The following is a 115,307-nucleotide window of genomic DNA, read 5'->3' on the forward strand; positions in this document are numbered from 1 at the left end:
CCTGACCACAGAAAAGACACGGGGACATTTCTTTTTAATCTGGCTGTGTGGCCTGGAGTTTGAGGGAGAGGCCAGTCAGACAATACTGTCGTCAGAGGACTGTGGAGCCATCTAAGCTCTCTCAAGCCAGGAACAGACCTAAGACAGACAAAGCCTGGTGTTGGCCCCGGTGGCACAGACCTTTCATCACAGCCTCTTGAGAGGCTGGGGTAGGAAGATCACAGTTTTGTTCAAGGGATGCCTGAACTTTAGCCAATTTGGGCAACTTAACGAGACCATATCTTAAAAAATGGAAAGACAGCTAGCAATATAACTCACTGGTAAAACAAACACTTGCCTAGAATTCCTCAGTTCTCATTTCCACAACACACACACATACACAGACACATGTTTATATGCACAGAGATATACACACACAGACACATACACACACATATATATATATATACACACATACATAGACACACACAGATACATACATACACACACAGACACACATGCATATACACACAGCGACACACACACAGACACACATTTATATACACAGAGATGCACACACAAAGAAACATAACACACACACACACATATATATATACACACATACATGGACACACGCAGATACATACATACACACACAGACACACATGCATATACACACAGCGACACACACACATACAGACACACATTTATATACACAGAAATGCACACACAAAGAAACATAACACACACACACATATATATACACACATACATGGACACACACAGACACATACATACACACACAAACACATATACACACAGACATACATCCATATATACACAGCGACACACACAAAGGGAGAAAGGGAAGACAGGGAAACCTTTCCTTCTGTCTTGGTAAGCTGGGGTTCTTTTGGGGTGAGAACTTCTCCCAGGCCCGGCCCCTCACCCAGGGTCAGTATCTTGGAGAATGGATCCTTGCCCTCTGTGAGTCTGAGGAAAGTAAGAGGCTCCAGGGGACTTTTAGATGAGGAAGTTAGCTAAAGAGTGGGTCTCAGGGACCTTGGACTCTATTTGACCTTCCTCCCCCACAAAAAAACCCAAACCAGCCAGGGCATTTAAGCTGCCTTTGCCCCTGTGTGTGGGGGGAAGGTTTGTTTGCCGTAGCTTTGAATCTAGAGGGTGCAACTCTCCAAGACAGAGATGGGGACCCAGGAACTTGGGTTAAAAGTATCTTCCAGGTTGGGCAGTGCACTCGGGAAGCAGAGGCAGGCAGATCTCTGTGAGTTTGAGGCCAGCCTGGTGTACAGAGTGAGTTCTAGGATGGCCAGGGCTATGCAGAGAATTGAAAAACAAAACAAAACAAAACAAACAAACAACAAAAAAAAAAAATCAAGCAGAAGTAGCTTCTAGGCTAGCTGTGGAGCATAGCCCCAAATAGGGCCCTTCTTCTTCCTGCACAGTACAAGGTGGGGAAGGTTCTAGAAGCTTCTTTGAGGGTAGCATTCTTGCCCTTCTTAGAATGAATTGTGGGGGAGGAGGAGGGGCCCTTTACTGATCTCTTGGAGGCCTTTGGCTTTACCAGAGCCATTCCTTAGTGGCTCCCACCCCTAGGCCTCCTTATCTGTACACATTGCATCAGCCCTGGTGAGGGAGAAGCTTCCAGATGCAAGTCTGGCCTCAGCCTCATGGGTTAATGCCTGAACTCAGAAAAAGGAAGAGCCTCATTCAAAGTCAGGTCCCCAGAGCGTGGGGCAGTGAAGACCATGCTGCACCCTCCTTTCTCTGCCCCTCCCTTGATGGCCTCTCTCTGACCTTGCAGGGCATGGTGATCAAGTCCAAAGTTCCCAGAATCAGCCTCTCCCCCAGGAAGAGCAGGTAGGGATAAGTACATTGTAAGGTGTGAATGTTTCTAGAACACCTGTGGGTCTCCCTCTTCCAGAGCTCTGCTGGTAGCATGGGCGGCTCCAGCCCCTTGCTCACAGTCACCCGGAGATACGCCAGGGTATGCTTCCTAATTTACAGATAGGGAAACTGAGACTCGCTTAGTTCACCTACTATGGGGTGGACTGGCCAGGTGCATCCCCACGTGGACTCTCTTGTACGTGGGCTCTTTCTCCCTTAGTTAGCTGGCTATGAAGTCCAGGCTGTCCTTCAGATTTCTAGGGTGAAGTTGGGTACGGTGCTGGCTAATTTTATGTCAACTTGACACAGCTAAAGTCATCTGAAAGGAGGGACCCTCAATTGAAAACAATGCCTCCATAATTGCAGCTATAGGTCATTTTCTCAGTTAGTGGTTGATTGGGGAGGGCCCAGTCCACTGCGGGTAGGGCCATCCCTGGGCTGGTGGTCCTGGGATCTGTACAAAAACAGGTTGAGCAAGCCATGTGAAGCAAGCCGGTAAGCAGCACCCCTCCATGGCCTCTGGATCAGCTCCTGCCTTCAGATTCCTGCTCTGCTTGAATACTTGTCCTCATTGCTTCTGATGATGAGCTAGTTATATGGGACTGTGAGTGAAATAAACCCTTTCTTCCCCAAGTTGCTTTTGCTCATGGTGCTTCATACAGCCATAGCAACACTAATTAAGACAGGCATGTTCATGCATGCCTGTCATTCCAGCATTTGGGAGAATCAGAAGTTCAAGACAAGCCCCAGCTAGTGAGTTTGAGGTTCAGGAAAGCCTACAAACAGCTGGAGTGGAGGTACAGCTCTGGGCTTCCTGTGAGCCATTGGTGGAGAAGCCTGGAACCAGTGGCTCTGGAAGAAATCACAGACGAGAGATGCACAGAAAATTCTTCCACCTGAAGTTGGGCATTGTGCTGCATGCCTTTAATCCCAGTACCCAGGAGACAGAGGCAGGGGAATCTTAGCTTAAGGCTAGCCGGGCCTGCAAACTGAGATGCAGGCCAGTCAGGGGTACATCGTGAGATGCTGTCTTTTTTTTTTTTAATTTAATTTTAAAAAGTTCTCTCACCTGAGGCTGCTTCCTCGAGGTCAGGCCTCTACCCATCTTAGCCAGCAGCCTAGCTGTCCCCGCCTGGGGGAGTCTTAGGATGACATTTTGTCACATCCACCCTCGACCCGCAAGGATGACGCGACACCCGGAGCTCTTCTTGCAGCAGTTTATTCAGGACTTTATTCACAGCAATCTATCTCCTTCTCCTTCTCCCCCTCTCCCCCTCTCCCCCTCTCCCCCTCTCCCCCTCTCCCCCTCTCCCCCTCTCCCCCTCTCCCTCTCTCTCTCTCTGGGCAAACCTCTCCCAGCCCTTAAGTAGGCATGGGTTACCAATCCCGAACTGCCAGGTGGGCACTGCCCATAGGTCCACGCATATACAAGCAGCTGATAATCCTTGCGTGATCATAGCATAGGTCAGGCCTTAGCCATCTCAGGAGTTGATTATACATCTCCATCAGGTGTGACTCCACGCAGCTCTCGACAACATTTGAGCTGTCATCAGTAAGGGGTCCAGTTGGCACTGGGGTGCTCAGCATCCACACATTTCCCGTCCCCCACTTCTTCCTTCTAAACAGTGAACTTCATTATCATTCTCCTGCCAGCATTCTCTGTCCTCACATCTCTCAGGGCCTGATTCAAGCACCCCACAGAACACACGAGGACTCCCCACAATAGCCCTGGCCTCCCACCTGAACCCCAGGGCCCACACTGTGCCTGCTGTGTCCATCGGCCACCTATGTGTCTGTACCTTTCTATGTTCCTCCTTCACCTCCATTCCTGGAGGTTCCCAGAGGAGGCCTACAGTGGGTCATAGGGCTTAGAGAACTCGCTCGGTGTTAGAAAGCTGAGTGGGGAGAGGGGGAGAAGGGGAAGGGAAGGGAGAGGAGAGAGACCGCGCACAGCACAGATCTGAAAACATGACACACAAGACAGACGACCCAATATATGATACTTAGCGGTGTTAGACATGTAACACAGAGAGAACACACTGCCCAGAGGACAGGAGAAGTCTGGGCATAAGCTGTGCACTACGGGACCTGAATACAAATACCGTGCTATAGCACTTGGACACTGAAAACCAGTATGGGCAGGTGGTCCCCTCAACTCAAATGACATCCATCATCTCTCCGCACATCTATCCATCCACTCACTTATAATCCTTCTTCCATGCACCCCTATATAAATGAAGATAGTGTCTGTAATTATATGCAGAAAATACCAACAGTAATTATTTCAACTTTTAATTTTTTTTTTTTTGGTTTTTCAAGACAGGGTTTCTCTGTAGCTTTGGAGCCTGTCCTAGAACTAGCTCTTGTAGACCAGGCTGGCCTCGAACTCACAGAGATCCACCTGCCTCTGCATCCCGAGTCCTGGGATTAAAGGTGTGCGCCACCACCACCCGGCTTTTAATTTTATTTTTATGTGTGCGTCATCTGCACTGCATGTGTATCTATACACTACATGCCTGGTGCCTGCAGGGGGCAGCAATTGGAGCTACAGACTATTGTGGTGGCTGGGAACTGAACCTGAGTCCTTTGGAAGAGAAGCTAGTGCTCTTAACTACTGAGCCATCTCTCCAGTTCTCAGGAAGAGAAGCTGCCCTATTTGGGCCCTTCCAGAGCATACAATGGTTAGCTAGCTTCTACACACACACACACACACACACACACACACACACACACACACACGCACAGCATCTTGGGAAGGCAGGGGAGGAGAGATTGGAAGCAGTAATACAGACGTGTCAGCACAAACAGCTAACAGGTAAACGGAACTGACTTCAGACTTCATCACAGTTCTGGGGGCAGAGCCTCTCATTTGCCAGGACTGAATATTGCTGTGTATTAGGTTGTGAATGCAAGCCACAGCTACCTCCACAGGCAGTCTTTGGGTTGGGCATGCTGGCACTTGGGCCTGGGAGGAAAGGTTCTGATGGGGACATACCCTAATCAGAGATTTTGCTTTTTGGGTGGTGGTGGTGATCGGTGTGTCTATGTAGCCCAGGCTGCACTTTACTGGACTGTAGTTTGTTCTCTGAGAATGGGGTTCATGTAGTATGTATTCTTATCGTATCCACCCTCCATTCCCCGTGTCCAATCCTCGCCAGGCCTCCTGCCCAGTTTTATGCCCTCTTCCTCCTTTTTGTTCTAACCTGCCAAGTGATCACCACTCGTGTGTGCACGGGTGTGAAGTCATCACTGGAGCACGGTCAGCCTACTGGGGGGCCTCATCCCTGAAGAAATCTTTCTCCTCAAGCACCAGGCAGTAATTCTTGATCCTGCTGCCTCAGCCTCCCAGGTGCTGGGATTATGGATCTGGCTTTTCTGTGGTCTCTCTCTTTTTTTTTTAAACAACAACAAAGCAACCTCAGATATATTTCTGTATGTGTGTGCATGTATGTGCATGGAGAAGCCAGAGGTCAACTTCTCCACCCTCCCTTCTCTTTGAGGCAGGGTCTCTCAGTAGCCTGGAGCTGGCCAGGTGGGTGAGGCTGGCTGGCCAACAGCCCCAAAGATCTGCCTGTCTCTACCTCCCAGCACTGGGAGAACAATTGTGTGGACTCAGTCATTGCTTGTTTTGGTTTTGGAGGCAGGGTCTCACTATGTAGCCTTGGCTGGTCTTGAAGTCACAGAGATTTGCTTCCCTCTGCCTTCCAAGTGCTGGAATTAAAGGCATAAGCCACCATGCTTATAGTTTTTTTTTAAAATGTACATTCTAGGAATTGAATTCAGATCCTCTTCGCTTAACCTACTGAGGCATCTCTTTGGTCTGCATGTAACTTTGTACATGTGCTTACATGTTTGTATTTGTGTGTATGTGTCTGTGCACGTGACTGCTTGTGAGTACACTGTGCTTTTGTGATGATGTGCCCATCTGTGTGCGCACATACATGTCTGTATGCTATTCACATGTAGGTTTGCAATTTGCACATGCCTGTGTGTTGCACATGTCTTGTGTGCACATGGCAGGGCAACCTCTTCAGGAACTCACTTTTGCCCTGGAGCATCTGGGACGAACTGTTCGAGTCTCCTCTATGGGCGCTAATGTGGCAGCAGGACCAAGGGCTCCCTAGGTGGTAGCCCCATAGGACCCGACGGTTGTGGGAGTGTTTTGGAGGTAGAGGAAAACAGGTGACCTCAGATCCTGGTGGGCGTGCTTCTCACCCACAGCAGCAGGGTCGGAGCCTAGGACAAGCTGAATTGGGGTACTGTATGTGCTGAAGGCCCACGGGTATCCTGAGAAGATTTCATTTAACAGGAAGGAGTCGAGTGGAGGGGAGAGGAAAAGGCAGGAGGCAGGGAGGTAAGCAATGAGTCAGAAGGGCTTCAGGTGGGTCAGCCCTGGTTCATCAGCTACCCGTGTCCAAGGGAAGTAGCAGATATGCCAAGGGAGGAGGCGGATGGCGGCACTGGCGTGGAGCAGCCTTTCTTATGTATTATGTCAGTGGTGCCCCCTCCCCGCCCACGCCACGGCTCTCTGCTTTCATCTCTTAGAAGCTGGGCCTGGGAAGAGAGAGACTGAGAGGAAGAAAGCCCCAGGCTGGGTCCCATGAATGGCCCCCCAGGAGCCCTGGCACACACTGGACTGTTCTTTGAATCCTGGCTGTTCTGGGCTTAATTAACGAGTAGCTCAGGGGCACCCCTTTCTCCTTGTTCAGAGAGAGCCCCAGCACCATGGAAACCTCTTCCAAGCTCCTCAGGCAGGCACCGTCTAATGGGGCTGTCCCTCCAGCTGTAACTGGGTCCAGCTTGAGGGAGCCCATGGGAAGACATGCTAGCCAAAGGCCATTAGTGGGTGCCTGTGCAGACAGGCCAGCCTGTTTCCATCCCCATCATTCGTATTCCGAACCCGGCAGTGCTGCCAAAAGGAACAAGGGATTCAAATTCTTCCTGTGTTCCCTGGGGACTTGGGGGAATGGTGGATTTAAAATGTGCCAGTCAGGCACGGAATTACAGCTCCCCAGGCTTTAAGAAGGCATGCGTGAACCAGGCCTGGTGGTACAGGTTTATAGTCCAAGCTCCTTAGGAAGTTGAGGCAAGAGGGCCCCACATTCAAGGCATGTCTTGGCTACAAGCTGAGTTCAAGGCAATCTGGGTGATTTATTGAGATTGTGACTTTATTTTTTTTTTCATTAAAGAGCTGGGGAATGAGTGAGATGGCTCAGTGGGTTAAGGATTTGCTGCCAAGCCTGATGACCCGAGTTCAATTCCTCGGGTACCAACATAGGAGAGAAGTGTATCTTGCAAGCTTTCCTTGGATCTCCGTGGCATGCTGTGATGCGTGGACATGCACATGCGCAGACACACTTTTTACACAAGGTCTGGGAGATGGCTTGGTGCCATGTAAGCACGAGGACCTGAGCTCAGGTTGCTGCCACCTGCTGGATGAGGTAGCATTACATCTGTAGCCCAGCATGGGAAGGCAGAGACAGGGGGGTTCCTGGAGCTCATTAGTCAGCCTAGTTGAATCAATAGGGTCCAGGTCAGCAGAAGTTCCCATCTCAAAGGATCCAGAGGAGCTGGAGAGATGGTTCAGCAATTATGGGTACTTCTTGTTGCTGAGGACCCAGGCTCTAGTTCCAGTACCCACATGGTGGTTAGTAATTTTAACTCCAGTTCCTGGGGGATCTGATGCCTTCTTTTGACCTCCAAGGGTACCATGTACATAGACATATGTGCAAACAAAACGCTCATACACTTAATCCTTAAAAAAAATTATACATAAAAAAAGTTGTGGAGCAATCGAGGAATACACCGGACACTGAACTCTGGCACACACACCCCTGAACATCCACACAAACACACAGGCATACACACACACACACACATGCAAAAATCTAAATGTTCTCATTACAATTTTTGTGTATACATGCACCATGACATACATACAGACATCAGAAGACGAGTGGAATCTGGCTCTCCTTCCGCCATGGCGGTCTTAAGATTGAATTCAGGCTGTCAGGCTTGGCATTAGGTGCCTTTATCTACTGAGCTATCTTGCTGGCCCTAAATTACCATTTTTTAAAAATTTTATTTATTATGTATACAACATTCCTTCCATGTATGCTTGCATGACAGAAGAGGGAACCAGATCTCACAGATGGCTGAGTCACCATGTGGTTGCTGGGAATTGAACTCAGGACCTCTGGAAGAAGAGTCGGTGCTCTTAACCTCTGAGACATCTCTCCAGCCCTAAATTACCATTTTTTAAAAAAGCTGGGTGTGGTGGTGCATGGCTTTAATCCTATGCCAGCCAGTGCTATATAGCAAGGCCCTGTTTAAAGAGGGGGAGAGAGAAAAATTAAGACCAAAAAGGCCAGGGACCCACTGCTGACTGTTCTGAGTCATCCTGACAGCTTCATCTGCCAGCTTTTAGATGTAATTTCTCTCATTTTAATAGGGGCTTGCCCAGCTGTGGCCTGCGCCAGAAAGGTAGTCAGTTAGAGTGGCTGCTGTATGCGTATGCAGGCTCTGTGGGTCTGGGGAGGCAGGTGCCTGGAGAAGGGGCCAGCCTGGGTTCACACCAGTTGTGTTTACTGAGTCTCTGGTCTTCAGAGTGCCTGAGCCAGGTGGAAGCGATCGCTGCTCTCTCCCACCCCCAGAGGAATTTGCAATTAGTTTGACCAGGATATAATGGAATTTTTATTTAGATCTCAAAGGTTAGAGCGCTTTCCTGGGAAGGTATTTATAGCTTTAAAGGAATCTACACTGGTTAGCTCGTTCTTTTCTAATGATGGTCTCTTCACCGAGGGTTCTGGGTCTGTGAAACTGAAGGCATGGTCCTCACTCCCCTCGTCGGGAGACAAAAATAGACATTATCAGACAGAATACAGCCAGCACCTGCAGCCAGGGTCACTCAGCCACAGCCCTTCCTTGGTGCTGAAATGGACCCACGACAAGCTCCCAATGTACTATGGTACTTTACAAAACACCAGGCACAGGGCCCTGGCGATTTCTGCTCAGCCATCAGGCAGTTTAGAGGGACTACGGTCTTGGTGGCTTCTGACAAAACCCCTTTCAATGCTGCACGCCCCCGTGATAACACAGCATCAAGAATGCACTGAGGGGCTGGTAGTGTGGCTCAGTGGTAGAGCACTTGCCTAGCTCATAGTAGGACTCAGGGTCCATCCCTAGTGCCCCACAAAAGCTCACTATAGGTTTGTTCTCCATCCACACTCAGCTTGCTGCTGCCTGTTTTGCTAGCTTTGGGAAGCCTGGATTGTACCAGCCCCCTCTCAGCACTTCCGTCTCAGCTGCATGTGGTGGGTGGAGGTGAACCAAGGGCAACAGAGGGCTGTGGTGTTCCTAGATCTCGCTATTTCGCTGGGGTGGCGTCTTCAGGATGGTAACCCCAGTCTATTCCTGGTTTTTGAACCAGAGGTATCTTCTTCCCCCAGTCACGGGTAAGAGGAACACCATCCCACAGGGTCCCTATAAGCCCTGTGTCCCAAGCCCAAATGGCTTCCTGAGCACTCTCCAGAGCCGCCCAAGGCCTCCACCCAGCACCTCCTTGGTGTGAGTAGCACCTTCACCTTTCCAGCTCTCCACACAGGACAACTGGCCCAGGGCAGGCTCAGCAGGTTGGTTGCTGCCCACCGGTGGAGTCATGAAGAAAGCATGGTTTCTTCCAAAGTTGGACAACCTACCAGCCTTCAGAGAAGTCTCACAGCTGCTCTTTAAGATCAAGGTGATGTGAAGGTGTTGCCGTGGAAATAAGGGCACAGAGACGTCATTTACCCATCTCAAGTGCACATACCTGGGCCCGCTTGGTCCTGAATGTTAAGGTCTGAGGCCCTTTCTTTCTGGAAATGTTTCCACTCCTAGTCTCCCCCAGGGATGAATTTTTCTACTTCCTACCGCCCCACTTACAATTCACAGACCACAACTGGCTGGGTCCTGGACCAATCACACTCTCAGCAGGGTTGGCCCAGTCTCTGGCTCCTCTTCTCATAGCTGATCCTACCACAGCCACCCCCCCCCCCCCCCGCCATTGGCCTACAGCTCACTCCACCCACAGTCTCTGTAGTTTGGGCTTTGCCAATGGCCCTAGCTGGCCAGCCACATGCTGGAGGACTTATGCCTCCGAAAGCAAGCCAAGCACGAGGAGTCTGCTTATCTTATAGACCAGGCAAAGTCCAAAGCTGGACTGACTGGCTGAAATCCTACACATTTGCTCCTGGGGAGCCAGCAGCAGCTCTCTGCACTGTTCCTAGGTCCCACAGAAGTTACCCCCCCCCCCCCCAGGGCTCTCTGCGTCAGATCAGCCAGGGGCAGCCTGCTGTACCAATGGGGCCTGGGTGGGGAGCACAGGACACAGGACACCGGCCAAAGACAGAGGCTTGAGGCACCGTCATTTACTGAGGTAGCTTCAAGACAGGGTTTACCTTTAATAGATTAGCTGCTGCACCAAAGGACAGGAGGGTTGTAGCTTTCCTGTTTGCAGGGACATGTTCTCAGAAAACTCAAGTGCAGGGGCTGATCTTGACTTCACTGTCCACTGGCCAGGCTGGCTGCACAGATAAGCCTCACACCTACAGACCCTGCCCCCTTTCCTGAGGTGGGGGCAGCCGAGGTGAAGACACCCCCCTTTACCCCTGCCCCCCCACCAACCTAGAACTCCTGAATGTTCATGCTCAGAACACTCAATGCACAAATGGCTGCTATTAAATAAGAGAGAGGACAGAGCAGCCACATAAGGACCTTTGGTCTTGGGGAAGGTACAGGCACAAGAGGGGGCCACTTGTAGTCACCTTCTTGTGCCCGAGTGGATGGACTGAAGCTTCAAGTGGTGGCATCAATCACAGGGAACACACCCAAGTTGTGGTGGGGAGGCAGATCTACAGAGGGCTCCACTTGGCTGCCACGTTGGTAAAATTACCAGTACACAGGGAAGAAAACTAATTTGGCGGACAGCCCACAGGCAAAGTGCATAAAAAACTGAGCCTGCCAGGGTCCTGGCTGAGTTGTTTTTTGCCCCCTGGTGGAGAAAAGGGCTAGGCAGGTGTGCTTGGTCCCATCACAGTATTAGGGGCCCTTTCCCTGTCCTGGGGCAGGTCGACAAAGTTGGGTTCCATCTTCCTGGCCTCTGGCCGCAAGCCCAGCTCCCATCCTGAGGGTCCCATGCCCAGCCTGCTGTGTGCAGCATTAGGAAGGTGTTCTGTGGAGGACGCCAGCAGTAAATAAATGGTCCCTAACAGCAAACCTGGTGTCCCCACAAGTCTAGTCCAAGAAGGAACTTTCTAGCACTAGGTTTTGCCTAAGAAAAAAGCCAGTCCCATGGGGCCAGAAAGTCCCATCCCCAGTGATCTATGGAGACAGCCAGCAGTCAGTCCCACAGGCATGACAGGGAAGCATGGACGGCAGACCTGAGCTACACAGAGCATGGATACCCCTAAAACCCTGCCCAAGCCCCAAACCCCTCATTCTCACCCACTGACAACAGCTAATTTCACAAACTGGGACCAAGATCTCAACTTCTGGTGCTGAGTGGGCCAGGTGGCACTGGTGCCAGGTGACAGGGCTGTCCCTAGGTCGACACTGGAATTTGTTCTTCCCTGAGACTTGTCTCTTCTGGGATGGTGAGCTGGCTCCTGGCCCTGCTCTCCGTCTCCTCTCTTGGTGACCTGTGGCTCTGTCCTCGTGCTGTCTCTCAATACCTGCTGAGCCACTCCATGTCACACTGCCAGGTGATCTTCAAAGAATTCATCCTCCCAAGGGGACGGAGGTGGTGGGGGGTAAGAGAAAGGGGAGCAAGGAGCCCATGGGACAGGGGCTCATCTGGGGACCCTGATGTCCGTAGCTTCTTGCTGGCTTAGATATGACTGTGTTCTGCTGAGGGGACAGGAGACTTAGCTGTGTGACCTGTAAGGCACTGAGCAGCACAAGATGAGGAAGGCTGCATCTCATGGCAGCTGGCAGTGCCAAGGTCAAGGGCAGGTGGCAGACTTTGCAAGACTCCCTGCTGCCCTGATTTGGGGTGGACATATCTGTGGGCACTGGAAACACACGGGCTGAAACCAGAGATGGAAGTGGGAGGTGGCCGCATGCCCTCCCCAGAGAGCAGCGTAGAGCCACCAGGATCCCTCAAAGGCACAGGCACAATACATAAGAAAACTGATGGTTGAGGTGTTCCCGAGGTGGACTCTTTCCCTAGCAAGATAGGTCATCTTCTCAAATTCAGTTAGCGAGTCCTCTAACCTGGCCCCACAGCCACCTCACCTGGAGGCAATGACTGGGGTCCTAGAATGGGGAGGGGCTTTTCTTCCTGGGCAGAAATGGCGAAAAGATAATATCATCGGAGTCGTCGGAGCAGACATCCTCCTCAGGGGTTGGTGACGCTGTGGGCTGTAGTCCTGGGGGAGAGGACACCACTGAAATGAATCGGGAAAGGGAGGTCAGCCACGTGGAGCCAGTCACAGGTGTAGACAGCTGTGAGCTGTACACTCGGCCATCAGCAGATTCTGGCGTGCAAGACTGAAGCCCCAGACACACAGCCAGGGACCTTCAGAGCCTACCTGCACAGCCCTACAGAGCCTCTTGCTAGTTCCTATTCTTGGGACAGTCTGGCCACTGCTGACATGAAAACACATGCAGGCCTGTGGTGGTGGTGCACTCCTGTAATCCCTGCACTTGGAAAACTGATGGAGGAGGATGAGGATGATCACAAATTTAAGGCTAGACTAGGTTATACAGTGAAGTTTGAGGCCAGCCTGGACTACACAGTAAGATTAGCTCAGAAAACAAAAAGGTGCAAAGGGAATCAGAACCAAGTGGCCACTGTGTATAAGCAGGTCCTAGCTGAAGTGGCCCCGAGCTGCCTACCCTGCCTGGTGAGGAGCAGGGATGGAGCACAGGGGACAGAGGGGACGTACCCAGGGATGGCTGAGCACTTCCGGTGCTACTGCTCCTTTCTTCACATCCAAGCAGATCCAAGCACATCACATCCGTCATGCTGGACTGAGGTACATCGTCCAGACTGAATGGGGATGGACAGTCCCAGTGGCCACCCTGGGGGGAGTCGGGCACCGAGGACTGTGAGGAGGCAGGTCCAGCTGCAACGGTCTCTCTCGGCTCCTCCTTGGGACAGAGCCCCACTCGCATTGCTTCTAAAGGGGAGGGGAATGAAATGTTACTGATTTGAGATTTTAAAAGAACAAGATCCCGACCCCATCATGCAACCTGACTTGGCTGTCTGCCTCTTCTCCACAGTTCCTACAAACGGCAATCTCATGTATTTCATAATCTCGGTATGTGTAAACATCAGAGTACCACGGTGCAGAAGTGGAGGGCCAAGGACAGCCTTAGGTGGGGTTCTCAGCTTCCACCCTGTCTGAGACAGGTTCTCTGATGCTGTGTTGCCCTCCGTAGGAATTCTGGGATTGCAGACGCATATGACTATGCCTGGCTTCACAAAGGTGCTGGGGATCTGAACTCAGGTCTCAGGCTTGCGCTCAAGTGCTTCACCCACTGACACACTTCCCTGAATCTTTTTTCTCCTTAGCCCTTTTGTTTTGTTTTTAAGATAGAGGCTTGCCATGTAGCTCTGGCTAGCCTTATGATCCTCCTGCCTCAGTCTCTAGATTCCTGGGATTTTTAGCTTGTGGCACTAGGTTTTGTTTCCTTTTCTTCCTCCTTCCTTCTTCTTGACCCTCTCTTCTTTAAAAAGTTATTTTATGTGTACAGGTGTTTTGCCTGCATGTACATCTGTGCACCAAATGTGTGCAGAGCTATAGAACAAGCAGGGGATTTGGATCCCCTGGAACTGGAGTTATAGAAAGTTGTGAGCTGCCACGTGGATGCTAAAAACTGAACTCAGACCCTCAGCAAGAGCAGCCAACGCTCTTAACCAAGCTCTTTCCTTCCTTTTATGAGACAGTCTCATGTAACTCTGTCTAGCCTTAAAGTCACTATGTGGCTGGTCCAGCCCAGCCCATCCTCTTCCCTTTGCTGGGACTGAGGGCAGGCTCCTCTACATTTAATTTTCTCTAAAATCACAGTCAAGGTTTGGGTGTGGCTGTGATGTCTGTAAACTCACGGGAGTGGCAGACACAGGAAGACTGTGAGAGCCTGTCTCAACAACCAGCCAACTAAAGGACATCCCAACACAGTCAGCTCAAACAAGGTGCCATTCATTCACTTTCTCACATGGATGTATATCCCGAGGGGGTCAATACCTGTGGAGCAGTGAATGCTTCTGGACCAGTCTATACAGGTAGATAGATCTGCCATTTTAAAATCACACTTGACAAGAGGACGAAACACACCATAAACAAACTTTTTAGCCCTGACCAAATAATTTAAATGTCAGCAGACACAGAACCTGATGAGATCAGGACAGACAGCTTTTTGGAGAACTGTCTAAAGCCTCTGGGGGCCTGGGGACTGCAGGCTGGCGGTGGCTTTGGGGTTCTGGTGTCTGTGTGCCTGCCTTCTCTGAAATCCAAGGGCTTCTGACTTGGCTCACTGCGCTTTGCAGAGCAGGGTTTGGAGAGAACAGCAAAGCTCACGGTTTTGCAGCTCTGACACAGCTCAGAAAGTGACAGCTGAAGTCAATGTATGACTTTCAACTGTGATAACACGTTAAACATGGTGTGGCAGGAGGGTCTCTAAACGGACTCCTATGGGGACCCTGGGAACTGAAGAAGAGTGACCAATCCAGTCAGAACCAGCTAAGGGTTGGGAATGTGGCTCAGATGTACACAGTACATGTCTACCACCCCCACCTCTCACCATGAAAGGCGGAGAACGTGTCAATGGTAGAGCACCCCTTACTATGGGGTTGGGGTGTGGCTCAGTGGTAGAGCCTCTGCCTAGAATCCCCCAATGAGGGGCTGGGGTGTGGCTCAGTGGTAGAGCCTCTGCCTAGAATCCCCCTCAGTGAGGGGCTGGGGTGTGGCTCAGTGGTAGGGCACCTGCCTAGACTCCCCCAGTGAGGGGCTGGGGTGTGGCTCAGCCAATCACTTCTCTAGCATGTGCAAAGCCCTAGGTTCCATCTCAAGCACCTCAAAGAAAACATAAACAGGAGGGAGAGAGCTACTAGAGAAGGCCAGCCAGCCATGGTCTCTGGGTGAGGTTGGAATCAGAGTCATAGGCTTGTTTTCATTGTGTGCCTCTTCTGCCATTGGAGTTGGGAGATTGCTCAAGGAGGTGCTCCCTGGCCACCACTGCCACACGTTTACCTGAATAGAACTGCAGGGCTGCTGGCTCTTCTGCCTCATCTTCTGCCTCGGTAGCTTCCCCACAGCTCTCCTTGCTGACCTTCCCTGAAGGACCCCATTCTGGGTAAGGCATGTCAGTCCTGGGCAGGACCAGCCCACCCACCCATTGTCCCAGCAGCCACCCAGCCTCCTGTCCCTAGCAACCAGCACTTCTCAGACCTTGCCAGCCTTCCTTAGTTCCACCTCTGACACCCAAGGGTTCAGATGTCTCTGGGAAGCACCAGGTCCCTGGGGTGTCACACGCATGGACAGAACCTCAGATGAACTTCTGTTTCTAACATGACCCCAGTCCCTAGCAGCCTCATCAATACCAGCCACAGTGAGGCACTACTGTAGCTAAGGCAGGAGCTGGCGGCACAGCCACAGAGAGTAGAGTCCATGGGCTAGCAGACTGTTGGTCTGTTTAGCCCAGCTCTCTACTCGTGAGGAGATGGCCCTCAGGCAGGGGCCTACAGCAACTGCGTCTCAGTGTGGGCCTGATCTCATAGCTGGGAACACAGTCTGCCTGGGTCCTGGACTTGATTTTGATGTGTCTATATGAGTGTATGCATGTGTGTGTGTGTGTGTGTGTGTGTTTGTGTGTAGGCAGAAGCCATTGTTAATCATAGGTAGTGTGATTTCTCAGGTGCTGTTAACTTTATCTTTTATTTTTTGAAATGGGGTCTCTCCCTGGCCAGGAACTTGATGATCTGGCTAAGCAGGCTAGCCAGTGAGCCCCAGGGCCCTTCCTGTCTCTACCTCTCCAGCGCTGATATTACAAGCACATATCACCATGCCTAGGGGTTTTTCAGTGTGGGGCCTGGGAATTTAACACAGTTCCTTTACCAACTGAGTGATCCTTCTGAGTCAGCCTGGGGCTTCTTTAACCAATGTTATTTTCTTTATTGATTTTTTTTTATTATTTTATTTTAGAGACAGGCTCTCTGTGTAGCCCTGGCTGTCCTGGAATTTGCTCTGTAGACCAGGCTGGCCCTGAACTCACTGAGATCTGCCTGCTTCTGCCTCCAGTGCACTGGGATTAAAGACGTGTGCCCCCACTGCCAGCTTGTTGTTGTTTTCAATGGAACCAGGGCCTCACACAGAGTGGAAGAAGTGCTATACACTATGCTACATCTTCAGCCAACTTTGGGGCTTTAATGGAGCAGACAAAGGAATTGTAAGCAGTGTTTCCCTAAACAAGCAGTCAGGAGAAACCCTCAAGGAGCCCTGACGGCTGATGGCTGAAGAAACAGAAGCCAGGAAAGCTTTGACTGCACGGCTTGAGGGTACTTGAGAACACAGGGCCCAAGCCACTGCGGTCACTGGTGCAGTCTACTGGCTCAAACCCCAGCTGTGGCCCCAGCACCAGAGGAGGAGGGGCAAGGTCTGGTTTTCCAGCATAGGTATGAACTCAGGTTGGCTGAGGCAACTCACAGTGGGAATAAGTCCCTTGCATTCTTACCCAGCCTTCTTTTGGCTTAACCCTTGGAGGGCCACCTCCCCCTTGTGGTGGAACCAAACAAAAGAAATTACCAGAAGAAGCTGCTAGGGAAGGTGGGGAGGCGGATCCTGAGGGTGTGGTTGAGACAGCTTCCCTCTGAGCTGAGGCAGCGAGCCCTCTGCAGCAGTTGGCACTGAAAGACAGAAAGCTCTGGCTGAACCAGGGGCTGGACTGATCCACGGGGCAGCAGCCACTTCCACAGGCGAGACACTGCAAGTGTGTCTAGGCCTTGACAATGCTTGCTTGCCCTGGGAGTCTATGCCCTTGGCTCATGTATTCAAGGCCCTGCTGAACCCAGGGTCTTTTTGTTTTGTTTTTGTTTTTTTGAGACAGGATTTTTTTTCTGGCTCTCCTGGAACTTGATCTGTAGACCAGGCTGGCCTTGAACTCACAGAGATCTGCCTGCCTCAGCCTCCTGAGCGTTGGAATTACAGGTGCGTACCACTGTGCCAAGTTGCATTTTTCTTTAAAAGGGACAGTATATGAGCCCAAGTTCACGATGCCCACACACTAATGTTCCACTCGCTGTCCATATACCTCCTTGCTTCCCCCATCATAGAGACATGTTCTAGGACGGTCTTCTCCAGAGGGTGAGAGCCTACAGCCTACCCAATAGTGGAAGTGAAGCTAGGATATCTGTAAAGGCCTACCAATTGCTACAGTGAACTGCCAGGCTATGGCTCACAGAATCATGACAGCACATCATTGTGAATCCCACGGGAGCCCTGGATAGCCACAAAACGGGTGCCCCCATTCCCCGAAGTAACAGCACAGAGATGCCTGTGGCCCACTCACATGAACCTGGCCTGGGCCAGGTATCCCCGGAGGATGGACTGGATGACAGTGATGGCCTCCTCTTGTGCTGGGCTATCTTCAGGCTGGAAGGTGGGGCTTGGGACACGAGATGTGGGAGAGCTCTGCAGCTAATGACAACAGGAGAGAGACCTGTCTGGGGCCACCCAGGTGTCCCCAAATGCAGCATGCAACTATTGGACAGGAAGGGCGTGCTTTCCAGCTGCACCCCCAACAGCGCTCCTCATCAGCAGTCACTGTGAGGCCTGCTTGGACCCCACCAAGGCTAAACCAGTCCTGGATGTGTCAACGGGACCACTGCTGGGCTGCCCCTGACACGGATGGATGAAGCACCAGGCACATCTGCCCAGCTAGGAAGACGAGAAGGCTGCAAAGGGCTTGAGATTCCTCTGCTGAAGAAGGGTTGAGCAGCTGGTGTCTGTCCAGCCAGATGGTTACCTGGTTGGGAAGGCTGGGAAGGCCAGGCAGGCTCGGAGACCTGAAGTCTAGAGCTTTGTTGTGTAACAGCTTAGAACGAGCTAGGTGTCCCCTGAAGGCCGCCTGGAGCACAGTTGCTGCCTGGCAGGAAAGAGGGAAGGACTCGGTTTCTAGAAGACTAAAGGGGAACAGAGAAAGCTCGTCCTGTGGTGTAACCTCACGGGCATGACACAGTGCCTCCCGTCTGGCCCTCCTAACCCCACATGCTGGCGCATGCACACACACTGGACCACAGGGAGGGAAAGGCACGTGCTGACTGCCGCAGCAAAACAGTCCTGAACACAGTCCAATCAGGGGCTAGGACAGTTACACCAGCCGCTAAGATTAGCTCAGACTTCACACGTTGTTTCTGCTTTTTGAGTCGAGGTCTGGCTACACAGCTGTGGAAGACCTCAAGTGTGTGCTGAACCTCCTGCTTCTGCCTCCTGAGTGCTGGGATTACAGGTGTAGGCCACAGTGCCTGCTCTCCGGACTTCACACACTGGGATGTCTTCACAGCAGGGTGGACCTGCTTCATCTACTTCCTTTCACACACATCCTCCAGTCACAAAAGCTACAGAAAGGTCTTTTTCTGTTTTTAGAGTATTGGTGACTGAACCCAGGGCCTTGTGCATGCTGGATAAGCACTCTACCATTGAGCCATGTTCCCAGCCTTTCTGTAGATATGGTATCATGAAGTTTCCAGCCATGTCTGCTCCTCACATCTCTTGGGATTTGTTTTGAAGGTGAACGGATGACCGTACACAATGGCCAATGAAGAGCAGTAACTGAGGCCAGAGACATCCAGCCGCAGATGTAGGCTGAACTCTGGCTCTGGCTATGTTAGAACACCCAACAGCTGACAGTGTGCAGGCTGAAATCCAGTCCCATGTAAGCTAATCTAGCTAGCAAATGATAGAGCAAGAATGAATATAGGGGCAGGAAGAAGCCACAAGAGGAGGGCTTGACAGTACAGACTTGTTATCTCAACTACTTAAGACAAGTTCAGGGCCGGCCTAGATATGTGGCAAAGCCCTGTCTTAAAACAAAAATATAGGGAAGGCTGCAAGCATGGTGTGGCAATAGAAGATCTGCTCAGAAAGACCCAGTGGAGAGGCTGGGGTGTGGCTCAGTGGTAGAGCCCCTGCCTAGAATCCTCCAGTGAGGAGCTGGGGTATGATTCAGTGGTAGAGCCCCTGCCTAGAATCCCCTAGTGAGGAAATGGGGTGTGGCTCAGTGGTAGAGCACCAGCCTAGAATCCCCAGTGAGGGGCTGGGGTGTGGCTCAGTGGGAGAGCACCTGCCTGTACTTCAGTGGTAGGGCCACATCTAGCATGTAGGAAGCCCCAATAACAAATATCAGTCTCTTATTTCAATTTCATGGCCACCTTAACCTGTTCTCCTTCCTGCCAGCTCTTCTGTTGGGATAACCCTACTGTCCTTCTCCATGTGTCCCATGGGGACACCTGGGCTATAGGATGGCAGCTCCAGTTCAGACCCTCTCAATTCTCCCTGCTTTGTGGCATGTGTGTCCTGGCATCTGTGGCTGAGCACGTGGGATTGCTCAGCTCTGAAATGGAAATAGGAGTGGGGGAAAGGGTGTGCTAGGAAATTTTAAAAATGTACAGTTACTCTGGTGTTCATTTTATGCTTCTGTTACTAGAATTTAAACTCTGTGACTGTGTTTGAATTCATTTCCCGAAAACCAGGACTTGAGGAAATGCCTTTAAATACACTTGGCTGGGCTGGAGAGATGGCTCAGAGGTGAAAAGCACTTTCTGTGTAAGCATAACACCTGAATTTGAATCCCTCACACTTCCATAGAGTCAGATGTGGTCACACGTGCCTGTAACCCAGCACATGAGGGTAGATACAGGGGCAGCCAGGTGTGGTCACACGCGCCTGTAACCTGGCACATGAGGGGTAGATACTGAGGCAGCCAGCCTAGCTTCAGGTTCAGTGATGAACCCTGTCTCCATGCACATCGGCACCCCTTACACAAGCGCGTGTATTCCCAGGTCCTCTCCCCGCAGCAGAAACACGAGTCTGGGAACTGGTGAAATTGACTGACTTACCTCATCCAAAGCCGCTTTTCTTTTCTGAAATAAGGAAATTGAGAAATGAATTAGTGTGAGCAGAGTGAAGTCTCGAAAGAGGCTTCCATTCCTTAAAGGAATGTTCTCGTCAGTATCTGTGATGGTTAATCTCACTGTCAACTGACTGGATTTAAAATCACCATGGAAACACGCCATTGGGTGTGTCTGAGAGAGGATTTCCAGATCTCATTAACTGTGTGGGAAGACCCACCCGAAGTGTGGGTGGTGCCACGCCGTGGGCTGAGGTCCTGCACTGCACAGAAGGGAGAATGGAGCCAAGAACAGTCGTCTCTCTGCTGCCTGAAGGTGGACACGATGTGACCAGCTGCCTCGTGCTCCTGGTGCCATGACAGGACCGACAAATGGCGGCCCAAATTTACCTGTCTGTCCTTGAAGTTGCTTCTGGTTGACAGGTTTGGCACAGCAGCAAGAAAAGCAGCTGATGTTGTGTACTGCGTGCAGCAATGGCTGCTGGGATGTTTCCTTCAAGTTTATCACGCACGATGTTGACCCCCACTCTCACCCTCTCTTGCGTCTACCCCACTTTCTACTTCTCCATCTGCGACAGCCAACAATGGAAGAACAGGGCACAGTAGGCGAGTGGCTTCTAAGACTCTAACGGAAAGTTCTTGGTGTGGCGTAGGAGGCCTGGGAACCTTCTTTTGCCAGAAATCAATGACGTGCTCAGTAAGATGACAGCCACAACGGCAAGAGCAAAGGGGCTCTCGGGACCACATCTGGGACAATATTAAGGGGAATAATGATTGCAACTAACTTTTAAAATGATTCAATAAATAAAAGGATCTGAGCCCATATTAATTCTCTTCCCACGAGGGAGAGAGGGAAGCAGGGAGGGGCCCTTGTGTCCTACTAGAAGGGAATAATCCAATAATCACTTGCTCTGGAACTGGTATCTACTCAGAAAAGGAAGCTTGCCTGTCTCCTCAGGAGCACCTGGATCCATGTCCAATGCTGATCATTTGCTATTTACGCCAGGGAAACTGGCTGATAAAAGATGGAACTAGAAACACAGTCCTGTGGCCATCCAAGATGGCTGAAGCTAGGTCACTGGACTGTTACTAGTTTGTTTTTAGAGAGGGTCTCCTGTGGCTTATGCAGACCTTGAACTCCTGATCCTCTTTGGTACTGGGATTACAGGCATGTACCACCTCTCCTTTTGCAGCCCCCCCTTCTGCAAGCATCCCACTCTAAACACAATGGATGACTGCTGGTGTGGGGATGGGGGATCGCGCTGAAAGGATGTGCAAACACACTGGGTCACGGAGCACGTGAACGCCAGATATTCTCTGCAGTTGGACATGAATCAGGAAGCTCACCTTGTGCCTGTGGGCCTTCCATCGGGCCTGCAGGGTTCTGACGGCGGCCTCTCTCCTCTCTTCAGAGCATGGGGTGGGGGACTGGCAGTCAGCCCCCTCGCCAGCACTGGTGGGGGAGTAAGGCTCATTGTCGGAGTCTGGCTTGGAGTGCCTGCTGCAGGGTGATGGAGATCGGAGCTCTGGGTGGGCCTGCAGGAAATGAAAGGGGTCAGCGGCGTTAGTGACGTCATCAGTGGGCAGCGGACAGGATATTAACCAGGATATTACAGGCCTTGCTCATCAGACAGTAGACTTAATAAAACAAAGTCTGAGGCTGGTGCGGTGGCGGTCTTTTTTTGGGCTCTTTTTAAAGATTGATGCGGTATGATAAAAGCGGGATTTGGGAGATTGAAGTGGAGGTATTTCCAGCGTGGCTTTTGGCAGAAAGAGGAACTGAACCATTGAAATGTCGCTGACTGCTGGGTAGTGTTCTTGAAATCTACCCGCCAGGGCTCTTCTCAATAAAATACATATTACTGGAATATTCTCTCCTCACATCAAAAGGCAGGGTCAAGGCTGGGGAGACGGCACCGGCACTGTCAGAAGAGTGTTTACTTTACAAGTGTGAGGCCTGAGTTTGCTCTTCGGCAACCACGTGAAAAGTCAGGAGTGGCGGCGTGTGCTTGTAATTTCAGCACTGGAGAGGCAGAGACAGGCAGAGCCCAGGGGCTTGCTGGCTGGCCAGCCTGCCTCGCCTACCTGCCCAAATGTATCCCCACTGAACACACATTACAGGCAGGTTAAGTGGAGGAGCGTGCTACACAAACAGCCTTCCCAGCCATGGGAGAGATAAGCATATCCCATAGGTAACTGAGGCCACAATGTGCCATTCAGCACTGAAACCAAGATCTTCATTTAGTCCGAGATGATTTTTTTTTTTTGACATGTGTGACAGATGGGAGACCCCGGGACGGGAAGGGTGCTCCTGTGAGGGAGGCTGAGTAGGCAACTCACAGGCCCAGACACATCCCACCCATCTCCTCTGTGTAATCTTCACACTTCAAGATAATGTCTGTTCTTAGAGTCACCTAGGACCAGGGACCCAGCAACTAGGATGCCCTGTGGCTCAGTGGTCACCATAGTTGTTCAAACCAGCCGACTTCATGCTCAGCCATGACATGCTCTTCATGGCCTGTCCTCACAGTGAGGGCCCCGGCTCTGTCTGCGATAGATTCCTGCCTGAACTCATACATCTCTTTTCAGTTTATTTATTGTCTGTGTAGGTTTGTGCACAGAGGCTGTCGGAGGCTGTCGGATGTCTTGCTCTATTCTCTTAAGAAAAAAAATCCCTCACTGAATCTGTATCTAGGCTGGTAGCCACCAAGTCCTGGCTAATCTCCTCTCTCTGACCCAACGTGTCTTTATGTGTGTGGAGCAAAAGTGTTATTCCCTACTGAAGCATCTCCCAAGCCCCTGGGGCTAGCCTTGAACTCTCCATCCTCCTGCCTCGGCCTCTCGAGCGTTGGGATCACTGGCCTGCACCAAGGATGGCCCATGAAAGCTTGTCTACTATGCATTCACATATCAGGTCCTCCGAGAGCAAAGACTGGCACAGGAGGTCAGCCCCCGATGTACTAGTTTCCACCTGTGCTAGTGTCTGGTGTGACACATGGGACAGATTAGAAAGAGGGTACATTCTAGTTCCCAGAAACGAAGGCGTCAACGGCCCGGGGAACAGGGACCAGAGGGCCTCTTGCTGACCCTTTGGAGATGGAGAATACCCAGGTGACCTTCACAGCTACAAAGTCTCTGCTGAGTGACAGGAAGTCCTGAGACTTCCATGAAAAAAAAGGAAAGGCCTGCTGCCATAGGCCTGTAATCCAAGCATTCCAGAAGCTGAGACAGGAGAACTGTAAGTTTAAAGACAGCCTAGGTAACTCAATGAGATCCTATCTCAAAGTAAAACATACAAAGGCGGAGGCTGGAGAGATGGCTCAGTGGTTAAGAGCATTGCCTGCTCTTCCAAAGGTCCTGAGTTCAATTCCCAGCAACCACATGGTGGCTCACAACCATCTGTAATGAGGTCTAGTTCAGACATACAGACAGAATATTGTATACATAATAAATAAATATTTAAAAAAAACATACAATGGCTAGAATTATAGTTTGGTGGTAGAACACCTGCCTAGAACCCCCAGTGAGGGGCTGGGGTGTGACTCAGTGGTAGAGCATCTGCCTAGAATCCCCCAGTGAGGGGCTGGGGTGTGGCTCAGGGGTAGAGCCTCTGCCTAGAATCCTCCAGTGAGGGGCTGGGGTGTGGCTCAGGGGTAGAGCACCTGTTGTGGAATAATTGTTTAATTATGTAAAGATGTGTTTCTGTTTTACCTTGCCTGTTTAAGACACCTGATTGGTCTAATAAAAAGCTGAATGGCCAAAAGTGAGGAGGAGATACAGGCAGAACTGCTAGGCAGGGAGAGTAAGCAGGAGGAGGAATTTAGGCTGGGGTAAGAAAGAAAAACAAACGGAGACGCCAGGGGCCAGCCAGTCAGACACAGAGGAATCAGGAAAGATGGACATACAGAATAAAAGAAAGGTAAAAAGCCCCAAAGCAAAATGTAGATGAACAGAAACAGGTTAAATTAAGTTAAAAGAACTAATGAGACAAGCCTAAGCTCAGGCCAAGCATTCATAATTAATAAGTCTCTGTGTCATGTTTGGGGGCTGGCGGCCCAAGAAAGTCGGCTATATTTGGTGCCCTATGTGGGGTCCAAATTTCCACATAGGGCCCGAGAAAGCTGAAAAAAATAAAACAAATCCCTGACATGGCTTCCTAGCAGTCTGGTGCTCTTAGCATACAGAGGTGCAGCTCGGCCACAAGTGAGCACTTGAGTAGCTGACACCTAAATTAGAAACAATAAGCTAAGTAAAAATGCCTGCCACATTGTGGGTACCAATTTCCTAGAGCTCGGCAGTTAAATCAGATCCTGGATAAACACAGCTCCTGGTTAAATGCAGCTCTCAGTCAGACCCACAGGGCATAAAGCCTGCCTCTCACAGATCTGAGCAGGCTAGAACCAGCCACCAGTGCAAAGCCACAGGTGCACAATAAATCAGGTCCAGACTGAGAAAAACTGAAATTACAAAACAGTTTAAAAAGGTGTGTAGGCAACAAGAAAGAAAAGAAAATGGGTATAGTCATAGTAAAAACTAAATTTAAAAATAAAGATGGGAAATACACAGGGAATCCAGATCCTGTACAGTGTGGTGACTGTACATCTTTTGAGTGTTGATGAGTGAATGACAGCTGCTGAAAGGCACTGGATTGTAAAAGGAACTGCTGAAGTAAACTAGCCTAGGTACTGTAGGGATCCTAAACTTTAAAATGGAATTCAGAAAACATATTGAGTTGGGTTGGAGAGGTTATGTTTTTGTGTCCTCAGGAAACAAAAAGCTGTGGATTCCTTCAATAACAGAGATCAGGTTTGATCAGGGGAGACCTCCTCAAAGTCCTGGCTGCAAACAGGAAGAAATAAACTAGGAAAAACTACAAGAAAGGTGGCATACATGCTGATCCCTCTGCAATGAAAATGTTCTGAGACTGATAACAATGTTACAACTAGTTTCTCCAGGACTTGACCACAGTCTAATTTTCTCAGGGTTCCTCCTGGATGCCATTACCCCCAGACAACAGGAAGCAGTCTAGAGAACAGGACACTCACATTCAGTAGGGTGGGTGGTTTTTAGTCATTTGGTGGGTTATGGATGTTTGTCATCATTTAGGGGGTTGTAGAAATATAGGATAAAAAGATAACTATTAGGTAAAGATAAAATGACTACTATTAACCTCAAATATTTTACATTGGTATGGATTTTGATATATTGATACAAATTTAAAGTTATTTTTGTTATACTGTATGTATGTTTCTACTCTTTTGGGGGGTATTACGCTTATGCAGCTTATTTAAAAATGTGATGTATAATTAAGAAATGCAGGTTAGTAGTTAGTCATCTATAACAATCAAGCTTGTAGTCATGTTAGGTATGCTTTCAAGGTTAAACAGATGTATTTTATATAGATAGGTAATCTTCAAACACTTCAGAGGCCTACAGAATATAGCATTTATGATGTTTAATAATGCAACACTTTTCATGACAGCGAGACACTTCTGTGCTTGACAGTACCAATCTATTTCATAAAAGGACAGATGATGGGAGTCAAAGAACCTCCATACAGAGTTCGCTTTTATTGTGGCAAAGCTAGCCATTTTGGCAAGAAACTGCCTTTGCCTTAACTGACAACACTATACTGTACAAACTGGACAAGCAGGACACAAAGGAAAAAAGACTTCCGAACTTTGTCAAGATATGTGGGACAGTCCTTCAAAATCCTGGTTCACAGAAAAGTCTCTTGGATATTCTACGACTTTAAGGCAAAGACAGATGACCCAAAGTTGCAGAGGAACCTTGGGTGACTGTCCAGGCAATCAGCTGCTTCTGTCATTTCTGTAGTTTTGGAAGTTGCTTGTTCTGCTCTTCCTGTTTACTTAGGTAATATATCTTTCTCAGGGCTCTGATGTAGCTGAAGACAAGATAGTTATAGTATTTCTTGTTACCAAATTTAGAAAAGAAACTTACATAAGAGGTTAAATTTATAAGGCTGAGACATAAAAGTTTAAATTGTTTATCTAAGAAAATGTTTTTTTTTTTTTGTTTTTCTTTCTTTTTTTTTTTTTTTTTTTTTTTTTGGTTTTTCGAGACAGGGTTTCTCTGTGGTTTTTTTTGGAGCCTGTCCTGGAACTAGCTCTTGTAGACCAGGCTGGTCTCGAACTCACAGAGATCCGCCTGCCTCTGCCTCCCGAGTGCTGGGATTAAAGGCGTGCGCCACCACTGCCCGGCTAAGAAAATGTTTTGAGGTCTAAAAAGGTAATTTTGTGTTGGTAATACAAGTTAGGATAGATTACCTAACAGGTAAATTAGGTACATAAATTCACAACTTTGGACTCACCAAGAAAGGATAGATAGAATACTTTCTCTTGGCCAGGCAGTGGTGGCGCACGCCTTTAATCCCAGAACTTGGGAGGCAGAGGCAGGCAGATCTCTGTGAGTTTGAGGTCAGCCTGGTCTACAAGAGCTAGTTCCAGGACAGCTAGGGCTGTTACACAGAGAAACCCTGTCTTGAAAAACCAAAACCAAAACAAAACAAAACAAAAACCAAAAAAATAAAGAATATTTTCTCTGAATCTGCCAAATGCAAATGGACTGAATGACTACTATAAATGTAATTCTTCCTGTTTTTATTGTATATAGCTTTACTATGTTAGAGCTAAAACCTTTTTATTTAGATAAAAAGGAGGAAGCACCTGCCTAGAATCCCTAGTGAGGGGCTGGGGTGTGGCTCAGTGGTAGAGCCCCTGCTTAGAATCCCCCAGTGAGGGGCTGGGGTGTGGCTCAGTGGTAGAGCACCTGCCTAGAATCTCCCAGTGAGGGGCTGGGGTGTGGCTCAGTGGTAGAGCACCTGCCTAGTATATATAAAGCCCTGGTTCCAGTCCTACAAAACCAATGAGACAAATACAGGGGTAGGGGAGACAGGGAAGTTGCAGCAAGATAGTTGCCCAGACAGCACATTCTGGTAGTCACATCTATGCAGGCTAGGAGTGGGCGATTCCTCCTTCCTTTGTTTCTGGCATTCATGCCTCCGCAGAGCTGCACCTATCCTATCCAAACTGCCTAAGACCCTAGGCCAGCCTGAGGCATCTACATTCATAGTCCAGGTTTGGGAGATCATTAGTGCAGGTGACAGGTGGTGGATCACGGAGAAGCTGCATGTGAAGACAATGGTGACAAGCCCCACCCATGCCTAAAGTCAAGGGAACAACACAGCCCATGGTACCTCATGAGTGAATGCCACAGTAGGCTCTCTCTCTTGTCTCTTAGCTTCTTCCAGTTCTTGACACTTGTTGGTGAGAGCTTCAATTTCCTCTCTAAAGTACAAAGGGAAAAGATGGTCCTTAGTCGTCATCTGGTAGGGAAAGCTGTCACACAGTGGTCCAGGCAGTGCTGCATAGGGACAGGCTACAGGAATGGGCTCCTGGCAACTGGTGGTCACCATCAACGCCACTGCAGGGGCTCTCTAAATTGTCACCTGTGTTCTGAGAGCCTTCAAGGGCAGGGCTGAGGATACTAGGCCCAGCCTTATTCCTGAAATATCATGAGTTGGAAAGGGGTCTGTGGAAAAGACCTTGCCTAGCGTGCGGGAAGTCCTGGGCCCATCTCCAGTACTACACAAAAGAGCAAGGTTATTCTGGCATTTGGAAGGTGGAGGCAGAAAAATAAGTTCAAGCTCATTTTTGGCTATAATAAGTTCAAAGCCAGAGTTGGGTACATGAAAGCCTGTCACACACAAAGTCAGGGTGTCCCAGGGTGGGGACACACACTCTGTGATCCCAGCAAATGTGGTTTTGACAACTGAGTGGCTGAAGTCACAAAGTTGCACACTGAAGCCAGTCTGCACTACACAGTGAGATCCTGGGCCAAACAAAATTAAAAAACACAATCAAAACTCTACTTGATACTCAGTGTACTTACCTCAAAGCCTGCTCCTGCTGGCGCCTCTCCTTCTCGCCTTCCCGGGCTATCTCCAGCTCCTTCTCCAAGTCGATCTTGGCCTGCAGCAGCTTATTCATCTCCACGCTGAGACACAAGCAGATATTTCCATGGTCACTCGACCCAAGGCTAGCCCAGCTGAAGGATGCTTCCTGTACCCTGTCACCCCGCTTCCCTCCTTAGGCACTGAATCTAGACAGGTCCTTGGTCCTAAGGACAGGGCCAGAGCATCTCTGAGGGTGCTAACTGCGCCGCTGACGCCCCTGTAGAGGGACTGTCATAGGATGAGGTCAACATGAACAGAAGCAGATAAGATCCTACCCTGAAACAAGAGACCTCAACACGACAGAGGATAGTTAAGTGACACAGAGCCTTGCTCGGTGCAAGGTCTGAACCCAGGAAGGACATGATGACACCTAGCCCCGGGGCAGGTGCTTGCATCAAGGTATGGGTGACACCATGGCCATGTACTCAGCCCTGGTTAGATTCTGTTTAAAACTCAGACCTGCCACTTCTTGCCGGAGAACCTGCTTCTCCAGGTCCCCGGTAATCTCCACACTGATGTGGAGTGGGTAGCAGGGTGACCGTCACACAATAAGGGCTTTGTATGTGGTAGCTATTGTGTTACCTTGCAGTGTGAACTGCAGCTTCCACGCCTGTGTTAGTGCAGTAAGAAAACTTTAAAAAGATGTGTTTTACTTTATGCGCATCAATGTTTTATCTCATGTATGGGCACCATGTGCAATGTCAGAAGAGCGTGTCGGATTCCCTGGAACTGAAGTTATGGATAGTTATGAGCTGCAGTGTGGGTACTGGGAATTGAACCTGTGTCCTCTCTGCCAGAGCAACAAGTGTTCTAAACCACTGAGTCATTTCCTTGGTCCCCCTGTGTTAATCATTTCACAATGATTAACAATTAGACCATCTGTGGCTATGCAGAGTTGGAATGTTACAGGTCCCAAAGCAAAGCTATCTGGAAGCCATTAGTTCTAACAGCCACATATGTCCATCTCTGTGTCTGACCTCACATCCATGGGACTTTTCCTTTCAGAAGGTATAAGCAGACCTCTGGCTCCCACCAACTCAAAGACTAAGAATGTCCCCAGACTGGGTGGTGGCGGCGGCACACAATATTAATCCCAGCACTAGTGAGGCAGAGGCAGGTGGATCTCTGGGAATTTGAGACCAACCTGGTCCACAAAACATGAGTTCCAGGACAGTTAAGGCTGTTACACAGAAAAAGAAATCTGTGTCTCAAAAACCAATCAACCAACCAACCAACCAACAAACAAACAAAAAGAATGTCCCGAGCTGGGCGGTGGTGGCGCACGACTTTCAGGAGGCAGAGGCAGGCGGATCTCTGTGAGTTCGAGACCAGCCTGGTCTACAAGAGCTAGTTCCAGGACAGGCTCCAAGACCACAGAGAAACCCTGTCTCGAAAAACCAAAAAGAATGTCCCTAGACAGCATCTTCAGCTGTTGCTGAGATTCCCCGGGCTACGCTGTACCCTGTCTTCCTGTGGTGTCTCTAGACAGCACCTGCAGCTGTAGTGGAGCTCTCCCGGCTCCGCTGTACCCTGCTACCTGTAGTTTTCACCAGTGTATTCTAAATCACCTCAACTTAGGGCTTTCTTTGTTCTGGTACTTTAAAAACTTCATGAAACTGTCCCATAATGGAACACGGTATTTAAGGTAACTATAGTAACTCATATCTGGCTATAGAATAAACTGCTAACTCCTTTGGGGAGAGAACTGTGTGTTTTTTTTTTTATTGTTTTGTTTTGCATTGATGAGAGCTTGACAGAAAATGCAGAAGTTACTTCAAAATGACCAATGTCATTTAAATTATTTTTATATATAGTGTGTCATGCATGCAGACTTGCACATGTACCATGATGCACATGTGGAGGTCAGGGGAAAACTTGGGGGAGCTGGTGCTGGCCTCCCACCATGTGGGTCCCAGGATCTAATTCAGGCCATCAGACTTGGTGGCAATTTCCCTTATCTGCTCTCAGGCCCACCATCATGACTACAAAGGTATCCATGAAATGCTACTTCTTACAAGGAACCTTCCGCCAACTTCCATCAATGCCTAGGAAACTAGGCCACAAGGCAGCTGGGGCCCTTGCTCTGTACATGGGGCACAACCGGCAGGGTTTCACAGCCCTCAACTTTTACATTTTCTGCCTTCTCACAGTGCCATGGTTTTAGGGCTCGAATTTAAGCTGGCCCACAAGCTAGGCAAGTTCAATACCACGGCTACATCTCACATGCGAGGCAAGATCTGTACCCCAGTTCTGTACCCCAGAGTTACATCCCCAGACCTTGGACTTTTGAGCTTCACTATGTAGCCAGACTTATTATCAAACTTGAGATCCTCCTGCCTCAGCCTCCAAGTGTTGGAATTACAGGTGCATGCCACACCTGGCTTCCCAGAGGGTCGGGTCTTGGGGTCCTCTATCCTAACCTCTCCAGCTGAATGGGGCTTCGAAAGCTGCAATCCCAACTAGCTCCTAGGTGGGTGGAATCTGAGGCCCTTGCATACCCAACAGCTCCCAGGCAGTCAGGGCTAAGGCCCTCAATCCAGTTAGCTCCCGAGTGGGACCACAAAGTTAGCATCCCTAGCCAGCTCATGGGTGGGTAGAAGCTGAGGCCCTGTACATCCCACCAGCACTCAAATTAATGGGACTTAAGGTGGGCAGGGCTTGAAACCCTAACCTCTCCATCAGGCCCTGGGCAAGCAGGGAAGGGTGTGGGGGGCAGGGACAAGGTCTGCATTCGCAACCAGCATTCATGTGAGTGGGGCCTGAGGTTTGTACCTGGCCCAAGGACTTCCAAGGAGGGTGGTGGGTAGGCCTTGCTTCCCATACCAGCTTTCCAGGTGGGTGGGGCCTGAGACCCTTCATCTCCAAAAGCTTTCAGGGTGGGCAGGGCTGATGGCCTTGGTCACAGTTTTATGACAGCAATTTAACTAAGACACAGAGGCTGGCTTTGAACTGGTGATCTTCTTGCCTACACCCCTCCAAGTTCTGAGACTGCAGGCAAGCGCTGCCCTCCCCGTGATATGGGTGTTCAGGGCTATGAAACAGGGATGCACTAACTCCTACAGGCCAGGCACTTCAGGCCTCCAAGTCAGCCACTTACTCTTTCTCCGCCAGCTGTGCCTGCAGTGCGCTCCGCTCCCCCTTCAGGATCTTCATGGCTCCTTGGAGATGCTCCTCATCCTCGGATGGATCCCCTTTGGGCTGGTCCTCTTTGGACTGGTCCCCTTTCGGCTGCTTTTGCACTGAGATGTTGGATGAGGAGTGGACCAGGGGATTCGGCTTGACCAGCTCTGAAGTAGAGAGCTTTGGGTTTTCTGAGGAGCTCACCTTCTGGGGGCAATGAAGGCATCTGTTAACTTTACCTCTGTGAGACTCAGGGGTGGCCAATCTCCAGTGTGTGGGAGACGCTTTGCTGTGGGGACCGAGTCAGCAGGTTCCCTTCCCATAGTGCTGGCTAGTCCCAGAGGCAGGACATGGGTCAGAGCTACCAACACCATATATGATGAAAGCCACCAAGGAGGGAGGCAGGCAAGGAGGATGCACACATCGGAATTCGGGTATCTCCAACCCCTGTGCTTGCTGTTCAACCAGTCCAGTTCTGTCTGAAAGTGCCGCCTGTTTCCCCAGGCCTTTGCTATTGGGTCTCTGGATAAACCTGGATTTCCCAGCATGCTTTACATATTAAGTATTTCCACAACACAGAAACTTCTTTCCCTTTCTGCTCTGTCTACTTTTCTATGTTCTAATTTGTCAAGACCTGACTATATTTAAAATATTCTCCCTCGGGCCTTGTACAGCTTTGTCAAACAACTGGGAAACTCTGGTTCAGAACTTTTTCTTTCAACACTGGGGATGCAACCCATGCTGGGAAAGTCCTGTGCCACCAAGTCAGGCACAGATTCTAGGCAGGTGCTCTATGTCTGAGCCACACCCCCAGTCATTCATTGTGGAGTCCAGGCAGGCGCTCTACCACTGTGCCATGGCCCCTGCCCTTGCCTAGAGTCTAGGAGGCACCGTGTCACTAAATTATGTCCCTGGCATTCTATCTCAAGATCCTAACAGGATGGACAGGTTTCCCAGAGCCAGACTCCTCTATGGGGCCAGTGTGGGGGTGGGGGAAGAGGAACAGCAGCTCATGTCTGCTGGCAGAAGTGTAAATGAAGAGACTGCTGAGGATTCGAGTATTATAAAGACGTTTGGGACTTGCAGATGTGTGCACCAGGCTAGACCACAGGCAGGCACTTTGTGGTCGTACACATCCACCGGTGGCTACAGGATGCCTAGTGATGGGTTCTTGGGCTGGCCCTCCATAAAATGAGGGCTGTGTCAAGCCTTGCCCAGACCTGCAAGTACGAATGTCTTTCCTGTGCACTTGGTAAGGCCTGCTAAGCAACCCTACGTGCGTGTGGAGTGGCTCATCTCACTCTGGGACTCTGTATCCCTACTAACCCAGACAGTGGCTGCTCCTTGGCAGGTAGGCCCCATGAGACATTAGACCTGCACTTACCTTTTCCAACTCTGCGATGCGTCTCAGCAGCCGGGGCTTGCTCCAGTCTACATAACCTAAGGAGGGCAACGGGGTTTACAAGACAGTGCCCATGGGCCCTGTAGCAGGGCCTCTCTTCTGAGACATGGACTCAGTGCTTCCCACTGCACGGACTGACAGCCAAGCAACAGACCCACTGGGCAGGTGCTTGTCACCCAAGGGCTGGCTTCAAACTTACTATATAATAATGGAGGACAACCAGTGATCTTTCTGCCTCCATCTCCTGTGTGCTGAGATGCACGCTTTATCATGCCTAGTTTATGTGTTGATGGGGATCGAACTCAGGGCTCCAAGGACTCTAGGCAAGGACTCTCCCAACTGAGTTGATTTGTCACTCTGCTAAACTCCAGATGCTGGTCTCACTCTTCACCTGAGACACTCAAAGCTCGCTGTCACACTCTGGCCACTGCTGACCATGCACTACTAACTGCCCCTCATTACCTAACCTTCTAAATGTTCCAGGCTTAAGACTTGACTTTGCTCTTCTCCGGCACCCATCTTGCTGGGTGCCATCACTTGGTTCTGTCTGTCTGCCAGGGACCTGCAGCACGCCCAGTTCTCCAGCATGGTGGGCACCTGTCTCAGCTTCACTGCTCAGAAAAAAAGCCCTGGGGCCTACGGCAGGAAGAGCCTCTCAGCGGGAGACCCCTCCCCTAGTCTATATTAGACCTGGGTTCTATCCCCAGTACTGCAAAGCAAAGCAAAGCAAAAGCCCCAGTGTCTTGCAGGCCAGGAGATCCAGAGAGATCTCTCCCTATATCTCCGCAGCCCCACGGGCTCAGGCTCCTTGGACTCTCCCTGAACCATAGTGGCACCCGTCCTACCGACAAGTCCTTTTGCACAGGTAAGGGGACATGTCTGATTGGAGGCTTGTGACCAAGTTCTCCATGTTTGAATGGGGCCCGCTTCCTATCTTTCACCATAGAACAAGACATGACCTGTCTCCTTGTGTCTCCCTCTGTGAGTGGCCTGCCGGCAGATACCCTTTATTTTGGAGACAGTGGGGGAATTGCTGAGCATGCGGTCCAGGTCCTCCTTCAGGCTCTGGTTCTCCTCTGTCAGCTCCTGCACACTCCGGGTCAAGTTTAGCAGGGCACTGCTCATCTTCTTCTGCCTCTTCATACCCAGCTTCTTCTCCACTATGGGCCTGGGGATAAGCAAGGGACAAGCTGAGGGCCGCACTTCTAGACTGGGAAACATCTCAAACAGGAACACGGACGGCTTCTTACCAGGTTCTGAGGTCAGAGTGCCTTATACACAAGAACATTAACAATCTGACCGGAAACCAGCTCTGATTCCCCAATTAGGGAAATGTAACTTCAGCTGATTATTTATTTTTTAAATACAGGAATGCCAGGCAAGGGCTCTACCAACTGTTCTGTACCCAGTGCCTTCCATTGTTAAGACTGGGTCTCCATACGTATTCCAGGTTGTCCTGGAACTCAGGATTCTCCTTCCTCCACCTCCTGAGCATTGCCATGATGAGGGTATGTTACCAGACTCACCTCTATTTTATTTCTTGTACTTTGTGCATGTGTATAATGTGGCCATGGAGTAGGTTGGGGACGTAGCTCAGTTGGGGGAATGCTTACCTAGCATGTAGGAGACCCTAGTTTCCTTTCTCAGGACCACCATGTGTTTATTTAAATATATACATAGCTACATATATACATGAGTGGTCCTATAGCAAGGTGCCGAGCGCCCCCTAGTGTTCACTTGGCTTTTGGTCTCTGGTTCTGTATTAGAAAGTCACTATTATAGTATAGTGAATCAATACTATATATTACATGCATGTCTTTAAAGACATGTAATATAACAGGACAGACTCCACCTGTCTTTGTGTGTGTGCACGTATGCGTGTGGCGTATGTACATGTGCGCATGGGTACCATGGCCGGAGGATGGTGTTGGGTGTCCTACTCTATTGCTCCCCACCTTTTCCCTTGAGACGGGGCCTCCCACTCAGCCTGGAGCTAAGCTGGCAACCAGCGAGTCTTATGGACTGGATCTTTCCTCTGTGTAATCCCCTGACCTCCTAGACTCTCCGTCCTGCCAGCACTGAGGTTACAGAGAGGCAGACATGTCTGGCTTTGTTTTGCACAACAGACTAGAGCTTCAACCAGGGAGCTACCTTCTCAGCCCTATATGGCTCTTTAAGAGAATATCTTCCAGCTGCTGTCTGGAGCGACTGGGGACAAAGGAGAAAAAGGATAGCCACACCTGGTGCCGGCAGTTTACACAGAAGCCTGTGGTATGGGCAGATCTGTTTTACATATACATCATACATCCGTATCTATATCAATATAGCTATATATCTGCTTGCAGGTGCCTATGGAGGCCACCAGAGGCATCAGATCCCCCAGAGTTGGAGTTCCAGGCATTAGAGGCTGCTTGGTGTGGGTGCTACAATTGTTGGCATTTTGGCATCATATCGTTTACAAAAGATAGGTACAACCTACACAGTAAAGAGACCTTAACTTGTCGGGCAGTGGTGGCGCACGCCTTTAATCCCAGCATTTGGGAAGCAGAGGCAGGCGAATCTCAGTGAATTTGAGGCCAGCCTGATCTACCAAATGAATTCCAGAACAGTCAGGGCTATTACACAGAGACACCGTGTCTCAAAAAACAAAACAAAACAAAAACAAAAAAACAAAAACAAAAAAAGAGAGACCTTAACTTGGAAAAGCTTTAACATCAAAAACAAAACAACAAAACAAAAAAGTTTCAAACAAGTAAGGTGGAGATTGCTCTGAAGACCAGCGCTCTCCAGTTCTAGGCTGGAAGCGGCCATGGGACTTCTACAGTTCCCTCTTGGAGCATGGGCCTGGGTGACTGTCAGCAGGTGGTAAGAACAAAAGAGGCTGTGACAAGGCCAACAGATATGCATCAATGCGACTATCAGGAATAAGCGATGAGGGCTGGGTGAAGGACTCAGTGGTAGAGCACCTGCTATACAACCATGAGGACTGGAGTACCCGAGTTAAAAAGCCAGGCAACACTGGGAGACACCAACAGGAGGATACCCGGGCTCCAGGTTCCCTGGGACACCCTGCTTCAGAAAACAGGGTGGAGACACCTGACGCTGACTGGTGGTCTCCATATGTGCACACATGTTCATATACACATGAATATGTACACATGGATGCAACACACACAGTAAGCCTTGCACAGCTGCCAAGAAAAGGGAGAGCGAGCCAGTGGCAGGTAAGGACCACCCGGCTTTCAGAGTGGCCTCGACAGTACAAAGACACACGTATGATCATACCTCTTTCCTGTGGCGTCAGTACTCGCTAGGAGGGTCTGCAGACGATGGATCTGTGAGGGTGAAAAGGGAAGGTGTCAGAAACACAACAGAAGAGGGGGACAGCTTTCCCGAATCTGGCTTTATTCTGAGAAAACTATGCTGTGGTGACTTCTGCATGTCCTCTGAGCCCGAGTGCGGGCAGAGCTGCAGGTTTCAGAGCATCAGGCTCCTCCCTCTCCACAGGCTTCAGGGTGCACACACCTCCTCATAGTATGTCTCCATGGCGATGCGCATCTCCTCCAGGTTGGTGGTCTTCATGTCCGTCTGCAGTTTGCTGGAAACCCAAGTTCAGAGTTAACATGGTGGGTCTAGCACCCAGAAGACAGGCAGAGGAGGAGGCACTCCCGGAAGTCAGAGAGGAGATGGCAATAGGAAAGAGAAGCCCAACATTGGCCTTAACCATGTGAATCCACAATTCTGGAACAACCACACCAGCCAAGTGTCCTCCTGGGTGGCACCGGCCACTTCCCCCATGAGCCCACAGACCATCGGCAGATGGTCTTCTCTAAGAAAGGCTACCCTGCAAACATTGGGGTCACAGTACCAAGGGACCCTGCATCACCTTCAGAGCAGAACAGCCCACTTTATAAAGAGGAATCAGAGTCAGGTATAGTGACACATGCATGTTGTCCCAGCATTCCACAGGGAGGCGGGTACAGGAGGACCATGACCTCCAGCTCAGCCTGGGCTACATAGCATGATGCGGTCTCAAAGCAAGACAGAAGGAAAAATAAAAACAAATCCTTTGCTCCCCGCCACCACCAGCACTGTCACCTTGCCCTTAATATGCTACACGCTTCAGAAGGAAGGCATAGGAGGAAGCAGAGCTCAGGACACAAAACAGGAAATCAGCACACACCCAGACTCACACGGACAAATTTCATTGAGAAACAAGTGAGGGCCAGAAATGCCGTAGGAATTGGAACACAGGTGCGGATAGGTTGCTGCAATTTTCTGAAAATGGACTTAACCACATTTAAGATCATCTCTTATGCTTAGTGAGACCAGAAAGAAGCAGGGAGGACCAGGGCGGGGGGAAAAGGGGGAGGGAGAAGGTGGGTGCAGCACAGTGTCTGCTGAGAGGAATCCAGACCCAGAATGTTCACGCTGGACATCAGAGGTGATCGTCATTTATACAGGGGTGGGGCCTGGGGAGTAAGAAGTTGAAGAGAAATGCTGTTTCCTACGAAATTTAGAGGGAATCTGAATTAAAGAGAAAGCTAAGCCTAAATGTGTAGTCCAGTCATACAGGTTCCTCAGGACCCAAGACAGAAGGCTTGAGATTCAAGGCCTTATGGCCTGATCAATACAAGGAGGTTTTGTCTCAAAATTAAAAGTGAAAACAGGACTGGGGTGTGGCTCAGTTGTAGAGCACCTACCTAGAATCCCCCAGTGAGCGGCTGGGGTATGGCTCAGTTGTAGAACACCTGCCTAGAATCTCCCAGTGAGGGGCTGGGGTGTGGCTCAGTGGTAGAGCACCTGCCTAGTGGTAGAATGCTTGTTCCTACCCTGGCGTACAGGAAAGGGAGAATAGATAGCATTTCTCATAGTTTTAGGTTGGAACAAAGATGTGGCAAGAAGGCAGAACAGACTCAGAATGGAAAGGGTAGATGGAAGAGAGGTCAGTCTTTGCTGGCCCAGTGCAGCACCCAACAGACGCTGGGGCCCTCCCACCACCAGCTCCCCTCAGGTCCTACTTGATAGTGTTGTCCTTTTCCTTGCACTGTTGCTCCAGCCTGAAGATCCTTTGCTTGAGCCCGGTGATGACCTGCCAGCAGAGGGCCACCACCTCAGCACAGTCACCCACCAGGGCTCCGCCTGCTGGGTCCTCTCCTAAGAGAGCCTATGGATGCTGAGCTTCTTTCTATCAGGGTTCTTGCACATCCATCCCTCCTTCCTTAGTGCGCTCCTAGTGATGACTAAGGGCCTTCAATAGGCTCCCCCACTGAGAAGCGCTGAGGAAGGGACATGGAGAGCAAGAGGCAGGGCCAGAGGGCAGCAGCCAGCCCTCGGGGTCCCATGGCAGCTGTTCTAGGGACCACACTGCATTCAAGGAGATGACTACATGTGCAGTCAGTTGCTTAATAACAAAGAAGTCACCAGAACCTGGATGCTGCCCTGCGCCTAGGACCCACTGGGACCCAGCAAGTCCTTGCCCAAGGTCAAGGGGCTGCTGGGCAGGCTTAGCCTCCTTCTCCTTAATGTCTCCTTGGGGAGGTATTTCCATTACAACCTAAACAACTTTGTTTTTCAAGAGTCAGGGTCTCCCTGTGTGGCCCAGGCTGGTGTTTGTCTTCTGATCCTCTTGACTCAGCTTCCTGAGTGCTGAATTACAAGCTTGGGCTTCTAGACTGGTTTACAATTGCTACTTTGAATCAACTTCAGACTTACAGACAACACACACACACACACACACACACACACACACACACACGGCATTGGAACAATAAAAATTCAGGGCTTGGGGAGATGGCTCAGTGGTTAAGAACAGTGGCTGCTCTTCTAAAGGATCCGGGTTCAATTCCCATCAAGCATATGATGGCTCACAGCCATCTGTAACTCTAATTCCAGGGAACATGATGCCCTCCCCTCCTTCTGACCTTGGAGGGCACCAGACATGCATATGGCACATAGACATACGTGCAGATAAAATACCCACATACATAAAATTAAAAAAAAAAACAGGGTTCTCTCTATGGAAATATCTGTTCATTCATTAATGAGTTCTATATCTTCCTCCAATGTCCTAGGGTAGACATTTCAATTAATACTACATTATTACATATATACTTTCCTTTTTTTCCTTTCTCAGAGGTTTCATGTAGCCCAGATTGCCTTTAAAATCCTTCTTTCCTCCACGACAATCTGGACTTTTGATCCTCCTGCCTCCACTTCTCCCATGCTTGAATTTTACAGTATTCTTTAAAAAGGTTAACACTGGGGCCTGGTAAGATGGGTAAAGGGACTTGGCACCAAGACTGAAGACCTGAGTTGGATCCCTGGAACCCACATGGTGGAAGGAGAGAACTGATTCCCACAAACTGTCCTCTGACCTCCACATACACCCTGGTATGTGAGTACCCCTCTCAATAGATAAACATAAAAATACTTTTTTAATTAACAAAAAATATTGTGAGGTTTCTATGAACCACTTTGGATGGCTCTGCAAACTGCCATTCTGGGCAGCTACTGTCATACCTGACAGGTGGTCAGGAGGGTGAGCCTGTCAAGAGCAGTATGACAGACAGAGCAGGCGCACTGCACGGGTCCCAGTATGCAGGCCTCGCCAGCGCTAGCACTTGGTGCGGAGGTTCTGAGTACTCCTGTTTTTATCTCGGCCCTGCCCAATCTGGTTTGCACCATCCTTGCTAATTTTGTTGCTTTATGGTGTAAGGTTTTACTTGGAGTAACTTAAAATCATTTCTTTCCTCCAGTACATAGTGCTGGTGGGAAGAGAAGCTAAGTCGAATGCAACCACCATCCCTGCCTTCCCTGAGCCTGGGAGATCAGGGAGAGTCAGATTTGGGTAAACCTCTGAACCTCGTTTTCTTGCTTTTAAAATGAGGGCTGGGGGCCAGGGAGATGGCTCAGTAGCTCAAGTGCTTGCTGTACAAACATGAGAAACTGAATTTGTAAAAAGCCATTGTCTTATCAGATGGTGGTGGCTCACACCTTTAATCCCAGCACTTGGGAGGCAGAGAAAGGCAAATCTCTTGTGAGCTGGAGGCCAGCCTGGTCTACAGAGTGAGTTCCAGGACAGGCTCCAAAGCTACAGAGAAACCCTGTCTCAAAAAACAAAACTAAACAAAACAAAAAAGCCATTGTTTCATTGTATGCCTGTAACCTCGGCACTGGGAAGGTGGAGACAGGAGCACATAGGTCACACACGCGCACGCGTGCGCACACACACACACACACACACACACACCCCACACGCAATCATACACAAGCACACATCCGTGCTGACTGCACAGTCACAACTTTGGGATTTGTTGTTTTCTTTTTTTTTTTTTTTTGTTTTTTTTTTTTTTTTTTTTCGAGACAGGGTTTCTCTGTGGCTTTGGAGCCTGTCCTGGAACTAGCTCTGTAGACCAGGCTGGTCTCGAACTCACAGAGATCTGCCTGCCTCTGCCTCCCGAGTGCTGGGATTAAAGGCGAGGGATTTGTTGTTTTCTAAAGGACATTTTCTTGCAGTGCAGGGGGCACACGCCTTTAATCCCAGCACTCAGGAGGCAGAGGCAGGTGGATCTCTGAGTTCTAGGCAAGCCTGGTCTACAGAATGAGTTCCAGCACAGCCAGGACCACACAGAAAAATCCTGTCTTGAAAACAACAACAAAAACAATAACAAAGACATTTTCTTGAGCTAGCAGAGTGCCCCTGAGGTCGCAGCACAAGAGAGGCTGAGGCTGGAGATTACTTGAAATCAGGAGGCCCAAGTCAGCCTGGGTAACATAACAAGACCCTGTCTAAATAAAAGAAATAGTTTTCTTGTGGCCATATACTGACTTTGAGTCCTAAAGACAGAACACCTTTAATCATTTATGCTAAATGTGTATTTCTATATGATATAAATATATACACAGACTATGCATGTATACATATACAGCATATGTATATATACATGCATATGTGTATGTGATGGACATGACGTACATGAAAACTATTTTCAGGCACTTAAATATTTTTATTGCCTTTATTAATATTGGGGGTTGGGTGGGGAGTGTGTGCCACGATCTCATGTGGAGGTCAGAGGACAACTTTTAGGAGCTAAAGTCTCCTTCCTTGTGCGTTGCTAGGACAAGACTCAGGTCATTCATTGGGTTAGTGGCAAGTGCCTCAACGCCAGTCTTGCTGGTCCTATCTCACAGATCTTGCCTCTGGAGTATCTTTATTCCTGAGCTATTCTGCATACTCCTGACAGGGAAAACTGTAGTAACCTAAGTCCCTGCTTTGCGACAATCTTTCCAGTTTCTCTTTAGTCTTAGGGCTTTGCTATACTTTTCTTTACGACCCCAAGCCCATTAGCCTACTGCTGTCTCACTCCTTGAACCTTGACTCATGGGGACAATGACATATTCCATACCCACCCAACCCCCACCCGTTTTAAGTATCTTTTTTTTTAAGATTTATTTATTTATTATGTACACAACATTCTGCCTCGATGTATGCCCACATGCCAGAGGAGGGTGCCAGATCTCATTACACATGGTTGTGAGCCACCATGTGGTTGCTGGGAATTGAACTCAGAACCTCTGGAAGAGCAGCCAGTGCTCTTAACCACTGAGCCATCTCTCCAGCCCCCCCCCCCCCATCCGTTTTAAAACAGAAATTGTGGTTTGGATGTAATTCCCAAGTTGTATTCTGAGACTCTGATTTTTTTTGTTTTGTTATTTTTTTTTTTTTTTGCTTTGTTTGTTTGTTAGTATTCTGAGACAGAGTCTCACGTAGCCCAGGCTGGCCTCTATGGAGCAGAGGCTGGTCTTGAACTCCCAAGTGCCTTCTTATTATTTAGTTATTAAACTTGTGTTCCCTCCCTGGCCCTTTTCTGCAGCCAGGCTCCCACACTCTCGCCCGAAGCCTCTGTGACTGTGTGGCATTTGTTCCACCCTTTTCAGCCTCTGCAAAGCCTGCTGCCCTCTGACATCCCTCAGAGTACTGTCCTGTGATCTTCTACAAACAACAGTTCTAGAAGGTTCTGAGGCCATGCCCTTCCTGCAGTTCCACTAGGACCTCAGCGGAAAGCTCTCCTTGGAGCAGGAGGCTCTACTTACCCAACCAGTGTCAGGCCTTTTCTCGGCCAGGGTTCGCACGAAGTCTGGGCCCTGTGGGAGGCAGATGGAGACATCAAGCCCACGGTGGCGCTTCCTCCTCTCTGCTTCCCACGGCAGCACTGGCATCACTAGCCAGCAGGACGGTTCTGTGGGCCCTGGGACTTACTCGACCTGGATCCAAGAGCTGTTCTATCTGTCGATCCTTTCTGTTGTTCTCCTCTTCCAAGCGCCGAAGCTTTGTTCTCATCAGATCCACATCGCTTTTCTGCATATGTAAGGACTGGAGAAGAAAAGGAGGGCGGGCTGGCAAGATGGTTCTCTGGTAAAGGGGCTTGCCACCAAGCCTGATGTCCTGAGTTCAATCCCCAGGACAGGCACACACATACTTGCATGCACGCAGGCATGCATGCACACAATGGAAAGAGCCATCTTCCCCAAGGTGTTCTCTCGCCTTTATGCACACACAAAATAAATAAATGTAAAACCAAAACTCAACCAACAATCCAAAAACAAACCAGAGGAGAACCACATTAATACAAGGTATGTATAAGAGAGAGAATATCCTCCCTCTCTCTCTCTCTCTCTCTCTCTCTCTCTCTCTCTCTCTCTCTCGTTCCTCAACCCAGGAAGCCTAGACCTGGCAGTAATTCTTCTGTCTCAGTTTCCTAATTACTGGGATTAGTCACACTTGGCTTTGAAAGATTTTTAAAGCCCTGGGGGTCATGGGCTCAGCAATTAAGAGCAGGGCCTGCTCTTCCAGAGGTCTGGAATTCAATCAGTCCCCACATGGGGGCGCACAACACACAACCATCAGGTCCACAGAATCCAGGGGATCTGATGCCCTCTTCTGGTCTGCAGGTGTACATGAAAACAAGACATTGATAAAAAGAAAATAAACAAATCTTTTAAAAAAAATTTTTTAAAACCTGGGAGGTGGTGGTGCACGCCTTTCATCCCAGCACTCAGGGGGCAGATGCAGGCCGATATATGAGTTTGAGGCCAGCTCTGGTCTACAGAGCTAGTTCCAGGGTAGCCAGAGCTACACAGAGAGACTCTGTCTAGAAACATGCTCCCTACCTAATTCCCCGGTGTCATGCAGTGGGGCAATCGGGCAGCAAGGGGTGTGAGAGTAATCCCAACACTGAGGGCGTAGGAGAAGCCAGAGCACCGGCCTCCTTTCCCATCACAGTGCCGAGGGCAGCCACTGACAAAGACTTTCAAGCCCATGAATGTTGGCCCTGGAAAGTCCCAAAGCCCTGCACTTGCTTCCATCTGTCATAGCACAGTCTGATGCTCCTTAGCAATACTAGCACAGGATTTAGCAGTCAAGAACACACACTGCTCTAGCAGAGAACCTGAGCTGAGTGCCCAGCACCCTCAGTGAGTTATTCAAAATTGCCTATTACTCTCACTCTGGTGGATTCAATGCCCTCTTACAGCCTGCAAAGGCATCCGTACGCACATGCACACAGAAGCCCACAACCCCCTAACACACACCCATCATTTAAAAAAAAAGTAATAATGAAGGAACACTAGCCCTCAGCTGTGCCTGGAGAGAGATGCTCCCAACATCCCCCTGTGGATGGGTTTTCTTATCAAGCTTTGGCAGGTCAAAGGGGAAAAAGATCCTGTAGTCAACTCTTATTTAATTTTATTTTTTGAGGTTCTGAACTTGAACTCAGTGGGCACTCTACTGTTAAGCCAAGCCCCCAAACCCTTCACTGATAGCAGTCTAGGCAAGTGTCCAACCACTGAGCCACACCCAAGCCCTTCACTGGGGGATTCTAGGCAGGAGCTCTACCACTGAGTCACACCCTGAGGCCCTCACTGGGGGATTCTAGGCAGGAGCTCTACCACTGAGCCACACCCTGAGGCCCTTATCATGGAATTGATTCTATACTGCACTCTGCTGTTCCATGATGGAACATTGCACCATGTACATTCTAGAAAGTACTCTACTATTATGTCTCCAACTCCCTCAGGCAGATCTCCAAAAACTTACAATGATGAGTTTGAATAAAGTCAGGTCATTTTCCCTGAGGCCTATTCCTAGCCCAAATATGGCTCTCACTGTTACAAGGTTGGGAGCTGTCTATAAAAAAAAGAGTCTCCCAGGCAGAACAGGAACCCCTCTACCCTGCCACCAATGGCAGCTCGGCCTCAGCTGGGAATGTCCACAGAAGGGACAGCAAGTCCTTTTCAGGGGATCCTTTAGCTACTGCACAGGTGCCATGTTCGCATTTTGGAGACAGGGTATCATGCATCCCTGGTTACCCTTGAATTTACTACGTTGCCCAGCTGGCTTTGCATGCCTTACTCTCCTGCCTCCTCAGTGCTGGGATGACCGCCATGCACTACCATGCCTGGCAAGCCCACTGCCTCTTCTGCAGTTGGTGGCCAGGCCTTTCACTCAGCCAGGATGGCCGGCCAGCTTCTACGGTACGGTGCCAGGGCATGGACTCCTTGTGGCTGGCACTTATTTCTCAGCAGGACACTGACTTTTAGTCAGGGAGGGCTATCACTGTCAATCATAGAGGAGCAGAACAAACCCTACCTTCTTCAACTCGATGATCTCATCATACATGTCCTCTTTCTCTCTGTAGACAGAAGTTCCAGAGACATGACCTGTAGGAAGACACACACCTCTTAGGACATTGTGGGACAGTAGAAAGGACCCCTGGTTATGCCTGAAGGGAAACCTGAAAGTTAATAAAACTGTACTTGTTTGCTTGCTAAGATAGAAGGGTCCCACTGGTTAGCCCAGATGGCCTGGAGTTCAAGATGCTCCTGCCTCAACCTTCTCAGTGCTGGAGAGACAAGGGAGTGTCCTCCAGCCTGGCTGACGGAGTGTGTGAGTGTGTGTGTGTGTGTGTGTTGTGAGCCTCTGTTCATGCAGAGACCAGACATGGGCAGTACTGTTCTCTGGCTCTCTGTCTTATTCCCTTGAGACAGCATCTCTCACCAACCCTGTGGTAGGCTGGGAGGCAGCAAGCCCTGGTGGTCTCCATCTCTGCCCGCCACAGTGCTGGGTTACCGGGCTCACAGCTGGCTCTTTGCATGGGTGCTGAGATCTGAGCTCAGTCTGCATAGCAAATGTTCTTATCCATTGAGCCATCTCTCCACTTATGGAGGTTTTAATGACATTTAACTGGTTATAAATTCAAAATAAGCCTAAACTGTTATCCTAATAAGTAGAGTTGGTTCACAGGGACATGGAGCCGGCCATCGCCATGTTGGAGAGCTATTCCTCTCTACTAAGGCCCCCATGAGAGAGAGGCCACCAGGCCCCATGGGCAAACACTAGTAAGGAACAAACAAGGAATCAGCACGGTGCCTGGGAGGTAGCAGCACTTGTTGCCATGCCTGAAGACCGGACTTCCATTCCAAGGCCTCCCATGGTGGCAGGAGGGAAATGACCTCACAAGTTGTCCTCTGACCTCCACATGCCTGCCACAGCACATACGCAGCCCACCCAGACGTAAGGAATTTATATGTATTTAAGGAGGGTGACATGATGGCTCGGCTATGAAACTCTCTTCAGGAATCATCATCTCTTGGAACATTCTAGAATGGCCTACTGATGGAGCTGGTGCATAAAGCCAAACAAAATCTCACCCCTCAATTGATAGAGGCTTTCCTTTCTGCTCTCCTGGCCTTGTCCCTGGGAGCATGCTCACCATGGCTGCCAGAACGCCGGAGGTCTGCCCTCTTCGCTCTTAAGGCTTCTGTCAGGTGGTCGGGCGTGCAGCTGGGGGGGTGGGTCCATGCGTGCTCCGAGGTAAGCGTGGAGCTCAGGGGTTGGGTCACACTTCCTGGTTTGAATGTGCATGGGTTTAACAGGGCAGGTATAAACAGAGTCTGCGAAGCTCAACCTCTCATCAAGCTCCAGGGGTGGAGGAAGCCAGGAGGCAGGGTGAACTGGTAAATGCCGAACAAGCAGCTCGCGGAGGTCAGCCCAGGGAGCCTGGGGGTGTCACATGTGCCCATTCCCCTGGTGTAAGACACTTCCGGTTTCCAGGGTGACAAAGACCAGCTCACAGAAACCGTAACAGTCGTCTCCGGCAAGCTGGCAGGGACTGGCTCCACGACACCTCTGCCACAGGGCAGTGCTGAGATAACCTCCAACAAAAGGGGCTGGAATGTCCTCAGGTGGGACTGGGAAAGCCACACCCGCCAGTGACATGTCAATGTCTTTGAGAAGATCCAAGGCAGGCTCACCGAAACCACATGCCTCATACATGCTAATCATTCTCGGTTTCCCACACCGGATCTCTAGCCAGAGCATCCTCTACAGGAGTCACGTACCATGTTTTGAGGTTCCCAGCCACAGCTTTTGTGGGGTCAAGGACATTCTGCTGCTCAGAGGCATGCTCCCTCCTGTCTTCAGAGACCGCCAGGATGTCACTTTTCTGGGCTTGGAGTTGTAAGGTGATTCTGGGGAGGTCACATGCAGTTTAGAGCTGTGGGGCTGCTGTCCCTCAGCACCTCTGCTTTACAAAGAAAGAAACTGCTCAAACACAACAGGCAAAGGGCGCTCCAGGAGGAACACATGCTGGCAAACTCCAGGATGCATCATAATTTACTGTGAAGTGAGTTCTTACTACATGGACAGGCCAGGCTAGGCGAGAAACCCTGCTCAAGAGAACCTTTTTCTGTTTCTTAAAGACCTATTTTTATTATTGTAAATTATGTTTAGGATGTATGTCTCTGTGTGGATGGGTGTAGGCAGTCATAGTGGCAGAGGAGTTAGATCTTCTGGAGCTGGAGTTACAGATGGTTGTAAGTGGGTGCCAGGAACCAAACACAGGCTCTCTGCAAGAGCAGAAAGTGCTTTTTTTTTCCTTTTTTCTTTTTTTGGTTTTTCGAGACAGGGTTTCTCTGTAGCTTTGGTGTTTGTCCTGGAACTAGCTCTTGTAGACCAGGCTGGCCTCCAACTCCCAGAGACCCGCCTGCTTCTGCCTCCCGAGTGCTGGGATTAAAGGTGTGCGCCACCACCGCCCGGCTCAGAAAGTGCTTTTAAGTCATCTATCCAGACCCTCAAGAGATTTTCTCATCTAAACATCTTGAAACAGTTTTTTGTTTTTTTTTTTTTTAACTTGGGGCTGGAACTGAGTGCCTTTTACATGTTAGGCATTGAGCCACACCCCAGCCCCTCACTGGGGGATTCTAGGCAGGGGCTCTACCACTGAGCCACACCCCAGCCCCTCACTGGGGGGATTCTAGGCAGGGGCTCTACCACTGAGCTACACCCCAGCCCCTCACTGGGGGGATTCTAGGCAGGTGGGATTCTAGGGAGTTTCTCTAGCACTGAGTGATATCTGCAGTCTGGCCTAGTGTATTTAGCCAAAACTATAGATGTATGTCACCATACCTGATTTTATAGTTAGTATATATAATATATATATACTTGTTTATACATACAAGTATATATAAATAAATATATATACACATATACGTATATATACATGTATACATATAACATTCATATGTAACCACATTCCTCTTTTAATTTTGACCGTAAAGAATGTGCAGGGGTTGGAGAGATGGCTCAGTAGTTAAGTATGCTTGCAGTGCAATCATGAGGACCAGAGTTCAGATCCCAGCACCTATGTAACAAACCAAGCAACAATTCCAGCTTTGAAGGAAACAAAGTCCTTTTCTGGCTTTCTTGTGTGTACAGGCATATGCTCTCACACACACATACATTCAACATATACTCAAAGAGATAATTTTTTGGGATATGGTCTCACTATGTAGCTTGACTGTCCTGGAACTCTCTCTGTAGACTAGGCTGGCCTCGAACTCAAAGAAATCCACTTGCCTTTGCCTCCTGAGTGCTAGAATTAAAGGTGCACACCACCACTGCCAGCTATAAATAAATCTTAAAAAATAAAAAAGAGCCAGGCATGGTGGCATGCCTAAGGAGGCAGAGGCTGGCAGATCTCTGTCAGTATAAGGGCAGCCTGGTCTATATAAATGAGTCAGGCCAGGCAGGGCCACACAGTGAGACCCTGTCTCAAAACAAACAAGCAAGCAAGCAAAACGGGCAGGGCCAGTGAGAGGCCCAGTGATAACAGAACTTGCTGCCGAGGCTGCTGACTTCAGTTTGGCTCCCAGGAGCCACGTGGCAGCAGGAGAGAACTGATTCTTACAAATTATTCTTCCACTCCCACAGGCATGCCATGGCTCCCGGGTGCCCAAGCACATACTCATAAATAAATAAGTATAAAACACTATTTTTTTAGAAGGGGAATTTGAAAATGTGAAATTTTCTACTGATGTTTTAATTCTGCTATACTATGACACATAATGTCCAGTTAAACTTCCTTCAGATTCATGCACAGTTTTGCACAGCTGTGACCATAATGAACGAATGGTTTACTCCTTAAGCACTGAGTTTCTCATGCTGTCACAAGGGGACCATAGAAATAATATTTTACTAAGCCGGGCTGTGGTGGCGCACGCCTTTAATCCCAGCACTTGGGAGGCAGAGGCAGGTAGATCTCCGTGAGTTCGAGGCCAGCCTGGTCTATAGAGCTAGTTCCAGGACTGGAAACAGCTTGGCAGGTCATTTCTTAAGAATACCAAGCTCAGGGCTGGAAAGATAGGTCAGCAGTTGAGAGCACTAACTACTCTTCCAGAGAACCCAGGTTCAATACCCAGTACCTACATGGTAGCTCACAACTGTCTGTAATTCCAATATCTGACTCCCCTACACATACATGCAGGCAAAACACCAATGCAAATAAAAATAAACTATTTAAAAGAAAACATACCAAGCACAGCCAGGCAGTGGTGGCATATGCTGTTTGAGGCTAGCCTGGTCTACAGAGCAAGTTCCAGGATAGCCAGGGCTACAAAGAGAAACCCTGTCTCAAAAAGCAAAATAACAAAACAAAACAAAGAATACCAAGTTCTGCATCAGAAGTGTTTTGGAGGTGGAGGACCATGCACACACCATGGCTTGTGTGGTAGGCTCCAGAGACTGAATCTAGGTCATCAGGTGTGGCTGTAAGCACTTTGGTCCACCAAGCCCCATCTTACTGTCCCAGGGGATCACGTAAACCTCTGAAAGCCTGCAGATGGAGTTTCTCTATTGAACTGAACAGAATTGAGATTCATAGTAAATCCCATGCCTTGAGTTGCCAGAATCCACATGAGCCTGAGTCCAAAATTTTACACTTTTCTTATGTGGGATTCCAAAGAAGATTATTTTAAATTAAAACCTGTCAAACCTCTCAACTTCTATATTGGGCTCTGCATGGTGGTGCACGTCTTTAATCCCATGACTGAAAGGCAGAGGCAGGCAGATCTGTGTGAGTTGTCAGCCTGGTCTACACAGTGAGACCTCTGCATGATGGCACACGTCTTTAATCCCATGACTGAAAGGCAGAGGCAGGCAGATCTGTGTGAGTTGTCAGCCTGGTCTACACAGTGAGACCTCTCAACAAAACCCCAACCCCATACACCTCAATGAGAACATGTTAGCTGATAACCTTTATTCAGGAAGCAAAGTTAACTAGGAAACCATGCTTCAAAAATAAGCCACACAAGGCCAGGCCTCATGAGGCCACCGTCCAGTCATGCAGTGATGCAGGTGCCAGTCTCAGCAAGACATCCCCCTAGCAGACCGCCAACATGTTGGTAGCATGAGCAAGGTGCTGGCGACCTGAGGTTCAGATCCTTGCTCTGGGCAGTGTGCCCAATCCCAGCCAGTGCCTCATTTACATGTGAAATCCAGGTGTGAACTCCCCAACACCCTCCGCCCTGTGTGGGCAGACAGGTGACCTGATTCCCACTCATCCCCACAGAACTGTTGAAGATGAAAGCAGGTCCAAGAAGCTAAACAAGACTAAGATGCTGGCGGGGAGAGGATGCTGGTGTGTAAGGCAGAAACACAGGCACAGGAGCAAACTCAATGGACAATGGCAAGCCTACAGTTCACTGCCGACTTAGGTGTAGAGACCCCACAGCAAATAAAACCACAATAGGAAGTAGAAATAGACAAGATCTCCCGAGTAAATTGGGAGCATGGGGACCTTGGGAGAGTGTTGAAGAGGAGGGGGAGGCAGGGAGGGGAGCAGAGAAAATGTAGAGCTCAATAAAATCAATAAAAAATAAATAAAAACACAACCCTCAGCCAGTCGGTGGTGACACATACCTTTAATCCCAGCATTCGGGAGGCAGGAGGCAGGCGGATCTTTATGAGTTCAAAGCCAGCTTAACCTAACTGGTGAGCTCCAGACTAATGAGAGAACTTGAGTCAGAAAAGAAGGCGGACAACATGGCTTAGGGGCGTCCATGTGCACATATGCGTGCCCACATGCAGAGTGGCTTATAAATGTACGTGTGCACACATGCACATGGGTGTGTAAATATACACACAGGCTTCCTATCACTTCAGCTGTACCCTGGCTTCTTTGAGAACTCAAGAGGAAGGAAAGGCAACCTCCGTTGTATACTGTTTCACGGGACAGCGACCTGCACAGAGCTCTGGGATCGAGGTCCCAAAACAAACACAGGCAATTGCAATCCTGTTGCCACGGAGTCTCCCTCCCCTAACTGCACCACTGAGTCCCTTTCTCCAACCACACCAGAAAAGCAACATCCTTCACTTTCTTCAGGACACAGGGGAAGGGCCATTCTTGCCACAATGCAGTCACGGTGGGGATAAAGGGATAGCCCAACTATCTGATCATACTTACTTGGTGATGTGGAAGGAGGTTTCTGGCAACCTTTTCTTTTTGTTTTCTGCAAGAAAGGAGAAGCAATGTGAAGCATGCTGGGCTTCCTAAGAGACCTCAAGGGCACTGCTGGAAAATCAGACACAGTGGGGAATGAGCAAGATGGGCCCTGAAAGAGACCCTGGCTAGGGCAAACCTCTTGGAGGTTTGAGCCACTTCACAGTGAGCCTCACACATGGGAGGTCCATGGCTAGGGCTGGGAGCCAAAAAGGTCACTCTCTCTGACAGGGTTACACAGAGATACCCTGTCTTGAAAACCAGAAAAAGGTTTTCTGAGAGTCACTCCAGACAAGACAAGCTGAAAAGAAGACTCTCAGCCTCTAAGACCTGGGAGAATTCTAGATCAGAATCACTTGGAAAAGACAGTCTCTAAACTGCTGAACTTCCTGCCGGCTATTCAGTGTGCTCCAGGTTCCCAGCTCAGGGAACTGTCACCCATGCTCATCTGGACCTTGGTAATGCAGCTGTTTTTGAGTAATTTTTTGTTCCTACCAAGTAACCTCTCACCAATATTCCTCTAACTAGCCCCTTCACCAAGCTGGGCTTTGCTGGTATCTGTACTTTGGTCTGTCACGGGACCCCTATCTGGGTAGACAGATGTGTGCTGAATCTCCCCAGGAAAGATTTTGTCACACCACAACACAGAGGTCCCTCCTTGGTGACAGTGGGCTTGTGAGGCTTCTAAATGGAGCTTAGGCTTCTTGTGGTGGGTCCCTTCAAAGCTCATATATAGCTGGAATCCAGTCTATACTCAGGGTCACTTCACTGTCTTATCCCTAAGTGAGCACTTAGCATGCTTCCTTTGCTACTCAGAACAATTTACAAAAAGAACCCAAGAGGCTAGCTAATCCCCAGGGGACAGTGGGAGAGAAGTTCCACTGTGAGTGCCTGCCTGGAATCCCCCAGCGATGGCTGGGGTGTGGCTCAGTGATAGAGCCCCTGCCTAGAATCCCCCAGTGAGGGGCTGGGGTGTGGCTCAGTGGTAGAGTGTGTGCCTAGAATTCCCCAGTTATGGGATAGGGCATGATTCTTCAGTGTATCCTAGTCTGACCACCTCTGCAGTTTTCTTGACTAGTTCCTAGCTCTCTGGGGGTTCCTTTGTGAGCTGCCATGTGGATACTGGGAACTGCATCCATGCACTCTGCAAGAGCAACAAGTGCTTTTAAACTGAGCCATCTCTCGAGCCCTTCACAATTTCTAAAACTAGCATTAAAATGATAACCTCAGTTTTTATTATTTTGTTGTTGCTGTTGCTATTGGTTGAGACAGGGTCTTAAGTAGCCCAGGCTAAATGACATGAAACTCATCTTCCTGCCTCTACCACCTCCCAAATGCTAGGATTACAAGCATGCATCACCATACCCAGTTTACAGTGTTAGATATGGAACCCAGAGCTTCCTGCCTGCTAGGTACACACTCTGCCACTGAGATACATTCCTTACCCTTGAAATTGATTTCCAATAAATAAAAAATTTAAAAATGATCATCCCAGTTATTTAAATTCAACTAACAGACTACAACTTCTACACCAGAGGCAGCTTGGGCACCAGTGCTCTGGGTCCACCAGCATTGGGGGAGACTACACACATCCAAGGGACACTGACACGGGGACAGTCATCCCTACTTGTACTCACCGTCTCAAACTCAGAATCAAAGGTAATTGCAGACAGGCTGTCATCTCCCTGGAAGAGATGCACACAGGATCACTGGAAGGCACTGCTTGAGTTCCCCAATCCCATTTGCAAACTGCCTGTCCCAGCTCCAGCAACAGGACCCAGCACATGTCACGCCACAGCATGACATCTTGATCCTTCAGTGGCCAGTGTATCCCGATAGTCAGAAAGGAGGGGTGGGAGCAGGGGATGCCGCGTTAGAAAAGTACATGTTGATCAAGCATGAGGACCTGAATTCGATCCAGTGCTGGGGTAGAAACAGGCGGATCATCGGAGCTCAATGGCCAACCCGCCCAGCCTACTGAGTGCATTTGAGGCCAGTGTGAGACCCTTCCTCAAAAAAAGGCGTGTGTGTGGAAAACGTCTTTGAGGAATGTCCTGTGACATTCCTTGGGCCTCCATTCATGAACATACACAGGAAGAGGAAGGCTGTGGGGTGGTTAGCGATTCTGCCTGGCCAACTGAGTCTATGTCCAGAGGTATGGTGGGTCCTCAGGACTACTGTGTGCCTTTGACAGTGTTCTCAACTCCAGAGAGGCATTCCGTTCTTCCCTGTGTCAACAGTCTGACTCTTAGTCACCTTCCACTCAAAGCAGGCCATGTCCTGGCAGAGCAGAGCAGTGATTACACGTCTCGATTTCATTTTTCTTGTTTAAAGGTATTCAAACTCTGTGTGTTCGTGCATGCATGTGTATGTAGGTGCCCGTGGATGCCAGAAGAAAGTGCCAAATCCCCTGGAGGTGGACTTACAGGCAATTGTGAGCTCTGACATGGGTGCTGGGAACCAAACTCCAGTGCTCGGAAAGAGCAACAACTACTCTTACTCACTGAGCTATCTGTCCAGTCCCCACCCCCATATACTTTATTTTTATGTGTATGTGGCTATATCTATCTGGTGTGCTCATCTGTGTATGTGTGTTCCTGAGTGTGTGTTTGTGTGTAAATCTGAAATAGTCATTGTGTGTCCTTCACTCCCTTCCACTGTGACACAGGCTTTCTTGCTGAACCGAGAGCTCGTTAATTGTGGCTCGTCTAGTTAGCCGGCTTGCCCAGGGGAATCCCATCTCCAGTTCCTAAGCATCGGTGTTACAGGCAGCAGCTGTGCCCATGCGCCTTTGCGGTGGATTCTGGAGATCTGAACTCCGGTCCTACTGCAGGCAAGCATTTTATCCCTGGAGCCTTCTCTCTAGGTCTTGGTTACAGTCTGGAAAACACCTCCAGGTGGTACAAGTCACGATTTGGAAAACCGAGGCAGAAGGAAACCAAATTTGAGGCTAGCCTGGGCTACATACAAAGTCAGACCATTTTTAAAAAAATATGGAAAGTGTTAGCAATGAAGTTAATGGTAATAGTTACAGAACAATAGAAATATGATGTTTTAACCTATGGGGAAAAGATGTAAATAAAACAAACAACAAACATGAATTGGCTTTCTGTAGATGGCCAGGTTATGGGTAACGTCCCAAGACTGAAAGAGTAACGCATTATCTTTGTAAACACAAAGTTTGCGTTTGTGTGTGTGTGTGGGGGGGGGGTTAAGACAAGGTTTCTCAGTGGCGGTGGAGCCATTCCTCGAACTTGCTCTGTAGACTAGGTTGGCCTTGAACTCTCAGAGATCCACCTGCCTCTGCTTCCTGAGTGCTGAGATTCAAGGAGCGGGCCACCGCTGCCTGACCACAGGAAGGTTTTAACTTGTTCAAGGTCTGGAGAGTTCAGGGGTAGCTGGGGGTTGTGGCTCAGTGGCAGAGCACTTGCTTGGGGTAGGGGTCTGACACTCAGTAGAGTACTGGCCTAGAATCCCCCAGTGGCCGCGTGGGGGAGGTTCATCTGTAGAGCTCTGGCCTGGCCTGAGGGGTTCAGCCTCCAAGAGCACACACAAAGCAAACAGCAACCGACCTGCTAAACTAGGTAAGACTTGGGAAGTCTCCCCTGCAGGGACAAGTAGGAAATCCTAGCTGCTCTCTGCTGACTAGAAGCATAGTCCCTTAGTCTGTGTGAAATCTCCCCTCCCTCAGGCGTCCCTTGGACCCTTGATAAGTCATTCTCCTTGTGGCCAGGTTCCTGCCTACCTCCCTTCAGTCCCCTTCTCGATAAGATCCCAGAGGGCTTGCTTTGGGTCCTTTGGATACACACTTTCCCGCCTCATAGCCTTTGCATTTATTGTTCCCGCGGACCCTAAACTTTTGTCTTTGAGATCGAGGAATTGCCCTGTCTTATAGCCCCCACTGGAATGCACAAAGTTCACTTGGTACCGGCACGCACAGAGGGCCAGAGGGTCGATCCCGCACTGGGAGACCGAGGGTCGCACGCCTCTTCTAGAGATGCCTCTCTGACCCATACGGGGTTGGCTCTGGGGGTGGAGGCCTTCTCCTTTGCCTGGGATCGCTCTGAGGAGTCACTGGAGTGCAGCCTGCAGCAACACTTACGAGGTGAGCTCGTCACCAGCCAGTCGCGGCCTCTGACCCGCAGCGCGCGCGGGACGGCGCAGTCCCGGGGGCTTCGTGGAAGCAGTGGCTTCCGCGAGCGCGGGCCGGAGCTAGAGGCTGCTAGGGCACGGGCACGGTGGCGGCCGACGCCCGGGGCTAGCTCTTGTGCGGTAACAATCGGCTTGCGGGAGCTGGCTGCTGCCGTGCGCCTGTCCTCCCTCTGCCTCGGGCCTCCTTACCGTCTCCGAGGCTAGATCCGCGGTGCCCAGACTCATAGTGGCGGCGCTGCGCGGCCTCCTGGACGCTGCGAGCTTGGCCCTCAACATGGGAGGCCTGCCAGCAGCCCTGCTGCCATGGCAACCGTGCCGCGGCCACAGGGCCCCGGATGTGGACCTTCCCCTGGAGCCTGGCGAACCGTGCGCGCGCGCAGAGTGAGCGCGGGCATGGGGGCCGACCATGCACTCTCCCGAGGTTGCACTACGCTGGTGGGGTTTCGGTTTCTGGTGCTGCTTGAATTGAGCCCAGTGCCTCCTGCATGCAAGGCCGGCTCTCTACTTCGGAGCCACGCTCTCAGCTGCAACTTCAGGAGCCCGAGTTGGGTTTCTGCAGATAGTGGCTACAACTGTGTAGTCCAGCGGGCAGGGCTTCCAAGGGTCGCCATGTTGAGTGGACACAGGGGACAGAGTGTAAGGCACCATCGTTAGTGATAGGCGCCTACTTAAATGTTTATTTTTCCTCTAAATAATCTGAGATGTTGGGGGCCAAAGTGACTCCCTAATTGTTAAACCTGGGGCCTTTCGCCTTGAGGAAAGGACAGTTCACACCAGGACTATCCATAGGCCTGCACCAACCGCTTTATACACTCTGCTAACAAGCACTTCACTGGTGGCCCAGCAGGCCAGTGCTAGTGCAAACACAGTACCTCATTTGCCTTGGGGTCATCCTGCCTCTGCCTCCTCAGTGTTGGGATTACAAGTGTCTATCACCATACCTTGCTTTTTTTCTTCTTCTACCTCACTCTGTCGGTTGGCGACTAACAGACTTGAGTCCTTTATGCTTGCAAAGCAAGCACTTGACTAGCCCATTTCCCAGCCCGCATTGTTTCTGAGTAAAGAGCTCTCCCCAGCTGGGTGATATTGCAACATTAAAACTCAAGACAAGGCTTTTCTTTGAGTGCTTTCTTTACTTACTTGAAAAAGATTTTTTTCTTTTGATTTTCCAGACAGGATTTCTCTGTAGTTTTTGGTGCTTGTCCTGGAATTAGCGCTTGTAGACCAGGCTGGCCTCGAACTCACGGAGATTTGCCTGCCTCTGCCTCCCAAGTGCGCCACCACCGCTCGGTGGAAAAAGAATTTTTTCTTAAAGAAAAAAAATACTTTAAGACAGCGAGACTAGCCCTAAACTTACATAGGCACATCAATTCTGAGCTTAAAGGCAAAAGCCTCCACGCTCTGCCCTGAGAGGTATTTTTTTTTCTTTTCTCTCTTTTTTTTTTTTGGTTTTTCGAGACAGGGTTTCTCTGTAGCTTTGGAGCCTGTCCTGGAACTCCCTTTGTAGACCAGGCTGGCCTCGAACTCACAAAGATCCGCCTGCCTCTGCCTCCCGAGTGCTGGGATTAAAGGCGTGCGCCACCACCGCCCAGCCCTGAGAGATATTTTTATGTGTTTGTGTGGGTGACCTCAGGGCTGGGGATACTCTTAACCACTGAACCACCTATCTAGCCCCCGCTTGCCTACTTTTTATCTTTATCACTAGCAGAGTGGGCTGAGGCCGTGAAGAGCCACACAACTGCAGGCTTTGGTAACTGGAGGGGTCCTGACACTCTAGTTCCCGGAGTTTAGCGGTAGCCACTGTAGGAGCAGAGAGTTTCAGCACCGGAGGCCCCATCACAGGTCCTGCCGACATTCACTGTAGCCAGGAACAACAAAAGCTAGCAAAAGGCAGGGGCCGCAAATGTCCACACGAGGCCGGAGGCCAGCGAGGCCCCGCCTTCCAGTGAATAGCCACGCCCACACAGGGGCCGCCTTGACGATGCTCCGCCCACTTTCTGAGTGGGCGTGCAACACTTAGCGTCGGAGTTGGATGGTGTGGTGCTTCCGAGTGAGTGAAAATCCCAAGCTGTACCCAACTGAGTGCATTTACAGGGTTTTGAGTCTTAAAAGTGATCGGAGCGGCGTTCATGATCATCACTGATCTCCAAGGGCACCGTCCTCACTTTTTCTCGCCCCGTGACTGTCACGTGGTACAGGCAGGGCCTGTATAGTCGTAGACTCAAGCGGAGGAGGGCGGAACCCGCAGCACTAAGGGGCGGAGCCTGTAGCCACGTGAAAGGGATTGCGTCAGGGGCGGGGCCTCGGCTGCGTGCTGCGAACTCTTGCGGGATGGAGCCAACTCCCGCCCGGGGGCAGGACCTGTGATGGCGTCTGGCGGGGCCTGCGGCTGCGTGGAACTGACTCTGGGGCGGGGCAGAACCTGGGGAGGGCGGGGCCTGGGCCGGCGTGGAGCGGAATTTGCGGAGGCGCGGGCGGGGCCTGTAGCAGACACCGGAACCTCTGCGGGTGAGTCGTGAGCAGATCAGGGATTCAGATCCCGGTAACGCGGAGTGGGAGCTCCGGGCAGGCACTTGGGGCCTGGTCGTGCATTCTGCACTCTCGGGCCTAGGCCCATAACAGAGAGACGCGGAGGCGGGATTCGAACCCTAGCTAACTCGAAATCGCGGAGTGCGCACCTCTTACCCGGAATTGGGAGGTACGGACGACGAATGTTGGAGTTGAGACGGACCGTGCCGGGCCGACATCGTCCTCCAAGATGCATATTTCTGTCCTGAATGGACACCTTCCGATTCAGGCCGCAGGGTGGTCACTTGCAGCCTCTACCGACCTGGGCTGTGATACGCACATTCCTCTGCATTCCTGGGTCTCATGCAGGTTTCTCTTGACCGTTGAGAGCAGATTCGAGGGTCAGGTGCCTGGATGGACAGTCCCCTGCATATTTGGCTGATCCCCTGACTCTCTTCTCCCCGCAGCTAGGTCAGTAGGCAAGTTGCACCTCCACCTCAACGCACCACACCCCTAAGTCGACTCGACCCCAAAGGCCTCGTGGCTCTGATTAACATTTCCTCACCCACCAGGTTCCCCTGATTGAGTTTAGTGTCTGTGTGAGCTCAAGAGTTCTGGCCCTGATGAAGTTTTTTGGGCCCCTCCCCCATCATAGCAGACATCGGAGGTTGCTATGGCTGGTGTCTGAAGCCAGATATGATCATGACTGATCCATTGCTTCCTCTGTAGGAACCGCTGCCCTGATCATGGACCCAGAATGCTCCAGGCTCCTCCCGGCTCTCTGTGCTGTTCTGGCAGATCCCAGGCAGCTGGTGGCAGATGACACCTGCTTGGAGAAACTGCTGGATTGGTTTAAAACAGTGATGGAGACAGGTACAGGCGTGGCGTATAACTGTCCATTGGTTTGGTGTCTTTCCTTCACCTCCTTGAGGCTCTCTGGATGATGAGGGAGAGCCAAGATAGGGCCCAGGGGCAGTAGTCCCATCGGAGTCGATCCACATTTCAGACTTCCTGCTGTCCAGTTCACATTAGGTGTTTGCAGAGAGCACGCCTGCATTGTTTAGCTATCTTTGTTGCATTTTGGGCCTCAGCTTCGAGGCCAGCCAGCGCTACATAGTGAGTTCAAGGCCAGTCTGAGTTACAATTTTGCTGTGTGGGTGGATCTTAATTTATAATCACTTGCATTGTTTGTGTTTCCGATTTTTTGTTATTATAAATAGTGCTGTACCGGCTTTCCTTGTGCGTGAGTACCCTGGCAACTGGAACTTTTTCCTCTTATGGTTGATCCTTGTCTTCTGACAGGGTCCATGGTCCTTGTCTTACCGTTAATACCTACCTTTTTCTTCCTTGGTTTTCTTTTCCTTTTCTTTTGAGACATGGTCTAGTGTAGCCTAGGCTGTCCTCAAACTCACTGTGTAGCCTAGTATGACCTTGAACCTCTGGTCCTCGTAAGTGTGAATCATCACTCCCTGTTTTTATTGGATGCTGAGGATGGAACCAAGACTTTGTGCATGGCAGAGAAGCACTTTACCAACTGAGCCACATCCCCAGCCTTTATCTTTTCTTTTGTATTTCGTTTTGCCTGTTTTCTAAGTTCCAGGATTTAAAAGGGCAATAGTCCTGTAAAAGTGACATGTTAGTTGAAGCTTACTACAAGTTTAGCTGCATGGTACTTTTGTAATTTAGGGTTTTTCTTTGTTTGTTTTGTTTTTGAGTTGGGGTTTTTCTGAGTAACAGCCCTGGCTGTCCTGGAACTAGCTCTGTAGACCAGGCTGGCCTTGAACTCAACAGAGATCCCCAGGTCTCTGCCTCTCAAGTGTTGGGATAAAAGGTGTGCACCACTACGTCTGACATGTGATATGTGTGTGTGTTTGCCTATGTATGTGTACATGTTTGCTTACCAGTGTGGAGACCAGAGGTTGACATTGTCTTTTCAGTCATGTCCCACCTTATATACTGAGGCAGCGTCTCTCTTTTCCCTCTCACTTGAACCAAGAACTTCCCAGTTTGGCTGTTCTAGCAGGACAGCTGAGGGTCCCCTGTCTGTGTCTGGAGTGCTGCCTGCCCAGCATTTATATTGGTTCTGAGAATCTGAACTCTGGTCCCGCACTGAAAGCTTTACCTACTGAACCATTCCCCAGCCCTAGAAGCCTAGTTTTCAGCCAAGTTTCTATAAGTAATTTTACAGGAGTGTGTGTGTGTGTCTTCGTGCACACACAGGCATCTACAGACAAAGGTCAGAGCGGGATATTAGGCATCTCCCCTCACTTTCTACCTATTGCCTTGAGACAAGCTCTGTTGCTGAACCTGAAGTTACAGGAAACTGGGCTAGCTGGCTAGGAAGTCCTTGGGATCTGTCTGTCTCCACCTCTCCCCCAACTCTAGAATTAGAGGCATGCAGAGACATGCCTGGCATTTTTGTGAGTGCTGGGAATTCGAACTCAGATCCTCCTGCTTGCTGTGCCTGTCTTATCCATGGAAGCATCTCCCCAGCCCCTTTCACAACTTTGGTTTCTTTGGAGGCAGGGTTCAGCTGTATAGTCCAGGCTGGCTTGGACTCACCATCTAGAGCAAGCTGGCTTTGAACTCAGGGGTCTGCCCACCTCTGCCTCCCAAGTGCCACGTTTAAAGGTGTATGCCACCACATCTGACCTGTAAGTGTTTTTAAACAGCTTCATCAAGATGTGATTTACCTGCCAGAGTTCACGTATTTAAAGTTTACCCAGTTCAGCTGGGTGTGGTAACTCACACCTGTAATCACAGCATTAGGGAAGCTGAGGCAGGAGTGTTACCTCGGTTACTTAGTGAGTTCAGGGTCAGCCTGTCTTGAAAATGTATATAAAAAAATGAAAATAAATGAATGGAAATGAGGTGTACCAGTTAGTGGGTTTCAGTCAACTTAGGGGGTGTCTGGACTCATTTTGTAAATTTTTTGTCCCCCCATAGATAGGTATCCTTTGGTAGGCAGGTCCTCCTCCTACCTCTCTCCCAGTTCCCCTCAGTTTTTAAAATGTCCCACATGATGGAGCTGTGCCTGTTGGTGCAGGCCTGTTATCCCCTCTACTGGGGGCTGAGACCCGAGGATTGTGAGTTTATAGTCTAGGCTGCACAGTGAGTTCAAGGCAAGAAGCTGTTAAAAACAAGAGTAACAGGGTTGGTAGCCAGGTGTGGCGGACACTTGGGAGCCAAAGGCAGGATCAGACGTTCACAGTGGTAAACTTCAGCTGCATGGTAAATTCAAGGCTAACCTGGGCTAGGAGACCTTGTTTAAAATCAAATAAACAAAGAAAACAAACAAAAAAAACCCAAACAATGACAACAACAGCTCAGGAAAAGTGCTTGCCTACCATTCCTGAGGCCCTCGGGCCCGTCCTAGCTTTGGCCCTCTGTCTCCCACCAAAAGGAAAAGCCAGGCATGGTGCTACATACCTATAATCCTAGCATTTGGAAGACGGAGCCTAGAGGAGCAGGAGTTCAAGGCCAGCCTCAGTTGTATAACAAATTCAAGACTACCTTGGGTTACGGGATTACAGGAGACCCTGCCTCAAAAAAAAAAAAAAAGTTTTACATGTTGGAATGAACACTTTTCCTACTTGTTCATGAGATTGGCTTCTGCTGTTCATATCTGCTGTTTGGCAATCTGTCCATGTAATGGTTTCTCAGAGGTGTGTAAAAGTCTTCTGAGATTGTAAATTCCGCTTTTTTTAAATGCAATGTTGTCTTTAATAGCTTGTTATTTTATTTCTTCTCTCTCTCCGAGCCCATTCCCTTTCCCCCTCTTTCCCTCCCTCCCCTACTGGGGGATTCTAGGCAGGTGCTCTACCACTGAGACACACCCCAGCCCCTCACTGGGGGATTCTAGGCAGGGGCTCTACCACTGAGCCACACCCCAGCCCCTCACTGGGGGATTCTAGGCAGGGGCTCTACCACTGAGTCACACCTCAGCCCCTCACTGGAGGAGTCTAGACAGGTGCTGTATGTAGAGTTACAGCCCCAGCTCTTTACTTGTCTATGGTTCTTGTCTGTGTCTTTTATCTACTGCCCAGTCATTGACTCTCTGGGGTCTTTGCCTTAATGAATTTAGGTTAGGAGCTATCTGTTGCAACCTTCCCCCAGGACTACTCAATCTTGAAGGATAGGGATGTGTGAGCCATTTCTAGAGAGGTTCTCTGGTCACTGCTCTCTTGGGATATCCTGTCTCCACAGAGTCCAGCCTCCAACTGCTGCAGGACCACCCCTGCCTAATGGAGCTACTGTCCCATGTGCTGAAGCCACAGGACGTGAGCCCCAGGGTCCTCTCCTTTGCTCTACGCCTTGTCGGGATCTTTGCAGCCCAGGAAGACTGTTTCCAGTACCTCCAGGTGAGTCTTTGTCTCCTGTGTGCTTGTCCCTTAGGGCAGTCATCTTCTCCCTCTGGATTAGGGCCATCTCAGTACCTGGGTCTCAGTGGCTGGGCCACTGCGTCAGGATTTCAACCCCAGTGTCCCCCACATTGGTCCTCCTTGGAAATCCTCACCAGGGATGATGCCAACTGGCTATCTTTTCTCACCAGCTGTGTGATCCTTGCCATGTTCTCTTTCTGATGGGGTCTGTGAGGGTCGGAGGACACCGCAGGTGCTTTCTCTGCAGCATGTCATGGATTGCATGGGGAAGAGAGCACAGTGGTCCACATGCAGTGACTCCACCTGCCCAGGGAAATTCAGCTCCGTGGGATCTGGTGCCCTCTGCTGGCTTCCATGGCACCTACATTCATGTACATACCTACACTCAGACATAGACACATAATTTAAAAAGTTGAAAAATAGAAATTTTACAAAGAAAGAAGAAGGAAAAGAAATGTTTGTTCTTCCTCTGACCTCTTTCCTTTCTCTTGAGGGCAGAGCAGATGGTGCCGGGGCCTGAGAACAGCTGTATGGCACCAGTTGGTGCCTCACCAATCCTGTTGGTTTTCATTTCGTTATTTGAGGGTTTTTCCCCCAAGACTTTATTTACTTATTAACCTTTTATTTTGTTTTTGCTTTTTGAGACAGTATCTTTGTAGCCGTGGCTGTCCTAGAGCTTGCTTTGCAGCCCAGGCGGAGGCCGGCCTCTAATTCCAAAAGATCCTCCTGTCTCTGCCTCCTAAATGCTGGGATTAAGGGTGTGTGCTGCCACACCTGGTGTTTATTTTTATTTTATGTCTGTGGGTGTTCTACATACAGAATGTATGTGGACCACATGTATTCAGTTCCTGTGGAGGTCAAAGGAGGGCATCAGATCCCCTGGCACTGGGATTTATATAGTTGTGAGCCACCATGTGGGTGCTGGGAGCCCAGCCTGGATTCTCTACCAGAGCAGCCAGTGTTCTTAAATCCCAAGCCACCTCTCCAGCCCCTTGTTTTCATTTTTGAGATAAGGCCTTTCCATGTGCCCCTGGCTGAGCTAGAATTCAGAGACCCACTTGCTTCTGCCTCTCAGTTCTGGGGTATAAGGTGTGCACCACCGAGCTGAGCCTGGCTCTCCCAATCCTGACACACAGAAAAGCCTCTTCCTCTGCCTCCCTGATGCTTTCTTTGCTTCTTAGCAGGGGGAGTTGTTGCTGGGGCTCTTTGGGGAGACGGGTGCCCTCAGCTGGGCAGCCTGGAGCGTGCCCAGTGTGCGCAGTGGCTGGATCCAGGGCTTGTGCTCCCTGGTACGCCACCCCAGCGCCCTGCACTTCCTGGCTGACAGTGGTGAGTGTCTCCCATGCCCTACCGCAGTTCATCCATCCCACTTTTGCCTTGAAAGCCTGTGCTGTGGGGTCTCTCCGGAACACCTGAGCATCTCTGAGTCTAGTGTTCTCAGCTGGGGAAGGGTGGTGGTCTAGAGTTGTCAGGATAAGCACAAGTGGTTATAGGGATATTGCCATCTTTGACTTCTAGGATCTGGGTGGACCCTATGCCAGTGTCTTGTCAAGTGGTCATGAGCTTGTCCTCGAAACAAATTAGAACTCCTTAAAAGCTGCATTGGCTCTAAAGCCAGCGTGCTAGATGCACATGTTGGGATTGCTTGTGAGCAGAGGGGTGTCCGGGTGCTTTTCCTGAGGCATGGAAGGGTGTGATAGACAGGTGCCCTCTGCGTGCCTCCTCATTCAGGCTGACCTTCTGCTGCCCACTCCAGGTGCTGTGGACACGATCTTCTCCTTGCAGGGAGACCCCAGCCTGTTTGTGGCCTCTGCAGCCAGCCAGCTCCTAGTACACATCCTGGCTCTGGCCATGCAAGGTGGGGCTTCAGGGTCCCCCACCCGAGAGGCTGCTGCCTGGCCCGTCTGTGCTCAGAAGATTGTGAACCATGTGGAAGAGTCCTTGCATTCCAAAGCCACCCCACAGGTCACACAGGCCCTGAATGTACTGACCACCACTTTTGGGCGCTGCCATAGCCCCTGGACAAGGGTCCTCTGGGAGCGGCTGAGTCCTCCTGTTGCCTGCCTGTTTGAGAGAGACCCCATTCCAGCTGTCCACTCACTCATGGACCTTCTCCTCAGCGTGGCCAGGTCAGGTGGCTGCAGGGGCTGAGGGTGAGTGGTGATGCCTGTGATGGCTCAGAACAGCTGATGCTTCAAGGGAAGAGTCTAGCACTGTCCCCTCAGGGGATGGCCTCTTCAGGACTGGGCACGTCTGTAGCTGTCCAGTTAGGCACTGATGGAGGAGTAATTTTTCTTTCTGCAGGTCTCCTGTGTTGAATTTTTCAGCCTGTGGTTTGTGGGAGATGCTGGCCCAGACTCTGAACCGCCTGAGCCCCACACAAGCTGGGCCTCTAGCTCTGGGGACCCTGAAACTCCAGCATTGGTATGATTGGGGTTGCTGAGAGTGTTGCCCTGATGGTTGGGGAACTTTGGAAACTGGAAGTCAGATATGAGAATAGGTTAGGTGGGAGAATTGCTAGGTGGGATTGGCAGTTATTAAAGCAGTGATTGCCTCTTTTTGTCCCTCCCTCCTCTCTCTTCTTCCCCTTTCTCTTTCCTTTTCTCAGTACTTGGTATGGAACTCAGTAACTTCATATATGCTAGTCCATACTCTCTCACTGAGCCACACCCCAGCCCCTCACTGGGGGATTCTAGGCAGGTGCTCTACCATTGAGCCCATCCCAGCTCCTCACTGGGGGATTCTAGGCAGGTGCTCTACCACTGAGCCACGCCCCATCCCCTCACTGGGGGATTCTAGGCAGGGGCTCTACCACCGAATCACACCCCCAGCCCCATTTTCTTATTTTGAGACAGTTTTTACTGAATTTCCCAAACGGTCTTTGAACTTTACATCTCCACCTCAGTCCCCTAAACAGTTTGAATTACAGGCATGTTCCACCATACTGAGCAAGACAAAGAACTGTTTCAAACAACAGTTTTGTGATATCCCCAGACCTAAAGCTAACTCTGTAGCTGTCCTCTGACCTCTGCTGTGGATGAGCCAGGCTCCTGGAACCCCATAGTGTATACTCCAGGTGGTGTGCAAAGGTGTGGGTTTCTGAGTGTGGGATGCAAGGAGGATGGGTGCTAAGTGCCTAAGCAGGCTCAGTTCACCAGGGTGGTCTATCACAAAAACAAAGATACTCGGGTCATTGAACACTACATGAACACACTTGGACACGACTCTGTGAGCCTGGAAATTGCCTGTCACTCTGATCAGGGAGTGTGATTGGGTCTTCTGGGGACCCTGAGACCCAGGATCTGCTCCTAAGGATATCAGGGCCAAGCCTGCAAGCCTTGGTTAGGCTTCTCCCCCTATCCTGGTCCTTAAGCAGTAGCTTGCAGAGGAATTGTGTTAGGGAGCCTGCACCTTTGCTTATACTGAACCATTCTAAATTTGCTGAGGGTGTTCAGATTGCAGCCAGAGTATAACCCTCACAGAGTGCTGTGTCCCCAGTCCCCAGGAACTGAGAACCCGGGCCTTCAGTGTCCTCCTCCAGCCCCTGGCCTGTATCCTGAAAGCCACCACTCAGGCGCCTGGACCTCCAGGTATGCAGGGAGGGTGGAACCTCCATCTTTAGGCAAAGAAGAATGAGCTGCTGTGGTCCCACCCAGCCCCTCAACTAAGTACAGTTGGACAGCATCCTTGGCGAGCCCTGGCCCTGAACTTGAGACTTGGCCCCTGCTGTGGATGGTGGCCACTACAGGGATGCTGTTGGTTTTGGCCTCAGGCTTGCTGGACGGGGCTGCAGATAGCTTGCTGACTGTGGATACACTCTTGTCATCTAAGTCGACCTGTGTGGGACTTCTCTGCCAGACTCTGGCTCACCTGGAGGAACTACAGATGCTGGTAGGTGCAGCCCTGGCCTATGTCCATCGGGTCCTATGACCCCAGGCCTCTACTCACCCATCCTCCTTTCTGCAGCCCCAGTGCCCCTCCCCCTGGCCCCAGGTGCCCCTGCTGGGTGCTGCGGTGACCATATTGCGTCTCTGTGATGGCTCGGCGGACCCCAGCTCCAGTGTGGGAGGTCGTCTCTGTGGGACCCTGGGTGGCTGTGTTCGTGTTCAGCGAGCAGCCCTCGACTTCTTGGGGACACTGTCTCAAGGAATGGGTGAGTGGTGTTTTCTCTGGCACTGAGTTCCATTTTCTCTTCCCTTTCTTCTGTAACCCTACCAGGTTCTCCTATAACCCTGTACTCTTACCCCTGTTTCCTTAAGGCCTGGAGTCCATGCTCCCTGCTGGGTGGTGGGCTCTGGGTAGAAGCTGGGTTGATGCTTCCGTTCACGTCTGTTTCAGGCCCCCTTGAGTTGGTGCTGGAGGTGTTTGCGGTTCTCCTGAAGACCCTCGAGAGCCCAGAGTCCAGCCCAATGGTATAGTAAATGGGTTTTGGGAGGCCTGCTCACCTGGGGACCTTCTTGCTTAAGAATGCTTCCAATAGGGGCCACACAGCCCTACCCATGTGGGTAGCCTGCCATTCCTACTCTCAAGCCTGTCCTGCCCATTCTAGGTCCTGAAAAAGGCCTTCCAGGCTACCCTCAGGTGGCTCCAGAATTCACACAAGACCCCCAGCTGCTCTGACCTCAGCGCTGATGCCCTGCTGTTCCTTGGAGGTAACCCTGGTTCCTTGCAGAACTGTATAAAGCTGGAGAGCTGGGGTGGAGACAGTTGGGGGTTCGGCAAGGTAGCCCTGAGTGAAGGCAGAGTGTGACCCTAGAGGCCACTGACCACCCCTTCCTGGTACAGAGCTATTCCCCATACTACAGAAGCGTCTGTGCAGCCCGTGTTGGGAGGTGAGGGACTCCGCCCTGGAGTTCCTGACGCATCTGATCCGACACTGGGGAGGTAAGCGCCCTCTGGGCAGGAGCGTGTGTTATGCTTATGTGTCCTGCTGGCTCTGGGGCTCTTAGAATACCTGAGTGGCATTTGATCACAACTGTGTGGCATTTGATCCCCAGGGCAGGCTGACTTCAGAGAGGCACTGCGTTCCTCAGAAGTGCCTGCGTTTGCCCACCAGCTCCTCCAAGACCCCGAGAGTTATGTCCGAGCAAGTGCAGTAGGCGCTGCTGGGCAGCTCTCTACCCGGGGCCTACAGGCCGCTCCCACCAGCCCCGAGAACCCGCAGGCCCAGCAGGTAGGAGCCGTTCGTTGTTGGTCCAGTGAGTGGGTAAGCAGCTGTCAGATCTGTAGCAACTGCTCCTGAGAGTAGGGCTATCCAGAGGGACTGCCGAGGAGCTGGGGGCACAGGGCACAGTGCCTGTGCTCTTCCTGGCACCCTGTCTTAGACACTGACCCCATCTGAATGGGAGGCAAGGGCCAAGCTGAAGAGCGGTGCATACAGAGCACATTGTGTGAAGGGCAGAAACAGCACATGGCTCGGGCCCCGGGGGCCGCAGACTTGTGTCTCCTGGCTCATTGCTATATTAATTGCTTTTCTTGTTGCTGTGTCAAAATGCCTTATGAAAGCAAGTTAAGGAAGGATATAGTGGGGCTTATAGTTTGAGGGTACAGTCCATCATTGTGCATGAGTCAGGGTCAGGATCCGGAGAGTCCGGGACCCCAGCACATCCTCTCTAGCTTTATCTAAGGACTCCCATCACAGTTACTTCTAGAGGTTTGTCTTGTAGGTGATTCTGGATCCTGCCACGGTGATAATATCATGTTGATTTTTCTGGAACTCTCCAACTTGCAGGGCCTACTTATGGACCTCATGCATATCCTGTCTACGGACTCAGAGGGCTTCCCTCGGAGGGCTGTCTTACGGGTCTTTACTGAGTGGCTGAGGGATGGCCATGCTGATGTGGTTCAAGACACAGAGTGGTTTGTGGGCACTGTGCTGCAGGCAGTGAGCCGGGATCTGGACTGGGAGGTCCGAGTGCAGGGTTTGGAGCTGGCACAGGTGTTCCTCATCCAGGCAATGGGGCAGCCCAGCCTCCGCTGTCCCTATACAGTGGGCCTGCCTGAGGCCACCTCTCCCAGCCCACACCCAGAATTCTTGCAAACTCTTTGCCGTCTGCCGCTCTTTGAGTTTGCTTTTTGTGCCTTGCTTGACTGTGACCGACCAGTGGCCCAAAAGGCCTGTGACTTGCTCCTCTTCTTGAGGGACAAGACATCTTCCTGCAGTGGCACCCAGGAGGCTGGGGATAACCCTAGTTCAGCCTCTGTGGAGGCTGTGCTGCAGAGGTGGCGGGAGGGTGAGCAGGGCCAGCCCCTGGGGGACCTGGATCCTGAGGCCATGCTAGCTATCCTGCGGTCCCTGGACCTGGAGGGCCTGCAGGACAAGCTGGCCAAGAGCAGCGACCATGTGGAAAAGAGCCCACAGTCCCTACTCCAGGACATGCTGGCCACGGTGGGTATCTTAGAGGAGAATGAAGCTGACTGCTACTAAGGCCGTGTCCCCATCCTTCATCCCTCGCCAGCAGACGGACTCCAGCCCAGGCCAGTTGCTCATGAACCCTCCAGGGAGTGGATCAAAGTTCCTATATTTTAAGCCGGGTATGATGACACAATTGTGGTTCCAGAGTTTTAAAGGCCAAGGGAGGAGAGGTAGAGTTCCTGCCCAGTGTGGATTAGATAGCAATCCTGTCTCAAAAACCAAAACAAAAACTCTACCTTTTGTGTGCGTGTGCATGCAGATCAGAGGTCAGTCCCTGGTGTCTTTCCTCAGGTGCTGTCCACCAGTGAGGACGGGTCTCTCACTGGGACTTGGTTCTCACTGATGAGACTTGCCGGTAAGGTCCAGGGATCCTGTTCTCTTCTCCTAGCACTGGGATTGTGATACTGCATCCCCACACCTGGGTTTTTACATGGGTGCTGGCATCTGAACTCAGGTCCTCATGCTTGCACGGCAAGCACTTTATCCACTGAACCGTCTCCCCAGGCCCCACAGACTCCTACCTTCTGATGTATTATTAAAGAAGTGGCTTGTTTTCTCCTCAGAACAAGTAGCGTCCAAGTCTATAATCCTCCAAGTTAATTTTGTATATGGTTTAACATAGGTCCCACTGGTATTCTTTCATGCGTGGCCATTTCACGCTCTCTACTCCATCCAACGACCAAGGTTTAGGAGTCCCATCGTCTGTAATTTAATTACTTGCAGGGCGGTGTTAGTACACACCTTCTATCCCAGCACTTGTGAGGCAGAGATAGGTGGATCTCTGATTTCAAGGCTAGCCAAGACTACTCAGAGATAGCCTATCTCAAAAGACCAAAAAAAAAAAAGAATTAAAATACTTTGAATGTCCAAAGTTGCAGCTGTGGGTTCTGTTTAAAAGGGAGAAAAAGCTCCATCTTGTTTTAACAGGGAAGAACCAGGGCACAGTGAAAGCAACACCAACATCCAGCAGTGTAAAAGCTCAGTGGCTGACATCTCAAGCTCACTCGTGACCTGGGCTTCAGAAGGCTTGGGCAGTTCCGCTTCCGGACTACCGTCCACAACACACACAGCTGGTCTTCTAGACCTCATACCTGTGGGCATCCCATGGTCCTGGCTTCTCAAATAAGCTGGGCCTCTACCACAGCTAAGGTTGCGCCTTCACCGGTGGTCTCTCCTGGGTTCTTTTCGTGATCACTTTAATCCTGTGGCTTTTGTGTGATGAAACCAGTACCACACGAGTTTACCAAATTCAGCTGCCAGCTTGAGACAGTCTTGACCCCCTCTGGACCACAGCTTCTGTGTGTTGGTTCTGAAGAATTCCTTCTCAGATTTATCTCAGTGGTCCTGGTCTCTGTTGATCACAGCTGGCCAGAAACGGATTCTGGGGTTAAATATATCACGAGTGGCCCCATTAGTTTTTCTTCCTTCTTAAACTGTTAGAAGCCAGGCGTCGGTCGTCCGCATTTCTCTGAACACTCACACAGGCTCTCACACAGCCGTCCATCAGGCCTTGTGTACTGCCTGCCTTAGGTTTCTATTGCTGTGAAAAGATACGATGGCCATGGCAGCTTTCATAAAAGCATGTAATGGGGTGGCTTGAGGTTTAGTCCATTATCATGGCGGGACATGGTGGTGTGCAAGCACATGTGTTGCTGGAGAAAGCTGAGAGTTAATACATCTTTACTCAAAGACAACATGAAGTGGTCTGTCTCACTGGGAGTGACTTGAGCATATATGAGACCTCAAAGCCCAACTCCACAGTGATACACTTCCTAATAGTGTCATTGCCTTTGAGGGCTATTATCTTTCAAACCACAAGCACTCAATGGTTTCTTGAGCTGACAGATCCAGACACTTGTACAATCCTTCCCAAAACAACATGGTCAGGTCTGTCAGCAGTACCCCACTCCTGGTACCAAGTTCTATCCTACTTTGTCTCCTATTGCTATAATAAACACCATGGCTTTCTTAGGACTTCTATTGCTGTGAAGAGACTCCATGACCACAGCAACTCTTACAATGGAAAGTGTTTAATTGGGACTGGCTTACAAGTTCAGAGGTTTAGTCCATTCTTGTCATGGTGGGAAGCAGGATGGCATGCAGGTACACGATGCTGGAGAGGTAGCTGAGAGTTCTGTATCTGGATCAGCAGACAGCAGGAAGAGAGTGACACTGGGCTTGATTTGAACTTCAAAGCTCCCACCTGGTAACACACTTCCTTCAACAAGGCCATGCCTCCTAATAGTGCCATTCCCTATGAACCTTTGGGGGTCATTTCCATTTAAACCACAGTAGCCAAAAGCAGCTTGCGGAAGAAAGGGTTTATTTCATATTTTCCAGCCTACAGACCATCATGGATTCAGGCAGGAACCTGGAGACAGGAACTGAACCGGAGGCTACTGAAGAGTGCTGCTTGCTGTCTCATGGCTTGCTCAGCCTGCTGTCTTAGAGCACCCAGGAATTACACTACCCACAGTGGAGTAGGCCCTTTACCTTAATCATTCATTAAGAAAACGCACCCCCAGACTTGTCCATAGGCCCATTAGTTTTAGGCAGTTCCTCAGTTGAAGTTCCAGATGTCTCTAGATTGTGTCTAATTGACATGATACTAACTAGCACACGAGAAGATCCTTTTCGGGCTGGAGAGATGGCTCAGTGGTTAAGAGCACTGTCTGCTCTTCCAAAGGTCCCGAGTTCAATTCCTGGCAACCACATGGTGGCTCACAACTATCTGTAATGAGGTCTGGCGCCCTCTTCTGGCCTGCAGACATACACACAGACAGAATATTGTATACATAATAAATATTAAAAAAAAAATCCTTTTTCCTAGGTGAGATCTGGTGCCCCTGGGAAGGTGCCTGGCCCATGGGTGAGGGTGTGTCTTCTGGGCCCTGCCATCCGTTGGTCTGTGGGTGTTTATATGCCATACCATCATGGTTTCTCTACTTTTATTTGCTTTGTCTTATTTTTGAGACTTTCATGTATCTCATGCTAGGCTCAAACTTCTACATAGATGAGGGTGCTCTTGAATTATCCTGCTTACACACCCCAACAGTGCTGGCATGACAGGCATACACCACTCTGCTCGGTTTTTGCATTGCTGAGGGTGGAAACCAGGGCCTCGTGCATACCAGAGAGGCCTGCTACTCACTGAGCTACAGCCCCCAGCCTTTGCAGAGCTTTATAGTGATTGACTTTTGCCAGTGTGATCCCCGACCCCGAATTGCTTTGCTATTTGGAACTCCTGTGGCTCCGTAGAAACTTCAGTCTTGACCCCCTCCCCCCATTTCTATGGTAAGTGCTATGGGGATTTTGGTAGAAACCACCATTGACTTGTAGGTTGCCTTGGTTAGAATGGCAAACTTAACACTTCTAGCCTTCAGCACAGGGATGTATTCATGTAGATTTCTGGAACTCATTATCCATTTATGTTTTGAGTTGGGCAGGGCTGTCACCTCCTTCATGGAGTTTCCTCCCAAGTACTTTATTGGTTTGGATGTTGCCAATGGGGCTGCTTTCTTCATTCTGCAGATCACTGTGTGATAGAGCAAAGCAGTTCATAGCATGGCAGCCAGGGAGAAGGGGGGAGGGGAGAAAATGAATATATATATGAATATATATATGAATATATATGAATATATATATGAATATATATATGAATATATATGAATATATATATGAATATATATGAATATATATATATATATAATGTTCGGTGAGCCCCTCTCCATAGTTTTGCATCCAGGCCCCAGCTTAGGGGACGGTGCTGCCCACATTCAGGAACTTTGGCTCCAGAAACCTCTCCAGGTACACCCAAGTGTGTGTTACTCAAGTAGGTGCCACTCAGCCCAGCCACGTTTGCAGTCATTCACCATCAGGTCAAGAATGCTAATGTGCCTGTAATTCCTGGGCTTGGGATGCTGAGACAGGAGGATTGCAAACTCAGGGCCATTCCGGGTTACACTATAAGATCTTTTTTTATGGAGAAAAATAGCCATCATGAGTGGATAGATAGAGGCCTGCCCTTTGTGTTGACTCTTCCTCTCCTGTGACTTTAGTTAATCCACTTCCAACAGTTGGTGGAGTGCCAGTGCATAAGCTCATGTCATCTGGGGGAAGGTGGCTTTGTGTCCCCCTTCTCTCATTCGATGTCTTTATCTCTTTTCCTGGCTTAGTTCCCTGACTGGGATTTCCAGCACTGTGCTCCACAAGTGACAAGACTGGGCACCCATGCCTTGGAAAAGATTGGAGTTTTCATACTGAGATAGATACAGGCTGTGGGTTTGTCTCATAGCCTTTCTGATGGCACTTTCCTCCACTTATTCTGTTGATTGATTTTATTATGAAAGGACCTGAATGTCTTTTTCTGCATCTATTAGGATGATCATATAATTTTTATACATTTAATTGCATCTCTAATTTTTACAACTATTTTTATTATGTGAGTGTTTTGTCTGCCTGTATGTTTGTGCACCATGTGCACACAGTACCCACAGAGGCCAGAAGAGGGCATCACATCTGAAATTAGAGTTCCAGATGTTTGTGAGACACTGTGTGGTTTCTGGGAACTGAACCCAGGTCCCAGAATCAGACATATATATATCTGATACCTGCAGAGGTCAGAAGAGGGCGACAGATCCTCTGAAATGAGAGTCTCAGATTGTTGTGAGCCACCCTGTGGGTGCTGGGAATTGAACCTAGGTCCTCCAGCAGTAAGTGCTCTTAACTGATGAATCATGTCTCCAGCCCCTATTTTTTTAATTTAATTTTAATTTATTATTGTGTGTGGAGGTTAGAGGAACCTTGAAGAGTTGATTCTCTCCTCCCACCACGAGTTCTGGGGGTTGAACACAGGCCCTCTGTCATCACCTTTACCATCTTGCAGGTTTCTCAGTTTTGATTGCATGTTGAGCCCTCCTTGCATCCCAGGGATCCATAGTGGATGAACCCTTTCACATGCTGTTGAGTTCTGTGTGCTCACATTTGCCTGAAGAGTTTTGTGTGTGTTCATGAGAGTTTTTGTCTTCTTTTTTCCCTTTGTTTTTTATCTTATGTGTATGAATTTTGCCTGCATTTCAGTCTTTGCACCATGTGCATGTCTGATACCTATGGAGGCCAGAAGAGGGCAACAGATCCTCTGAAATAGGAGTCTCAGATGGTTGTGAGCTGCCATGTGGGTGCTGGGAATTGAACCTGGGTCCTCCAGAAAAGCAACAAGTGCTTTAAACCCCTGAGCTCTCTCTCCAGCTCTGATTTTTTTTCTGTGAGATTATCTGACTTTGGTGTGACAGTAATACTGATTTTACAAAGCAAGTTGAGAACTATTAGAGTTCCCTGATACTGGTATTGATATTCTGGGTTTTTTTGTTGTTGTTGTTGTTTTGTTTTTTAATTAGTGGATCTCTCTGTGTAGCCCAGGCTGCCCTGGAACCTGCTGTATAGACCTCAAAATCCCAGAGATCTGTCTGCATCTGCCTGGAATTAGATTAAAGCCTGCTCCCCCACAGCCACATGTTTTGGATTTTGTTGTTGTTGTTGCAGAATCTCATGAAGCCAAGACTGACCACAAATCACTGTGTAGCCAAAGATGACCTTAAGCTTCTGATTCCCCTGCCTCTGCCTCCCAACTGCTAGGATAAGAGGTGTGCACCACCACTCTAGGTTTCTCTAGTGCTAGGGATGGAACCCAGGGCTTCATGCATGTCAGGCAAGCCTTTTGCCAACTGATCTACATCCTCAGCCCATTGACAAGGATGCCCTATGACCCTCCATGTCTAGGGGCAAGTGGCACAGGGTTCAGAGTCTCTGACCTTGACTCCAGTTCTCACCAGTTTGCAGAACAACCAAGTGCAAACATCTGGTCTCTGCTCTCCAGGATCAGTTGGTCCCTGGCCAGCAGGCGGAGTGGACTAGACCGACAGCAGGTGGATATGAGTCATAGCAGATAGAAAGTGGACCACAGGAGAGTGTTAAGACTTAATGATGATCCACCTCTGAGACTGGTAATGCCCCAGACAGAATCTTTGTGGTGGCTATCTTAGGATTTCTATTGCTGTTTCTATTGCCATGACCATAGCAACTCTTACAAAAGAAAACATTTAATTGGGACTAGCTTATAGTTCCCATGTTGGGAAGCATGATGGCATGCAGGCAGACACAGTGCTGAAGAAGGAATCAAGAGTTCTACTTCTGGATCAGCAGTCAGCAGGAAGAGAGAATGACGCTGGGCCTGGCTTGAGCTTGTGAAACCTGAAAGCCCATCCCCAGTGACACACTTCCTCTAACAAGGCCACATCCTCTTAATAGTGTCATTCCCTGTGAATCTACAGGGGCCATTTTCATTCAAACCACCACAGTAGGCAAGGAATTAGTTAAGAGGTGGCTGAGGAAAATGTCGGCTGCATCTTGGTAGCTGTGTCTCCTGATAGCCAGAATGCCTCTCTGTGGTTAAACATCCTTGAAGCTGCACTTGGGTTGTCCTGGATCCATCAGAAGCTGAGACACCAGGGCGCTCTCACATGTTCACTGATGAAGTGAAGGTATCCCCTGATGACACTCTGAAAAGGGAGTCTGGTCTACCGTAATTTGGGATGAGAAAAGAGTGGTCCCTTCAGAAGAAGGGATTGTTTGTTTTGGCTCACAGTTCCAGGGTACGCTCAGCAGGAGGTGACTGGTCATGTGACATCTGCAGCCAGGACACAGAGAGACTTAACTGATGCTGGTGCTCAGCTCGCTCCTATACGTGGAATAGTGCCACCCACATTTAGGGTGAATCTTCCCACCCCAATTAACCAATATATGAACCTCCCCACAGACATGCTAGAGTGACCTGTGCCTGTCATGTCGATAGTATTAGCACTCACCTCAGGTCTTTGATTCCTCCCTGGAATCTTTTGATTCCTCCCTGGAGGGAGGAATGAGACATCTTTACTCTTAGTCAGAAAGTCCCGTGCATGCTGTCGTCATCTCACATAGACTAGGGATTCTGGGAGCAGGGTTTGGATGACCTTCCAGGCAGTTCAGGATGTCACAACTCACAGGCCCAGAGATATGACTTCAACACATTCTTCTGGCTAATGATTCAAGTCTGCGATCCAGTCCTCACTTGAATAGGCTACTGACTGCGAGAAACCAAACCCCAGTGCCTTCCAGGCCTGCTAATGCCTGACTAGCTACCTACTGCTCAGGTTGCCTACCTACTGCAGAGTTGCCTGTCCGAGTCTCACTTCTCTTGTCTATGGATGCCCTCACCAGATGTCATAGGGTTTCTATTCAGTGAAAAACACCATGGCCATAAGCAACTTGAGGAGGAAGGTGTTGATTTGTCTTATACATTCACATCACAGTCCATCGGTGAAGTCAGGACCAGAACTCAAGCGGGGCCGGATCCTAGAGGCAGAGCTGCTGCAGAGGCTGTGCTGCATGCTGGCATGCACTCTGTGGCTTACTTGACCTTTCTGAAAGCACCTGGGACTATCCACTCAGGGGTGGCACTGCCCACAGCCAGCTGGGTTCTCCCACATCAATCACCAATCAAGAAAATGTACCACAGACTTGCTTCCAGACCAATCTGGCAGGGGCATTTTCTGAATCCAGGTTCCCTCTTCCAAAATAACTAGCTAATGTCAAGTTAACAAGAGCCTGCACACCAGCTCGGAGAGGCCTGACTGAGACCCTGTGAGCAAATCTCATGCTGAGATACTAGGCAACAATTGGAGGCCTGACCTGTGCCTCCACCTCCATGGTCCCTAGGTCTCCATTCTTGTTGTGTTGCCATAGCAGAATTGCCAAGTCCAGACAACTTATCAAGTAAAATGGTTTCTGTAACATTTCCGGTAGGTGGGAGGTCCAAACATCATAGCCCCAAGGCCTGCCTGAGAGTACCTTAGCTGTTTCAGGTAGAATGGAGGGAGAGAAGAGACCTGGACCAACAGGTTCTTCAGTGACAGAGCCCTGAGGAGGAAGGGTCAGGGGTCAGAGATAAAGATAGGTCATGTGGGCTCAGGAGGTCTTGCACAAGTTGTGTCTTATGCCACACATGTTTATGAAAAAGTACAGCATCCTCTACACTGTTTGTGGGGAAGATGGGATGGAGCCAGCAGAAAGCCATTATACAATGGGATGAGATCAGCAGGAGGCCAACCAAGCAATGTTGCACAAGGAGAACAAGATTATCTCAAGGATGTCATCAGACAGAGCACATGGAAGCCTTGAGGTTGATAACTCCAGTCTCTTCAGGGGGAGAGCTAAGTTCCCAGGAACCAAAACCTTAAGTCCTTCAAATCCCAGGTCGCAGCCCCAGACTGAACCTTGCCAAGTTTGCCCCTGGCAAAGACAGAATTAGGTTCCTTTTGTCTTTTCATTGGGGTTCTGAGAAGCTTTGACTCTCCTGGCTCTCAACAGAGGTGGGAACGGCTTCATTCAGAAGGAGTGTATGTATGATGTAAAGGCCAGATTTGCACCACTGCCTCCCTCCTGTGTGTGTGCACGCGTGTGCTGTGTGTATGCGTGTGCTCACACATATGCATGCACCATAGATTGATGTCAGGTTTTCCCCGACCCTGTATGTGTGTGTGAAGGTCATAGATTGACATCAGGTGTCTTTCTCTCTCCCCCTCCTCCTCTTCCTCCTCCTGCATCTTTGGGTGGGTACTTGCAGAAGTCAGAAGAAGGCATTGGGTCCCATGGAACTGGAGTCACAGGTGGTTGTGATTTGCCAGGTGTGGGTGATGGGTATGAACCTGGAGCCCCTGGAAGAGCAACCAGTTCCCCTAACCACCGATCTAGCCTTCCCACCTTGTCTTTTGAGACAGGGTCCTCACTGAGCTTGGAGTTCACCAATACAGCTAGACTGCCTCTGCAGTGAGCTCCTCTTGTCTCTCACCCCTGCATGAGGATCACACCAAACTTGCAACACTGAGCCTTTGGGGGACATGCTTGACCACATTCAAACCACAACACAAGGCAACATCATCTGATAGTACTGATGTCCCCAAAGTCAGTGGCATTTACTTCTTTGCACCCACCTTACTCTTGGCTTCCTACTGACAACATTCTGCCAATCTTTTTATTTTTAAAATTGTGTGTGTGTGTGTGTGTGTGTGTGTGTGTGCATGCATGTGCGCACACACACATGAAGTGTAACGCCCACAGAGGTCATCAGATGGGGTTATATCTCTTGGAGCTTCAGTTACAGGCAGTTGTGAGCCATCCAGCATGGGTGCTAGGAACCCAGCTCAGTTCCCCTGCAAGAGCAGTTTATGCTCTTAACCACAGAGTCATCTCTCCAGCCCTGGAACTGGAGTTACAGAGAGTTCTGTGCCACCGAATAGGTATTAGGAACTGAGCCTGGGTCCTTTGGAAGAGCTGTCGGTGCTCTCAAGCACCGAGCCATTTCTCCAGCCCCTGTGGAATATGTTTATTTTGAGCATGTTTTTCATGTGACAGAGCCCTGAGAAGATAAGGGGAAAAAGGTTTGTTTTGGCTCAGTGGTTTCCGTCTATGGTTGCTTTGCCTCATGGAGGACAGTGCAAAATGGGCACAGTTGCTTACCTCCTGGAGGCTGGGGAGCAAAGAGATACAGTATCTTAGTTACTGTTGTATAGCTGTGAGGAGCCGCCATAGCCAAGACAATTTATAAAAGAAAGCATTTAATTGGGGGCTTGCTTACAGTTTCAGGGGGTTAGAGTACATGATAATGGCAAGAAGCATGGAAGCAGGTAAGCAGGGGTAGCACGGGGGAGAGAGAGAGAGAGAGAGAGAGAGAGAGAGAGAGAGAGGAGGCTGGGCCTGACATGGACTATTGAAACCTCAAGGCCCACCCCCAGTGACGCACCTCCTCCAACAAGGTCACACCTCCTAATCCTTCCTAAATAGTTCCACCAACTGGCAACCAGACATTCAAATATATGAGCCTATGTTGGCCATTCTCATTCAAACCACCAAGGATGGGAATGGGCGGGAACAAGATACCCAATGACTTTCTTCCTTTGACCAACCCCACTTCATAGCAATACTATCATATCATGAATCCTTGTGGGAATTAATCCATCAGTTAGGTCAGTGTCCTCAGAACTCAGGCACCTCTTCTGAGCCTTGCAGGGGACCATTCAGACACAAATCATAATAGATCATGGATCGTTCGTTGTGGCTGTCATCGCTGTGTTCAGGGTGTGGCTGTCCACCTTCTGAGCAGGATGCTCTTTTTATAGGTCTTTATTACTTTTAGAAATTTTACCAGGTTGGAGAGGTGGCTCAGTGGTTACGAACATGTGCTGTTTTTGCGGGGGACCTGAGTTGAGTTCCCAGTACTCACATAATGAACCTTAACTCCAGTTCTAGAGAATATGATACCCTCTTCTGGCTTCTGCAGGCCCCAGCCATGCATGCGGCACACATACATACATGCGGGCAAAACACTCATATACATAAAAGAAAAACAAATCTGACAATAAAAAACAAATTTACTCTTAGGTTGGAGAGATGGCTCAGTGTTTAAGAGCACTTGCTGCTTTTGTAGAGGACCCCAGGTTTGATTCCCAACACCCATACAGGCCTGGGTCTCAGTATCCCTGAGAGGCCTTTGGGGTGGTCATTTAGGTACTGAGTGTGTGAGGCTGGGGGTCTACTGGCTGGGCCTCTGAGTGCGTCATTCAGCTAGTGCTGTGTAACATCTAATCTCAAGTAGTCAAGTATTGGTTGGATGTCTCACATCTGCGAAAAAATAGCTCACGAAAACAATTGAAAGGAAGGTTTATTTTAGCTCACAGTTTGAGAGGACAGTCTGCTAGAGCAGGGAAGGCGTGGTGGCAGGAGCCTGAGGTGGCTGGTCACATGGCAGCCACAGCAGGAAGCAGAGAGATGAATGCAGCAACTCAACCTAATTTTTTCCTTTTATTCATCTTGGGCTCTCAAACCATGGGATGGTGCCCCCCCACATTCAGAGGGGTTCCATCTAATCTAGAAACTCCCTCATAAACAAACCCAGAGGTGCATCCCCTAGATGACTCTAGATCCGTGGGGGTGGGGGTAGGGCTCCTGAATTCTAGTTCTCATGCTTATGTGGAAATCACTTTACTGACTGAATCCTATGTCTGTCATCTTTTATTGTCCAAAATGAGCCAGGGGACAGGCCTGGGTAACAGATGGGGAAAGAGTCCACTTCTAAGAGGACCCAGGCAAGGAAAACAGTGTAGGATGTGGTGACTCAGGGAGGGGCGAGGAAGGGCTAAGGAGAGGTTTTCTGAGGGGTGCTAAGTATCCCCTCTCTGTCTGTGGTCTCAGAGAAGATGGACAGGGTACTTGGTGCTCAGGGAGAGGTCGGCTGACCTCCCTGGATCAGAGCCTTCTGAGGGGCTTTGGGGCCACTGAGTTAGCGTCAGATCTCGAGTCCTTGGTAAAGCTGCAACACTGCAGCCCCAGCCTTCAGCGCAGAGTAGTTATGCTAGGAGTTTGTTGCATGACTGAGTGACCTAAGTCTGCTCCGGTGCCAGGTGGCTCAGAACCTCCTTCTTGAGGTGCAAGCCTAATATGAGAATGTCTCCACTTACGGGACACCCCCTCATTAGTGCCAGGAGCGGAGGACATAGAGACCTCCCATCTCACCCCCTCTGTGGGACCCTCTTCCCCACACACATCAGTTCCCGTCAGAGCCAAGATGTGTCGCCATGGAAACCGCTTGGCAAATGCTGGCAAGCAGAGGCGGCCAGCAGCCCGCTCACACTACCCAGCTCCCGGCACCCGTTGAGGCGACACGAGCACGCCTGGCAGTGTATGGCTTGTGTGCGGTGAGTGAGGGCTTGGGTAGGCACAGGGGTGCACGTTAGAGGTGGTCTGAGTGCGTGTGCCCTTGTGTGTGCACACATGTGCATGCATGTCCACAGAGGGAACTGTGTCCACGTGCATGTGCTCTGTGTGTGATGGCCGCTGGGTGTACACAGAGACGGGAAATAGACGACTGACAGGGATGTGTGTACTACAGGCTGGACGTCAGTAGATGCCGAGAGATCTGAGCAAGGCAGCTGGTGGTTACTGTCCCCACCCTCCATGTGCAACTCCTGACCAGAGACAGCCACTGCCCAGGTAATCATGCGTCTGTGGGAGTGCATGACTGGAGGGCTTCTGGGAGGAGGCAGCTGCTGGGTCTGCCGCTTACCTATTGGATGGGAGTCAGCCAGGTGGAAGGGAGAAGGGCAGTGCTCTGGGTGGAAGGCGCAGGCCCCGGCAAAGGCCTGGAGTCTGAGAGCAGTGGAGAGTCTGGAAAAGAGGAGAGCCAACCAGCAGGTCTAAGCAAGGTCAGTCCTCACTCCCGTTTAGGAAATCCATCTTCCTAGAATGGGGGTGCCACAGAGGCAGCATGTGGAACGAAAGGGCAAAGTCGGAGACAGACAGAAGTCATGATGGGCGAGCCAGGTGGCTAGGAATCTTAGAAGCTCCAGGGACAAGATGGGGGTTTCTCGCGAGAATAAGGGATACTTGATCTCCCTGTGCAGGGGGGCCGGGACTTGAAGGGGGTAAGGTCAGGTGGACTGAGCAGTCTGGAAAAAAATAATTTGTAGGTCGACCAGATGTTCCTTGTTGATTATAGACCTATGGATAGAAAGAGGAGTGTCTGGGAGACACACAGCTTCTACAGTGTGTGACAGCATAAGATGAGGTTTGGGTCCCCGGGGCCACCTCTCCAGGATCTAAAGACAGTACTATGCCCTCTCTCTGAGGTCTAAATCTCTGTACTGAATCTCCATTCTTACAGCCTCCCCCAGCTCTTCTATCTATGTGAGGGATGTGGCCAGTTTGGCAACCCCACTCTTCAGGGTGTTACACAGGCTCTCAGACCAGTGCCTGTGATCTCCTGAATGATTCTTCCTGGGTGCTCCAAAGGGAATGTCCCATGCCTCACCCTGGCCCACTTAGGACATACAGATTGCCAAGGTGCTGGCTCATGATTTACTTCCATTCAGAGGAACCTGGCTTTACTCAGGACCCCTTTCCAACCGTCTTTCCACACTGGAGGCTCCCCGGATGCTGCCAGACAAAGCTGCCAGGCTGGGCATGACCAGGGCCTTGTCTCCATACACACCTGTCTAGGGCAGCCCACTGTCTGGGAGTTCCCCTGTCACTAGTACTGACTTGTACTGTGCTCTGTGCCTCCCCAGGTTGACGCTTCCCACCTACAAATGGATAGAAGAAGGTCTCTCCATTTCAGGGCACAGCTTGCTCCTGAGACCCCTTGTCAGTCAGCATTCACCCATCCCACCATGCCAGGGTGCTGTGTGATAGGGTCCTGCAGTGAATGAGGGGGCTGGTGTGTGGGACAACCCTCATTCTGCAGCCTGACGTGGGCACCCTGAGATGAGTTTGTCATTTTGTACTGTTGATGTCCCAATGCGGGGGGCTGTGGGAACATCTCCAGGCAACCCTTCGTCAAGTAGAATCCTGTCAGGGACGTATGTTACTGGGCATGGGGTAGGCACCAGGACTAGGCCTCGAACACTCCTGTGTGCCTGGAAGCTATTCTTTCTGTTTGGGAAGCAACAGAAGGCTCTCTCCCACCCCTGATGACATAAAATGGAGGAGGGGAGTGGGGGATGATAGAGAGAGCCGTACTGGGCAGAGACAAGATAGAGAGAGGAAGAGTTAGATAGAGCCTAATCTTAATGCCCAGCCCCCTCCTGCAGCTCAGATTTGGTCTAGCTTTGGGGAGCCCCAAAGGCCTTTCTTCATACTATAGTTGGCAGCTCCCTACCCCCATACCCTGCCGTAGGTCTTCAGTGTTTGTTAGGGGACAGCTTTCCACTGAGGCCCCACCCCCCAAGTCTTAGGCACCCTGGCTGCTGTCTGGGGGAAACAAGGGCTCATAGAACTGGGGGACCTGGTGGGAATACTAATTGGGCTGCTTACAGGGTGGCTTCACAGGCTGGAAGCAGACAGCTGGACCCTGTCCAGGATTGGCTGGGCCTGCCTTGGAGCCCTGTGCTTCTCCATCACTGAATCAAGATGCTCCTAATGCCCAGGGACTTCTGTTACTCTCACAGGCCTAGGGAGGGTCTTCAGCTCTTCCAGGATGGGGTAGAGACTGGAGACCTAGAGAGCTATGGTCCCTGGTACCCAGTCCCAGCTGACCCTGAGAGAGGACCTCAGCTGCTCCTGGATGGGGTGAGGACTAGAGACCCAGAGGGCTTTCAGTCCCAGCTGACCCTAGCTGGGCCTTCTATAACAGGCTGCCAGGAAAATGGCTGCCCCATCAGGCTAACGGGAGGGCTCTTCTCGAGCTGGTGGATAGGGAGGCCTAGGGAACCCGCATAACTTGAAGGGGTCCTGGACTCTTCTACCCAATTTGAGCAGACCTTAAGTCAGCCTCCCCCAGCCCCCTTTCAGATGGGTTCACATGTATCCCAGGCTGACATCCAATTCTCTACGTAGCCAAAGATGATCTTGAACTCCTGATCCTCCTGCCTCCACCTTCTGGGTTTTGGAATTAGAGCCATGTGCTTCTATGGATGGTTTGTGCGGTCTTGGGGATGGAACCAAGGGCTTTATGCATGCTACTTCCCTGCTGTCCTCAACTGGACCCCATAACCACTATCTCAAGGTCACTTACCTGGTCCTATCCCTCACCATCATCTGTCACTGTCAGATGGCCTCAGTGCAAGGCAGTAGGAACCCTTGGGGCCCTTGCTGATGCTATGATGTGGCCCCATCCCCATACTGCTCCCTAGACCTACTAGCCATATCCATCTGCCCAAGGCCCAGCACATCTGGATTTACTAATACCGGCTCCTCTCCCGCGCCTGACCCTTTCCTGCCCTTGGTTCTGGCTCATCCTGCTGGCCCATCTGGGTGGCACAAGCCCCAAACACTGTCCTTGGACCTCACCCTCCTCTAAATCTTCCTTTTCTCTGATGGAATTGTTTCTGGGGTACTCTGCCCCACAGTCCAGCACCTGCCCCGCAGTCTGGAACCTGCCCTGAAGTCCAGCACCTGCCCTGCAGCCCAGCTCTCTGCCCAGCATCCCAGCGCTCTGTCCCGCAGTCCAGGGCTCTGTCCCGCAGTCCAGCACTCTGCCCCGCAACCCAGCACTCTGGCCGCCTCCCAGCACTCTGCACCGCAGCCCAGCACCTGCCTCACATCCCAGCATTCTGCCCGCAGCCCAGCACTCTACCTCGCAGCCCAGCACCCTGTTCGCAGCCCAGCACCTACCCCACAGCCCGGCTCTCTGCCCCGCAGCCCGTCACCTGCCCCGCAGCCCAGCGCCTGCCCTGCAGCCCGGCACCTGCCCCGCAGCCCAGCACTCTGCCCCGCAGCCCAGCGCCTGCCCTGCAGCCCGTCACCTGCCCCGCAGCCCGGCACCTGCCCCGCAGCCCAGCACTCTGCCCCGCAGCCCGGCACCTGGCACACTGTCTGCTGAACTAAGGACTACCCAACTGAGGAATACGACTGTGCCAAGAACACGGCCGTTTCCTCTAATCCTCGCAACACTGTGAAGCAGTTTCCTGTTTGCCAGGTCGGATGAGCTCCTGTCACTCTTTGTTTTACAGCAGCTCACAAGCATTGTCCCGTCAGGAGCCCAGTGAGATTCACAGTGCTCCCTCCGCAGTGGTTCTCAACTTTCCTAATGCTGCGCCCCTTTAATAGAGCTCCTCATGTGGGGCTGACCCCCCAACCATAACATTGTTTCATTGCTACTTCATTACTGTAATTTTGCTACAGTTATGAATCATAATGTAAATCTCTGATATGCAAGACATCTGATATGTGACTCCCAAAGGGGTCATGACCCACAGGTTGAGAACCACTGCACCAGAGGCCCTGAGAAGGATCCTTCCTCCCTGTTAGTTGTCTGTTCCTTCTCTCTGCCTTGCAGGGTTTTGCTGTGTAGCCCTGGCTGGCCTGGACCCAATATGTAGCCCAGACTGGCGTTGAACTCAGAGGTCTGCCTGCCTCTGCCTCTCAAGTGCCAAGTTTAAAGGTGCGTGCCATCACACCTGACCTTCAAGTGTTTTAAAACAGCTTTCTGGAGATGTGATTTACCTGCTACAGAGTCCACCTATTTAAACTTTTCCAGTTTAAAATGGTGGCTCACACCTGTGATTTCAACATTTGGGAGGCTGAGGCAGGAGGGTTGATGCCAGTTTGAGGCCAGTCTTGGCTACATAGTAAGTTCAGGGCCAGCCTGGGCTACATAGTGAGTTCAGAATGACACCCTATCTCAAAAATTATACACAAAATAAAATAAATAAATGGATAATGAAGTGTACCTGTTCGGTGGCATCTGCTCTACCACTGAGCCAAACCTTAATGCCTCACTGGGGGAGTCTAGGCAAAGTCTACCATTGAGCTGTGCATCTAACCCTCATTTAGGATTTCCTCCCTCCTGCTACTTCCTGTCTGACAAAGAGTCATTGGCTGGGATGTGGCTCAAACACTGGAGCACTTGCCTAGTGTGTGTGAGGCCCGCGGGCCCAACCCAGCAATGTGAAAGCTGGGCATGGATGGTGTGTGCGCGCAGTCACAACACTCAGGAGGCAGAGGCAGGGCATGGATGGTGTGTGCGTGCAGTCACAACACTCAGGAGGCAGATGCAGGGCATGGATGGTGTGTGCGTGCAGTCACAACACTCAGGAGGCAGATGCAGGGCATGGATGGTGTGTGCACGCAGTCACAACACTCAGGAGGCGGAGGCAGGAACATCAGGAGTTCACCGTTGGGGCCAATGAGCTGGCTCAACGCATAAAGATGCTCGCATAAACCCTGAGGACCGGAGCTTAACTCCAGGACCCATATGGTGGAAAGAGAAAACTGACTCCTGCAGGTTGTCCTCTGACTTTAAACATGAGTTCTGGCGTGTTCACACCTCTCCCACGCCCCACAGACACACGCTGATAACAAGTTCAAGGTCCTCTGCAGCTATACAGTAAGTTAAGACCACCCCAGACTCCTTGAGACCCTCTCTAAACAAACAAACAAACAAACAAACAAAGGCCTCATTGTACCTGTGGTCCCCTCGCTCAGGGTAGTTTCATCTCTGGATCCTTACTTTGTATCTGCAGAGACCCTTGTTCCAAAGAAGACCTCTCTGCTGAGGGTGGGGGTGAACCCATCTTTAAGGAGACTGTTTTACTCTCTCGGGAGAAACTGAGGCATGGCAAGGATTACAACCTTTTTTTTTTTTTTTTAAAAAAAAAGATTTGTTTTTTATATATATAGTGTTCTGTCTGCATGTATGTCTGCAGGCCAGAAGAGGGCACCAGATCTCATTACAGATGGTTGTGAGCCACCATGTGGTTGCTGGGAATTGAACTCAGGATCTCTGGAAGAGCAACCAATGCTCTTAACCTCTGAACCGTCTCTCCAATCCCAACATAGCAACTTCTTGGGGTGGTCAGCTGTGAGCCCTAGGTGTGCCTGACCCAGAGGCTGGTGACCAGGGACCAAGGTGATGGTAAGGAAGGTTCTCTAGGTACACCTGGGTCAAAAAAGAGGGATCCAATTTCTAGAATATTCGAGAGGTTTGGAGACCTGCTTGGGTAGAGGGCAGCGTGTCCCATTGTACAGAGTGGGTGACTGACAGGCAGTAGCCTGGGCTGGATGTGGCTTTGTCCAGGGCATCCTGGCCTGGGAACCACCTGCCTTGGGGGACTCCTTCCAGTTCATCAAATTCTCACTGGGGACTTTTTCATCTAGATTTCCAAATTCATGTGCTGACCTGGCAACCGGAGGCCTGGCTGTTGGGGCTCTGTCATCTCCCAGCGGTGACAAGAATGGACATTCTACAACTTCATTTATGTAGGCACATATGCGTGCAGGCCATCTGCCAATCTCAGGCATCGTCCTCAATTGTTCTCCAAGCTAGGTTTTGGCTTTTTGTAAAAGGGTCTCACTATGTGTCCTTGGCTGGCCTGGGATTATATAGATCAAGCTGGCCTCAAACTCACAGAGATCCTCCTGCCTCTGCTTCCTGAATGCTGGGATTAGGGATGTGCATGCCATACCTAGCCTCCACCCTATTTCTTTGAGGCAGGATCTCTCACTGAACTGGTGGCTCTGTCTCCCAGTGGTGGGATCACAGGCCTGAGCCTCCGTGCCTGGCCTTTTCTTGGCCACTTGGGCTCATGCTTCCAGGGTGAACATTTTACCCACCGAACCATCTCCCCAGTCCCTCACAGGTTCTTTATAGTAACCAGCTTTGGAAAGGACCATGAATCTTTTCTCACAGCCTTAGCTTTTGCCCTAACAAAACACACCAGAAAATACTCACCAGAAGTGTGGCATTTTAGCTGCTGTTCAGGGCAAGCCCGTAAATACCAGGACTTGGGGAAGTGAGACAGGAGCCTTGTGAGTTTGAGGCCAGCCTCGGCTACATAGTAAGACCTAAATCTTTGGTGGGAGGGAGGAAGGGAGGAAGTAAAGAAAGAAGGAAGGGAGAAAGGGAGGGGAGAGAGGAAGGAAGGAGGGAGGAGAGGGAAGAAGAAAGGAAAAAGGGGGGAAGAAAGGAAGAGAAAGGAAGGAAACAGTTTCTAACAGAGAGGACTTTGTGGACGATCCCTTTAAGACAGTTTTAAATGTGGAGGGAAAAAAAGTCAGAAATTAGGGAAGAGACCTGGTACTGGGATTATGGAGTCAGCCTCTGATTTTTTTTTTTCAGAATTCCCCACATTTTCTACATTGGATATTTATGGTTGAATCATTATTTCTTAATCATTATTTTCTTACGGAAAATTCCTTTGTCCTATGGGAATGATGGCGATGCGGCGATGCGTGGCTCGGCCATTCATAGGGACGCTGCTGAGAGCAGGGGGCGTGTCCAAAGAATGCAATTGGAGAGGGCGGGCTGCCTGCCAAGGTCCCAGGAGGCTGTTAATTTCCCTTCATGAAAGAATCTGTTACCCTAAAGAGACCCAAGGAGAAAGGAAAGTTTGGGAAGAGGCATGGAGATTTAACTGGGACAACACGCTGGGCATGGTGTTACAAACCTGTAATCCCAATTCTGTGGATGCTGAAGCAGAGTTTAAGGCCAGCCTGGACTACATACAGGGACCCTATCAAGCAAAAAAACAAAACTCCATCAACTGTAGCAACCATGCCCATGACTGAGGCTGGGCACAGGCTTGGCCCTGTGCTTAGAGTCCACCTCTGGAGTGCCTGTCAGGGGCTATGGGGACTAGTAAGTGTCTGCGGAAACCAGACATGAATTCTGGAGTATTGAGTTTCCCCACTCTGGCTGCTGTCACCAGCTTGCCTAACCCTTGGTGACAGTGGTGAGGGGGAACAGAAACCCCCTTTTAGCTGGCAATTCTTTGCAGGGTAGATCAGTTCAGCAAGGAGGGCTTGCCACCCCCAAATACAAGCTTGATACTTTGTGGGAACTTCCCTGTGATCTGGACCCCTGACCCAACCTGATAGGGCCAGGGCAGGTTCTTCCTGGCCACCCAGGTGACTCTGGGATTGATGTCCCCACCTAATACTTGCTTCTAGAACACAGTCGGGCTATTCATCCCTGCAAGATGGGAAGAAATAGGCTGGGCTGTGGTTTGGTAATGATGGATATGGGCGCCATTGTTCCGATATTGACTTCTTGTTGACTTCTGGCTATAGACGGTAGCCAGGCCTGGACCACCTTGCTCATCACTGAGGTCAGTGTGATGGGCACAGATGTACCACAAACCTGGGTTGCCTGTGGCCTAGTGGCCTAGAAGTATCTGAGAGCACAGGAGGCTCTGGGGAAGAGAATGGTTCTCTCTCTCTCTCTCTCTCTCTCTCTCTCTCTGCAGCTGGGGATTGCTTGAGGCAGGATCTCACTATGTAGCCCTGTCTCTCCTGGAATTCACCACATACACCAGGCTAGCCTTGAACTCACAGAGATCTGCCTGCCTCTACCTCCTACATTCTGAGATTAAAGGCGTATAATGCCTTTTTTTTTTTTAAGTTTTAGAGATTTGTTTTTACTTCTGTGTGCGCGTGTTGGGCGGGGGTTGGGTGTGTGCTGTGTGTGCAGTACCCACAGAGGTCAGAGGAGAGTGTTGGGTTCTCTGAAGCTGGAGTTACAGGTTGTGAGTACTGGGTGCTGAGAACCGAACTCTGGTCCTCTGCAACAATATCGGTTCTGAAGTGCTGGGCCATCTCTCCAGCGCCTGTCCGCCTGAATTGGGCTTGGCTCATTTCATCCTATATTTGACCTCGGGAGAGGAGGGGCTGAGATACCCAGCCTGACTGAGTGAGGCCTGTGGAGGCTCAGAGATCATGTGACACACGCCCCAGTGTGCCTCTGACCTGACTCTATAAGACTACTTCCCTGGGCTCACTGGGTGAGAATCCACTGCAGGGCCGACACTCTTTGTCACCTGTCAGCAGCTCCTGAGGGCCCAGGAGAGGGGGATGTGGTGTGAGAGCCGTGGCTTCCAGGTGGCCTCTTGGTCCCGTGATCCCTGTGAGAGCATTTTCCCCGCTTTTGGCTCCACACCTGGGTTGGATGGGATGGAACAGACCCTGTGGGCTCCCAGCACTGTGGTCAGAGGACACCTTTGTGAAGCCGGTTCTCTCTTTCTACCTTTACATGGGTTCTGGGGATTGAACACTCAGGTGGTCAGGTTTTCGTGGCAAGCACCTTTACCTGCTACTTCTCCTGCTCTTCCTTAGTTCCAGTCAATACACATCAGTTAAATAGCAGCCTCCCAGCTGGTGGAGCATGCCGTTAATCCCAGCACTCGGGAGGCAGAGGCAGGCGGATCTCTGAGTTGGAGACCAGCCTGGTCTACAGTACAAGTTCCAGGACAGCCCAGCCAGGGCTACATAGAGGAACCTTGTCTCAAAAACAAAACCCAGAATAAAAAATGAAACAAGAAATGTAGCAGCCTCCCTCCCCCATCACATTATAACCAGAGTCCCCAGCCCCGATGGTAAAATAGTCTGTCAGAACGCAGCCTCGTAGGGTAAATGTTCCTTAGCTGAGAGTTTCCCGGATGCAGCCTGTCTTAGTAGGGGAGTCCAGGGGGAACTTAGAACCGCAGTCAGGAGCAGAGAGAAATGAATACATATCTGCTTGCTTGCTTGTGCTTCGTTCCACTTCTCCATTATTACACAGCTCAGGACCCCTGCCTACGGCATGGTGCCACCCACACTGGGCTGGGTCTCACATCGATCCATTTATAAGATCATCAGGCCAACTCAACGTAGGCAATCCTTCACTGAGACTCTCTAGGCGATCCTAGGCTGTGCCACGTTGACAAAGCTCACTTTCACAGACTCCAAGCCTGACTCTAGGGTGGGGAGTCAGGGTCTTGGTCCTGCCTATAGCCATTCCGAAGCCTGGGCCTTTAGCTAGTGCGAGAATGCCGGGCATAAAGCCTCAGATTTCAGTGACCTGCTAGGGGGTCCTGGGAGGCAGACCAGAGACTCACTGCTAGCAGGTGCTGAAGACCCCATGGGGTGGTCTTTGGCACCCATAACCGGCAGCTCTGGGGCTTCTTGAGGACATCCCTAGGGACAGCCTAGATGGCTGGTCTCAGAGAAGAACCCAGGACCAATGTGGCCCCAACATGGTTGTAGCTGTTGCCCCTTGTCCTCTGGTCCCGGGATTGGGGGCGCTTGGTTCCCACAGAGGTTTCTGTATCTGACTCCCCGTCCTGGCTGCATTGAAAGTGTTTGTCAGTGACTAAACAGTCTCACGTGGCTACCAGTGATCTATACCAGCTTAAGATATTTATTTGTCGGGTTATGTGTCTTTGCCCTTGGCTACTATGTATCAAATGCCTGCTCTCTGCCAGGCCCTGTTTTGGGGTCCAGATCATGGGTTTCAGATACAGCAAGAGGGACAGGACAAAACCCTGATTTAGCATCCACCTGGGGGTAACAGGTGCCATGGGAGGTTGAGGCAGCCTCCTGGGGTCCCTATTAGAGCAGTGTATTTTTTCTTTTGAGGGGAGAGAGAATGTTCTAGAAGAGGAATAAAAAAGAGCATTAGGGGGGCTGGAGAGATGGCTCAGAGGTTAAGAGCACTGACTGCTCTTCCAGAGGTCCTGAGTTCAATTCCCAGCAACCACATGGTGGCTCACAGTCATCTGTAATGAGATCTGGCGCCCTCTTCTGGCCTGCAGACATACATGCAGACAGAATACTGAGAATACTGTATACATAATAAATAAATAAATCTTAAAAAAAAAGAGCATTAGGTTGATTAGGTTGGGAAACCCTTAGTGGGTTTCCAGTCTGTAGCACCATCAATTTTCCTGCTTGCCACTCAGTTTTTCCATCAGGAAGATGGGAACAGGCTCATAGGTGACCGTGGTAAGAATGTTCTGGAAGCACTCAGAATACTCTCTGGGGCTAGAGATGTGACTCAGCTGGTAGAGTACTCATCAAGCATGCAACCCAGTCCTGGGTTCAGTCCCTAGCCCTGATGTGATGGTGGATCCTGCAACCCTAGGGAGGATTCATGGGTGTGATGGTGTACCCTGCAACCCTAGGGAGGACTCATGGGTGTGATGGTGTACCCTGAAGCCCTAGGGAGGACTCATGGGTGTGATGGTTTACCCTGCAACCCTAGGGAGGACTCATGGGTGTGATGGTGTACCCTGCAACCCTAGGGAGGACTCATGGGTGTGATGGTGTACCTTGCAACCCTAGGGAGGACTCATGGGTGTGATGGTGTACCCTGCAATACTAGGGAAGACTCATGAGTGTGATGGTGTACCTTGCAACCCTAGGGAGGACTCGGGAGGTAGAGGCAGGAGGGTCAGAGTTGGAGGTCATCTTTGATTACATAGTTATAGGAGTTACAGGCATGCACTGCTACATGTGATTTATGCTGTGCCGTGCTTCAAACCTAGAACCTTGTAGACAGGCAGGCATTCTTATTTGGGGCTTTTTCTTTTCTTTTTTTCTTTTCTTGTGTGTTTGTTTGGTTTTGGCTTGAGACAGCTTCTCACTATATATAGCCCAGATTGGCTTGGAGCCTTCAATCCCTCTGCCTCAGTGTCAGTTTTAGGACGTCCTCCCCGCACCCCCCCCCCCTCACACACACACCGGTTGTCTTTTACTCTGGTGTCCTAGACTGGCCTGGGCTGTGCCACCTTCTCCTCAGGCTCTGAGAAGAGCTCCGAAGCACACAGTTGCTGGGAGTGTCAGTGGCCCACGTGCTCCGGAGCAGACAAGACATCAGAAGTCTGAGCGCCACTGGGGAGGGTGTGGCACCGTTTCCTACTGCCCTCCTCTCACACTTTCCACCGGATCCAGCTTCAGTCCCTGCCTCGCTTGCTGACGTCACACCAGGACCGGTTTGGTCCCCGTGGCCTCACACCAAGCTGCTCAGGGGCAGCTCCGGAGAGCACCCGGTTGCGAGGTAGGGCACGCGCGGAGAGCAGCCCCAGGCGCCGGGACCTGGCGGGGCCCTGATGTCCGGGGTGGGTGCTGGTGGTGCTGCAGAGTCGGGGTTCCAACCAGCACAAGCCAGGGGGGCGTCCGGGTGGTGGCGGCGTGTCCCTGTGCCGGGAACCGCGGGATGCACAGGGTGGACTTGGATAGAGGTTTCGGTGAGCTCCAGGGACCGGGATTTGATACATGTCACGCGCGCTGATGTTCAGGTTCCAGAGAGGAGCAGGGTCTCCGAGGAGCAGGGTGCCAAATCCCCGCCAGCAGTTCCCCAGGCCAAACAGCCATGACATCTTCAGATGGGGGGCGATCAGGCTATGGGAAAGCTCCCAAAGGAAGGCATTTCCCAGCAAGGACAGGCTGACTGTTGTAGGATGTCCCCAGAGAGGCGAAGACTCTTGCTACTCGGGCTGCTCCTCAGCCTGTGTCTGGGAGGGATGTGGGTAATGTCCAAGCTCCAGGAAGGTAGGGCTACCGGTCAATCCAAAGAGCTGATGCCCGGAGATTCCGAACTTGCACGAAAGCTTAGACACATGAACCTTTCACTGCCTGGAAAGGAACTGGTTTTGGATCTGGGGTCACTAGGGAGAGTGGGGTCTGCGCGGGAGAGTCCTCACCAGCCGTCTAAGCCCTGTTTCCCCTCTCCAAACGCGTCTTGCATTTCCTTCTCCCTGGGGCTGCTTAAAGCCGCCTTGAAGACTTGGCCCTTAGTAAACGAAGGGCTGCAGCTGCTGGGCGTTTTTTGTAGCCTCGGAAAAACAAGGAACAGACGGTGCTTCTTGTCCGAAGGGCAGGCATCTGCTGGATGTGGTGAGGCAAGCCTGTAGTTCTAGCTATTGGGAGGCTGAGGCAGGAGGATTGCTGCGAATTCGAGGCTAGCCCGAGCTACGTGATAAATCTCTGTCTCAAAATAAAACTGTAAGTAAGAGAGGTGAGTAAGTGTGCTGGAGTTGGGTGACCTGTTCTTGGTCACCTCAGCTGCCTCTCTGGGGACATGCATGCTGTCCCCGGCTTTGAGCAATACAGGACAAAGAAGGAGGCACCTCACAGGTGAATCTAGGTTTAGCAGCAGGGGAGAGAAGCCATTTCTTCAGAGAGGGTGGTACCTGTCCCCTCATCACCAGATAGCCTTTCTCAAGGACAGTGGTTCTCAACCTTCCTCATGTTGCGACCCTTTAATACAGTTCCTCATAACTATTTTGCTGCTGCATCGAGGGGTAATTTTACTACTGTTATGGATAGTAATGCAATATCTGATATGTGATCCAGGGGTGTCGCAACCCACAGGTTGAGAACCACCAGTCTAGAACCTCATTACCAAGCAGGGGGGTCCATGACTTGGATACCAGAAGGCCCTCCTGCCTCTCCCTGGGACCCATGACCATCATGAGTTTCCCTATCTGAAAGGCAGTATCTCTAGCTCTTTGAGGTCTCAAGGCTTGCAGGACAAGGACAGCCACTGTCATGATGATTAGCAGGGGATAGCGACAGACCATGACAGACACAGAGGACAGCTCCGGGCCATCTTGGACGTGCTATTCTGATGAGGATTTGGCATGGCTGACAGGATGGGTGGGAGGGGTGGGGTGGCCCCTCAGCTTTTTCTGTGGCTCTTTCGGCTGCTAGGACCACTTCCTCCTGTCTCTTCAGTCTCTACGTGAAGTGTGTGGTCTTGAGAAGACTTGACATACAAGACAGAAAACCTGAGACAGTGGCCAAGAGTGAGGATATGGGCACCTTCTAAGAACCCCAGAAGGTAAATATGGCCACAAGGGCTGTTTGAGAGGAAATGCTGTCTGTGTAGACATCCGGGCTACCAGACCCCAGAGAAAGACATGAGACGGTACAGCGAATCTTGCTTACTCTGGAGCCCAACTCAGACCCAGTCAAACCAGCTTCCCGTCCCCACTGGAAAGTGGTTCCTTTGGTCCTCAACAACACCACCCTCTTTTCCCATCATGCTCTGATGCCATTTGTGTTCCTACTTGTTGGTCTTGCTTTTCTTTTTTGTTTTTGTGAGATAGGGTCTTGCTATATAGCCCTAGGCTGGCCTCAAACTCACGGTGATCCTCCTGCTTCAGCTACCCAAGTATTGGGTTTGCAGGCATGACATTTAGCATCCATCCAGTGTCGTCTGGAGCTGGCATGTGTCCTGTTCCTCCAAGCCCTGGGTTCAGGGGTGGGCTGCCCACGGCACTCCACATGGAGCAGACGCATGGAGTGATGTTCTGGTTTGCCTTCCTCCCGTCAAGGCGCACTGAGCATGCGTGTGGGTACATGAGCAGCCCTCCTGAGGAGGATGCAGAGGACAGTCCTTAAACAGCTGAGACCAGGACGTACTGGCTGAGGCAGGAGATCTTAATCCAGGTGTGCCTGGGCCACATAGTGAAACCCTGTCTCACCGAAGACAAACGCTTCTCATTTCCCGCGGCTTTGCCTGAGTGGGAGTGTTTGGTAGCAGTGAAGCCCCTGACTGGTACGGGTGGTGTAGGCGGGGAGTTGCATGCTCACAGGGAAGACCCTATGGGTAGGAGAGGGAACTAAATGATAGTCAGTATTCAAGCAAGCTGTGCAACCCTAGACAATTGGCTTTGCCTCTCTGAGCCTCAGTTTATTTGGCAATAAGATAGGTGAATATTGATAATCACACTTTAAGCTTGTCATACAGGTCAGATGAAATGTTGTATTAAAAATGGTCTTGGGCGGGGAAGATAGCTCATTGGATATTAGACCCCCAGAAGAACACATCTGTAACCGGAGTACTGTTGTGGGGAGTGGAGACAGGAGGATCCTCAGAGCTCACTGGACAGCTAGTGAGCCTTAGGTTAAGGGGGAGACCCTGCCTCAAAAAATAATGTGGACCATGATTGAGGAGGACACCTGATATTGACTTCTGGCCTCCATGTGTATACACACACACACACACACACACACACACACCTAACTCACACGAAGTGATCCGAAGGGTTTTTCTTTTCTTTTTTCTGAGACAGAAGTTTCTCTGTGTAGCCCTAGATGTCCTGCAACTCACTCTGCAGACCAAGCTGGCCTGGAACGCAGAGATCCACCTGCCTCTGCCTCCTGAGTGCTGTAACTCAAGGTGTGCATCACCATCTAGTTCCTGAGAATTTTCAGAATGTCAGATGAGGTAGACAAGATTTTGATCAGAGTGGTTCAGGTCGTCTGTGACCACGGCCTCCCTTCTTTTCTCCTCTTCAGGAAGCCGTGAGGTGGACTCTCAAGGGCTATTCCAGATTAAATAACATATAGACCATTTCAAGTTATAGAAAGAGTGATGCTGAGATCAGGGGTGTGGCTCAGTGGTAGAGCACCTGCCTAGAATCCCCCAGTGAGGGGCTGGGGTGTGGCTCAGTGGTAGAGGACCTGCCTAGAATCCCCCAGTGAGGGGCTGGGGTGTGGCTCAGTGGTAGAGGACCTGCCTAGAATCCCCCAGTGAGGGGCTGGGGTGTGGCTCAGTGGTAGAGCACCTGCCTAGAATTCCCAAGTGAGGGGCTGGGGTGTGACTCAGTGGTAGAGCACCTGCCTAGAATTCCCAAGTGAGGGGGTTATGGGTATGGCTCAGGGATAGGTTTTACCTAGCCTACATTAGGTCACATGTTCCGTCTCTAGCACAGAAAGAGAGAGAGAGGAAAGGAGGGAGGGAGGGAAGGAGGGAAGGAGGGAGGGAGAGAGGAAGGAAGGGAGGAAGGAAGGAAGGAAGGAAAGAAGGATAAAGTAGGTACAACCTTGAGGGGTAATTAGAGGCACAGTTCCTAGCTGAGGCTTGGGTGTTGTGTGTGTGAGCAGGTCTGGGGCAGAGCAGGGAGTCTAAGTAGGTGGTGTGATTGGCATCCGGACACAAAAATAGGTTGATGAGACGTGTGAGGAGTCAGGTGCTTAGCAGCTGCAGGCCTCCAGGGCTGCGTCCCTCCTCCCCTCTGGGAGCTGACCGTGCTGGGGCAGGGAAGGGAGGCCAGCAGCACCTGCCCTTTGTTCCCGCCTGAGCAGACCCCTCTGAGATGCGGATAAAAATCCCAAAGCAACCTGTTGCTGGAGCCAAGCAGCACCCACGTGCCCATCTTCACTCCCAGGGCGGGCTCTGGTCGACAGTGACTCTCCCACCACTTGCAGCCCCACTGCCTGTCCACCCAGCTTCTTGCCTCCAGTTACAATTCGCCGTGTCAGGCTTGCACACTGACTCTTGACTGTTAGGTCTGTGTCTTAGAGCCTTGTTAATAGTCTAGAAACCAGGGCCTGGGAGAAGTTCAGCTGCCTTTCTCCCCAGAGGACAGCCCCTAGGTGCACAAAGAGCTCTTGAAACGAAGAAGCCTATGGTTTGGGGGGAGGGTGTGGGCGCCTCCCTGAGGGAGCAGGGTGCCGTTTTGTGATTGTAAGGTAGGGGGGACAGCCTCTGGCTTTTCTGAAGGAGCCCTCCTAGCCTTGAGGGGAGAGGCTTCCTTTATAAGCATGCCCCTCATTTCTGATGGATTATAGCAGAGTTGGGGTCCTGTGGAAATAGACCTCTGTCAGGAAATAGGGCGCCTCCGTGCTCAGTTCTGGCACAGAGAGCTGTCTCAGTGGGTAGAGCACTTGCCACATAGGCATGGGCATCTGAGTTTGGATTCCCCAACACCCATGTGAAAAACTGAGCTGGCATATCTGTGGGCTGCAGCCCACCAGCCTGGCTGAATTTCTAAGCTACAGGTTCAGTCAGTGAGAGACTCTTTTGCCAAAAGTAAGGTGGAGCGTGATAGACTTGACATCAACCTCTGTCCTCCACAGTCGTGCACGCACCAGCGCGCATGCGTGCATCCCTTCTGACAGGGCTAGGGGAATGCTACCTCCTAGCGGTAAACAGCTTCGTTCTGACGCCAGTTCACAGAAAACCGCCTGTGGTCTGAGAGACAGGTATGTGTGATCAAAAACAATGACCGTGGTGCCTTGTGTGTCCTCTGCAGGGTGTCGCAGGCTTCTGCTCATCTTGCTGAGACATTCCAGCACAAGGCAGAAGGGAGCCACACTGTCTTTCAGTCCAGTCTATCTATCTCCTGGGAGCCCTGAGCAGCTACTCTGTCAGCCCGAGGGAAGGTTCTAGAAGAGACCGTGGCTGTCCCCTGGGAGATTCATGGGCCAGAAAAGGAGCCTCAAGGAGTGGCCAGGGGCCACACACACACCATGCTGCAGTGCAGACCACCCCAGGAGTTCAGCTTCGGGCCCCGGGCCCTGAAGGATGCCCTGATCTCCTGCGATCTGGCCCTGCAGCAGCTTTACACCTCAGCCTTCTCCCCATCGGAGAGGCTTTTCCTGTCTGAGGCCTACAACCCTCACCGGACCCTCTTCAGCACACTGCTCATCCACTCGGCCTTTGACTGGCTCCTGAGTCGCCCAGAGGCCCCTGAGGATTTCGAGACCTTCCATGCTTCCCTGCAACTCCGGAAGCAGAGCCTGGCCCGGAAACACATTTACCTGCAGCCCATAGGTATGAGAACTGTCTGCAGCCATCAGTACTCCTGGGAGGGGGTATGTGGCTCAGTGGTAGAGCACCTACCTAGAATCCCCCAGTGAGGGGCTGGGGTGTGGCTCAGTGGTAGAGCACCTGCCTAGAATCCCCCAGTGAGGGGCTGGGGTGTGGCTCAGTGGTAGAGCCTAGAATCCCCTAGTAAGAAACAGCTACAGACAGAAATGACTTGAAGGCAATGGCTTGGGGTCTGCTGGGTACTCAGGAGGGGCAAAGTGGTGTAGGCAGAAGTTTCTATCCTGCCTGGTCCCATAGGAGTCTTATATTAATTATAAACTGTTTGGCTTATTGTTCTGACTTATTCCTCACTACCTCTTACAGCTTAAATTAACCCATAATTTTTATCTATGTTAAGCCACGTGACTTGGTACCTTTTCTCAGTGAGGCATTCTCATCTTGCTTCCTCTATGTCTGGCTTATGACTGCATCTCTGCCTTTCCTCTCCCCAGAATTCTCCTAGTCTGGTTGCCCTACCTATACTTCCTGCCTGGCTACTGGCCAATCAGTGTTTTATTAAGCCAATATGAGTGACAAATCTACAGTGTACAAGAGCATTGTCCCACAGCAAAGTGGCTTGCCTTTTTAGGATTCTCCATTCTGTATGGGTCATCTAGGTGGTGTACTCACAGTCCTGGCCATGACCTGGTCATAACCTAACCTGTCCTAGGGCCTTTGCTGGGTTCTTGGGGTCTCCGTGGGTGCTGAGGGCAAGAATTACTCATGCCACAGGTTGAAAGCTGAGGTTGGAGATGTTGCTGGCTTTCTTGGTGGTAGAGCTGGATTCTGGATGAGATGGGACTTGAAGGCAAATTCAACTGTCCTCATGATCTCCTAGAGGGCATGGAAGGAACTTGGGGATCCTCAGATAATCCTCCAGGTCTCCTTATCAGGCAGACACTAGAGAAAATAGAGCAACTAGGGCTGAGAAAGAAGCTCAGTCAGATGCTGGAGAGGGAGGAGGGACAAGCTGGCAGAGGGACTATTATCTTTGTAAGGGAGTACAGAGGGCACAGACTTTCTGAACATTGACATGCCCTGCTTTGCCCTGTTCCCTAGAATGGCACCTCAGTGACCAGCCTGGGTTCTCTGACAGTTCCTCCCGGCTGATTGGGCCAGAGTGCCACTTGCACTGTGGTTCCTGCTTCCCAGCATCCTACAGTCTGCAGACTGCTCACACTTGCTTTAGAGTTAGCCCCTCTGTCCACATCATCTGTTGGGTCTGGGTAGGAGGGCTAGGGTGGACCTAGGACCCGTCTTTCACCCTCCCTTCTTTCTTTCCATCCTTTTTAAAAAGTGTATTTGTGTCTGTGTGTAGATTTGTGTACATGCACACACGTGTTCTCAGAGGCCAGAGATATCTGATCCCCTTGAAGCTGAAGTTATGAGCAGTTGTGAGCTGCCCATCGTGGGTGCTGGGGATTGGACTTGGGTCCTCTACAAGAACAGTATGGGCTCTCGATTGTTGAGCCATCTCTCCATCCCTTTTAGTCTGGGTTGGCCCTGAACTCATTATGACCTTAAACTCCTGCCCCTCCTGCCCCACCTCCTGATTGTGCTGGGTGCTGGGATTGCAGATGTGTACCACCATTGCCCTGTGTGTGCAGCGGTGGGGATGAAATCCAGAGCCTTGTGCATGCTTAGTCAGCATTCTACCTTCTGAGCCACATCCCTGGCCTCTGAAACATGCATTTCTAACAGTGTTGGGACCCTGCAGTCACTCACTCCTTGTTTCCATCTGAGATCTGTGCCCTGTTAAAGTAGCATACAGTGACCTTATACCTCCCCCCGTTCCAGTGGCTGTCCCCAGCTCCAGATGCCCTGGACATCACTGTCAGCTAGTGCCCCTTTGCCCTAGCCAGGCTGCCTTTCTCTTGGCCTGGGACCTGTCAGCTTCTAGCTATGCCAGTTGCCCTCTTCGGTCAGCTTAGATACCGTCGCCCACCCTGTGTTATCACATAGGGCTGTGATCCCTTCCCTGTCAGGAAACTGGCCTTCTTCACATGAGTGATGCTCACTGGGCCAGAGGTCTCAGCAGGCTGATGTGTTTCTGTTCACCTAGATCTGAGTGGGGGGCTGGCGGGATGCCCCCTGCTGGACCACCTTCAAAGCTGTGCGGAGGCTTTCTTCCTGGGCCTTCGAGTCAAGTGCCTGCCCTCAGTGGCCGCCGCCTCCATTCACTGCTCCTCAAGACCCAGTCAGGACGCTGATGGGTTCCAGCTCCACACAGGTGGGCTAGAAGGGTGTGGGGGGCTGCCTGGGGTACCACTGTGCAGCAATAGAGTCATCTGGAAGGAAGGAGCCCTGGAGAGGGAAGGAATGTGTTTGATTTTGTTTTTTGTTTTTGTGTGTGTGTGTGTGCATGCAGGTGTGTGTGTGTGTGTGTGTGTGTGTATGTGTGTGTTTGATACATGTGTGTGTAAGCCAGAGGACAATCTTAGATATCGTTCCTCAGGAGTTGTCCACTTTGTTTGGTTATTTTTATAAGATTTATTTTTATCTTTGTGTGCATTGGTCTTTTGCCTGCATGTATGTCTGTGTGAGGCTGCCAGATCCCTTGGACCGGAAGTTACAGACAGTTGTGAGCTGCCACATCGGTGCTGGGAATTGAACTCAGGACCTTTGGAAGAGCAACCAGTGCTCCTAACTGCTGAGCCATCTCTCCATCCCTACTTTGTTTTCTGACTGGCTAGTGAGCAGCAGGTATCCGCTTGTCTCTGCCTCCCCAGTGCTGGGATTACAGTCACAAGTGACCACGCCTGACTTATTTATATAATTAAGACTTTAAAAGATTTAGTTGCTTTTTTTTATGTGTTTGCCAGGACATGTGTATGCACACCATGTGCATGTGTGGTACCTGTCGAGGTCAGAAGCAGGCATTAGATCCCCCTGGACCTGGTCTTACAGATGGTTCTGAGTCACTGGTAGGTGCTGGGAACTGAACCGGCGTCCTTGTCAAAAAGCAGCCAGTGCTTTTTATTTTTTTTAATTTTTAAAAAATTTTTAAATTTATTATGTATACAGAGCTCTGCCTGCATGTATCCCTGCAGGCCAGAAGAGGACATCAAATCTCATTACAGATGGTTGTGAGCCACCATGTGGTTGCTGGGAATTGAACTCAGGACCTTTGGAAGAGCAGCCAGAGCTCTTAACCACTGAGCCATCTCTCCAACCCAGCCAGTGCTTTTTAAAGTACTTTTAGGAATAATAATTTTTACATATGTGCATATGTCTATGCTTGTGTGAGTTTATGTGGATCACATGCATGCAGGTGCCAGAGGCCAGGGGGCATCATATCCCCTGGAAGTGGAGTTACAGGATGCTGTGAGACTCCACGAGGTGCTGGGACTGAATCAATCCTCCACCCCTCCCCACACCTTTGTGGATTTTAAAGACAGTTCGGTAGTCCAGGCTGGCTTTCACCTTGTGATCCTCCTGCCTCAACTTCTTGAATGCTGAGATTAAAGGTGCACACGGCAGTGCCTGGAGACTTACAAGCTTTGACTGGCAGTTGGACACTTTTTTTGGAAAGCATTCCTGGGAGCGTCTATGTCCTGGGATAGTTTCCTTCACCCTGACTGCCCATGTATGACAAAGACATAATTCTTTTCTGGGCTGTTCTGTGACCCTTGGGGGCAGTCTGTATCCTGTGCTGGGTGTGGAACCTAATGGCAGCAGACAGAGAACAGCATCTCTGGGGTCTGTTTCCTGCCTAAGGAGCAGCCCAGATTCACTGCACTGTGGGCTGGGCTTCTCTTGGCCCTGCTTTCTTAGCAGGTGTTGGGCTTAGGAAAAGTTCATTGAAGTCAGCTGAGGGCATAGTGCAGGGCTATGGCAGGAGGATTTAAAGTTTTAGGTTTGCCTGGGCTACAGAGTGACTTTAGAGCATACTAAGAACCTGTTTTAAATAAGTAAAAAGAGGGCTGGGGTGTGACTCAGTGGTAGAGCCCCTGCCTAGAATCCCCCAGTGAGGGGCTGGGGTGTGGCTCAGTGGTAGAGCCCCTGCCTAGAATCCCCCAGTGAGGGGCTGGGGTGTGGCTCAGTGGTAGAGCATCTGCCTAGAATCCACCAGTGAGGGGCTGGGGTGTGGCTCAGTGGTAGAGCACCTGCCTAGAATCCCCCAGTGAGAGGCTGGGGTGTGGCTCAGTGGTAGAGCCCCTGCCTAAAATCCCCTAGTGAGGGGCTGGGGTGTGGTTCAGTGGTAGAGCCCCTGCCTAAAATCCCCTAGTGAGGGGCTGGGGTGTGGTTCAGTGGTAGAGCACCTGTCTAGAATCCCCCAGTAAGGGGCTAGGATGTGGTTCAGTGGTAGAGTATTTATGTAGCACATGCAGGGCCCAAAAGACACTGAAAAAATATTTGTAAGATAGTTTTAGTTACATCAAATATTCTGTCAAAATCAGTTTACTTCTTTTTAATAGCTTTGAGACCTTATTTAATTTAGCTTTGAAACATGGTCTCACTATGTAGCCCTGGCTGGCCTGGCTCACAGAGGTCTGCTTGCCTCCTGCGTAAAGACCGTGGAGGCTCCCCTATATGCCTCTTTAGCAATGGCTCCCAGACCCCAGTGCACCAGTCTCCCTGCCTTGAGTTGGTCTTCATATTGATCTTCATGGAGGTGCTCCCAGCCCCATCGACTTCTCTGCCCATCTACAGCAGACTTACTGGGGCAGCTCTTCTCTGTCTAGTGTCTGTTCCCCTCCCCCTTTGCCGCCACTCTCTTGACTTTTCTGGGCCTCACTGGCCACCTGGGTCTCCCTCCTGCAGCCCTTGGTGGCTCAGACACCTTGCTCTGACTTGGACTCTCTGGCCAATGCAGAGCCATTGTCCTCCTAACACTGTAATTACAAGCGCAGGTCACTCTTGCTGTTTTAGGTAACTTGTTCCAAGGGCCTAGGGACCTGGATGTGGGCTTTTGGGGGTAACTGTTCAGCTGCCTGTTCCCTGCTGGGTTCTTGTTTCCTGTGTGTGTGTGTGTGTGTGTGTGTGTAGAGGTCAGTCTTGGTTAGGTCTTCACTTACCGAAAACCTGGTTTTTGTTTTTTTTTTTTTTTTTTGAGACAGGTGCCTCACTGCCATGGGAGGCACTGATTTGGCCAGGCTGGCTGGCCAGTGAACCCCAGGGACCCACCCGTCTCTGCCTCCCCAGTGCTGGGATCACAAGTCACTGGGACTTCTTACATGGGTTCTGGGGATCAGACACTTTACTGAGATGAGGAAATCACGCTACTGGGCCATGTCCCCAGCTCCACTGTCCTTTCAGCCTCTCTACAGGGACTCTGTCCACATCAACTCTTATGACCCAGGAGACAGGGACCCAGGAAGTGACTGGCACTGGGGATCCCTGGCCTGTCTTTCAGGTTGGGCCCATGGTTCTCAGCTGTCATATCTCTGGTCTGGGTTCTGGGTCTCCCCAAGATGTAGCTTGTCAGTATCCAGCTTTGAGAGGGTTGGTCCCAGACCAAGAGACAGATGGGAGGTTCTTCTGCCCACCCTGACCCCAGCCTTCTTCCTGCAGATGGCATCCTGTCCTTCTTGAAGAACAACAAGCCAGGGGACGCACTGTGCGTGTTGGGTCTCACGCTGGCTGATTTGTACCCCCATGATGCCTGGACCTTCACCTTTGGCAGGTTCCTTCCGGGGCATGGTGAGTGGAGGCCTTAGCAACTGTTACTCAGGAGGCAGAGTGGTGTGTTCCCAAGGTGCTCCGGTGCTGGGCATGGTGTACCAGTGCCGGGCATGGTGAACCAGTGCTGGGCATGGTGAACATGTTTCCACCCCCTCAGGGTGGTGTGTGTGCACCAACTCAAGGCTATGTTCTCACTGGGCCTGGGCGAGGGGCTGGTCCCCAGAGTTGACTGCACAGGGCAGGACTGGAGGATGAGTTTCTTGTCAAGCTGTCCTGGCTTCAGGGAATGCTGGGATGGTTCTTCCCTGGGTCCCTTGAGTCATGGCTGTCTCTTCTTTCGGCCTCTCCCCAGAAGTGGGTGTGTGCAGCTTCGCTCGATTCTCTGGGGAGTTTCTGCAGGCCGGGCCCAGTGTTCCTGACCCAGCTCTGCTGGAGGCAGCTGCAGATGGCCCTGAGACACTGCCACACGAGGGAGGCCGGACCATATGCTTCAGTGCTCTGGGCATGGTTCAGTGCTGTAAGGTGAGCACGGGGTTGGGGGGCGGCATGGGACGTGGGACAGGGCGGATCAGAGACACGAGCCCCGGCACAGTCAGTGCTAAAAGGAGGATGGCCCCTGTCGTTGTTCATTAAATACAGCAGCTGCCCCTTAAGCAAATGCTGTCTTCAACCCCACAGTACCAGCAGCCAGCCAGCCAGGTGGGAATTCGGGTCTATCACATGACTACTAAGGGGAACTTTGTCTAGATCTCTATCCCTCTATAGAACTCAGAATCCAGAGGTTGAGGTGAAATTCTGCTTGCTCAGAGAGGCTGAATAGCAAGCAGCTAACCTCTTCTTCTTGTTCATGTCTCCCAAAAGCCAGGCATCCTTCTGTTCAGCCCCCACTTTAGAACCACAGATATACATATGGTTCCTCCCTACCACTTCCTGCCAGCTAGTTGCTGACTCAGCCTCCTGACCCCAGGTTAATTTTATTTAATGAAACATATGTAACATGTCTTTGCATTGTTAACAAAGCAGCAGAAAAAAGTAACACATTAAAATAATATTCCACGATATTTCCCCTTTTTTCTCTGAATAAAAATTAAAGGTTTTGACTTTAACATAGTAAAATACATCTTTTTATATTCAATAAAAATAGTTATCAAGAATTTACAATATTTGGTCCATTTGCATTTAGCAAATTCAGAGAAAACACTCCACTATCCATCCCATCTTAGTGACTCCAAAGTTTTTTTGTTTTTGTTTGTTTGTTTTTTTGAGACAGGGTTTCTCTTTAGCTTTGGAGCCTGTCCTTGAACTAGCGCTTGTAGACCAGGCTGGCCTTGAACTCACAGACCTGCCTCTGCCTCCCAAGTGCTGGCATTAAAGATGTGCGCCACCACCATCTAACTGACTCCAAAGTTTTATACCTAATTTACTTTCTTTCATAATTAAAGAAAACTGCAACTATAACTATCTAGTCTTCAATTCCATCCAAGGCCCCAGTAGAATATAAATATTACCTGAGTAAACAGGAAGTGCATTGCAAGCAGCTTCCAAGACTTGAGAAACGACAGAGACATCTGACAGTCACCCAGAGTTCCTCCGCAACACTGAGGCATCTGTCTTCAGCCTACAGGCCTAGAGTACCTGACAGACTTTTCAGTGAAGCTGGAAATGTGAAGGACTGTCCTTTCTTGTTTTTGGCAAAGTTCAGCAGTCACTTTCCTGTGGGTTGTGCGTGTCCAGTCTGCACAGCACACAGTCAAGCAGCCAAGCCAAAAATCAGTTTCTTGCCCAAATGGCTAATCTTGCCACAGTGAAAGCAAACTCTTCTGGAGTTTCTTCGATGCCCATCGTCCTTTTATAAAGTAATTTTGTTGGGGCTGGAGAAATGGCTCAGCGGTTAGGAGCACTGGCTGTTTTTTCAGAGGTCTGGAGTTCAATTCCCAGCAACCATATAGTGGCTCACAACCATCTGTAATGAGATCTGGTGCCCTCTTCTGGTCTGTAGGCAAAGAGGCAGACAGAACGCTGTATACATAAATAAATAAATCTTTTTAAAAAATACAGTAAATTGGTGCTGCCAGGAGCAGATGTGTCTCGTCATGAATAGCCCTAAGTTAACAAAACATTTTAAATGTCATATTCTATATGTCTTTGAAGTGTTTGAAGACCATTTATTTATCTAAAATATATCTGTAAGATCTAGAAAACATGCCTAACATATCTACAAAGTTGATTGTTATAAATAACTAACTGCTAACCTGTGTTTCTTGATCATTCCAAATAGTTTATAATAGCTTTCAAAAACTAGAACTTTATAGTTTTAAGTGAACTGCATAGGTACAATAATTTAAACAAGAGTAGGAACATACATACAGTGTAACAAAAATAACTTTAAATTTGCATCAATATACTATATTTCCCTAAATGGTAAACATCCATAACCCACCAAATAACCAAAAGCCTCCCATACCCCTTTTGGGAATCTGGGTGTTGTGTTCACCAAACTGCTTCCTGTTGTCTGCTGGTGGAAGGCATCTTTAGGGCTTATGAGAAAATCTGAGATACTGGCCAAGTCCTGGGATGACCAGTAGTAACCTTTGTTGATATATGTCATCTGTCAAGATTCAGGAGGTCTTCCCTGACAAAGCCATATTAACCTGGAAGGAATCCACAGCACCCTATTTCCTATGGAAACAAAAGCCAAACCTCTCTTCCAATCATTTTTTTATTTCCATTTGACAAATACATTTTTTGACTTTCATTTTAAAGTTAAGGCATTCCTAAAATATGTAGGCTAGTTTATTTCAAAAGTTCCTTTCAATCCCATGTCTCTTAGCAGCTGGCCTGTGCTTATCAGCAATCAAAAAATTCCAAGTCCACACAAGAGCATACATCTTTATGTGGCTTTTCTCTTTGACTGTCTCTTTAAAGACTTTATTATTTTTATTCTATGGCTGTCTATACCCATTTTCTTTTCTTAAGCCCACGCAGATTGTAAGACATGCTGGGACCTGTTGTCAGGGTTTTCAGTCTGAGCCTCTTTCATTACACATCATTTAGCCTTTGACCTCCCGAGCCTTTAAACTGATCAGCGGTGTGGACCTCCGCTGGCTTCTCCTGCTTCTCTGGTCCTGCAAGTCAAGCATCAAGCTTGTGCCCAGTGCGAGCTGTGTTTCTGGAGCTGCCGTCAACCTTCCTAGCTGGAGGAACTTGATGCTTGCCTGCTGTGGCTTTGTTTGTTTTTTTGTTTTTGTTTTTCCCCAAGATAGGGTTTCTCTGGCTGTCCTAGAACTCACTTTGTAGACCAAGCTGGCTTCGAACTCACGGAGATCCATCTGCCTTTGCCTCCTGAATGCTAGGATTAAAGGCGTGTGTCACTACCGCCTGGCAAGGCAGGAACTTTAAAAAGAGCCGTGAAATTTGAGCCTTATGTTGTACGCCAAAATGTTATTTTTTTTTTTAATTCTTTTACTCTTTTGGAGGCCCACCACTCAGCTCTCATAGAAATGACTCAGAAACGAATTCTTTCTTATGAATGCCCAGCCTTAGCTTGGCTTATTTCTAGCCAGCTTTTCCTCAATTATGCCGTTTGCCTTTTGCCTCTGGGCTTTTTTTTCTGTTCTTTCTTCTTCCTCAGTGGCTGGGTGCCTGGGTGGTTGTCCTCCTCTCCTTGATCTTGCTCCTCCTCCTATGTATTCTCTCTGCCTGCCAGCCCCACCTACCCTTTCCTGCACTCTTGACTGTCCAGCGCTGTATTGATCGGGTGTTTTAGACAGGCGCAGTAACACAGCCAGATGCGGGCTCCTGCGGGGAGAGAGACTGGCTGTCCCCACTGCAGTGTTACCATGCCAGGCAGGGCTCTTTCTCCTCTCCCTGAAGGGGCAGTCTTGAAACTTCTTCCCCGATGGCGCCGGCAGCGAGTGTTTCTTCTGGCGTGGATATATCCAGCGGCAGCGCCACACGCCTCTTTTTGAATACAGGTATTTCAATTTTCTCTGCGACTTCGGCTTTAATTCATCTAATTTAGCTCTCACTTTTATATCGCACTTCCTGAAAGCCTCTGGCGTCTTTCATTTGCGAACTGTTTCCGCCCAGTACCTAGGGCCCGCTAGCTCTCAAACAATAACCCTGTATGGGCAGTGCGCCCTTTGGGCCTTCGTTTCTCATTTATCAAGCTTTAACTGAAGTAAATATAATAGGTGCTGTCTTCTCCAGCACAAGGGTGGTCAGACGTGGAAGGCTTCGATTCCGTACTTCCATGTAAATTCTGAGATTTCTCCAGATTGCTGATTTTACCTGAAGGTGTTTTATTATTTCATCGTTCTGTTCCAACATGGCAAACAGCCGTTCCTGCTGCTCAGATTCGGTTTGCGATCCCCTCATCCTCAGAAGCGGGAAGGCTTGGAACTTCATTTTGTCCTTCTGCTCTCTGGTGAATGTATTTGGCTACTTCAGTGACTGATATTTGACTTTTGCTGAGCTGAGCTGAAGTGTGCGGCCCAGCTGCTCCTGAAGATCTTGAGTTTCTCTGTGAGCTTTCTCTGAGGCTATGGGAGGACCCGGCTTCCTTCTCTCGCTCCTTTTTCTTAAAGCCGGTCTATCTGGGACATTAAGGAAGCATCAAAACATTCTAGTTCCTCTTGTGTGTACTGCAGTTCTTACACACACACACACACACACACACACACACGTTTTGTCAAGATAGGGTTTCTCTGTTGTAGCTTTGGAAACTGCCCTGGAACTTGCTTTTAGACCACGCTGGTCTCGAATTCACAGAGATCCGCCTGCCTCTGCCTCCTGAGTGCTGGGGTTAAAAGCATGCGCCACCAACGCCCATTTCGTTCGCCCCTTCCTTGGGAGCCGTCTTCACTCCTTCCTTTTCAGTTAGCTCAGTCCGAAGAGCCAACGCCTCCGAGGACATGCTACTGAGCATGCGCCGCTCAGTCATTAGCCGGAGCTCTTCTGATTTATTTGTGAGCGAGAACTTCCTCCTGATGGTCCAGCTTCTGCTTCAGCAACTTCTCGCTTAACCTGGCTTCATCTAATTCCACTTTCAGTTTTTCTAAGTTACTTTTCAGGTCACTGACTTCCTGCCTGTGGCTTCCGTGCCGTTGTGCTTCTTCCTGCTCCAGCGGCATTTTCTGCTGGAGTTTCCGTGCTTCACATTCTAACACCCGACTCTTGAGTTCAGCTTCTCTGTGACAGGCATGCTTCTCTTGGTGATAACTCTCTGTCGTGCTCATCATTTCTTCATGACATTTATCCAGTCGATTCCACCGTCCAGTTTGCCGCTCCTAGAGCTGCAAGCTGTACCGTGCAGCTTTCCCTTGCTCCGTTTCACTCCGGGCTTGTTTCGAAGCTGTCGCTCTGCCCAGCTGTTCAGCTCTTTACTGGGCCAATCAGACAAAGTAACACGGCTTCACAGAGTTAAACAAACACAACATAAAAGAACGCAACACATCTTTGCATCCTTAAGACAAATGTTCCACAGCATAGACAAATGTAAAACATCTTAAAATAATATTCCACAACAGTCCCTCACTTTCCAGAGTGAGTAAACCAAGGTTGCAAGACCGCCCGAGTGTTCAAGGCCACACAGCCAGGAACCTACAGGGTCCTGGGCTGGTCCCTGGGCTGGTCCCTGGGCTGGTCCCTGGGCTGGTCCCTGGGCTGGCCGGCTTCAAAGCCTCCTCAAGCTGTGTGCTTCTTAGAGCCATTAAGTAGGATGCTGCGAGGGCAGTGGGCATCCTGCCCAGGGAATCTTCATTACCCAAGGTGCTGGACATCTAGGGGTGGTCAAGCTGGCTCAGGGGTCCCTGGGTGGGGGTTCCAGGGTGCTGAGACTGTGAGGCAAGGTCGTGGTGTCATTTCCTCTCAGGTTACCTGCCATGAGCTGTGCCACCTCCTGGGCCTAGGGAGCTGTCGTTGGCTCCGCTGCCTCCTGCAAGGGGCACTTAGCCTGGATGAGGCCATAAGGCGTCCCCTGGATCTCTGTCCCATCTGCCTGCGGAAACTGCAACACCTCCTGGGCTTCAGGCTCCTGGAGAGGTACAAGGTGAGTGTGTAGGGCGAGGGCGGTCACCCAGAGGCAGTGGGACAGGGCAGGGTGCAAAACCTGGATGTGTTTGGGGGACATGAATGCACCATCACTCTCAGGCAGGGGGCTGTGGGTCTTGCTGGCAGATGACATCAGGCTGCAGGGGGTGGAGGAGGGCAAGTGCAGATGGTCCCCCAAGAAGCTCTGTACTTACAGAGCTCAGATGAGAGCCCTCTTCCCCACATCTTCCCCATGTCCTCTTTCCCCTTCCTTGATCCTTGGTGGATACTGGGGATTCTGTACCCAGACGCAGTGCAGCCCCTGGGAGAAAGGGGAAGCGCACCAAGCTGGTGTCCAGAAGGGCAGCCAAGTCAAAGATGCCCTTTTGGCTGAGCTGGTGTGGGGATGCTGCCCTCTGCTGTCAGCATGTAGTATTGCTATAAGCCTCCCCCCTCCCATCCCTGTGAAAAGGCTTGTTTGCAAACTAGGACACTTGGCTCAGGGTTCCGAGATCAAAGGCGGTTTTTTTTTTTTCCCCAAGTCTACCTTTGGTTAAAATCAAGGTAAAGTTTTCAGTGCAGGGAGGAGATATTTCTGTCTGTGTAATAACTGGCTGTATTCAGCACCTAGGCTCAGCTTACTCGGAAGCCTCCCTCCCCTCAAGTTTTTCTCTTTTTTAATTTTTATAAAGATTGACTTAGCTTGGGTGTGATGGTGCATGTCTTTAATGCCAGCACTCAGGAGGCTGAGGCAGGTGAATCTCTGTGAGCTTGAGGCCAGCCTGGTCTACAAAGTGAGTTCCAGGATAGCTAGAGCTACACAGAGGAAGCTCATCTTGGAACCTTCCCTCCCTCACCAAAAAAGTTGGGTGTGGTGGCATGCATTAGCAACTCTAGTGCTGGGGAGGCAGAGACGATGGACCCCTGAAGCTCGCGGCCTAGCCTGTCTAACTGTGGAGAGCTCTAGGTACAGTGAGAGCCTGTCTCAAGCCACAAGGTGCCAAAAGAGGGTGCTCGGTGCTGACCTCTGGCCTTCACATGCACGTGTGTGCCTCCCCCACCCCCCCACATCTGCGCACACACATAAACACAGAAACCCTTGCACAGACACACGAAGTTCAGATTGACTATAATCTTCATGTAATTTATCTCTGAGCAATGGTTGGTTCGCCGCTAGCTTCCTGAGTGCCTGTGAAAGGTGCATTCTGGGAGCTGGGGAGGTCCAGCGTGGCTGCGGGCTGGACTCCAGTCGTCAGATAGGCCCAGCTCAAGAGCCCTTGTGGTTCCAGCCTCCTGTTGGCCCTGGGATGATCCCCAGCAGCTCCCTGGCTAACCAGCAACCTCAGTTTATGTCTCTACCCACAGAGACTCCAGACTTGGACCCGAGTGACAGTGGAGATGTGGTCTGGACAAGAGACTGGGGAACCATCTGTGTCAGAGGAAACCCTGCCCTTCAGTGCTGACTCAGGCGTGGGCTGTGAGAGTGACACAGAGCCTGTGACCAGCCCATCAGAGCCTGTCACCCCTGACGCGTGGAGTCATGCCTTCCCCGATGGGCCCGAACCAGGGTCTGAGGATGGGCTGAGCTCTCTGGTGGCCTCAGAAGTGATGCTGAAACTAGGGGGCCCCGTGGAGGCCATTGAGGAGTATGGACGGTGGCTGGATGCATGCATCCAGGCCCTGGAGAGGGAAGTGGCTGAAGAGGAGTTGATCCAGGTCGATGCAGCTGTGGACGCCCTAGGCCGGTGGGAGATGTTCACAGGGCAGCTCCCCGTCACCAGGCAGCACCTGCCCTGTGCCAAGGATAATGTGGGGCTGCGCAGGGTCCTGGGGGACAAGTTCTTTTCCCTGAGGCTGCGGCTGAGCTCTCGAAGACTTGCCAAGGCCAGTTCTTCCCATTGCCACTGGGGGGCGGAAAATTAATGCAACGAGAGGGACCATCTGAAACAGTGAAGTCAGTTCCTGGGATTTTTTTCCTGAAGATACCAATCAACCATGCCTGCCCAGTGACTGAGGGTACTCTGGTATCTTTAGGATTAAAAGAAATGTCCCCAGAAGCTGAGGAAATGCTCCTTGGGTGCTTGACCACAGGGTCCCCATGTTATGGGGCCTGCAGCCATGGCCGAGAGGCAGGAGGTAGCCACATGCTTGCTTCCTACCTACAGGAGGGGGCTTTGGTCTGTCAAATTAATCATAGCTGGAGCTCTGGACTACCCTGGGGCATGGATTTCGTAGCTATGTGTGTTTCTGTCACTGTGTGTCTGTGCACACGAGTGCAGCTGCCCTCAGAGGCCAGAAGAGGGCGCCAGAATCCCTGGTTGCCATTACAGGAAGTTGTGAGCCTATGTGGGAGCTTGAATTGAACTCAGGCCCTCTGCAAGTACAGTGCACACCTTTAATGTCTGAGCCCTCTATCTCTCCAGCACTGTGTCTTGGCAGCCTCATGTCACTCATATGGGGTGCTTTCTGCTCCTCAAGGCTGGCTCAGGTCTTTGTGGAGCTCCTGGAGAAATCTGTACCCTGTCAGGTTGACCATTTCTCCGGACAGAAGTGGGGTGATGGGGTGACTATGAACAGGTTCATGGGGTTGGACATGGAAGGCAGAGAGATCCTTTCTCCAACCCTGAGGCTGCTGCTTGTACTGTTGCTACCAGTTAGGCCAGTGTGGTGGTGGGGGCTTGCCCTTCTGTCTTTGATGGCATTTTTCCTGTCGCAGTCTATAAACTCCTGATGGAAGAACAGTGTTAAAATTATTAATCTACAGCTGTGTTTTTCTCCTTTGTTTCTGTGTCTTGTATTGTTGAAGCTCTGACACACACACACACACACACACACACACACACACACACACACAGAGTTTTCCTGAAGTGAACTTCATTGTTCTCCAGTGTCCCAGCTGGCTAACAATGCCAGTCTCACTGTCCCCATTGTCCAGGGAGGAAGGAGCATGGGGGTCTTGGCGAGTCAAGGGGAGCATGTGCATCTTGTAGGTGAGTGGCTGTGTTGGATCTCTAAAAGAGGGAAGGTTTGTTAGGGTCCACAGTTCCCGAGGTCACGTCTGAGATGGGTTGGCTCTGTGGCTTTTAGGCTGTGGTGACATAGAACATCACAGTGGGGGAGAGCGTGTGGAGAGATGCTCACCTTACAGAGGCCAGGAAGCAAAGCAGAAGGGGGCATTGAACTGTCTACCCTTTAAGGAAACATCCCCACTGATCCCTTCCTGCTGAGCTCTGTCTCCTATCACTACCCCACCCCTCATGGTTTTTTGTTATTTTTTTTTCCCTTTTTGGGATAAGGTCTCAGTAGCCCAAGCTGGTCTCTATGTAGTCAAGTTTCACCTCATGGCCCGGGCATGAGCAGGGAGGGGCTGTTGTCCTGGAATACTGTCCCTAGGACACAGACCTTTGTGGATAAGAAGACCCTCCAAAGTGCTTAAAAACACAGACATGCAGTGGGTTAGCTGGGGAGCTGGGTAAAGCTAAAAGTCCAAACTTAGATCCTGCTGAGGTTGAAGGGGATGGTAGAACATTCCTGGAATGTGTTCACATACAGGAGGTCTGTGAACAGAGCCTCGGTGAGCCACTGTGTGGATCCAACAGGCAGAGATAGCCAGGGTTTGGAGGGACAGGCAGCTGTGCCCAAGTCTTCCTGGGAAGGACAGGAAAGGTTTTGAAAAAGAGCGTGCGCATGTTCAGGCCAGAGGTCAATCTTTTTTGAGACTGGGTTTCTCTACACAGCCTTGGCTCTCCTGGAACTCACTCAGTAGACCAGTTTTTTTTTTTATTTTAAAGATTTATTAATTATGTATACAGTGTTCTGCCTGAACGGCAGAAGAGGGCACCAGATCTCATTATAGATGGTTGTGAGCCACCATGTAGTTGCTGGAAATTGAACTCGGGACTTCTGGAAGAGCAGCCAGTGCTCTTAACCTCTGAGCCATCTAGCACCCCAGTCTGGGGTCTAATTCACAGAAATCCACCTGCCTCTCTCCTCAGTGCGGAAATTAAAGGCTTGCGCCACTAGGTCTGGCCCATCTTGCTATTTTAAAAATATTTTTATTAATTGAGAATGTCTTATCTTGCTTTTTTGAGACAGGGTTTCTCACTAGCCTGGAACTTGCCATGCAGACCTGACTGACGCCAGTTAGCCCTTACAGAGCTGCCTGTCTCCACCTCTCCAGAGCTGAGATCATGTACCACCATGCCCAGCTTTGTTACTCGGTTCCTGGGGATCAAACTTAGGTCCTAAGCACCTTTGCTGGCTGAGGTGGTATTTCTTTATCCCCTCAGGCTGAACCTCGCCATCTTGCTCAGCCTCCCACGTATGCCTTGCTGTGCCTCTAAGTGCAGGAAAATTGTTGTGTCCGCTAGCTCACTTCCCTTATTAAAATCTTGGCGTATGTGAACAGGCAGATGAAGGCACACATGTCATGGCATGCATGCAGAGGTCAGAAGAAAACTTTCAGAAGTAGGTTCACCCTGTAGGTACTGGGGATTGAACTCAAGTCATCAGGCTTGTGGGGCATGCACTTTTCAACCATCTTGCCACGCCAGCCTCCCACCATGCCACTCCTATTTCATGGCTCCAGAACCCGAAGTGGTCCGGAATCACATGAGGCTCAGCAACATAGAGCTGTGTGAAATTTAGGCTGTTGGCCCTGCATGAGTCCTCTGCCTTCGTCCACTGTGTTCTTTGAACTCTGTGAGAAATTAGGTAGAATAAAGAGCTGCACAGATGGCTGAGGACCTGCACCCTGACTCTCAGGCATTCCCCACTCAGCTCTGTTAAAGCTTCTGAAAGTTTCCACACACTTACCTCCATAGGGTGGGAAGATGGAGGTACACTAAGCAGAACAAAAATCAGGCCAGTGAGATGGCTCAGTGGGTAGTGTGAGCCTGCCAACCTGCATTTGATCTTCTGTGTAAATGTGGAAGGAAAGAACTGATTCCCCAAAGTTGCCCTCTGACCTCCACACACATGCCGTGGCATACTTGCACACACATGCAATAATAAAAATAATACTAATAAAACAAAGACCCCTGGGGACCCAATCCCTCTGCAGCCTGAAGTAGGGGGCCTGTAACCTGCCAACTATCACAGGGAACACGGTATGCTGGGTGGGGCTGAACCCACAGTGACCCCCAGATGTTTCTTGGAAACTGCCTTTTAAAACAAGCCTCTCGACTTAAAGCTTGTTTTCATTTGCCTCTTACCCAAGGAGCAGAGCTCAAAAATAAACCTGAGTTATTTTGGGCTCCAGCAGGCAATGAGCGGTGATGCTGGGGAACGCTGAGCCAGGAAGGGCTCCAGCCACTGTCCACTGATCCTCTGCATTTCTTGCAGCAGACCTCAGAAGCTGGGTTCTTGGGCTGGGGATGTTGCTCAGGTGGTGGAGTACGTGCTTAGCATTCAGGAGGCTCTGGGTTCCAGTGTCAGTGCTGGGTTATATAAACCAGGCCTGGTGGTACCCAGCTATAATCCCAGCACTCAGGAGATGGAGGCAAAAGGACTAGCAGAAGTTCAAGGTCATTCCTAGCTACTCAGCAACGAGCAATTAGAGGTCACTGTGGTATACACGAGATCCTATCTACTCAAGCATGAGGACCTGAGTTCAAATCCCAAGAGCCCACATAAAAAGCCATGCATGGTCAGGAATACCCGTGAACCTAGCGCTGTGGAGTGGGGGAAAGGGGAGAGACAGGAGGCTCACTGAGTTTTGCTGGGTGCCAGGCGAGATCCAGGTTCAATAAAGACCCTATCTCCAAACAGATTGCCAACAGGCCAAATTTATCTAGACATTCTATTGAGACTTCCCAAGTGAGTCTAGATTTGAGTAGTAGATAGTTAAAACTAACTGCCATACCAAGGACTGAATAAAAAGGAGAAAGCCAGTGACCTGGACCCTCAGTCCCATGAACAGCTCTGCCAAGACTGTGAATGGTTGGGACCATGTTCCTTTGGGTAGGTCACACAATAAAGGTGACAAGGTGACGGTTGGAACAACCCTCTTTTATTCTGCTCACCAGTGCTGGGGCTAGAAAAGGAAGCCCCTAACCATCATGCTTCCCGGCATTGCTATGGTACTCCCTGGCAGAGGCTGGAGTCTCCACTACCACAAGCTCACTCAGCACTTTGGTTGGTTCTTGGTGCTTCTGTGAAGCGAGCCACCCACTCAAAGCTTTGTTACTTAGTGTGGGGTACACATGTCCATGTGCATGAGCAGAGGCCAGAGGATGTCCAGTGCCCTGCCTTACCACTCTCACTCACCGCAAGGTCTCGCTAGGAGCAGTGCTGGTGGCCAGCAAGCACCTGTCCCAGTCCTCCACAGTGCTAGGGGTGTAGGTGACATTTTATGTGGGTGCTCTGGATTTGAACTCCGGTCCTGTTGCTCTTAAGAGCCATCTCCCTGGCCCCTTTGGAGTTGGTGTCATGCATGCCAGGCTGCGACTGTGTAAGCAGCAGTAGATGGCCTTGAACTCCTGCTTCTTCTGCCTCCACCTTCCAAGGTGTGTGACATAGTACCTGGATAAGGGTACATTTTAATGTACAAACCACATCAAATCACATGTGTCTGGGGGCTTTCATTTGAAAATGGCATTTAGGATGGCTCAGGCACATGGAACTGAAATTTGAAGTAGTGAATCTTCAAGCGAGGAAGGCTGTGCTTTTGAGATGGAAAAAGGAGAAAGTGAGCGTAGCTTTGCTTTGAGCCACGGTAACCAAGGACTCCTGATCAACATCCAGAGGTGTGATGTAGAGGGCAGCTGGCCCTGAGCTACTACTGCCCTAGTGGAGCCCTAACAAACCATAACCAGTTCAGCCGCAGAGCTGGCCAGTCACAACCCATCGGCTTGCTTGCTATTACTTTTGTGTGTGGATGTGCATGTGGAGGTCATCCTTGGGGCTGTCCACCATGCTTACTGAGACAAGGTGTCTTACTGGGACCCGAGGCTTACTGGGTCTCTGTCCCTGCTTCCCCAGGGCTGGGGTTACAGA

The 115,307-nt window shown here is 50.4% G+C and overlaps 3 protein-coding genes and 1 pseudogene across 12 annotated transcripts; 2 read left to right on the forward strand and 2 right to left on the reverse strand.

Annotated features, from left to right (window-relative positions):
- Positions 1–8,554: 8,554 nt before the first annotated feature.
- LOC121465077 (IQ domain-containing protein E-like) lies at positions 8,555–54,814 on the reverse strand. 5 transcript variants are annotated; one of them, XM_041678259.1, is made up of 23 exons: positions 54,662–54,814; positions 51,958–52,005; positions 50,285–50,330; positions 45,885–46,013; positions 45,257–45,391; positions 44,134–44,204; positions 41,746–41,859; positions 41,580–41,630; positions 37,505–37,575; positions 36,009–36,081; positions 35,769–35,818; positions 33,488–33,651; positions 32,466–32,521; positions 31,059–31,288; positions 27,898–28,002; positions 27,203–27,293; positions 21,334–21,522; positions 19,976–19,999; positions 17,884–18,003; positions 17,428–17,555; positions 16,665–16,765; positions 12,807–13,037; positions 8,555–12,305 (listed from the first exon to the last, which is right to left on the reverse strand). In XM_041678259.1, the coding sequence occupies exons 1-23, from the start codon at positions 54,746–54,748 to the stop codon at positions 12,175–12,177; spliced, it is 2,445 nt and encodes an 814-aa protein (XP_041534193.1). In that variant the 5' UTR covers positions 54,749–54,814; the 3' UTR covers positions 8,555–12,174. The 5 variants fall into 5 exon arrangements, with proteins under 5 accessions (XP_041534193.1, XP_041534192.1, XP_041534196.1 ...); XM_041678258.1 differs by having other exon boundaries at positions 12,807–13,040; XM_041678262.1 differs by lacking the exon at positions 45,257–45,391 and having other exon boundaries at positions 12,807–13,040.
- Positions 54,815–56,931: 2,117 nt separating this feature from the next.
- LOC121465175 (BRCA1-associated ATM activator 1) lies at positions 56,932–68,610 on the forward strand. 4 transcript variants are annotated; one of them, XM_041678369.1, is made up of 14 exons: positions 56,932–56,980; positions 57,710–57,853; positions 61,187–61,341; positions 62,544–62,691; positions 63,119–63,491; positions 63,667–63,786; positions 64,861–64,952; positions 65,135–65,253; positions 65,329–65,515; positions 65,701–65,774; positions 65,912–66,014; positions 66,148–66,246; positions 66,360–66,535; positions 67,094–68,610. In XM_041678369.1, the coding sequence occupies exons 2-14, from the start codon at positions 57,727–57,729 to the stop codon at positions 67,787–67,789; spliced, it is 2,469 nt and encodes an 822-aa protein (XP_041534303.1). In that variant the 5' UTR covers positions 56,932–56,980; positions 57,710–57,726; the 3' UTR covers positions 67,790–68,610. The 4 variants fall into 4 exon arrangements, with proteins under 4 accessions (XP_041534303.1, XP_041534307.1, XP_041534305.1 ...); XM_041678371.1 differs by lacking the exon at positions 56,932–56,980 and adding an exon at positions 56,991–57,170; XM_041678372.1 differs by lacking the exon at positions 56,932–56,980 and adding an exon at positions 57,215–57,451.
- A 10,847-nt stretch (positions 68,611–79,457) lies between these two features.
- On the forward strand, positions 79,458–111,121 carry LOC121464716 (archaemetzincin-1-like). Of its 3 annotated transcripts, XM_041677744.1 has the most exons (9): positions 79,458–79,563; positions 79,758–79,858; positions 90,824–91,112; positions 96,100–96,620; positions 98,719–98,886; positions 102,171–102,299; positions 102,634–102,803; positions 108,154–108,330; positions 109,677–111,121. In XM_041677744.1, the coding sequence occupies exons 4-9, from the start codon at positions 96,317–96,319 to the stop codon at positions 110,232–110,234; spliced, it is 1,506 nt and encodes a 501-aa protein (XP_041533678.1). In that variant the 5' UTR covers positions 79,458–79,563; positions 79,758–79,858; positions 90,824–91,112; positions 96,100–96,316; the 3' UTR covers positions 110,235–111,121. The 3 variants fall into 3 exon arrangements, with proteins under 3 accessions (XP_041533678.1, XP_041533677.1, XP_041533680.1); XM_041677743.1 differs by lacking the exon at positions 90,824–91,112; XM_041677746.1 differs by lacking the exons at positions 79,458–79,563; positions 79,758–79,858; positions 90,824–91,112 and adding an exon at positions 92,872–92,897.
- On the reverse strand, positions 105,198–108,022 carry LOC121464921 (annotated as a pseudogene).
- Positions 111,122–115,307: the final 4,186 nt, after the last annotated feature.

The sequence above is a fragment of the Microtus oregoni genome, unplaced genomic scaffold, assembly GCF_018167655.1.
Source record: "Microtus oregoni isolate MIOR12 unplaced genomic scaffold, Mior012 000029F_ref0000214, whole genome shotgun sequence".
NCBI classification, from domain to species: domain Eukaryota; kingdom Metazoa; phylum Chordata; class Mammalia; order Rodentia; family Cricetidae; genus Microtus; species Microtus oregoni.

Excerpts from the sequence above, each read along its gene's own strand:
- LOC121465077 (XM_041678258.1), bottom strand. The coding sequence starts at position 54,748 with ATGTTGAGGGCCAAGCTCGCAGCGTCCAGGAGGCCGCGCAGCGCCGCC. Across the intron at positions 18,004-19,975 it reads GAAAAGCGGCTTTGGATGAG|GCAGCAACTGTGCTCCAGGC; the intron begins GTAAGTCAGTCA and ends CTTTCCTGCCAG. Across the intron at positions 16,766-17,427 it reads CTGGCCCAGGCCAGGTTCAT|TGCCAACTGCTGCAGAGGGC; the intron begins GTGAGTGGGCCA and ends TCTGTCTTTCAG.
- LOC121465175 (XM_041678369.1), top strand. The coding sequence starts at position 57,727 with ATGGACCCAGAATGCTCCAGGCTCCTCCCGGCTCTCTGTGCTGTTCTG. Across the intron at positions 65,516-65,700 it reads GACACTGTCTCAAGGAATGG|GCCCCCTTGAGTTGGTGCTG; the intron begins GTGAGTGGTGTT and ends CGTCTGTTTCAG. Across the intron at positions 65,775-65,911 it reads GCCCAGAGTCCAGCCCAATG|GTCCTGAAAAAGGCCTTCCA; the intron begins GTATAGTAAATG and ends TGCCCATTCTAG.
- LOC121464716 (XM_041677744.1), top strand. The coding sequence starts at position 96,317 with ATGCTGCAGTGCAGACCACCCCAGGAGTTCAGCTTCGGGCCCCGGGCC. Across the intron at positions 98,887-102,170 it reads TGGGTTCCAGCTCCACACAG|ATGGCATCCTGTCCTTCTTG; the intron begins GTGGGCTAGAAG and ends TTCTTCCTGCAG. Across the intron at positions 102,804-108,153 it reads GCATGGTTCAGTGCTGTAAG|GTTACCTGCCATGAGCTGTG; the intron begins GTGAGCACGGGG and ends ATTTCCTCTCAG.